Source organism: Tasmannia lanceolata, unplaced genomic scaffold (assembly GCF_043159265.1).
Source record: "Tasmannia lanceolata isolate RefF3 unplaced genomic scaffold, GAP_Taslan_0.1 ptg000037l, whole genome shotgun sequence".
NCBI classification, from domain to species: Eukaryota; Viridiplantae; Streptophyta; class Magnoliopsida; order Canellales; family Winteraceae; genus Tasmannia; species Tasmannia lanceolata.
Genome location: NW_027518714.1, coordinates 24,299,232 through 24,443,410, shown reverse-complemented (window position 1 = coordinate 24,443,410; position 144,179 = coordinate 24,299,232). Strand labels below are relative to the sequence as shown.

At 39.2% G+C, this 144,179-nt stretch overlaps 4 protein-coding genes across 10 annotated transcripts in view; 2 read left to right on the top strand and 2 right to left on the bottom strand.

Annotated features, from left to right (window-relative positions):
• Window positions 1–36,432: 36,432 nt before the first annotated feature.
• Window positions 36,433–106,746, top strand: LOC143860146 (5'-3' exonuclease family protein). 5 transcript variants are annotated; one of them, XM_077370685.1, is made up of 16 exons: window positions 36,433–36,589; window positions 37,852–38,075; window positions 44,800–45,034; window positions 46,809–46,888; window positions 58,960–58,998; window positions 64,436–64,454; window positions 80,888–80,944; window positions 83,384–83,511; window positions 83,588–83,656; window positions 87,514–87,599; window positions 88,214–88,323; window positions 96,648–96,698; window positions 98,615–98,673; window positions 98,893–98,937; window positions 106,180–106,254; window positions 106,383–106,746. In XM_077370685.1, exons 2-16 carry the CDS (start codon window positions 37,872–37,874, stop codon window positions 106,497–106,499), a joined length of 1,374 nt encoding a protein of 457 aa, XP_077226800.1. In that variant the 5' UTR covers window positions 36,433–36,589; window positions 37,852–37,871; the 3' UTR covers window positions 106,500–106,746. The 5 variants fall into 5 exon arrangements, with proteins under 5 accessions (XP_077226800.1, XP_077226801.1, XP_077226803.1 ...); XM_077370686.1 differs by lacking the exon at window positions 83,588–83,656; XM_077370688.1 differs by lacking the exons at window positions 44,800–45,034; window positions 46,809–46,888.
• A 2,275-nt stretch (window positions 106,747–109,021) lies between these two features.
• LOC143862137 (bacterial trigger factor) lies at window positions 109,022–120,851 on the bottom strand. 2 transcript variants are annotated; one of them, XM_077373125.1, is made up of 8 exons: window positions 120,711–120,851; window positions 119,194–119,297; window positions 114,829–114,893; window positions 114,610–114,731; window positions 111,894–112,002; window positions 111,679–111,692; window positions 109,449–109,554; window positions 109,022–109,373 (listed from the first exon to the last, which is right to left on the bottom strand). In XM_077373125.1, the coding sequence occupies exons 1-8, from the start codon at window positions 120,777–120,779 to the stop codon at window positions 109,186–109,188; spliced, it is 777 nt and encodes a 258-aa protein (XP_077229240.1). In that variant the 5' UTR covers window positions 120,780–120,851; the 3' UTR covers window positions 109,022–109,185. The 2 variants fall into 2 exon arrangements, with proteins under 2 accessions (XP_077229240.1, XP_077229241.1); XM_077373126.1 differs by having other exon boundaries at window positions 114,610–114,704.
• A 6,373-nt stretch (window positions 120,852–127,224) lies between these two features.
• On the bottom strand, window positions 127,225–127,863 carry LOC143861335 (protein FAR1-RELATED SEQUENCE 5-like). Its single transcript, XM_077372270.1, has 2 exons — window positions 127,743–127,863; window positions 127,225–127,640 (listed from the first exon to the last, which is right to left on the bottom strand). Exons 1-2 carry the CDS (start codon window positions 127,861–127,863, stop codon window positions 127,225–127,227), a joined length of 537 nt encoding a protein of 178 aa, XP_077228385.1.
• A 6,296-nt stretch (window positions 127,864–134,159) lies between these two features.
• Window positions 134,160–144,179, top strand: part of LOC143861116 (Signal recognition particle, SRP9/SRP14 subunit) — a 13,514-nt gene continuing 3,494 nt past the window's right edge. Inside the window, exons 1-3 of one of the 2 annotated variants that reach the window (XM_077372024.1) lie at window positions 134,160–134,314; window positions 134,956–135,049; window positions 135,188–135,297. In XM_077372024.1, coding sequence (XP_077228139.1) covers window positions 134,312–134,314; window positions 134,956–135,049; window positions 135,188–135,297 — 207 coding nt within the window. In that variant the 5' untranslated portion in view covers window positions 134,160–134,311. Of the gene's footprint in view, window positions 134,315–134,491; window positions 134,646–134,955; window positions 135,050–135,187; window positions 135,298–144,179 lie in introns of those variants that run through there. The other variant, XM_077372023.1, reaches the window with a different exon arrangement.

The following is a 144,179-nucleotide window of genomic DNA, read 5'->3' as shown; positions in this document are numbered from 1 at the left end:
CATAACAAACCGTACGAGACTCAAGCTAAACCATTCAAACTTAAACCACCAAAAATCACTTAAAACAACCATAGCTATATAGATACTTGAATCAAATTCATAAGAACCATCAGAAACATACCATGCAAGCAAGACACAGAAATAGAACCATACTAACATTTCATCCATCCATCCATAATAACATATGAAACCTGTATATAACATAACATCCATCAATCCATAAATCAACCACAACAATCATAATAACATACGATCCATATACATGCCAAAAACAGTAAAGGAATTTTTTTTTGCACAACAACAGTCTAATGGTCTGGGGGCAACAGACGGCGGACCAAGTTGGTGAGTGAAGAAACCTGCTCCGTGAGTGAGGTGACCGCTGTGCCGTAGTCCTGGCGGAGGGAGGTCACTGCCGTGGCGTAGTCCTGGCGGAGGGTGGAGACCTCGGTGAGTAGCCCAGTCAAAGATTGCTGAGTCGCCAATTGGTCCTGATGATGGGATTCTAGAAGCTGATGAACCGCGGTAAACTGCCCGTCAAGGTACTAACGATGTGCACGAAGCTCCTGCGCAACAAACTCCTGTGATGCAAAACGCTGAGCCGGCTGACGAGGAGGGGGAGCAGGGCCCTGTATATCAGGCCGCATGGCCTTTATAGTGACTAAGGAGTTCTTCACCACCTTGTATCAACTTCTCATGGTTGAAGACATGCGTGAGAAGCATCCCGAATGGTAGACTAACCAAGGCCTTCGTCCTCGTGTGCTCCATGAACCTAAGGAGGATATAGCCAAGGTGAAGGGGCGTGCCGCGAAGAAGTCGGTGCATAATAAAAGCCTCAAAAGGCCGGACCATGTCAGCATTGCCTCCGCGATGCGTGATATTGCTCGTCAGAATCTTGTGTAGGACTTTGCACATAGGGCTGAGGGAATTGTACGATACGTTGGTTGACCCGTCAGTAGGTGGGCCTTCGCAACCAAGCTCCCCATAGGCAGTGACCGGATCATGTATACAGGCACTAATGTCATCCATATTATCGGGCCAAAAGTAGATTTCGTTCGCCTGTGGTGGGAAGAAAGACAACTTCACAAAACTTTTCAAGTGTCATATGGATGGTTTTATTGTTTACTCTGGATTGGAACACCTTCAAATCTCTATCGAATCTATAATTGGCATAGAATTGGTTGACGAGAGTCGGGTATGAGTCACAATGAATTTCGAGAAAATTGACTCATCCAAAGGCCAGAAATAAGGGTTTCACATTAAAAACTTCGACATCTTTAAAAATGGCTTTCCTACCTCGGAGTATGCCCTTCGTTTCTATACGACCGAGGGACCCAACCTCTACATCTGCATCCTCATTGCCCATATCCTCGTTAGAGGCAGGAGGACTAGGGGAGGGCTCACGGATAGCCTTCCCACGCCGTTTGCGGGTGGAAGACCCTTCATCTACATTCACATTCTTCTTTCTTTGCTTCGCGCGCTGCATGACTATAGGGGTTTTGGGTTAGGTGGTTAGTGGGGTTCACAAAGTAAAAAGGGAGCCGCTTCCGGTCCTTATCTGCAGAAAGCAGGAGAATAAACTTGGAGGGGAAGATACTTCAAGTAGAAGATAGTTGAAAAGTTGAAAATAAAGATACTTCGAAGAAAACCATGTTTTAGATAGTTCGTACAAAACCCACTATTTAGAGACTTCGAACCACTTGAAACCAATGTTAGGATAGAGGAACTACGGAACCACATATTAAAAAGTTCACAAATACGATTAGTGGAACCACATATTAGAAAGTTCAAACCACAATAACTGGATAGAGGAACTACGGAACCACAAATTACACAGTTTGAACCAGTAATACTGGATACAGGGTCCATGGAATACTGGTTCCAACTTGGGCAGAATATGTGGTTTCATGGATCCAACTTCCATGGAATAACGGGTCTAACTTTCAAACCCCTAATTGAAACCCTTCAAACAAATTCAAAACATTGCAGCCATTGAAAAGCATTGAAAACCATGGAAACACCAAATGAAACCCTTCAAACCATTGAAAACCTATATGCAACCATTGAAACCCTAAATGAAACCAGCCAAACCATTGAAACCATAAATGCGAGCCTAAACCATTGAAACCCTTTCAAACCAAAAATTAAACTATTGAAACCCTTTGGAACCAAAATTGGTTCCAACTATATACAAAAAAGAAACCAAAGATGAACCTATTGAAAAATGCTGAAATAGAGGATCCTTGTTACGTGCAGAATCTGTAGCAGTTATTTAGTTATTTTCTTTTATGTTAAGTGTATGTAGGGTCACTCCCATGTATGTAATGGAGTTGGTTTTGAGTGATTGTGGTGTCAGTTATGGAGTCCTGTTACTAGTACGTGGAGTCAGTTGTGGAGTTCTGGTAGTTGTCATTTGGAGAATTGTATTGTACTTAAACTCTTTTCTCATGAATGAAAGGCAGACAACTTTCTTCTCCTAAAAAGTATACTCTTTCCTGCAGGTTGGCTCCCTCAAAGCAGCCATATTTGAGGATAGGAAAATCCAACAGAAAGAACGTAACAGATTTGGTATCAGAGCTAAACGGTTCTGGTCTGGCGGACGGAACCCGCTTAACGAAATTGGATGAGCCAGTCACAGAATTGAAGGAGACCACCATGAGAATACAGTGGGGACTCTACAACTTCAACTGATGAATGATTTCCTTCAAAGATTTTCCACACTAGACTCCAACTACGAACAACTTACATGACAGCCTTTTCAAGATAGAGCGGAGGATTCAAACCGCCAATCCGTGAATAGGCAACCCGCGAGTTCACCAACTGATGGGAGTGGGGGGATCGAAACGCGGTCTACTAGGCTGGACTTTCGTCGGTTTGAAGGCGCGGATCCATGAGGGTGGGTTTATCATGCGGAACAGTTCTTCCGTTATAATCAAACACCCCCCAATCAAAAGTTGCAACTACCTTCTTCCCATTTAGAAGGAAAGGGGCTACAATGGTTCCGATGGATGGAAAAAAGCGGAGCTCTTACAGATTGTGACTCTTTCTCCAAAGCTCTTTAGGTTCGAATTGGGCCGACAGAGTTTGAAGATCAGACAACAGCGCTTGCTAAATTGCTTCAGACCACAAGCGTATCTGCGTATCTGCGTATCTGAGTACAAAACAGAATTTGAAGCGCTCGCGAACCCCACCGAAGGTTTGAACGAGTCATTTATCATAACTTGCTTCATTGGTGGCCTTAAGGGTGATGGTGGGGAATGGAGAAAAGCTTGCAAGTGAAGGCTGTTGTTTGGGAGTTACTATAATCATACAAGGATTTCCCATAAACCACTGATTTTTATTTATTACAATTACGAGGTTGTGATGTGCTTCTTGGAGCCCATTGGTTGAGGGCCCTTGGCCCAATCTTGTGGGATTTTGCTAATCTCTCTATGCAATTTACAATTGATGGCAAGACTCACCAATTTAAGGGTGAGGTGACAAAAGAGGTAACTGTCACTAGTGGGGATGGCATCAAGAAGGCTTCTAAAACTGAAACAAGAGGAGTACTTCTCCAATTATTTAGTGTGGAGGGGAGTCTGCCGCAAGTAAATCCCAACTCATATCTCAAGACATTGCTGGCTGAATTCCAAGATGTCTTTCGAGAACCAAAAGGACTACCACCTCAACGCCAAATGACCACAGATTTCCTTTGCTTAATGGAATTCAGCCAATCAGTGTTAGGCCATATAGATACCCTCATTGTCAGAAATCAAAAATTGAGAAGTTAGTAAGAGAGATGATACAGCATTGTATAGTTCGACCAAGCGAAAGCCCCTTTTCCTCACCTGTCTTAGTAGTGAGAAAAAGTGACGGAAACTAGCGTATGTGCGTGGATTGTCGTTCTCTCAATCAGGCTACTGTGAAAGACAAGTTCCCAATCCCTGTAATCGAAGAATTGTTGGATGAGTTGCATGGTGCCACAATCTTCTCCAACCTTGACCTTCGTTCAGGCTACCATCAGATTCGAGTGCATCCGAACGACATTTCTAAGACAGCCTTCAGGACTCATGAAGGCCACTACGAGTTCCTTGTAATGCCCTTTCGGCTCACCAATGCACCATCAACTTTTCAAGGTTTGACGAACGAGGTATTCAAACCCTACCTACGCAAGTTTATTCTTGTTTTCTTTGACGACATACTTCTGTAAAGCCAATCATGGGATGCACACCTTTTACATCTTCGTACCACCTTGGAGTTATTAAGATCTCACAAGCTCTATGCAAAGGAGTCTAAATGTAGGTTCGATTGTCACAAAGTGGAGTACCTTCGTCATGTAATATCAAGAGAAGGAGTACCTGCTGATCCAAACAAGATTTCTTGCATACTTAGTTGGCCTTTACCTACTTCAACTAAAGCATTACGCGGGTTTTTGGGGTTAAGTGGGTATTATCAGAAATTTATAAGGGATTATGGTAAAATCGCTGCACCTTTGACGGCTATGCTAAAGAAGGATTCTTTCAAATGGTCCGATGTAGCAAGGGAGGCTTTTGAAGACCTCAAAAAGGCAATGGCTGAACCCCCACTGTTGCCTCTATCCAACTTCTCCAAACCTTTCACCATTGAGTGTGATGCTTCAGGAAAAGGGGTCGGTGGTGTCCTCATGCAAGAAGGGAGGCCATTGGCATTCTTCAGTCAACCCAGTATTTTCTTTTCATGTCTCTTTGCTCAAGAAGAAGTTGGGAGAGAGCATTCCAACCCAGACGTCGCTGCCACCAGTTACTGATGAGGGATTAATCCAACCTCAACCTGGAATCATCTTAGATCGTCGAGTTCTGAAGTGTGGGAATCGAACCATGACTGAAGTGCTACTGAAATGGCAAGGAGCTGAAGTTGAAGATGCAACCTGGGAGCGCTACCATGATCTATTGAAGAGGTTTCCAGATTCAAACCTTGAGTGTCTATATCAATAATATGACACCTTTTTATATGCTTATAATAACTTAAGGCAATCGCAAACACCTTTCTATTTTGCCTTTCTACTATCTTGCCACAAATTTTAACTCCTACCTAGACGTCAATGGCTTTCTAATATCAGTCCCATTCACTCTTGGGAAGCATGTTATTTTCTAACTTAGATAGTTAAATTCAACCTAATAAACCCTTTTTCAACTCCAAAAACACAACTTCCTCTGTCTGGACTTCAATCGTTTCCTAAGACAACTTCTGTATAACACTTTAACAACTAATTCAAAAGTAAAAGCAAACAACCCTATCACTGTTATTCTTGTTTTTCTGGGTAAGGCTCACCAAATGCAAACGTAGACTCATCCAATTTCAAGCAAAATCAATAAATCCAAATATATCGAACAACACCACCCTCTACTTTTTTGTCCTAACCAAGACGTGTGTGCCCAAAAGTTCTGCGACATTTTTTATTTTATCAGTGACCCCTTCCTTCTGTTGGTATTTAAATTCTTCTTGTTCGCCTTTTTTCACTATTGAGGAATTGGGGCCGTGGTTTATCATGACTTTCACCATGGAGAGCTTTTCTTTCCTTCTCCAATTTCTTGTTTCAAGGACTTATCACTTTCTGTTGCATCATCTATTTCTGTTCCAAGTCTTCTACGTTGATGTCTCTAATCCCTTTCCTCACAATTTCCTATGAATTACTAACATCTTCATCTCCAGTAAGGATGTGCCTTTATCGCTAAACGATCTTCCATTCTCTTTTCAAGTTTTTGAACAAAATGGCATAATAGCATATGATATAGTTTCCTAAAGATGCGCCTTGTTATACGGTTAGTGGCCCTCTCAACCATCCTACTGATGAAATATCATCTCATGCGGAAAGATTGATAAAAAAAACTAATCTCTTAAATTGAACAACTCTTACGATTGAATAATGAATGAAGAACTGGTTCATCACCTATGCTGCCTTCGTACAAGAGTTCACCAATTTCCCAGATAGATCTTCCTATTTTGGTTATGATTGCAAGTTAGAATGTTATTTGTTGCTCCCACCAACTGAAAGCTTCTCCTCTTTGAGGGATACGGACATGCCACACTTTGGCACCAGGTGATAGATTGCCCAAGAGGAGAGGGGACTTTATAAAAAGACATGATTGGAAACTGGTCAGAACTATTCCATGCCCATACTCTTCTCTCCTACCCTTGGGATTTAGATCTCCTCTGATTTTCCTACTCATTATTCCCATTTAAAGCCCTCAACGAAACCCTTTCAAACACAAAATCAAAGCCCAACCATTGAAAACCTATAAACCCTATATCAAAATATTTTGTTTCTAATAATTAATGGTTCTAGCCCATTAAAACCCAAAAATTTCTAAATCCATACAAATGAAACCCCTTGCAAAGCATTTCAAAGGCTTCAAAACTACATACTCATGCAAATCCCTCTCACAAACTACCAAAGAGGTACTTAAAACAGCTTCATATACCAATAAACATAGTTCGTGGTGTGTGAGATCTAACCCATGACGAAAAAATCCAAAATTAACAAAACCCTAGATGAAATGTTTAAAAATTACCTTGGAATAGTGGACGAAACTGATTTCCGCCAGCAAGAGGGGATGCTTTCCGGCGAGTAGGTCGTGCGTCACCGAGATTCACGCCGACATACGACGGTGACAAAGGTCGTTTCTCCACCGACGGTGAGAACTCTCGTTGGAGAAGAGAAAGGTAAAAAAAAACAGTGTAAAAGGTAAAAAACGAAAGTAAGAAAAAAAAAGTTTAAAAAGGGTATATTTGTCTTCATACACATTTTCTCTCACCTCACACCCCTTTTTTAATAATTTTCAAATTACTACTCTTTATTCATAATTTCGAATAAACTTTGCATTTTTTTCATCATTTGCCCTTGTTTTTATTTATATTGGTTTCCTGTGCGGATGTGTGTTCTATGTTTTGCCGGCTTTAGGACAAATGGGTCTATATGGCAGATTTGATAATGATGTATGTGAGGTTTTGCTGTTCTGTATCACTCTGTTTTTTCACAAAATGAATCTTAATGAATACTTTTTTCTCACAAAATGGACTTTAATGAATGCATTTTTTCGTTCGCCTCATTTGATTCTTTGTTTTTCTTTGTTTTCCCTCCTGCAAAAACGGAATGTCGCACAACATGGTGCTGCTAGTGGCACCCCTCTATACACGTAACTTCTTTGTATAGCCCCTTTTAAGACAAAAGATAATATATGCCTAATTTCTGTGTATAGAAGGATAAGTAATTAAAAATGTTTAACTATGTTAAGGAGATTTTAAGGGATGGTGTGCGCCACTTGGCATCAATTTTAGGATTCAAAGACTGAAGCAGCAATATTCATAAACTTGCATTGTGCTTGAATTGCTTTTATAAAGTTGAATAATCACATAATGTGGGCCATTTCATGACAAAAGCAAACCTTTCGCCATCCAAACGGGCCCTTAACTGTGTTAAAGGAGATTTTAAGGGGTGGTGTGCGCCACGTGGCATCAATTTTAGGATTCAAAGACTGAAGCAACAATATTCATAAACTTGCATTGTGCTTGAATTGCTTTTATGAAGTTGAATAATCACATTATGTGGGCCATATCATGACAAAAACAAACATTTTGCCATCCAAACGGGCCCTAATAGAACTTAATTTGTGGTTATTCTTACGGAAAATTGATTGAACATGCAACGTACGTGCATTTTTACTAGTGCGATTATAAAAGGGCGACATATTTTCACCCGCCCCTGCATTATGCATTCGCCCCCCTTATAACCTGATTTGACGTCAAAAAGCATTAAAGTTGCCACTATTCACGTAAAATCAGGTTACAAGGGGGCGCATGCAGGGGGTGAAAATATCATCTCCACTCTTTTTGACGTCAAATCGGTTATAAGTGGGGCGCATGCGTAATGCAGGGGGAGTGAAAATATCATCTTCCTTATAAAAATATGGTAGTATGGATTGTTGACACAAGACACAAACCTACTTAAGCTGGGGCCCAGCAAAGGAATGGTTAGGACCATTGAATGGCAATATATATTGACCGGTTGCATTAGCCTCGAAGAATACTAAGGCCCTCCTTTTTTTCTAGAAATGATTGTGCGTCAAAATCTGATTATATATTGTACTCAAATTCTAGATTGCAGACAAAGTCACCAAATACTAAAATTTCACTATATTTGGTTTTTTACTTCTTTTGCCATATTTTCGCATGGAAAATTCAAAGAAGCTACCGAAAAAGAGTAGTTTGCCTATAGAACCACCCATTATAAAACAATATTGCTGGTGGGCACTGGACAAACACAGAAAATCGACGATAATGGGTGTGATTAGTGATAGGAAGATGAAGGAGCTCTTGTTCGTCTTCACCCTATCCTTAATATAGGCTTTTTTTCATTTCCTCCCCAAGAACATGTGCCTCTACCCATGAAACTTGCACTAGCTTCCAACCACCTCTTTCTTTTGTTACTGAATTTCACCGTATTTTCTCTGCACTCCAATTTCCTTTACCGAGATTAGAGGGAAGGACATCGGTTTTTTCATCCCTTTTGTTATTCATGCCTATGCATTTTTCTACTACTTGTATAAAAAACTACTTGTCTGGAAGAGAAATTCTCAATCTAGACACCTCCTTCCAATATATGATAATCGACCGAGGCCTCAAATATTCTATGTTTTTATTTATGGGAATCCGCCATGACCCAGCCATCGTTCAGATTGCCTGGGGAAAAAGTTAAAGTCCCCACATCCAGCCTTAATTAAAATATCATTGTTGTAATCATCTTTCTTGTATTTCATATATATATACAGAGAAAAGCGTGTTTGAATAGCGAGCTTACCAGAAAAGCTTCTCGCTACCGGAAAAGCTTCTTTCTCCCTCTCTGGCTGTCGGAACGACTTTAGGTCAATCCTTTTTTAGAGAATCTTTCCAGCAGTCGGGAAACTTTTCCAGTCGCCGGAACTTTAATGTCTGAAATTCCAATGATAGGCCCAAGTATTCTTATTGGCAACTTAGGAGGAGGGAGATTAGGTTTTTATAAAAATAAAATTTAACCTTTTGAAAACTTTTTAACCCAATTATTTAAACTCTCCAATTAAGAAATCAAAAATAATTTAAGCAAGTAAGTTAAATCTAAAGTGCAAGTTCAAATGAAAAGAGCAAGAGTCAAGAAAGAATGCACCCGAGATTTAAAGTGATTCGGTCCTCAAACACGAGGCCTACTCCACTCCACCAACCAAACACGTTGATGGCTTCACTATGTTGATCTTCTTAACCTTGGCGAAGACCGGTGCCAATTACAATGTTCAAATACTTTAACCTTGGTGGCAATCCTCACCACGGAGAGAGGGCTTTGCTTTTCCGAACACTCGCCCAAATACACGGTTTATCAAGAAAGAAAGAACAAAGAAAAATCACTTCACAAGGGTTATACCGTTATAATCTTGAAGATGATGTACAAATGAGAGCCTATGATCCAAATCCTAAATCTAGAGGATGAGAGGCATAAACAAACTTGATTCACTCTTAGGATGTTCCATTATAGTTTTTGAGTGTTAGGATTTATTATGGTGAAGTTTAGAAGACACAAATATATAGAAAAACCCAAATATGGCCGTTTGAGGGCATAGTCGTAATTCTGTCAAAAATCCCAACGGATATAAATTTTCTCCCGACATAGTGTTCTCGGAGTTCCGAGAATTTCTCTCGGAGTTTCGGGAATTGAAACAGAAGATGAAAAATAGTTACTGGACCATTTCTCGGAGCTCCGAGAAGCCTATTACCAGCAAGATTTCAAGTTTGAATTGCTGATTTGTTTTGGGCTTCAAGGGTTTCCAATTTTATACATAGATGAAATTGTTATGAGGGTTCCAAAGTGTTGGAACACCACAAGGACAATCACTAAAATATTTTAGTCCATTTAGGGGTGTGTGATTTCTTTATTTATGCTTCTCGAAACCTAAACTATGATTGGATCATTACAAACTAATAAGACTTCAAAGATAATGATCTTCACTTGTATTGCTTCAAGTCTTCTTGCTTCTTGGATCGCCAATGACTTTGGCATTCCGAATGTGGTCCAATGAGAGCTTCTTGGCCTCAATCCAAGCAACCTTGATATAAAATAATCATGATGTACAACTTAAGACAATCAAACACCTTAGTGATATAAAATCACTTGAGTTTGGAATTATCAAAAGAAGATGGGAATGCCAAGGTGGGAACCATTGGGCTTACAATGTCAGAGAGAGAGAGAGAGAGAGAGAGAGAGTAGGGGCGGAGCTACATGTAGCGTAAGGGGGGGCTGCCCATTTTCCAAAAAAATTCCTTCCTTGTTCCTTAACGCCGAAGGATTTTGGATAGGATTGGCCCCCTATGTTTTTCACAAAAAAAGCAAAGTCAAATTTCAGATTTTAGGATGGGTTTGTAGACAAATCTCCTTCGACTTTCTTATAATTTACAAATTGGCATTATTTTGTAACAATAACTACAAAATTGCCCTCCAAAGTCACTTTTTAATTTTTATAATCAACATAGAAAAAAAGCGTTTAAAGAGGGATAGACATGCACATGAATCAAGACCATTGATCTTGTAAAAACATCATCGGGTGGCCCACATGGTCTTGGTACCATTCTAAATGGATGCCCAACCAATTTCGAAATTGATTCGAGTCTAAAACTTATTATTGGCCTCATTTTTGGAATTTTTTCTATTGTGGAATGTTTTCCACCTTATGCATAGCTTGGATGGGGCCCATCATTTCATATCATGTTTTCATCGTGTGTGGCCCACCTTCTCCACCCAAACCCATGTAAGTAGTGGGGCCCACTATTTAGTTACAATTTATTAAGAAAAACTAGTAGATTGTACTAAGAATATATACGTGTTAAAATGGAGAAATACGTGCAATTTTCTTAAGGGCGGTGATAAATTCACCCCATTCTAGGATGAATTCACCCCGTATTTTTCAAAGTGGACTGCACGGCCCACACCAAAGGATGATCCAAACCGTCCATTTGACGGGTCACAAGTAAATAGGTTTTGCCTCAAAAATAATTTCCATAGGATGATCCCAACCATCCGATCTATTTAAGTTTCCATAATGTCAGTCCCTTTTAGATCGGAGGGTTAGAATCATCCCATGGAAATGACTCGAGGCACTAGGCGAGCACCAGATCCCATTGTAATTCCACCAAAACTCGTAGTGAATGAAAAAAGGATACATCTTTTGCAAGCTCTCCGTGTGTTTCAGTGCGGATTAACTGATTGGCTCACTCCGGTTCACCCCAGTAAGGCCGGGAGTCAACTCCTGGCCGGACTCCTGGCCGGGAACAAACTGGAGCAGAAAACCAACATTCCAAACAAAAATCCAAGTTCTCAAAGCTCGGGTTAACTGATTGGTTCACTCCGGTTCACCCCGGTAAGACCGGGAGTCAACTCCAGGTCGGGAACAAACCGGAGCAGAAAACCAACGTTCCAAACAAAAATCCAAGTTCTCAAAGCTCGGGTTAACTGATTGGTTCACTCCGGTTCACCCCAGAAAGACCGGGAGTCAACTCCAGGTCGGGAACAAACCGGAGCAGAAAACCAACATTCCAAACAAAAATCCAAGTTCTCAAAGCTCGGGTTAACTGATTGGTTCACTCTGGTTCACCCAAGTAAGACCGGGAGTCAACTCCTGATCAGGAACAAACTGGAGCAGAAGAACAACATTCCAAACAAAAATCCAAGTTCTCAAAGCTCGGGTTAACTGATTGGTTCACTCCGGTTCACCCCAGTAAGACCGGGAGTCAACTCCTGGTCGGGAACAAATCGGAGCAGAAAACCAACATTCCAAACAAAAATCCAAGTTCTCAAAGCTCGGGTTAACTGATTGGTTCACTCCGGTTCACCCCAGTAAGGCCGGGAGTCAACTCCTGGTCAGGAACAAACCGGAGCAGAAAACCAACATTCCAAACATAAATCCAAGTTCTCAAAGCTCGGGTTAACTGATTGGTTCACTCCGGTTCACCCCAGTAAGACCGGGAGTCAACTCCAGGTCGGGAACAAACTGGAGCAGAAAACCAACATTCCAAACAAAAATCCAAGTTCTCAAAGCTTGGGTTAACTGATTAGTTCACTCCGATTCACCCCAGTAAGGCCGGGAGTCAACTCCTGGTCGGGAACAAACCGGGGCAGAACCAACATTCCAGAAAGATTTTAAGTTCTTAAGCTCGGGTTAACTGCTTGGTTCACTGCGGGAGTGAACCAAATATTGTCAATTTTGTGCATGTACGAGCAGAAGCAAAAGCAAAGAAGTTCAGCACTTGTAAGACATTAGGAATACTCTCTATTCCTAAAAGCCGAGACGGGCATGTGTACAAGAAATTCATGAAAGCCTAGATGGGCAGGTGTACAAAAAATGAGCCTCCAAGGGCCGTAACAAAAAGAATTCGTGACATGAGTCCAGGGAAAAAGAGGAAAGAAGAAGATCAAGAATCCTCGCGAATGCCGTCCCGGTGGGGGTCATTCGCCCCTGAGGCATCCACGATTGGAAGGGCGCTCTGTTCATCACCTCCAACAGCCTCCGGTTCAGGCAGGATAATGCAGTCCAGGACGACATTTGAATTAGCCGCCTTGGCTTGCTCAAGGCAGTCTGTGAACCCCAACTTGTAGGACTCGGTGCATAAATTGATGAGCTCGTCTTCCTTCTTCTGAACGGCCGCCTCTAGCGTCTTTTGGCCTCTCTCCCTCTACTTATTGAGGGCGTAGAGGGCCTTCTCCCCTTGGGCAGCCAAATCGCCGAGTGGATTAGGAAGAAGCTTTGGATCTAAAAGTGTCAAACGACCTTCACTGACCCATTTCTTCATGATAACTTCCTGAGGACAAGGTAGGTAAGTGAATTCCCTCCTCAGTCTCTGACCCATCCTTTCTTCCACTACTATTGGCTTCTTAAGGGGTTGATGATAGGGTCCAACATTCTTAACTTCACACAGGCTTTGTCCCACTATGCAAATCAACATATCTGTCAAGAATTAAACTCTGAACTGATGTTTGTTTTGTCATGGTACCCATATCGGCAAACTGCTTAGGAGCTGAATCATATCCGGTGGACAGGTATCGTATCTGAGTTTTCATCTCCCTCATTTCTTCAGTTAGCATGGCCATCTGACCGAAGAGTTTAACCATCCAGTTTTCCATTCTGATGAGGGCTGACCTTTCAAAAGATTCCTCCATTGGTCGAGAGTTTGATGGAACAGGTGGCGTATCTGAAATAGGACGAATAAGGGATGCAGGATCCAATAATGGTTCATCCATAGAGATAGCTCCTACCATCGGTAAAGCGCCAACTGATCTTCGCACTGGTTTTCTAGTAGCACTGGGTTCTCCAACAACTACTGTACCATCCTTGATAAGTTTTAGGATCTTATGTTTCAAGGCTTGGCAACTGTTGGTTGAATGTCCATGAACTCGATGATATTCACAAAAGTCTTGTTCATAAAAGTTGCTAGGAAAAGGATTTGGATGAGGGGAAGGTTCAGGAAGTTCAAGTTTACCCACTTCGACCAATTCTCTCAAAGCTTTTTCAAGATTCTTTGGCAATGGAGGAATCTCTTTATCTGACTTCTAAATGGGTTTGTTTCCTTTCTGAGCCACTTCTTGAAAGGTTGACAAGAGGTCTTGTAAGCCCAATGGTTTCCACCTTGGCATTCCCATCTTATTTTGATGATTCCAATACACAAGTGATTTATGATCACTAATGTGTTTGATTGTCTAAGTTGTAGATCACATTGGTGCTAAGACAACATTGCTTGGATTGAGGCCAAGAAGATCTCATTGGACCACATCATGAAGGCCAAAGACATCGAAGTCCAAGACAAATGAAGACTTGAAGAATCCATTGAAGATCAAAGTTATATTAGATTGTATTTAGATCCAATCCTAGTTTAGGATTTTGAAAGGCATAATTAAGTAAATAAACACACACCCTAAATATATAAGTGATTGTCTTTGTGGAGTTCCAACACCTTGGAACCCTCATAGCAATCCCAACTTGGTGTTAAGTTAGAAGCCTAAAAACAAGAAATGAAAATCTGCATGAAATAGGCTTCTCGGAACTCCGAGAGAAATTCTCGGAACTCTCCGAGAAATATTCTCGGAACTCCGAGAACACTACAACGGTCGGATTTTTAGCCGTTGCGATTTTTCCTGGAATTACAACAATGCCATTGAACGGTCATATTTGGTTTTTCCTATATATATATATGGGCATTCCAAACATTCAAATTATAAATCCTAACACTCTAAAACTTCATTTGAACATCCAAAGAGTGAATCAAACTTGATTATGCCTCTCATCCTCTAAAGCTTAGGATTTGGATCATAGGCAAAATTTGTACATCTTCTACAATTCTTGTAAACCCTTGTGAGGGATTTTTTGTTCTTTCTTTCATATCAAGAACTTTGTATCGGGCGAGTGTTCGGAGAAGCATAGCCCACTCTCCGTGGTGAAGATTGCCACCAAGGTTAAAGGTAATCGGAATTTGTAATCGGCACCGATCTTCGCCGAAGTTAAGAAGATCACATAGTGAAGCCATCAACGGGTTTGGTTGGTGGAGTGGAGTAGGCCTCGCGTTTGGAGGACCGAACCACTTTAAATCTCGGGTGCAATCTCTCTTACTCTTGCTGTTTATTTGCATTTGCACTTTAGATTTAACTTGTGTGCTTGAATTATAGTGTTGATCTCTTAATTTCCAAAATTGGGTTTGAGTTTTCAAAAGAGTTAAAACTTGTTAGAAACCTAATTTCTCACTCCTCATAAGTTGCCATACTAGGGACCACCCTTGCATTTTCAGGTCTCCACATTGCTAACCTCTTTAGCTGCTACCATAGTCCTCTTTCCATCTCTAACATCAGTTGAGGTCCTTGTCTTTAGCCCTTTGGTCAGTGCATCCTCTACTTGGGTTCCAGTTTTGATAAGGTGATTGAAGTCAATGAAATACTGAATAGCCATGCGATGATAATACTGCGGAGATAAGTTTTTTACAACAATCTTGATTTGATCCTCATCTGACAATCTATGGGTCATCTGAGCTACTTTCCTTCTCCATCTTCGGATGAAGGAAGTGAAGGTTTCATTATGGCCCTGCTTCAACGCTTTTAGATCTCTTTTGGTTACGTCGATTCCCTCCTCCATGGAGAACTGTTTGACGAACCTGTCAGGAATATTCTCTAGAGTTCTGATTTCCTCTGATTTCAAACTCATGAACCACTTCTTAACCGTTCCGACTAAGGATCGAGGGAATAGAAGAGCAACCTGCTCTGGGGATAAACCATGTTGCTGCAGAAGCGGAAGAACTGACATTAAATGGCTTCTAGGACACCCCGTCCCATCATACTTATCCATGTTTGGTACTTTGAATCTCGGAGGCAATGTGACTCCTAGATAAATCATGTAATCAACCATGTTTAGCTTCTTCGGTCCCTGAAATTTTATGTTTTCCATCTCTTGAGTCAGCTTGTGCAGTCTATCTGTTATCACTTTGCCCTTATCGACTCTATCCAGATGAGGGTGACAATTCTCTTCTGCATACTGCTCATCCTCAAAGTCATCCTCAATAGTGAACACTGCTGGTGTAGTCATCATAGGAGGTGGAGGAGGTGTGACCGGGGGTTGCCGAGGTGCATGCTCTTTGGAAGTAGACTCTCTGTCATTTTTCAGCCTGACTATCTCCTAATTCATATTATTCATCTGCTAGAGCATAGTCTTCATCATTTCATTCATTTCAGCCAGAGCGGTTCCAGTCTCAGCCATTTGTTCATGTGTGGGTTGAATAGAAATAGGTACTGCAAATGAGTGAAGCCAACAAGGTTAGACTCCCGCCATGGAATTGACAAACACTAGAGTTCAATATAGGGTAATCAAATGAAAATCCCATATGCAAGTTGAGACAAGAGATGATGTGAATATATCTTTCCCATGGGTAAAATCCAGCGGCATAACATCTATGCAAAGAGATATGGTAAGATAAGCACATAGAGTTTGTCAACAAGTCTAAAGGATAACGACTTAACCCAAGGTATTTAGAGAAAATTTGGCAGCATAACGGCTATGCAGAGAGAAATGGTAAGATACACACATAAAATTTGTCATTGAGTCTAAAAGATAGTGACCAAACTCAAGGCATTTGGAGCACCATAGATATATAGAGAGGGTCTGAAGCAGCTAATCACAAAGGGTATGCCAACAGGGTTAAGATAAAGTAAGAATCTCAGCAAGAACACACACTCGAATGAATGTCAGCAAGATAAACTCGCAATTAAACAAGTGGAACATAATCAGATCAGAATCAATCATAAGAGAAGGATACAATAGGCAACACTGAATTTTTCATCCATGATCAAAGATGATCAGTAGATCAGAAAGAAGACCACGGCCACAAAATGATAGAAGTAGGTCATAGACTGGGTCTAAATCTTGAAGATGGATTGATAGAATTGATCGGATTAGATAAGGAAATCTCACTGAATAAGTAGGCCCTAATATGATAATCAATATATATATATATATATATACATATATATATCCTAACCAGGGGTACCAGCCCTAAATATAATCCCGCAAAGTCAAGACACTTGACTCAAGACAGACATGTAAATATACTAGGACTGCGTTGTAGCTACATAAGGTGAACTACAATAATCTATAGAAAGAACATGGCTCCTAAATCTAGGCTCCACATGTCTAAGCAACACATGTTCATCCCTATATGAATGTAATACATATATAAGCACATGCGACTCCTAATTGGTTTTACTAAATCAGCAAATATATTCATGTACATAATATATGTAAAATAAAAGTAGGGGTCCGGACTCAATATATCGGGCACTATGCGTATGATCCATACTTTAGATGCATAACACAAGTACACCGAGTGTTATACATAGTATGCTTCATTGCTCATCTGCTGCTGTAAACACAAGTACACCGAGTGTTTACGACTGCAGCACTGGCGCATAGCTTGGAAATAGATACAACAGCACCATCATGGTATTGACATCTCATCTGGCACGCACTGTATCTATCCCATGGAACCAATAATAATAAAATCAATAAAAGAAAATAAAAAATACAATGATGTATGTTGTGTAGTGTGTGAATCCCTTGTTTTAAGCATATAGTTGGTGCCCCTAGAATTTTAAACGATTAAGTTCTTATTTCACATGATTTTGGCCCAAATTTCTTCAAAAATTAGTAAAAAATGGCATTTTAACAGAGTTAGACAATATCTTGAAAGATTCCCCAGCAGAGTCGCCAGCCTGTGGACCCCGATCCGAGAGAGGTGGGAGACGAGCCCCCGGAAGTCTCTAGATTATCCACGTGAAGGAGAGCTCTACCGAGGAACTCTAAAAAAGGTTGTGCCTCACAGCATGAGTGGCGATGTAAAGTGAGATACCTCTCTATTCGGGGACTAGCCCGGATTCGAGACGTACCTTAAACAAAGAAGAGTCGTCATCCAAGGAAGTAGGCCCTGGATCCCATACTATACTCTGTTGCAATGGATAACCAGAAAAATAAAAGAAGGTTTGTGCCTGGTTACGAATTTGGAAGGTCCGAGGAGCACCTCATCCACCCAAGTGCAAACACCTGGTCTCTTATGCCATTTATTTATTGATTTTGAAGAGTTTTGGGCGAAAGTCATGTGAAATGGGAACATATATCTCCGAGAAGACGTCTATCTAATCATGCATGTCTCGGAGATGAATAATAAGCACACGCAAAAGAAATGAAAGAAATTTCACCTAAGAATAACTAGGTTATGAGTGTCATGCCTAATTGGTGTCTAAGTTCTGATGGACAAACACATGCATATTACAGCTAATGGTATAAGGTCTGTGAGGATAAAAATTCAGATCTAAAACTTTCTTTCTAATCTCTGAGGAGTTGAATAATAGATCTAGGTTTGACAAATTCTGATTTAACAAATCTATAATAAAAACGAATTAATCTGAACTGAAGAAGATCAGCTCTAGAAGAGATCAAGGCTATGGTTTGAGCTCTAAAAATAGTAGGTCGATGAGTAAAAGAAAGAGATGAGAGGCAAGTAGCGGTGAAGACAATAGCAGATGTCAGCCTGAGATAGAAAATGGCCGGTCGGAGATCTGAATTCCGGCAAAGAAGATGAAACCCTAAAATCTTATTCTCTCTCTCTCTCTCTCTCGGATTTTTCTAAAAATGAAGATCTGCTACAGAAGGATGAGATATAAGACTCTTCCAGAAAAAAAAAGAGAAAATAGTTCAGATTTAGGGTTAGAGAGTTAGGATTTTTAGGTTAGAATATGGAGGCTAGCAGGGGAGGTGACCCGATTTCATGAAATTCGTCGGAAGTTGCACCGATCGGAATTGCAGAGTGAGGATTTTCTAAACCTAGATGAAGATGAGCCATAGCCAAGGGTTTTTTAAGATGAAGGATCTATAGCTAGGGTAAGAAATGCTCGAATCTAGTGGTAGCTTTTAATGGAAGCTCGGTAAAAGATGGCTGACTGGAGGGAAAACACTGGCCGGAATCCGGCAGAGGTGCGATCGGAGAAGATGAAAGTATGTTAGGGTTTAGTAATTTTAAGATGAAGGGAAATGATATATTAATGCCCCCCCCCCTTTGCTTCTCTAGACAGCCCCCTCTAATGTATTTCATGACTACTTTTTTTATTCTACAAAAAGATGGGGTGGCCTGGGTAAAGTAGACCCCCTAACAAACATATCAGCCCTTGGTTTCTCCCCTGGACAGCTCGTTATAGGTGTATTTTGTGACTTCTCTTTTACACTACATGGAGTGTAGCTTGGGTGAGAAAAATGGAGATGATACATTCAACCTCTCTTTTTTCTAGGACAACCCCCATTTAGGATAAATCACTCCCTCATTTCACATTTCTTTATGTTATGCTCAACTTGAACCCAAGACATGGGTTGGGGTGCGACTTGGGTCGATTCATAGGGTTCAGGCTTCAGAAATTTATTCCATTTTGGGAAATTAGGGTCCGGTCAAAATGGAGTGTCTACACTGCTCAGGAATGCAATACCTATTCCTAATCTCCCCTAGTTGGACTCGTTAAGGATGTTCTCCTCGTAAAGGGCCTAAACATTGTACTGGGGATTGGCGTCCATCCGAGCCTCAGCTATGACCTCCGCAGCCCGCCCAAGAATAAAAGAGGTGGACGCCTCGGCCATATAACTCCCCTCACTCGCCTCTACCCAGTAGGGGCTATCCGCTAGGACTGGGGTGGCGTTCAAGTCTAAAATCACCTCGTCCCCACTATCTAGGAGTTCGTCAGGGACAATTACATCCACCCTATGGCTTGCCATGTATGGGCCAGGAACCCTGGTCGGATTAGATCTGGTCTTCTCCGACGAGCTTGACCCTGAACTGCTATCAGAGGCAGAATCCCCTGAGGACGACCTAAAGCCCGGCTCAGAGCTAGAGCTACTACTGGACATCAAGAGTACAAAAAAAAGAGAGACGGAGAAAGCTAAAGACAAACGGAAAAGACGCACTAAAAAGAAGATTACCAGTCTGAAGAGTACCAATCCAAAGGCACCTAACGCAGCAACGACCACAAAGCTAAATCGCCGACCCAAGTAGGCAGAGCAGAAACAAAACAAGGTAAAAGTGAAAGTGAATTGAAAAGTGAAAGTGAATGTGAGAGTGACCGCTTCTTATATAGTCTTGGAGGTTTGAGGCAGTTCGCATTCCCGAACCAAAGGCCACCACGTGTCCATCATTAATGGGGCACGGTGCAGAACGTGAGGCTGTGGGACATGATCCCGCGAGAGGGGCGTGGGGCGCGAGCCGCCGCGCGCTCTCCTTTGGTCTCTCGTTCCCACGCGATTGGCGTGTGCATTTTAATATTGATTTGAATTCGTCTTTCCTGTGGACTTGGGATCACTAAGGCAATCCGAATTCCACACGAAAGAGACTGACAGAGTCGCCACCTAGATGTGGGATCTAGGACCCATAATTAACCAGAAATCTAGACTCGCTACCTGGTTACGAGAATGGAAGGTATGGGGAGTTATCCACCACATGCACCATTCTTGTCCGATAATCGGTCTTCGATTCCAAAAGCTAACTCTTTTAAATTTATTTTAAATGGCTCATTCAACTCTATGTTAATGTGCGAACTAAGTGACATGCATCCTAGAATCTAATTTCAATGTGAATCCTAGATGTGTATCTTGATTTATTAATTTGTCTGGATTCATTCTACGTGAAAGTTCTCCTAGAATTCTAATTTCATGGAAAACCCTAACTGATTTGATTAAGTATTTACAAGAAAATTAATATACAAAACACCACAATTTGTTGTGGTGCCGACTCGCGGGTGGTATGCCGTCAGACATCCAAGCTGCCTACGTACCCAAGCCTCACTGGGATCAGAGTCGACGTAGTTCGGTGCACCTAAGCTAAGCTACTTATGCCTAACTCAACTAGGACACCGACTTAGACGGATTTGACTGTTTCAACAGTTTTAAGAGGAATTATTTAATTCAAGTTGAGGATTTTATTATCTTAGGATTTCATCTAAGATGCTATATGATTCTTATCTGAATGCAAGTTGTCCCTTAGACTAATGCAGGTTGTGCCTACATCCTAGTTTACTAGGCTTGTCCTAAGGAAAGATCGGGTGACTAGTGTAACTAGACCTATGGTACGGTTGCTATTCATAGCAAGCGTCCGTGATGAGGCTGGACTCCTAACTCTAGGACTCCCTAAAACCTAGGACACGGCACGACACCAGTGTTCCTAAATTAGGCTCTAATGGTTCTTAGATTGGAAACCATAATCCAATGGTTCCGAAAGACACAAGATAAATCGATTTAAGTTCTCGAGGTTAATGAGTTTCAGATTTCGAAGATTTTCAGTTTCTAGACATTTAAGGATTACCAATGGTTCTAGGGTTCACCAATTTCGGCCTTGAATGGCATCCAAAGGAGGGAATCGTGCGCTCTTTCCTTGTGCAATTTAATACTTAGGTTATAGCATCTTATTGCCTGGCAGAATCTCAGGATTTCCGTGGACACTAACCTCGGAGCCAACAACATGCTATAACTTAAATATTCAAATTGTCAAAGATCAAGTTGCAATTGGGATACGATTATGGATGCACGGGCCATTTTTCCAGGAAAATCTAAAGATCCTAAAATTTCTGTTTCAATGGATTAAGGAGTGAACATGTGACAGAATTTTAAAGTTCTTTAGGAATTTTTATATGATTTTCAATTAATTTCGAATTTTCCATGGATTTTATCAATTTTAAGCATATGAGCGGTTTTACAAGTGAAATTGTTGCAAATAAATTCGAAATGATTTGAAATTTCTACAGCAGCAAGATGAAAATGTATGTAGCTTACAGGATGAGTTTTGCATATTTTTACATTAAATTCACATTTAATCTTGATTAAACCATTAAATGTCCAGATTGCACAATTAACACATAAACTAGTAGAAATATAACTCTAAATTCTATGAAATTTCTACAGAAATACTATATGAATCAAAATAGCATGCAGTGAGATTTTCATGAATTTTAGAAATTATGTACTACCAATTTCGGATTTTACAATTTCCAGACCAGATTATAAATTAACACTACATCCCATATTAAAACAGATCCAAATCACACGAAAAGTTTACAGTAACAAGTAATATGGAAGATAAGACTACTGTAAAAATTTTATGAATTTTAATGATGATCTGATGTTAGTAAAAATTCTCCTAAAATCTGATAAGTTTCAAAGAAAATATTAAATAATATACCAAATAAACTCCAAAAATCTTTACAAATTCATGGTAAAATGAATCAGTAACATATTATTTTCCCACGAAATTTCATTAATTTTAGAATCTGTTTGGTATATAATTTAATTTTTCTTCGTCAAAAGATGTTTTTTGAAGAGTTTTCCATTTTTAAAACACAATTTGCGGAAAAAATCAGAAAAATTCGGAAAAATACAGAAATATTTTGAGAACAATGCACCTACCTGTGGTGAAGATCTCCGCCCAATCCAAAAAAATATAAAAAATCCTGCTGCCGCCGATCCGCTCCGCCGTCTTTCGCTTTCTCTGGAGTGTTTAGAGGGAGTGATTGAGGGAGTGAAGAGATAATGGAAGAAGAATATTAGGGAGAGGGATGGAAGAATATATTGAGGAAAGGGATTGGAGGGAGTGATTAGAAGAGATAATGGAAGAGAAAGAGATAATGGAAGATAAATTTCTTTTTTTTTTCTCCTCCTTGTTTATGGATGGGAAGGGAGATATATATAGGGAGAGAAAGAGAGAGAGAGAGATATGTTGGTGGAGAGCTCATCATGTTGTCCCTCTTAGTGGAGAATCCATCATTATTGTTCTTAGTGGAGGGCCCATCATGTTTCTTAGTGGAGAGTCCATCATTATTGCTCTTAGTGGAGGGCCCATCATGTTTCTTAGTGGAGAGTCCATCATTATTGCTCTTAGTGGAGGGCCCATCATGTTTCTTAGTGGAGAGTCCATCATTATTGCTCTTAGTGGAGGGCCCATCATGTTTCTTAGTGGAGAGTCCATCATTATTGCTCTTAGTGGAGGGCCCATCATGTTGTCTTAGTGGAGAGCTACCATCATTGCTCTTCATAAGAGGCCTCACAAGAGGCCCCACTGAGGCCCCACAACGCGGGCCCCACAATGTGGGCCCCCGGTTGATTCGATTTTAAACAAATGTTCAATGCGGGCCCACCAAACGGGTACAAATTCTCCCTAGTTTAGATTTTTCTGAATAATCCTTCTCAACATTTAGCGGGAAAATGCGAAACACGACGGAAACGACCAAAAATATTTAGAAATGTAACAAACGGATGCGGGAAAGAAAGACATTGGAAAACCGACGGAAAACAAACCCTAATTTCTTTATCGATTAAGGTAGAGCAAAATGGGGTGTCTACAGATGCCCCTCTTTGGTAGAGATGACGTAGTCATCGAATACCAAAGTCAAAATGACAGAGCCATTTTGCGTAGCTTTAATCGACAAAAGACTCTACACAAAACGGAACTTAGACGCAAACATTTACTACCTAATGCAAGGCCCTAAATGAAATCCTAGAATTAGAACATAATAAGAAATCCTGATGCGGTGCCGTTCACAAACGAGCAACGAGAGAATGAGATACCACTTTCGAATGGATTCCGAACAGAAAGAACAAAGATCGTTCTCAAGCGGTTTTTTTTTTTTTTTTTTTAAAAAAAGAAAATGAGACATCTTTCACAAGCGGGCTCAAGGAGGATAAGAGACCATTCACAAATGGACTCAGACAATGAGGTACCATTCACAAACGGCCTCAAGGAGGATATGAGACCATTCACAAATGGACTCAGAAAATGAGGTACCGTTCACAAACGGGCTTAAGAAGAAGATGAGACCATTCACAAATGGACTCAGAAAATGAGGTACCGTTCACAAACGGGCTTAAGGAGAGGACGAGACCATTCACAAATGGACTCAGAAAATGAGGTACCGTTCACAAACGGGCTCAAGGAGAAGATGAGACCATTCACAAATGGACTCGAGAAACGAGGCACCGTTCACAAACGTGCTCAAGGATAACATGAGACCATTCACAAATAGACTCAGAAAATGAGGTACTGTTCACAAACGGGCTTAAGGAGAAGACGAGACCATTCACAAATGGACTCGAGAAACGAGGCACCGTTCACAAACGGGCTCAAGGAGAATAAGAGACCATTCACAAATGGACTCAGAAAATGAGGTACCGTTCACAAACGGGCTCAAGGAGAAGACGAGACCATTCACAAATGGATTCGAGAAACGAGGCACCGTTCACAAACGGGCTTAAGGAGAAGACGAGACCATTCACAAATGGACTCGAGAAATGAGGCACCGTTCACAAACGGGCTCAAGGAGAATAAAAGACCATTCACAAATGGACTCAGAAAATGATGTACCGTTCACAAACGGGCTCAAGGAGAAGATGAGACCATTCACACATGGACTCGAGAAACGAGGCACCGTTCACAAACGGGCTCAAGGAGAACATGAGACCATTCACAAATAGACTCAGAAAATGAGGTACCGTTCACAAACGGGCTTAAGGAGAAGATAAGACCATTCACAAATGGACTCGAGAAACGAGGCACCGTTCACAAACGGGCTCAAGGAGAACATGAGATCATTAACAAATGGACTCAGAAAATGAGGCACCGTTCACAAACGGGCTTGAAGAGGATATGAGACAATTTACAAATGAACTTCAGAAAATGAGACACCGTTCACAAACGGGATGAAGGGGAACATGAGACCATTTACAAATGGACTCGAGAAACGAGGCACCGTTCACAAACGGGCTCAAGGAGAATAAGAGACCATTCACAAATGGACTCAGAAAATGAGGTACCGTTCACAAACGGGCTCAAGGAGAAGATGAGACCATTCACACATGGACTCGAGAAACGAGGCACCGTTCACAAACGGGCTCAAGGAGAACATGAGACCATTCACAAATAGACTCAGAAAATGAGGTACCGTTCACAAACGGGCTTAAGGAGAAGACAAGACCATTCACAAATGGACTCGAGAAACGAGGCACCGTTCACAAACGGGCTCAAGGAGAACATGAGATCATTAACAAATGGACTCAGAAAATGAGGCACCGTTCACAAACGGGCTTGAAGAGGATATGAGACAATTTACAAATGAACTTCAGAAAATGAGACACCGTTCACAAACGGGATGAAGGGGAACATGAGACCATTTACAAATGAACTTCAGAAATGAGGCGCCGTTCACAAACGGGCTCAAGGAGAACACGAGACCATTCACAAATGGACTCAGAAAATGAGGCACCGTTCACAAACGGGCTCAAGGAAACAAGATAGCTTTGATTGATGAATTCAACAATGAAGAATTTAGAGATTTTTCATGAACTTGAATTTGACATAGGATTGGATTTGATGAATTTTTGATTTTTTGAACTTAATGAAATCGGGGATGTTACAGATCATGCTTGACAAAGATATCGGAAACTAGGACTTTGACGAATGATGAAACGGCAAACCGTGACGAATGATGAAACGGCAAACCGAAGAACCATTACTAACAAGAATGGATTAGAAACACTTTTATTAAACTTCAACAAGATTTTTCTCAAAGAGACTGCTGGTCTTGTCTTTGGGGATTTGGATAACTGAAACCTTGAACAAGACACTTAAAATTGGTAATCTAGAACAACGGCTCTCTTGGATATAATCATGGAAAAGTGGGACTTGCCTCTTGATAGGTGTTTAGATAAACATTTCTTGACCAGGATAGTATTTAACTAACTGGAAGGAAATTCTGAATTTTAACGGTTCATCTTTCTGAGAAATTGGCTCGACCATCATTGCATCTGAGGCTCTTCCAAGCTTAAGATGCCTTTTTGAGGTATGATCTTTTTACGGAAGCTGGGCTTTCTGATGTTTCCACTTCTGAATTTTTCTGAGCTGATCTTTTTTGAAATGAAGTTGTTTGACTAAATTCTCGAGCTCTTTCAGGTACAATTGAAGGGAGCTGCCTAGGCCGGGCCTCCTTCACCAAGACAGTTACATCATTTGGACATAGGAACGACGATTGACTCTTTCTAAAGAGAAAACTTAGATAAAAGACACTACTCAAAGGATTGAGGAGCTCTGAAGGAATGAACATAGAATAACAACGATTGATTAACTACACTGACAGACACAGTAATGCTTCTGACTTAGTTAACGTTTTATTTGGTAAGTCTATCCTTTCAAGGAATATATATTTTTTTTAATTGGTAAACACTGGACTTTTTCCTTAAAATAGTAATGCCTCAATGATTTAATTACAACTCCTAGGATTGCTTAGCTCCAATGACCCCAGTTTTGAGGATGTCACTTGAATTTGCTTGAACTTCAGTTGATCTTCAGTCCTGATACCGGCTGTAGCCTTCTTACAATGATTCTCTTACCATGACCAAGTCACCTCTTCAGGGTTTTTAACTTGGCGGACCGTGGTGGCCTTAACTTTTGCCTGAACCGCCCTTCTAGGTTTTTCGATTCAGCAGGCTATCCCCTTAGCTTTTGCCTGAACCGCCCTTCTAGGTTTTCGATTCAGCAGGCTATCCCCTTAGCTTTTGCCTAAGCCGCCCTTTCGCGTTTTCAACTTAGCAGGGAATGATCTTAAATTTTGCCTAAACCGCCCTTTCAGGTTTTCAGTCTAGCAGATCTTCAAACTCCATTTTTTTTATTCATCATCATTTTTTTTATTTTTTTTTTCGGGACCTAGATCATTAGTTCTGAACATCGGAAGGACTTTATAGGTAGGATAGGGCTTTTCAAAGAATGGCTTAAGGTTCAACAAAGATTTCGACCGAACCTGTGAACAGGTTGCCTACATATCCCAAGGTAGGAATCAGGTCGTGTGTAGTTCAGGGCGAATGCCCCTAGTTTGAAGATAAATTGTTCGAAGGTTTATTGATTTTTCTTTTTCTTTTTTTCTTCTTTCTGGAATAATTGACTTCTCTTCTTTAGGAACTTGTCCCTCTTTTTTCTGAAAGGATTGAATTTCTTTTCTTTTCTTTTTTTTTTTTTTTTTTTTTTTTGGATTGATTAAATTGCTTTTCTTTTTTGAATCGACCGAACTCAGTTTAACCGAGCTGCCTACGTACCCCAGTGTAGGGATCAGGTCTCGCGTAGTTCGGGGCGAATGCCCCTAGTTTGATGGGTTTTCAAGAAAATTTCATTTAGGCTCGAAGGGTTTGCAAACCAGTATTCTTTTGACGTTGGGTTCTGATTTTGGGATTTATTCGGCCAAAGGAGGCCTTCCGATGTTCAGATTGGGAGTCGATCTAGTTTACTAGAGTCCCTCTGGTACTGATTATTTTTTTTTATTTTTTTTTTCACGGAGCTTGACGGCATTTCCAGGTAAGATAATGGATCTTCTTCTTTCAAGATTCTAATGCGTGCTTTAGACTTTCATAGAGCGAAACTTGTTCTTTGACATCCTCCATCTATGGATTCGTACTCTTGATATCTGATGATCACTTTTCAATGCTTGCTCTTGAACTTCTTATCTCGAATTTGATGGCTTCATGTTATGAATTTGAGAACCAAGGTCATTGATTGGTAATATGAAAGTTGTTTCCACTCCATGCCCCTTGCATAGCATATGATATTCACTTCATTCTTTCTTGAACCTTCTATCTGGGTCTTTCTCTTGGCATTAATGGTAACACTTACCGGACCATCTTTTTATCCTCAAAATGGGTTTACCAATTCTTCACACTCTTCAGAGGGTAATGTATTTTCAATCGGCATTTACTGGATCAAGGTTTCAGTGCCAGTGTTTACCACTTTAATTTCATCTTTGAAAGGCTGAGATTGGCGCTCCTCCTCTTGTTCAAGTAATCGTTGTGACTCAAGTGGAGTTTCGTCAATTTTGTCCTCATTTGATGAGGGAGTCTTATTTTAAGATCAGAAGCACACTTAAGAAACAGACACCAATGAACTTTTGGAACTGAAATTTTTATTTAAAGAAATGGCTATTACATCTGATGACCTATCCTGAACATTCTTAGGATTCACAACTCTAAATAAAAAAGAGAAGCAGAAGATATCTTGCCTGGACTAGGCATTGACCTTGAAATGTAAGACCGGACTCAACAATTGTACTGACCATGATTACTGATTCGCATAGGGGAACGCCCCTAGTTCAAGGATTATGATAGTGAACTCTGAAGGACTTAGCAAAATATTCTTGAAAAAGGTTGCCCTTAGAGTAAGAAAAGACCAAGGGTACAAGCAAGATTGGATCATCTGGACCAGGCATGATCAGATCATGAGATTGCATAATCGAAAGATTGTGAGATTCTGCTCCTGCCAGTTAGGGGATGGCATGAAGATACGATCGAATCGTATGACAGAAGAATGAAAGACGCACGATCAAGAGATTAGATGAGATAGTATAAGATTGCTTTCAACGGATAGATCATGAATGACTAATCCTATGAGATCTTTGGAAATGATGGGATTTATATCCTAACCCCAAAGGAAAAGTTTTTAGTCTTCGCACATTTTAACAGTGTTACCTGAAGGCATCAACCCTAATCCTAATCTAGCGGAGTGGAGAGAGGATCTCGACTCATGACTTTGTTTGTGTACCTAGGACCGATCGTAGCCATTGGAAGATGGACTACGGCCTAATCTAGACACAAATGGGTAAGATATCCTAAACTAGGCTCACACATGTGGTGCACATGTGTGAGTATACTGCATGCATGTGTGGGTTAATCTAGGGGTAAGGCCAAGAGTCCCCTTAGCGCGAATCCATGTTCGATATACTGTACCAGTGTCCGGCGTATCAGTACGTGAACAAGAGATCCGTTTACGCACCATAAAGGTACTAGGCTAAGGGTGGAATGCTTCTCTAGCACAGAGGCACCAGGTGATGAAATCCCAGTCAACCATGCTAGATAACACTCCGGGTTCCTAAAATAGGACGTGTGTGCATGTGAAATGCAAGGGTTTAGATGCAAGTGATGTAAGTGTGTGCAATAAGTTCGCGCAATCTATGATGCCTTCAGGTTTTGTTAAATTAAGTTCGAGTAAAATGTGATGAGAAAATAAAACGAGACAAACTAATCTAACAAGTATAGAGTTTTTATGAGCCAGTTAAATTAAATTCAAATGAATTATCTTTTGAAATTTTAATGAAGTTAGGTGGTCCCCAGCAGAGTCGCCAGACTGTGGGACATGATCCCGCGAGAGGGGCGTGGGGCGCGAGCCGCCGCGCGCTCTCCTTTGGTCTCTCGTTCCCACGCGATTGGCGTGTGCATTTTAATATTGATTTGAATTCGTCTTTCCTGTGGACTTGGGATCACTAAGGCAATCCGAATTCCACACGAAAGAGACTGACAGAGTCGCCACCTAGATGTGGGATCTAGGACCCATAATTAACCAGAAATCTAGACTCGCTACCTGGTTACGAGAATGGAAGGTATGGGGAGTTATCCACCACATGCACCATTCTTGTCCGATAATCGGTCTTCGATTCCAAAAGCTAACTCTTTTAAATTTATTTTAAATGGCTCATTCAACTCTATGTTAATGTGCGAACTAAGTGACATGCATCCTAGAATCTAATTTCAATGTGAATCCTAGATGTGTATCTTGATTTATTAATTTGTCTGGATTCATTCTACGTGAAAGTTCTCCTAGAATTCTAATTTCATGGAAAACCCTAACTGATTTGATTAAGTATTTACAAGAAAATTAATATACAAAACACCACAATTTGTTGTGGTGCCGACTCGCGGGTGGTATGCCGTCAGACATCCAAGCTGCCTACGTACCCAAGCCTCACTGGGATCAGAGTCGACGTAGTTCGGTGCACCTAAGCTAAGCTACTTATGCCTAACTCAACTAGGACACCGACTTAGACGGATTTGACTGTTTCAACAGTTTTAAGAGGAATTATTTAATTCAAGTTGAGGATTTTATTATCTTAGGATTTCATCTAAGATGCTATATGATTCTTATCTGAATGCAAGTTGTCCCTTAGACTAATGCAGGTTGTGCCTACATCCTAGTTTACTAGGCTTGTCCTAAGGAAAGATCGGGTGACTAGTGTAACTAGACCTATGGTACGGTTGCTATTCATAGCAAGCGTCCGTGATGAGGCTGGACTCCTAACTCTAGGACTCCCTAAAACCTAGGACACGGCACGACACCAGTGTTCCTAAATTAGGCTCTAATGGTTCTTAGATTGGAAACCATAATCCAATGGTTCCGAAAGACACAAGATAAATCGATTTAAGTTCTCGAGGTTAATGAGTTTCAGATTTCGAAGATTTTCAGTTTCTAGACATTTAAGGATTACCAATGGTTCTAGGGTTCACCAATTTCGGCCTTGAATGGCATCCAAAGGAGGGAATCGTGCGCTCTTTCCTTGTGCAATTTAATACTTAGGTTATAGCATCTTATTGCCTGGCAGAATCTCAGGATTTCCGTGGACACTAACCTCGGAGCCAACAACATGCTATAACTTAAATATTCAAATTGTCAAAGATCAAGTTGCAATTGGGATACGATTATGGATGCACGGGCCATTTTTCCAGGAAAATCTAAAGATCCTAAAATTTCTGTTTCAATGGATTAAGGAGTGAACATGTGACAGAATTTTAAAGTTCTTTAGGAATTTTTATATGATTTTCAATTAATTTCGAATTTTCCATGGATTTTATCAATTTTAAGCATATGAGCGGTTTTACAAGTGAAATTGTTGCAAATAAATTCGAAATGATTTGAAATTTCTACAGCAGCAAGATGAAAATGTATGTAGCTTACAGGATGAGTTTTGCATATTTTTACATTAAATTCACATTTAATCTTGATTAAACCATTAAATGTCCAGATTGCACAATTAACACATAAACTAGTAGAAATATAACTCTAAATTCTATGAAATTTCTACAGAAATACTATATGAATCAAAATAGCATGCAGTGAGATTTTCATGAATTTTAGAAATTATGTACTACCAATTTCGGATTTTACAATTTCCAGACCAGATTATAAATTAACACTACATCCCATATTAAAACAGATCCAAATCACACGAAAAGTTTACAGTAACAAGTAATATGGAAGATAAGACTACTGTAAAAATTTTATGAATTTTAATGATGATCTGATGTTAGTAAAAATTCTCCTAAAATCTGATAAGTTTCAAAGAAAATATTAAATAATATACCAAATAAACTCCAAAAATCTTTACAAATTCATGGTAAAATGAATCAGTAACATATTATTTTCCCACGAAATTTCATTAATTTTAGAATCTGTTTGGTATATAATTTAATTTTTCTTCGTCAAAAGATGTTTTTTGAAGAGTTTTCCATTTTTAAAACACAATTTGCGGAAAAAATCAGAAAAATTCGGAAAAATACAGAAATATTTTGAGAACAATGCACCTACCTGTGGTGAAGATCTCCGCCCAATCCAAAAAAATATAAAAAATCCTGCTGCCGCCGATCCGCTCCGCCGTCTTTCGCTTTCTCTGGAGTGTTTAGAGGGAGTGATTGAGGGAGTGAAGAGATAATGGAAGAAGAATATTAGGGAGAGGGATGGAAGAATATATTGAGGAAAGGGATTGGAGGGAGTGATTAGAAGAGATAATGGAAGAGAAAGAGATAATGGAAGATAAATTTCTTTTTTTTTTCTCCTCCTTGTTTATGGATGGGAAGGGAGATATATATAGGGAGAGAAAGAGAGAGAGAGAGATATGTTGGTGGAGAGCTCATCATGTTGTCCCTCTTAGTGGAGAATCCATCATTATTGTTCTTAGTGGAGGGCCCATCATGTTTCTTAGTGGAGAGTCCATCATTATTGCTCTTAGTGGAGGGCCCATCATGTTTCTTAGTGGAGAGTCCATCATTATTGCTCTTAGTGGAGGGCCCATCATGTTTCTTAGTGGAGAGTCCATCATTATTGCTCTTAGTGGAGGGCCCATCATGTTTCTTAGTGGAGAGTCCATCATTATTGCTCTTAGTGGAGGGCCCATCATGTTGTCTTAGTGGAGAGCTACCATCATTGCTCTTCATAAGAGGCCTCACAAGAGGCCCCACTGAGGCCCCACAACGCGGGCCCCACAATGTGGGCCCCCGGTTGATTCGATTTTAAACAAATGTTCAATGCGGGCCCACCAAACGGGTACAAATTCTCCCTAGTTTAGATTTTTCTGAATAATCCTTCTCAACATTTAGCGGGAAAATGCGAAACACGACGGAAACGACCAAAAATATTTAGAAATGTAACAAACGGATGCGGGAAAGAAAGACATTGGAAAACCGACGGAAAACAAACCCTAATTTCTTTATCGATTAAGGTAGAGCAAAATGGGGTGTCTACAGAGGCATGCGTCTAAGGATACGTATGAAACATACGTATATGGCATATGTATGTACTTTATACGGATATGAGACATACGTATACTTCGACAAAAATCTGGTCGTCCCAAGCCGGCCAGGATATGGCACGTGGCAGAAAACGACAAAAATATGGTCGTCCCAAGTCGGCCAGGATATGGCGCGTTGCACAAAACGACAAAAATCTGGTCGTCCCAAGCTGTGTAGAGGGCTTGGTCGGCCAGAATTCAACTCATATTTCTGGTCGTCTCAGGCCGTGCAGAGGGCTTGGCCGGCCAGATTTCACTTCATATTTCTGGTCGTCCCAGGCCATACAGAGGGCTTGGCCGGCCAGATTTCACTTCATATTTCTGGTCGTCCCAGGCCGTACAGAGGGCTTGGCCTGCCAGATTTCATTTTATATTTCTGGTTGTCCCAGGCTATGCAGAGGGCTTGGCCGGCGGCAGATTTCACTTCATATTTCTGGTCGTCCCAGGCCATACAGATGGCTTGGCCGGCCGGATTTCACCTTATAATCCTGGTCGCCCCAGGCCGTGCAGATGGCTTGGCCTGCCATATTACACTTCATATTTCTAGTCGTCTCAGGCCGTGCAGAGGGCTTCCCCAGCCAGACTATTCCTCTTCGTATTTTTAGTTGCCCCGAACTAGGCAAGGCGCCAGAAGCGGGCCGACACGCTTCATCCCAAACCTTGGCTCACTTAACCACACAGGAGCATGACCTCTCATGCTTCCCCAAGTCACTACAATGACTTAGAGAACCGGGGGGCAAATGATGGGGTATGGAAAGCCACAGCCATTCAACTATCGACACATGGACCCCGAAGGGCCCACCAAGGAGTTGACGTTAGCCCCCGAGGGCAGGTTGGTAATTTGCCAAGAGCAGGTAAAATCAGGCCCACATATGGGCCGACACCTGTCCCGGGGTAGGTAATCCAACCACCCATAACTCTCACCATAAATAGCCTTCATTCATGCTAAAGGGGGGGATTTTTTCCTAAAATAGAATTTCAAGTTCTGGCTTTACTCTTCTGCTCATACTGACTTGAGTGTCGAAGGGCCCGTCCGGAGCAACAACTCCGGGTTGGTCTTCTAACCTTGTGCGTTACTGTGCAGGACATTTTTAAGTCAGCTTGAACCGGCCAGATCGGCTCTTTCGTCACTGCCATATCTGTTACCAATTTTGGGCGCAACAGTAGGGTTTACCAGATTTTCAATCCAAAATCAAAGACGAGGCCTTGGAAGAAGAAGATGTATACCACTCGATTTTGGGTTAAGTTTTTCTTTGGAATGGGGTCAATAGGATAAAAGTTTGGCCATGTGAGCCCGGACCCGCCCTAAGCCCGAAGAGGGTCTGGGCTAGATTTTCAACCTTGAGGGCGGACTTGGGTTCACTTTTGCAGGCCCGAGCCAGAGTCAGGTCGGGCTCATGGTTGATACCTCAGGGCCAGCCCGACCTTGTTTACACTATATGCCATATTTTGATATCTACACCAACCCATCTTGTGTTTTAGTACTTGAAAAACTTATTACATTTTCCAAAAGGGAAATGTTATCAACACTACTGTATTTTGATGAGGGTACTCCTCACTTTATTAAAAGTACGGTATGGCCAGCACCATAGGATGATCCAAACCGTCCATTATATGGGCCATAGCCTAAATAGGTTGTGCCACAAAAATTAATTCCATAGGTTGATCCTAACCCTCTGATCTATAGAGGGTTAGGGTCAACCCTCTAACATTCAGATCGAAGGGTTAGGATCAACTTATGGGAATGATTTTTGGGGTGCAACCTATTTAGGCTGTGGCCCATCTAATGGACGGCTTGGATCATCCTATGATGCAGGCCATACCATACTGTTATTAAAGTGAGTAGTGACCTCATCAAAATACAGTAGTGCTGATAACATTTCCCTTCCAAAATGCACATACAAGCCAATTAAAGAAGAAAATACGGCTTGGTTTGTGTTGTTATAAAAACTTGGTTGTGCCGATAATAGTTCCTTTGAGTGAATCAATCTTGGCCATTGAAAAGATATATATTCACTAGGGTCAATCAGGGCCAGCCCAGCCCGGCCCAATCAGGGCGAGCCAGGGCTGGGCTGAGCTTGCTAGGAAGGGCTTGGGTTGAGGTTTCTTAGGCTCTGACTTAGGGTCAACGGATGCCAGGGCTAAGATAATGAGATCCAGGGTTTGACTAGGGTTTTGAAAAGCCCCGCCCAACCCGACCCTGTTGCAACCCTAATCATGTTGGGATACTTTTTCAGTTTTTCTAGAGAGTAGGGGTGCAACTTGGGTCGGGTCGGGTTGAGCTTTTGCTAAAAGATGAATTGGAATCAACTCGAACCTGACCCAATTTTAAGGTAAAAGCTCAACCCGAATTCTGAAAAATCGACCCGAGTTGCAACACTAATTATAACCCTCCAATCTATAAAGGGACTGCACTTCAAGGAAACTTAAATGGATCGGAGCGTTATGATCGATCATCCTATTAAAATGATTTTTGGGACACAACCTATTTATGTTTTGGCCCAACAAATGAACGGTTTGGATCATCCTATGGAGTGGGTCATACGGTACTTTTTAAGAAAAACGGGGTTCTACGACCACCTGTCATATAATTTCTTTAATTGTATAAATATACATTTTAGTGAAGGTATTTCATGGGCTCAAAATTAAATCTTTCTGATTCGTTTCATGAAAATTCATTCATTTCCACTTATCAAAAAGAAAATTGAAGACAAACAGAGTGGGAAGAAACTTCTTTGTAAGATTCCAATCTCTTTTTTTCTTCCACCGTCCTTCTTGGATGAAGCCTGCTAGATAAAAGTTTTGCGATGTTGATAGATGGAAGTAAAAAGTTCAAATTTTTAAGACATCGTAGTCAAAACTTGTTATTCTTGAGCAAACCGTTTAAGAATAAGTGAATAACAGACAAACAAAAGGAGGTGGAAATGCTGAAAAAAGAGTAGAAATATCTCGTGATAAATCAGAGTATTTCAACATTATGCTAGATTAAGTTTGGATTATGGAGTCCTTGGTTTCATTCAAGGAAAATCTTATATAGTATTGAACAAAAGTGGATGACATGTTGTCATTGTGCAGTGCCTGATCGGCCCTAACACAAATAAAGACCAAGGACTCCATAATCCAAGGTTAATCTAGCATGATGTTGAAATCCTCTTATTTATCACGAGATATTTCGGCAAGAATATGATATTTCTACTCTTTTTTTCAGCATCTCCACCTCCTTTTGTTTGTCTTTTACTAGAGTTCAAGAAAAGACATACACTGAAGTTCTGTGTAATAAGATTAAATTGGAGCAAATTATTCTTGAATGGTTTGCTCATGAATAACAAGTTCTGACTATGATGTCTTAAAACTTTGAATTTTTTACGTCCATCTATAAACATCGCAAAACTTTTATCTAGCAGTCTTCATCCAAGACGGACGGTGGAAGAAAAAAAGAGATTGGAGTCTTACAAAGAAGTTTCTTCCCACTCTGTTTGTCTTCAATTTTCCTTTTGATAAGTGGAAATGAAGGAATTTTCATGCAACGAATCAGAAAGATTTAATTTTGAGCCCATGAAATACCTTCACTAAAACGTATATTTATACAATTAAAGAAATTATATGACGGGTGGTCGTAGAACCCCGTTTTTCTTAAAAAGTACCGTATGACCCACTCCATAGGATGATCCAAACCGTTCATTTGTTGGGCCAAAACGTAAATAGGCTGTGTCCCAAAAATCATTTTAATATGATGATCAATAATAATGCCCCGATCTATTTAAGTTTCCTTGAAGTGCAATCTCTCTATAGATTGGAGGGTTATAATTAGTGTTGCAACTCGGGTTGATTTTTCGGAATTTAGGTTGAGCTTTTACCTTAAAATCGGGTCGGGTTCGAGTTGATTCCATTTCATTTTTTAGCAAAAGTTCAAACCGACCCGACCCAAGTTGCACCCCTAGTCTCTAGAAAAACTGAAAAAGTATCCCAACATGATTAGGGCTTCAACAGGATCGGGTTGGGCCGGGCATTTCAAAACCCTAGCCCAACCCTAGATCCCATTATCTTAGCCATGGCATCCCCTGACCCTAAGTCAGAGCCTAAGAAACCTCAACCCAAGCCCATCATGCCAGGCTCAGCCCAGCTCTGAGCCGCCCTGATTGGGCCGGGCTAGGCTGGCCCTGATTGACCCTAGTTAATATATATCCTTTCAATGGCCAAAATTGATTCACCCAAAGGAACTATTATCGGCACAACCATGTTTTTATAACAACACAAACCAAGCCGTATTTTCTTATTAAATTGGCTTGTAAGTGCATTTTGGAAAATGTAATAAGTTTTTCAAGTACTAAAAGACAAGATGGGTTGGTGTAAATATCAAAATATGGCATATAGTGTAAACAGGGTCCATCTGGCCGAGGTATCAACCCTTAGCCCGACCCAACCCGACCGGACGCTGGCTGGGCCTGCAAAAGTGAACCTAAGCCCACCCAAAGGGTTGGAAAATCCAGCCCAGACCCTGTTCGGGCTTAGGGCCAGGCTCATAAGGCCATACTTTTACCCCATTGAGCCCATTCCAAAGAGAAACTAAACGCAAAATGGAGTGGTATCCATCTTCTTCTTCGAAGGCCCCGTCTTTGATTTTGGATTGAAAATCTGGTAAACCCCACCTTTTCTCCATTTTCCTTTTAAGTTTCTCCCTCTCTCTGTTTATTTGACATGTTTTATATACTTTTTTAAACTGAGGCACTGTAAAAGGCTAAAAACCTTGACAAATCAAATTAGAAGTTACATGAGAAACGTTCTCTTATCAGTTTAAGAACTATTAAAAACGTGAAACTTTTGTCACTAGAACGAATAAAGAATCACATATTAAATTTCAATTATGGTCTTACTCAGGTAAAATCCCTTTCTAGAGAGGATACAATGACTTTTAGATGAATTCAATTACTGGGTACTTTGTTTTTTGTATTCATGAACCTTAGAAACACCTTATAGGCAAGGTTCTGAAAATCAGAATCGAATCTTAATTGAAATAAAGTTCAAATCATTTCAAATTGTAAATTGTAATTTCTTTTTTCAGATTTTTGTACAAAATTTGAAAAATATAAACATATACAAAACAACAATAAAATGAGTAATTATCTATTTTTCATTCAAATCCATTAATTTAATTTGAAACTTCATGATTAGGAATTTAATATAATATTATGAATCGTACCATTAAAAAAGAAATATATAATAATATGAATCGTTTACTAACAATTCGCCATTAGCCAACTTACACACTTTCATCAAAACCTATGCATATTGGGTAATTATCTCGAAATTAATAAAAGATACAAGTTCGTAGTCTCAAGCGTTAAATAAAACATATCAATCTTACATAAAATTGTAAAACGTCATTGTCTTCGTCCTCATTATCATCAGCATCGCTATTTCCTTGGTTCAAAAGTGGAGAATGTGAGATGAGTTTTACCATCTGAGGTTAGTTCACACTCTAGAGCATCTATGTATCGCTCATGTCCTCTAATATTATCGGAGGACACAATGCCCCTAAGCTTGCTTAATTTGATATTTCCTTGGTCTCTTTAAATGGAAAATTTGTTAATTAGGCGATGAATGTGGACCTTAAAATTGTATGTTTGATTCCTCTTAATTGATTAGATAGATGTTTGGAGATAGGACCCACATGGAATGCCAGATAAACTTGGTGTGGAATGTATTACTCTCAGAACTTGGAATTATATGCACGGTCGTATTTTGAGAGTTTCTGTATATATTCCTTTTATTCTGAAAATATACTTTCATTGCATAAAAAATATTTGAAAATGGGCCACATGCTAGGGTCTTATTGAGAACTGAAGCGTTCATTGTTAGATTCTGTCTATTTTCTTTATACTTTTGCTTCTTATGATCAGATTATCATGCCACTCTATGTATGCAAGGGGATTTTGTGGGATTTATCTGCTTAGATGGTATGACTATGGCATGCTATTGGTCCTCAAAACATCATATCCATTCTTTTTGGCGAAATCTTCACCGGTCAGGAGGGCAATTTTCAGTTATTCAGAGGATTGGAAACTTGTGCTACAGCCAGCTGGAATTCCCTTTGCATCCTAATTCAGCTACCGTGTCCAAAAAGGTATTGTTAGATCTCTTTATACAATCATCTGTGATGCAGTACAGGCTATGGGAAGGGTAATAAATTCAAGAAATTGTAGGGATGTGCTAAAGTTATAGATCTTGCAGAAAGTAAACAAACTGATGTAGGATATTGTATGAAGGGAATCTTAGAATGTAAAGAAATAGTATATGAATCAATATAGGCATGGAACTTAGGATCAGGAATGAAGAAAGAAAGCAAAGATAGAATCCAAACTGTTACAACACAATCGTGTACTGCGAAATCCAGCATAGATTTCCGTCAACCGTGCTTAATACAGATTTCGGTCCTTTTTATAGACAAGTTCCAACGAATATTAGCATTAGATTCCTAACTAGCTTTGAAGTTAAAACGCCTCAATTACCAACGATCCTAAATAAAACAAATCTCCTAACATACAAAAACACAAATACATTCATACTTGCACTATTTGAGTTAAAGCAAAAGCTAATTGAAACAAATAACTCCCTCATGTGATACGACAACCCTCTTAATCCCTAATTTTACACATGAATGATTTGATCATAGTCAAACATGTCACAAAGTGGTTCCTCCCTGCTTGTGGCTCCCTTTTTTTTTGGACTTGTGGGCCTTGTTTCAACACTTCTTGAATCACCAAAGCCCCTGCCTCTCGTTATTGGATTTCATGAATGATGGTCCTCATCAATCTCTCCCGCTTGAAATGGCTCGACCTCGTCGAGTGCATAGGTTGATCTACCTCAAAAGAAGATTGTTACTGAACATGATCAATTGAAGTGCGTAATTCAAACTTCCTATGAGTACCTCTTTATTCAATTATGAACTCATCTAGGCAGTAGAGATGCATAGCACAAACTCGACACTCCATGCAATTCACTAGAGGTCAGGAAATTCAACATCGCCACTCACTGTCAAACTTCTTGGTTTCCTTGGCTGAAATTTACATCACTTAGGAACTGTTCGTTGAGCTTTCAATTGCACCTCTAGCTGCTCTATCTGTTCGATCATCCTCAACAACGTAGATCATCCCTCCCGTTTAGGTCTTACTACCTCTTAACATATTAGGAACTAAAACTCTGATACTAGCCGATGTAGGACGTGCTATGAGATGGGTAATAAATTCAAAAAATTGTAGGGATGTGCATAAAATTACATATCTTGTAGAAATTACTGATGTAGGAAAGCACAAAGGGGGCTCTGATACCAACCGATGTTGGACGGGCTATGGGAAGGGTAATAGATTCAAGAAATTGTAGGGATGTGCTTGAAATTACAGATCTTGCAAAAATTATTGATGGAGGAAAACTCAAAAGGTGATGCTCTGATACCAACTGATGTAGGATATCTTATAAAGGGAATCTTAAAAATTAAAGAAAGAGAATATGGATGAATATAGGCGTTGAACTCAGGATCAGGAATCAAGAAAGCAAAGATAGAATCAAAACTGTTGCCACACAGTCGTGTACTCTGTAATACATCAAAATATACATAGATTAGAAATCTATGGCAGAAAAAATAAAAGAGAAGTAACAACAGATACATCTATCCAATATTAAGAAGATTAAAGGATTTAGAGATGAAGAAAAGATTAGTGGCTTGACATATGTATTAAGTACAATTGAAGAAAATATAAAAAGATGAACCATAGATCACGACTGTCGAATGCTCAAAAGATTAGAAACAAAGAGGTTATGGAAGGATGAAAAGAATTAGGATTTAATAAAGAAGAGAGTTTCTAACGAAATGAAAAGAGTTTAGGGTTTAAGAAAGCTTTTTAATGGGAAGAAGAAAAAAATGTGGAGATTGGGTTAAGAAGAATACATTTTCTGAAGATCCAATGTAAGAAGAAGATAGAAGAAGAAGAAAACGATAGTACTAAGATAAATCTTCTGATCCGTGGCTTCAATTTACATTGCTTAGGTACTTTTCGTTGAGTTTTCAATTGCACCTCCAACTGCTTTATCCCTTTCATCATCCTCAAAAACACACATCATCACTCTTGTATAGATGTGTGTTATTGGTGTATTTAAATTCATAACTCTTGTTCTATTTTTATTGCACCATTTTGTATTTAGTAACACAACTGTGAGAATCATATTCGTTGAAGTTTTAGTGATCAAGGGATTATCAATCAGTGCTTTTTGATTGTTAATGTCATAATAAGAGAATTAGATACTTTGGCGAGACAAATGTTTCGTGTTATGGGCGAGATCCAATTCTTGCAATAAGGATTGGTCGAGGCCATGCCGATGGAGGTCGATGATCCTTAAAGAGAATTCTAACAATCAACCAAAACGTGTCCAAGGTGGAAGTCAAGCTCAAACCCAACCGGGAGTTGGAAATGGGGTTCAATTTGGTGGAAATTGGTATGGATAAATTCAGGAAACCAAACTTAACATCTGGAAATGGATGATTAAGCCTTTGTCAAACTTTTGAATAAGAGGAGTTGTACTTTATCGAACGTGCTATTGAAGATGAAAGTTTTGAAGAACTGCCTGAAAAAAATTCGTGATCTACACTGTGTATCTATTTGGAGGTGGCGAATGATTTCAAGTTTTATGAAGAGTCTGTTTTGATGAATATTATAACGGACAACAGGGTCTCCAATTGATGAGTGAATTTATGATGCATCCATTGATGAATTCATGAAAAAGGATGAAGACTACACCGTTGATGGAATCTCACTATTAATTTTGTGGGTTAAATTCAATTTCACTAATTTAGTCTTCAAAGCTTCTGAACAAATTTCTCAAATAAGATAAAGACTAAATTCATGGTGAACCTGTGAACTTCCATCAAGAAGTTGATATAGTATTTTCGAAAATAACTGAACAAGAATTTTTGAAATATATGAAAAAGATGTGGTTCTCTATTCCAACTACCTCATACAGTGGTAGGGATCTCGACACTATCTTCATTCAAAATTTGAAGATAATTTGGTTGGGTGATCAATTTGTTGGGGCTGAATTTTCTCCAACCGGGAGGGAGTGTTGTAGTGTGAATCCATAGGTCCGTTAAACTAGAAATTGGAGAAGGATGGATTCCAAGAAATAAATTTTTATGAATGTTGGTGATACTATTTAACTCTTGAAATATGTCTATTTTGTTTTTGAAAGCCCATGCTTTGGGTGAAGATGAGATTATTTGAAGCTTCTAGAGTTTCCATTTTGCATCAAGGAGATTGAAGTTGAATAAGGTTGAATTAGTCATGGTTTATAATAATAAACAATTTAGGATAGAAGGGTATATATGTTTAGAAGACATTTGGGTTAGCTTGGAAAGTCTATACTTTTGTCATGAAAGAATTCTATCTTGTTTAAGGGTATATATATATTTAGAAGAAATTTGGGTTAGCTTGGAAAGTCTATACTTTTTTCATGAAAGAATTCTATCTTGTTTAGAATATTTTAAAGCTAAAAATCATATAGGAAAGGTCTAGGATGGTTTTGATTAATTACAAAAATTGAAATTTATGCAAATATTTTTTGCCTTCTCTGTCATTTTTTGTTTGTGGCACCACCTTATTTTACTCTCTTTGTCATTGATTGAGCTATATGTTTGGTTTTGTTTTGGGTTGGATTTAAGTATATAACTAATTACCATTCTATTTCTGCTGCACCAAATTTCTCTTGCTCATTATTTTTCTTGATTTTTCATTTAACCCCCAATTTCATTGCTCAAACTAGTTTCTGATAGATTATTGGTGGTGTAAAACCCTTGGTGACCGAGTGTTAAAGGGAAGCCCTCATAGGGAGGGAGGTCATGTGCTCTATTGCTTCTGGGTAATGTGAGTTGTGCTTATTCTCGCAAGAGTTTTCTTGGTCTTGATGTGGTTCTGGCATTGTTCACGATTAAGGGTGTCAATTTTGGCTCGGGCTTGGAAGCTCGCTCGAGCTCGGCTCGAATCCTTAACGAGCCGAGCCGAGCCGGCTCGCCAGGCTCGTTAAGCTTAACGAGCCGAGCTCGATTTAGGCCAGGCTCGGCTTGTTAAGGCTCGTTAAGAATTTAATATATTTAAATATATATATATATATATATATATATATATATTATATTAATATATACACTAAAAGGGTTGTCCAGGGAGTGAAAGGGAGAGGCAAAATATGTCACTTCATTTTTGGAACCCCATTTGTTACTTGGACCACCCCCCATAGTGTAAAAAAAGTAGTCAAATTACACTAGATAGGGCTGTCCAGGGAAGATGAGGGGTGTGAACTTAATATAACCCGAGCTCGGTAAGGCTTGCGAGCCTGGCCGAGCCGAGCCGAGCCCGAGCCGAGCTTTTGAGCTTAACGAGCCGAGCCGAGCCGAGCCTGGCCAAGCTCGGCTCGGCTCGGCTCGTTTACACCCCTATTCACGATCCATGATCACCACGAGTATTTGATGAAGATGCTTGCGGAGTTTGCAACTTGTTGACTTGGTTGGATGTTTACAAGGGTAGGAAACAATGTAGGATAATGAAAATTGAACTTTGCATGCAATATGTATGTAGTCAATTCTTCTTGTTTTTTTAACAAGTTAGCCAAATTTTATTAAAGAACAAAGAAGACGACCGAGACGGTCTGTTCAACAGACAAGAAGAAACAAGAGAAAAATGCAAGCACTAAGAAACTCAAGGAGGGAGCTCATCATAAAGAGCCAATGCTGCAAGCGATACACCCACTCTAGCCAAGCCATCTGCCACCTCATTTGTCGAACGTCAAACATGGTGAAATTCAATCCACCTAGACTTAGCTGTGTAGAACATTTCATCAAAAAAATTGTCAAATCTCCATGGAGGCTTTTGTGGTCCGTTTAGCCACCGAATAACATTGGAAGAATCTCCCTCCACTATAACCTTATCTCGATCATCTCGAGTTACAAGATTCAAGCCTTGGTATACAGCCCGTACCTCGGCTTCCGTGGCATCGGCTATGCCAAGCGGGCTGCCAAAAGCCCACAATACCTTTCCCTCATCATCTCTAAGAACACCCCCAATACTGGCAGGGCCCGGATTCCCAAAACTGGATCCATCAAAGTTTAGTTTTACAAAATCCGGTAATGGAGGAATCCACTTTTGAACCACTTTTTGCTTGATCTCCTCACAACCACAAACCTCTCCCCATCTTTCCCAGAGGTCGGAAGAGGAGAGAAAAGCAAAAGAGGGAAGCGACTTAGCCCAAGAAATCACCAAAGCAATGACTTTCAAGAAAAGGAATTGTGCATTCTTGGCCCTTCCTTTAAAGATCCTCGCATTTCTTTCCTTCCATATTACCCAAATGATTGCCAAGAAACACATCTTCCACAGAATTCCACCCTTGCTTTTCCAAGGCGCCTTGGACCACACTAAAAACAAGTCCGGTAAATTTTGCGGAAAAACCCAACAAATACCAAACCTTCGGATCACCTTGCACCAAATCTCCCTTGCTACCTTTGCAATGGATTAGAAGATGGTCCACTGGATCCTCATACTCCATACACACAGAACAATGATTGACAATTAAAATCTTCCTTTTCCATAGGAATTCCACCGTTTGAATGCGATTTTTCAGAGCCGCCCATCCAAAGGTTGTAACCGAAGGTGGAGATTGAAATTTTCACACACTTGCAATTTTGGAGGACACCAGGCTAGTCACAAGATGACTATAATAAGATCTGACAGAAAAATCACCATGTGTGTTCCATATCCAGACCCTTTTATCAACCCCATCACGTTTTATATACATTTTATCATGCATTTCCAACAGCCTTCCAATAAAATCACCATGTATGTAGTCAATTCTTAGTATTTCAAAACCCTGATTCGGACCCGAACTCGATGATGTGGCCCAGGGGAGGAGAGTAGAAGAAAGAGGGGGAAAGAGAAGAAGAAGAGGAAGAGAAGCAGAATAGAAGAAGGGAAAGAGAAGAGTAGAGGAGAAAGAGGTGAAGAAAGGAGAAAGAGGGAATGAAGAAGAAGACGAGAAAGGGAAGAAGAGGAGAAATAGGGGAGAATCTGTATTCTCAATTCATTAATTCATCAAAGTTCTAAAGCCCCTAATACATGAGGGCTTATATAGGCAATTGAAATAACCTAGAAATAAAATAATATGGAAAATAAAAGCCCTGAAAACTAAAACATGGAAATAAAAATCCTAGAAACTAAATAACATGGAAATAAATTCCTAAGCTGTCCTAATGATCAAATCTGCCCGTTATGGGGCCTACGACCTTCATCACTTGGCCATGGTAAAAGTGAGCCGACTCAGCAAGTCAATGATCGACGCAGTTAATTTTTTCCAGTGGTGAATGAGATGAGAAACATCACAGTTCAATTAAGTACTCCAAAATCTATTTTGCCTGTTGCTCTTATATCATTGTGAAAGAGAGATAACACACTACTGTAATGTTGAAAGTAATATCCGTTCAATACATACACAAAAGACATAAAAAGGAATAAAGTGTAATGCAACTTAAATAAAAGATACAAAATGCCCTTATAGAGACAATCAACAACAAGTATTAGTACAATTTTACTTGGAAAATGGGCCTTTGTTTTCCTTTTTTATTGTGGTATGTATGCTAGGACAAGATGAATAAGTGCTTGTTGTTTTGCAATAGACGTTTTGTAAAATGCATGCTTGGACATGCTGAATAAATTTTGGTTGTGCATTTAACATCATTTGAAATAAGCAACATGCTTTTGAGTGATTATTGGACTCACTATTTTCTAGTAAATATTTAAACTAGTGATTTCTATCAGGGATACTCCAAATTATCCAGTGGTTTAGAGTCAGATTTATCAGAAGTTGATGATACGACAACCTCACAAAATACTTCGAGGATATCTTCTAAATTTGATAGTGAAATACTCCATGACACACTTCTAGATTCTTCCAAGTTAAAAGCGAGGGATGCCAATTTAAGTGCCGTGAATGGTCGAGTAATGCTCATTGATGGAACATCTATCATCTATAGAGCTTATTACAAGCTTCTGGGTATGTGGCAAAATGTTTCTATTTGTTTGTGTTTGATGCCGAAGAATCGTAGTAAATTCATGCTATATATATTGTCAACTCATCTTGTCTGCTTTCTTAGCATTGATTTACTGTTTTGAGTAATGCAATTGTTTGACAAGGGGTTTTATAGCCCATGGCATTCTTATAAGTACATGGATTTGCTTTTCTTCGTAGATGATTGACTACATATCTCTGTTTTTATATGACAAGCATATGTCCTAGGAAATTGCCTTGTAATGCCCGTTGTAAGGTTTTTATGGGCGATGGATTTTAGCTACGTTATAGTGGAGTAACGAGGATTGTAGAAGCTACATATGTATATGTTTCTAACTCATTTGTCTTCCCTCAAAGCTTAACAATTTTTTGGGGAGGACACTTAACCTTAAGACTCTGTTAGAGTGGGGTGGAGGTTGGGGGGTGGGGGTCGGGTCGGGTTGAGCTTTTTCTAGAAAATGAATACGAATCAACCCGAACACAACATGATTTTAAGGTAAATAAATCTAGACCATTCTGCATTATCCAGATAATACACAATTAGATCTTTAGAACTTCTGTGAATCTCTATGACGGCTTTGTACTCAAAGAATATATGACATTCTTCTAGAATATCGAATTCACTTCCAAATTAGTCTACAATTTTCAAACTTATTTCTATACGTATAAGCTTGGCTACAAAGGGGATCAAGTCAGGAACACTAATTCTGTGACAGCAGGGTCAGCCTCATCAGGGGCTCTATAGGTTTATAGACATTTTCTGTTCTTAAGAACCTTCCATTCTGATTACAAATTTTAATTGGGAATAAGTCAATAAGGGTGGTGTAGGCCACATGTGGCAACTCCATATGTTGACGTGAAAATATCTAACTGGAAAAGGACCATGTGGACCGATAAAATGAGCCATTCATGTTGAATGGAACCATACATTTGTTAAGCTAATTACTTTTGCATTAAGTTTAGTTAAGTCAGTCGTTACTGTCAGTTGTTTGATGTGTTGCTCAATTTTTTCTTCTTCCTTCTTTTCTTTTTATCCTTTTTATTCTTTTTTGAGCTTTTGACAAGTGGAAGTCTGATCAAAAGGAGAAATATAAATTTATTCATCTTTGCAACATGAGATTTTGAGCTACCACAAATTTCTTCTCTCTCTCTCTCTCTCTCTCTCTCTCTCTCTCTCTCTCTCTCAGCAGTCATCGATTCTTCGCTGCAAAATCTTCAGCTCTGTAATTAACAAGTGATTGGGCCTGCTTAAACGCCACAGTTCTAGCATTTTCTGCTTCTTTTATTTGCTTCTCTCAATTACTGTCTAGGTACCGAGTCAAGGATTCTACATTGGCTAATCTATCGTCATTCATCTTCTCACTAGCTAATACAATCACTACTGTCACGATACCTTAGGCCCTGTTTGTTTAAGATTATGACAATCGATTTTGAGTCCAAAACCAATTATTGGTCTCAAATTTACGTTTAATTTCCAGTCCAATAATTGGTTTTGGACTCACAATCGGTAGGCATAATCTCAAACGAATAGGGCCTTAACTTCTAATAATAGGTTGCATTCGTGGTAGATAAAGATTATTAGTTGGGTCATGGCATTGTTGTTTTTTATTTTGACTATTGGTTTTGATCCGAAATACAATTGGTGGTTATCTCTTCACTTTGTTCCATATCTTTACTTTCCATGTCTTGTCCACTAGTGGTTTCCCGTGCCTGTAACTTCATCAGGCTACATTTCTTCTTTTTTTTTTATCATGTGTAGCAAAGTTGCAGCATGGTTATCTGGAACATGCTGATGGAAATGGAGATTGGGTTTTAACCATATTTACTGCACTCACCAATGTAAGCTATCATTATTCTCCAATTTACTTGATCAATTCTTTTTGCAATGCCATGCTTATTCCTAGAGATTATTTCCGTGTCATGCTTCAAAGTTTGGAGCAGGTCTCTACTTTATAATTCACAACATTCTATGTACTTCTTAAAATAAATGGTGCAAACTATGGCAGATCCACGTAAAAAAGGATATATTATTGTTTTTGGGTGCACAATTGAGATATCCAGCAATTTCTTATACTTTATTATCTGAAAATCACAATAAAAATGTGCGGCACATTTCATATAGTCTGGCTTCTTTGGATGGCCTAATTTACGTACAATTTTACTTTAAAGAAACAGAACAAAAAAATGTCAACCGTGCTTTGCTTTTTTGAAAATAAAATTGATGATGGGTCACTTTAGTCCTTTTTTCACCTTCCTTTTTTACTGAAAATATCATCTGGTTTTGCCAAGATCTTTGACACAAGGTGGGAGAGGATGCTCGGGGTCGCCCTCTCACCTTTGTCAAAGAAGGATTGACAGAATGAGTTCTCGCTGCTGTTTGGAGCTTTTGCCGATGGTGAGAGATGCTTCTCTTTGAGGTTGAAGAGAAAGGGAAGTGGGTTTATCAAAATTAGGGATGTTTATCTTTTAAATTGTCAAATAACCAACTACTCCAAAAGCTTAAGCTATTGGAGATGGCGTTATTTAATCTTATATACTTTAAAACTCAGCCTCATGTGTGGCCGCTCTTTTTAGGGTTGGCCTTTCCATAGAACAATATCGTGGCAACGTAGACCTAAGTGGTAATATTGGATCCTGGGGAACCATCACAAGTACGGCCGTAACGACCCAGATTTTTGGACAATTTTTTTAATACAAACCCGGATTGCTACCAAGAAGAAACAAGCTAAAACTCACAAGATGTAACAACTACTAAATATCTACTTCTCTTTGAATTTATTAACATAGCAAGAGAATAAGATAACTATGGAAAGAGATTATCCTAATCTAATTCACTTGCCTAATCTAACCCAACTACTCAATCTAGCCCAATCAAATCCAATCTCAGAAGATTTGATCTCAATCTAATTTTATTCTCTAATATCCCCCTCAAACGTATATGGATTGAAAATCTATATACATTTGATTACAATAGAAAATTTGCAAATTTTGATGCACACTGCTACAATTGATGTCCGCCTGTTGTTTATATTGCTGAAGATGATTGCCGCCTGTTGTTAAAGAATATGTCACATGAAAGATGAGCCGCGAAGAGCCTCAATGAGCTGGATTGGACTCAAGCAGGAATGCGTGAGTCTTTAGACGGTTTTGAATACCGAATCATCTGGAAATGGGTCACAATGGACCAGCTTGATGAGCAAAATGAAGCCTCAATGGGCGAGAATGGGCATCGATGGGCAAGACATCATGGGTCGGCAACTACCGATCCTCATGTAATTTGACTCTCTCTGGCACAGACCTCAAAGAATCGAGATCCCTTAACTGGGTAGAGTGATTAATTTCAGGCACGAACCTCGAAGAGGTACCTCAACTGAAATAAGAAATGGAGATTTGAAAATTAAAGATTTGGAAGAAAAGAGAAATGAGATGCAGCGAATGACTAATGTAATGATGGAAACAATAAGACGATACTTTGAACAAGACGAGAAAAAGTGTGCACATATCAAATATGGGGGTATGCATTTTTCACTAAAGACAGAGGAGAGAGGTGTGATGATAAAACATAGGAGGTTACAAAGGAGAGAGGTGTGATCAAATGGGGGGCATTTAAAGGAAGAGGGTGTGAGGAAGAGAAAGAGGGGATAACAAGGATATCTGTTTAGCATGCCATGAAAATTTATTTCTGCCACTTGGTTTTAAAGAAAACAAGTGATGCATTTAATAGAGAAAAAAAAAAGTAAACTTTCTCAACCAGAAACTTGCTTTATCCACCATTCTCCGCCCCCCCCCCCCTCCCCTCCCCGCAAGGCACCATCGTTAGGCTTCTGCCCCTATTCCCACTGGATTGACTTACCTCCAAAAGATCTTTGGCTTCAGTTCATGTGTAAACGCTCTGTTTCACCTTACAGAGTGCTTGCGTTTCGGTGGCTATCTCAACAGTCGAGATGCTAGCATCGGGCGGAGTAGCCATTGCGTGTGAGGCCCAGAAAGGGAAGTTCGGATTGACGACAAAGAAAATATTGTGAGGGATCAAACAGTTAGAAAAATAGAAAGGGAAGTCCAAGAAACAGAGAGGCAGTTATTTTGGAGTTGCAGCGATGATATGAGAAGATGAGTACGGTGCCCAGTGGACTGCTAATCTGCAGTTCGACAGAAAACGAAATCAATGGACTTGTGCTCAATGCGTGGTCGGATATACCATGTCAAACAACCAACTACTCCAAAAGCTTAAGCTACTGGAGATGGCGTTTTTTAATCTTTTATAATTCGAAGGAAGATGGGCCTTTATCGAAAGAGTGGGTTTGAATTCAAAACATCATGCTCAGCCTAGTGAGGTGATTATATGAATTGCAACAAGAAAAGCCCAATTTGCAATTCATATGTACATCTAAACCCACCCTGTGCAGGACATGGTTCTTATGAATGGTTCAACAAAATACGTGTACAAAAACTTTTTTTTTTTACTTGGCACACTTTCTTTTCCTGGTTTCTGACCCCTTGCTTTTTTTGGTCCAAAGATGACAATGTGGTGATGTGCAACGAGGAGTTAAACCATGGGGTGGGGTAAGAAAATCAATGAGCAATCTTGGTTGTCCTATTGGAACAACCAGTGGAAGTGGGAAGACCACATTATAAATGATGCAAGTATAAACATCCGTAGTTGAGTGATAGTGGCAACAACGGGATCCACAAATCCAACCATCTACGAACATGGCCCAGGACCATACAAAATTAATTTGAATTTTGAACAGTTGTTGTCTCCTTTATTATTCAAGTAGGCGAGGAGAGGACTGATGTTTCAACCTTCAAATGCATGCCAGAAAGGTGAAAGGTTTTCACATCCATTTAGGGTATGTTTGCCAGACTTGAGCAATAATAAATATATAAACTGGGATGAGCACCTTCTGTTGTGTTCGTGAAGGCTCTCCCTAAACATCTGTCTTACCATTGTTTGCTCCTTGTTGGCACATAAAAGTTTCTGAGTTGAGATCTTTCAGACATGACCTTGCCTCGCTTAATGTGATGAGGGAATTGCATGTGATAGAAGGTTCACGAAAGGGGCAAATGCTCTCACCCCTAAGAAGGAAGGGGCTGGGTAAGTGTTTTGGGGAGGAGGGACTATTGACCAATTAGCCTTGTGTGAGGTGTGCATAAGATTATTTCCAAGACTTTGCCTCTTAGTATGAATGTGGTTCTCTAGACATATTTCTCCTTCCCGAGGTGCATTCGTTGAGGGAAGTCACATTCTTGACGGGGTGCTTATTGCTAATTAGTGCTCTGAGTCTAGAACTTGGGGTGGGAGGTAGGACATGTTACATGGTTGACTTGGAAAAAGCCTATGACCACGTGGACTAAGAGTTTGTGGAGTAAATTTTGATGAGGATGGGCTTTGGCTTTACATGGAGGAATCAGATCCAAAGGCATATTTTTTGTTGGTTACCTTTTGGTTACTAACAATGGCAGCTTGGTGGGGTATCCCGTACAGAGATCTTCTATCAGCATTTCTCTTCTCAGTTGTTAGTAAGGTTCTTAGTAGTTATTTGGCACATACTTGCCCGGACTTAAGAAAATGTTTATATTGAAGAACTCAAAGCAAGTCAATCAACTCTGCCCATTTCCTGTTTTCTGGTGACTCATTGATTTTTGTCAATGGCAATCTTGAGGATTTTATAAATTGTTGCTGATTCTTAGATGTTTGAAGTTGTCTTCGGACTACTTATCACTTTTTATTAAAACTTGATGTCAGGATGCCATTACAGAGTAGACCGTTAGGTAGGTTGGCGCCCCCTTCGGACTTCACAGGCAACTTTATTTTCTTTCCGACTAATGGAGGTTATGGAGTGATCAAAGATAGGGTCGGTGAAAGGGTTATTGAACACAAGCATGGGGACTGATGTGATTAAAAATGGTGAATTAGATGGAATCCAAAGAGGGAAATACGAGAAAACTGATATGAAAATAGTTTCAGGCTTTAAGGGGTGTCAATATCAAAAGACGAATTTTGGACCCAATCCAATGGTTGGATCTGATTGAAATTTAGTGTTGAGATGATGAAGAGTAAACCCAACGAATTTCAGATCAATCTGATCGTTGGATTAGAATCTAAAATGGATTGATCCAAAATGAAAAGAAAGCTCATACAATCTGCTTATTGAAAATTTCAACAAAATCAGTAGAAGCTTGAGAGAAGAGAAATTAAGCATGAAAATAAGAGTTAATCGGTGGAAGAAATACTTACTAGGGCGTCAGACCAATAGTCTTCCTAAGGCATCACATCAAGGGGTTGATCAAGGCATCAAAAGTTCAAAACAAAGGGACGATCAAGGCAGCAAACTGAGATCTAGATTTAGAAGTCACCTCTAGCACAAGCTTTAATCATCATATGTTTTCATTAGTCCTCATATGTTTTTCATTAGTCCTAATAAAACAGGCCAAAAGCCTACATATTATAGTCATATTGCTCTAAGAGCTTCTTCCTAATAAAAAAGGCCAAAGACCTACATATTTATCGTCACACTTTCAGCTCGTACTGCTCACAGTTCTCCATGTATATGTTCTTTGGAGCTAGAACCCATCAATTGAATGAAATGAAATAATGGTGAGCTTATGAAATTCTGATGATTTATATTCAAATGAAATTCTGATGATTTGCCCTACCAAAGTCTGCCTATGCCCGGGGAGACTGCTGACCAGTAAAGCTTTTTTGAATAGTAGCATATAAATTTACTTAAAGAAAAAAGAGGAGCAATGCCTTGGGGATCGATATGGTCAAAAAGTTTGCTCCCATTCATGCAACTAAAATCCCACACCTCCTTTAGTTATCTTCATGGTTATTACTAATTTGGATTGACGAACTGAAATAGAAACATGACTACGACTCTTTGACTTGCTTTAAAACAGAAATAACCGCAATAAGGCAATAAACAAAAATAAAAACTATCCTAAGACAATAAATTGATTCAAAAACTGGCCTGGCACTCTCTCCTTTGACTGAAAATGGAAGCAAGCTGAAATATAAAGTCCCTTTCACTTGGTCTTTCCTGGACCTAAACCTCCCTATTAGGAGACAAGTTCCCAACTTTATGCTCAACACAAATTATACCGAATTTCAAATTGTGATTAATCAAGTTGTTCCCTTAGCCCATGAAACTTCAAGGGTAATATGCATTTGCGATAGTTTGACCAAGGTCATAATCATGATTCTTCTAGTATGGGTCTGAGGGGTTTTGTGGGCCCCACTTGACCTTGAACATTCCCGGTGCAATGTCCTCATCCTTCTTTGGTGGTGAGGACTTGGAAGAACTTGACCACGTCGCGTAGGGTTTAGTAAGAAGATTCAACTTCAATTCACGGAGGAGTCTCCGTAGGTAGTACTTGTCCTTGACATTCCACTGCAGCACAGGAAAGGTTTACGATGAGTTCATGAGCAATTCTACTGGCCTGGTACCAAGGTTTTAAATTTCGGTTTGGGTCGCCACGAAAGTGGAAATGATTCTGTTTCGGTTAGAAATTTCGGTGGAAAACCTGCAATATCACGGAAACATATGGAAACATAAGCAAATGCTATAATTTTAAGATGAAACTTTATCAAATTGGTCATCTTCTTCCCATTTCATAAAAAAAAGCTTTATCAAATTCTAGAATAAGCATGAGTAGAACTTTAAACCCATCACATAAGCTAGATAGCCATCCATAATGGTTAAATTACATCGAACGCTCAGTGCCATGCACGACATTCAATACGTACCACATTTCACGTGTAATTCATATAAATATTTGCACATAGTACATACACCACTTTTCACTTGGAATTCATATAAATATAATTATGTAACACACACACACACACACACATATATATATATAGTATACCACTAATGCACTTACGATTTTGGTTTTGGTATGCATTTCGGTTTCAGTATCATTTCAGTGGGGATGAAAACAGAAAACCTATGTTGCATGGATTCTTTGCCCCCCTATGCCGAATCCGTGTCGACACGTCTCCACATGCGAATCAGCCATGGATTCACGTGGGACACACCCGGATCTTGTCGTAGCCGTGTCCCGCACAAATCCTGTTTTTTTCGGGCGAATCCGATTCATCGTTGTTACTTTTGAAATGCGAATCATGTGTATTTTCCCTTTAAATATGTTTTCTTATCTTTTTTTATATGAAAGCAAAACCCATGCTCTTTTAATAAAAACCCATACTCTTTTAATAAAAACCCTAGCACCTCGGCCCTCGAGCATCGACTCCCTTTCCTCCCTCGACTCTCTTAATACAGAACTCGCAACAACCTTCTACCCTCAAATTTTTCATGAATATATACACATGCATATACATACAAATATATAAAGGGAAAATAGAGGGCAAGCCTTGGCGCAACGGTAAGGTTGCTCCATTGTGACATGGTGGTCACGGGTTCGAGTCACATAAACAGCCTCTCTGCAAAGTAGGGGTAAGGCTGCGACGCTGCGTACATCTTGCCCTCCCCAGACCCCACAATGGCAGGAGCCTCGTGCACTGGACCACCCTTTTATATACACTTGCATATATATATATGAGGTATATGATTGTACGCTCGACCGTACCTAAAGTTAGGTACGGTAGAGTGCCAAATCACATGGGTCCCACATTTTTGATGGGCATCTAAACCATTCATTTGCAAGGCCCCATCATAGATAGGGTGCATACCAAAAATCAGCTCCATAGGATCATCCTAACCCATCCATTTGTGGAGGCCAAAATGGACAGACAGTGTTTGTCCACAAATCTGCCCATTTTGGTCTCCAGTTTTGGAGGGGTTAGGATGATTCAATGGTGCTGATTTTTTGTATGCACCCTATCTATGATGGGGCCTTGCAAATGAATGGTTTAGATGCCCACCAAAAATGGGGGACCCATGTGATTTGGCACTCTACCGTACCTAACTTTAGGTACGGTCGAGCGTACAATCCTTTTCCTCATATATATATATATATATATATATATATATATATATATATATGTATGTATGTATGTATGTATGTATGTATTTATACATATTCAAATTTTTAATTTTGAAAATGTTATTTCATTTAAAAATTACCGAATCCGAATCGTACTTTTGGGGGCTTGCCGAATCCAAGACCTCGAATCCGTGTCGGATCCCGACACTCGAATCCGAATCCATGCAACATAGCAGAAAACAAAAACATTTCAGTCATTCGTCTCGATATCGGTAGAAATTTAAAATCATGCCTGGTACTACCCTCAATGCGAGATCTCCAGCATGAAGCTCACGTAAGAGTATGAGATATGTTCCAGAATCTTTGGGATTTTCAGGGAGGAAATGCGATCCAATGCTACCATTCCAAGTAATTTGATCCATCTAATCTAACAATTGTGATCTAGACTCATGGGTGGTCCATTTGGATACTTTCCTGTGTCGTAGGAGGGGTTGAAGTGGTCACAAAACTTCCCTAAGATATACTTTCGGACATTTTCAGCCTCAAACCTTCAACTAATCATGCACAGACTTCATTTTATTTTTCATCCATTTTCCCAAAAATATTTGAAAAAATACCCCTATATTCACTTAAAAATACCTTCAAATAAATTGTTGTTGCTCATTTATTACTGATCAGAATGGAGTCACATTGCCTCCGTTATCTAACCTCATAAAAACATTGGGGTGGGTACTGATTTCCCTCCTAAAAATATTTTCAATGCCTCTGGAGAAATCACTACAGAACTAGTCTCTAGATATTTAGAAAACTTGTACTAGAAAAACTTCACATATACCCCTCAAAAGCCATAAAAAATACCCAAAAAAATTCTCAAAATACCATAAGAAGGATCTTTACCAAACAGTTGTTCATTTTTTCCAAATCTAAGAGGTATGGCAATATACAGTTGCTAACGTCAGCCATATAACTTAGGGAAACATGATTCTCCCCTTTTCGCCAAGGCTTTGGTTCTCGTTCGCTTCCTAGCGTCTCGTTCAGGATTGGATCAAACCTCCTTTTTAATCTTGATCTAAACCTGCTTTGATACCATGAAATTTATAGTTGAAAGTTGTTAAGAGTGTGATTAATTACTATTGTAAGCCCATTTACCCAATATGGGTATTTTGGGTATTTCCATTCATTATGACTTAATAATATACATGAGGGGGAGAGAGGTCGATATTCATGACCATTTTTTCCTTCTTTTCTCCCTTTGTCTTCTCTCTTCTCTTTCATTCTCTCTTCTCGTCATCTCTGATAACAAAAGCAATGGAAGAAGGAGAATAAGAGGAGAAGAAAGAAATAGTGGAATACGATTATATCCCCATTGTGGGACATTCCCTCAAGTCCAAATAAGACAAAAAATGACCCTAACTTAAGTTACATCAAAATAACTTAAATAAAAATATATGTTTCAACAAAAAAATATCTAATGCCCCTAACGTAAGTTGCATCAAAATAATTGAAATAAAAGTTTGTTTCAACAAATTCAAAAGGCCAAGATGAACAAAAATAGTTTATAAGCCAAAAATTACAAGACATGCATCTCATGATTTGCATGGGCGTCCAATTGATAGTTTTCTTCACGATGGATATGAAATTACAAACACTATAAAGGTGGCATCTAAGCCCAGTTCTCTTAAAGAGATGTCCTCACATCTTGATGTGAGGCGTAAGCCTCAAAAATATTTTTATCTTTTAATTTAAAAAGTTTTGAAAGATAAAGAAAACATGGAGAAAATTAATAAAAGATAGCAAAGAATAGTGTAAATTCTAGAAAAGATCCGGTTTATTTTCCTAGCATAAATCATTATTCGATGAAGAAGAAACACATAAATCGGCAACATATATTGTTATAATATAATCCAGAATCTAGATGGTTTCATTTCATGATGTGTTTTGAGCTGATGCTTGAGAAGATTCATACCTCTGGCGCTTCACTTTTTATAAAATTTGAAATACACTTATTCCCTTGATCAATATCCAGCTGTTTACCATTCAAAAAAAAATAAAAATCCAGCTGTTTCCCATGCATATATCTATGCAAAATCCTTTATTTTGGGAGTTTCGCCTTATCACAACCACATATATTCTATTACAGTCCAAAAAAACTTAGTAAGATCCCAAACAACTCAAGATCACAAACAAAATGTAAAATTGAACTTTGCTGAAAGATTAAGGTAGAAAGGAGGAAAGGTTGCCATTAAAAAAAAAAAAGAATGAGGAAAGGGGAGTTTTCTACATACCCTTCTAATATGTTCTAGTTCTCAACAAACTTCTAGAATATAGATATTGATGAGAGATATCACCTTAAAGTGATGAGCCGTTTAATGATTGTGGAGTAATCAAGAAAATAATGTTTCTCCAAATATAGCCCTAAATCTTCTATATTTCCTTATATAAGGCTGTTTTAATTCATGGAATTATAGTTGTCAAACTCTTACGAGTCGTACGAGTCAACTCTCGAGTCAAGTCGTTGGGCTTTTGAGTCGAGTCGCATGGACTCGCCTCTGTCGAAGACTCTTACGTTTTGTTTGGTGACTCTGACGAGTCACTGCGAGTCGAGTTGAAAAACTAAGACTCTTACGAGTCAAGTGGAGTCGAAAAACTTGGAAGTCGGAACTTAGAACTTAATTATTATTATTTTTTGAATGGTGGGCAATTGCATTAAATGAGAAAAAAGGGAGATGATTTTGTCACCCCCTGCAGGAGGGATGCGCCCCCCTTTAATGTGAATTGTGGGCAACTTTAACGCTTTTTGACGTCAAATCATGTTAAAAGGGGGCGCATCCCTCGTACAGGAGGTGAAAAAATCACCGCCCGAAAAAAAAAGATTGAGGAGGTATATACAAATAAAGAGATAGAAAAAGAAAGATAAGAACAAGCCCCATTGCAAGGGTCAAGGTGGAATGGAGTCAAATAGCTCCACTCTCTCCCTAGAGACACCATATCTAGCTAAACTGTCCGCCACACCATTAGCTAACTTCTTAATATGATGGAAAGAAATCGATGCATCCATGGACGGATTTAGGGGGGGCAAGGAGGGGCAGTTGCCCCCCTAAAAAATCTCAAAAAAATTTCATATACATTTAATTATTTAAATTCCTAAAATAGTCTCTTGCCTCCTTTTATTTCTTGGTTTTTATGAATGGTGCAATTGCCCTTTCCAACTTTTGCATAGCGTATCTTTCTGTTTACTAAAATATATCCCCCTTTTTTGGCCATGATATACTTGCCCACTTTTTACACAGGACAGCCCACTATAGTGTAAAAGAGTAGTCAAAAATTCACTTGAGGGGGGCTGTCCTAAGTGAAAAATGTGGGCAATCCCTTTTTGCGCAAAACTATTACTCTACAAAAGTTAAATCGTATCTTACTTTATTGTAGAAGTGACTTTCTTGTAAGCAATTTTCCCTTTGAAATAATGGTTGTCTCTTAGGGATTGTTTGGAAGAAGAGAAATTTTTTGCCATGGAAAATTTATTTTCAAGTATTTGGTTAACTCATTTTTCTTGGTTTTTTTCCAATATCATGGTGCCTTTGAGGCTTTTATGAAGATTTATTAATTATTGAGAAAAGTGCTCCTGCGCACGTGCGCAGGGAGCTCCCTGCTCACAAGTGGCTTAAAAAGCCACCGATTGGTCGCTTTTTGGGGATCCCACAGAGGTAGACCCGCCATACGAACCAATCAGTGGCTTTTCAAGTCACTTGTGCTTAGGGAGCTCCCTGCGCACGTGCGCAGGCGCAGAAACACTTTCCTCTTAATTATTATATGACAATATTTGTTCGCCCCCTCTTTTGCAAATTCCTGGCTCCGTCCCTGGATGCATCCCCACCCTATCTTAGATCTCATCGAAGAAAGTGGCAAATCTCCAAAGGAAGGAATGAGAGCCACTAAGCCACCTTATCACATTGAGCGAGTCTCCTTCTACCACTACATTATTCAAATCTTCATTCTCAAGATACCTTATTCCTTGGTAGATAGCACACACTTCAGCTTCATTAGCGTTTGTGACTCCAATGGGACCCGCAAAAGCGCATTTCATAGCTCCAAATTCATCCCCAAGACTCCCACAATTCTGGTAGGACCAGGGTTCCCCATGCTAGACCCGTTAAAGTTTAGCTTCAAAATACCATGTGCGGGAGGGTCTCAGTCTTGGACAATCTTGGGTTCTTGGCTGAACCACCACAAATCTCCTTCTAAACATACCATAAATCATGAGCGGATACAAATCTAAAGCACGTAAGGATTTTCACCCATGATTAAGTTCCAACCAGCACTTAATTATTTTTGTGCATGCAAGTTACAAGCATATAATTATTTATATTTTTGGCTTAGTGCATTATCTATGTGCTATTTGTTTATAATTTTTACATGGTTCATCTTTTGATATATATAATTTTATATTTTTAATTAAGTTTCTGTTTTTTGTCAAAAACTCTTACGAGTCACGAGTCATAAAATTAAGAAATTGAGTCACGGGTTGACAACTATGCACGGAATTACCTTTATACACTCACAAAACTTAAATATTAGATTAAATTTACGTTAGAAAAGAAAATAAACTTGAGAAAACAATTTTTTCTGAGGTGTTTTTGCCCCTTAACGTTTTATTGTAGACATGTGTGTCATGTGTTTTGTTATTGACTGCAATTAGAGAGTTGTTTTTGTTGTTTGGTTGACTGATAACTCTATTGTTGTGTATTAGTTTTTGATTCTTAGCTTGATTTGGATGCAGGCTGCAAATTCATTGTGTTGTTGTACTTCATATCATGTTGTTACCTCTTCTTTCTTTTTTTATTTATGAATTTGGAGCGTACTTTTCCTACTTATCGTAGATGCCATTGCATGATATTTTGTTATTATTTAGTTTATTTAAGATTTGTTTAAATTTTCTAATACCGACTTCCATTTTTCTACAGATGATTGACTTGTTCAAATTCCTTCCTTCCCATCTGGCGGTATGTTTCTTTCACTTTTGTTTCCTCTTTTCTTTTTGTCCATATCATGATGCACATATATGCTCTATCAACTTACTATTAATTCTGCACATTAATCATGGCTCGTTAGCTTGCTAAACAAATTTGCTTCCGTTGGTTGGCCATTATTAGATCAATCGATTAAATGGTTAAGTAGGCTAAATAACTTGGAGTGAGAATCAAAAGCCACAGTATTTTTTTGGTTTTGTGGATGAAGCCCAACTACAATATTGCCTTGTAATAGAGTTTTGGGATTCCTGCTTTATAGTTGAAATAAGATATTTTATTCAACCAAAATAAAATTTTATTAATTTAAAATGATTTTATTTCACAAATTGATAAAAAAAAATTAGCCAATAAGTAATTTGTATGTCATAGATGGACCAAATTATCTTAATGCGCTTTTGGGGTTGACAAGGTTCCTTGCATTGGGAATTCCTTATCTTCAGTGGAAGCATGATTCAATTGCGGATGCTTTAGCCATAACTAAGGTTGAGCAAGACATACCTGTTGTAGAAGAATTGTTAACCAAGAAAAAACTGTCAATTTTTTCCATCTAGGAAACTTAATTGAAAGGACTGTTGATGTCAAAAATTCGGTAGATCAGTGTGGTTCTAGGTTCAGATTCACTGTTCTTGATGTAGTTGGTGCGTTAGGAGGGATTTTGGTCGCTTGGGATGGAGCAATGTTTGCACTTGAAGAGGTGGCCATTGGAGTTTTTTGGTGTCAGTTTGTAACGACCCGATTTCCATAACCGGATCGCTACAAGCAAACACCTGCCAAAATACTCATTTTTTTTTTTTTTTTTGTTTAACCAACCATATATGAAAATTAAATAGCCATCGACCTTCCATTTCAAAATATCTCCTTACAATAACTTTAACTTAAAACCAATTTATTCAATTAAGTAAAGTCTTGAACTAGCCAATTTAAAATAAATTCAAAGGGGTTGACGAAGGGTATCGTCTTCCTTAATTATTTGCTCCCATCACCCTATGCTCCTAGACGTCCTCGTGCGCAAACGCACCCTCATTAGAATTCTCTAATCCTGGGGAGAAAAATAAGGTCAGCAGAATGATAGAAACTGAACCAGTATAAGAATTCAATTTAAAACAACATATCAAGATCCATATTATAGATAAGACAATTGAAATTTTTCAAAAGAATGGTTTGCCAAAATCTTCTGCAACTGAATAGTAAAATCATTTTGGATTATCAAATGTACTAATAACTGAAAGAGAATAATGCAATAACATTTGGAACAATTATAAATTTACCACATTCTTATCATAACAATTTCATTTAAACCCAGGGCACTCCAGCTCCCACTAACTTGTTGCCCTTGCCAACCCGGTCGATTCCGCGGGGACTTATTACGATAGATCATACCGCCTAGGGACTCTTGGTCTCCGTAGGATTCCAACATCAACTAGGAGTTGCGCAGTTCTCCCAAGTTGTATACCTTTTATCACGGGGATAACTCAAGGTTTCCCATCACCCTTTCCCATTTCCTCTTTGGATATTTCTTATATTTCCAAACTGCTTCATGTGTTTGACAAATACAATTAAACGGATAAATCTTTATTAGAAATCAGATTCCATTTCCAATATATAATACAAGAGACAAAATTTCATTTATCATAGAATAGTTTAGAAAACATAAAGATTTAGATACTTCACCATTCTTGTTGTATAATTTGAAAGCCATACGAGCAAAGTTTAGCTATCACCTGCCTTAATCTTACAAACGCAGTAGGACGAGATGGCTTCTGTAGGCAAATCAATAAGTGAAATAGGTCAACTTATTTCGGTCTAGGTTCTTTTAATCATTTTCATTTTTTTCTTTATCGGGAGGAGCCCCTGACTTTGGGGTCAACAGGGTATCTGCAACGATACAACTGCTGCCCTGTCTAAGGTATAAATACCACACGGGCAGCACTATAGCTGTCCAGGTTTAGGTATTAAAAACAGCAAGTAAATAAATATCACACAGGCAGCACTATAAATGTCCTGGTTTTGGTATTAAAACAGTAAGTAAATAAATTTCACACAGGCAGCACTATAGCTGTCCTGGTTTTGGTATTAAAAACAGCAAGTAATTAAATACCACACAGGCAGCACTATAGCTGTCCTGGTTTAGGTATTAAAACAGCAAGTAGTTAAATACCACACAGGCAGCACTTGTCCTGGTTTTAGGTATTAAAATCAGCAAGTAAATATCACACAGGCAGCACTATAGCTGTCCTGGTTTTAGGTATTAAAAACAGCAAGTAAATATCACACAGGCAGCACTATAGCTGTCCTGGTTTAGAACATTCAAGGAATAAAATCTGTTTGTGATGAAAATATGAACAGACTCATTATTACCAAGCACATGATCTGTTGGGTTGTAAATATGACAACACTACAGTGTACTTAGCTGTTTACACCAAGTCTGTTGATTAGAAAACTTTCTATATAGTTTATTTGACCATCATGATCACTCAACTTATGGATTCGACCTTACAAAATTTCACACTCTAACTGTTAAATATCAAATCTCTATTTTCTTTGAAAATTTAGTGGGCTTCCAACTGTTGAGGAATCGATCTATATAAAAAGTATCATTCATTTTTATTTTTTTTTGTGCGCATAGTTCTGTAGAGATTTAAAACTGCAGAAAAATTTATTATTTGAAACCCTATGCTTCGATAAAATTTCAACTGTAGACATAGAGTATTTATAACTCAGTAGAAACCCACGATTTTATCAACTAATTAAGTCTTGTAAATATAAGGGAACCCTTAAGTAATTTGGACCGTTCTAACAAATGAGATGACAAGAAATTTCTTATGGTTTTATAGACTCAGACCAACTGTAACAGTTTGGATGATCAAACCCATTAATATCATATGATTATATTAGGTAAGCCAATATCAAGTGGATTTAGCCTAACTTGAGTAAAACATAAATATGTATGCTATACTTGTGATGAGTTTGAGACGGGAGGTCAAAGCTTAGCTTTTATCTTCACTTTTCCTTTCTTCCTTCCTCCTACGGTTGAGGTGTGCAAGGAGAACAATGGAAGGGAAGAATATGGGCAAGATATAGAGGGGAAAAAGGAAGCAAGAGTTGGACGTGTGAGGAGGCCCAAGTCTCTTTTTATTCTACTTTACTTTCCAAATTTTTAAAATTGGAATTTATGGTGAGTTGTAAGAGGCTATGGTAAGTTGCCATCAATCAAATCCCTTGATTTCCCAATGACTACTATATAGTCAATATATAAAAGAGAGGGAAAAGAGATATGGTAGTTGCTCACAATCAAATCCCTTGATTTGGGATTTGATTGCTCATATTCCCAAAAATTACTAGATCTTATCTTTTAAGAAATCTCCTAAAATTTTGAGATTTGAATTTTATATAAGTAAGTCAATCATACCAAAAGAGGAGTACAAGATTCCTTTCAAAGTGGAAATCAAATCTCCAAAAAGAAAAAGAAACTTTCCCTTCCCAACTATCATACAATCATTGTTACTTACCCTAATTATATATATATATATATATATATATATTTAGTAGTTTTGAAATGCTATTTCTAATTAGAGTATAGTATACTATATTCAATGGATTTTTGAAAGGATTTTTAGGTGGACCCACACTTATATGCACGTTTTTCCATACAAGGAAAAACGTGGGTTTCTTCCCTCCACTGTTAAATTCAAAAAATTTCCACCTTTTAAGTGCTATTTTCCACGGAAATTATTTTCTTCTCTTAATTAGAGAATTTAGATCTAACTTTCAATAGCCATCGATTCTAAGATCTATGGATCTAAGCAAATCGAAGGGAAAAGAGTGATTAAATTTTAAGATCAAGGGTTGATCAACGATGGATCGTTGATCCCCACCCTTGAAAATAGATCCACTGATCCAAAGACTCAAATCTTAGGGTTATTAAAGAAAAGTTAATCACAGTCATTACACAGTTCGATTAAGGTGGGTGGTTGACACTGTGAGTTGGGTTTTTTTGGCACTTCATGGGCCTAATGATGCTTCTCCTTGTGACTCCTTGTGGGCTGAGTTGGACTCGATTGGGTTGATGCGTGCCATGTGGCAGATTCCTTGGTGTATTGGTGGGATTTTGGTTTCAGATTTTGGCCGAAATTGTAAAAATTTTGGCTGAAATGACCAAAATTTGAAAAAAAAAATTGGTTTCAGTTGGGACCGAAATTGGTGAGGACTTCAATGTATGTGGTTTACTTTTATGAGAACTGGAAGGCCTCAAAGATCAGCTAGGTTTTAGGGAAGTTGATAATGTGTGTGATAAGTTATTCAAGGTATTTTAGTCAGTGTTTAAAAACTCCTTGACTCGGCAAGGAACTCGCCCGAGTCGACTCCTTTTTACCTCGGCCGCATTCCGCGTTTCACCACATCCGCGTTTCGCATTTTGCCTTACAGAGTCAATAAACTCCTTTGACTCTCCCGAGTTATGACCTTGTCAACCGTGTTAACCGCGTTCTTGGCCGCGTCCGCGCCGAGTCAACAAGGATTTTTCTTGGCCGCGTTCCGCGTCAAATCCGCGTTTTTAAACACTGATTTTAGTCACTTGACTGGAAGTATATATGATGATTGTAAAGATCATTTCTCGCACTCGCTGTGTACTCCGTCATCTATCTGAGGGATGCCACCAACTTTGTGAAACTAAGCAATACCTATATAACTGGAATTAGACAGATAATTCTGCCATTGCATCTAGTGCAAGGTTGCCAGAGCAGGAATCGAAAGCGGGAATCGAAACAGGAATCGAAGGCTCCCGGGGAAGAATCCTACTAAAGGTTGCCAGAGCGGGAATCGAAAGTGGGAATCGAAGGCTCCCGGGGAAGAATCCTGCTTCCTTGATCTAGTGTGCCCTTTGTAATCAATCCATTCATCTAAGTTTCTTACGGTCCACGACCACAGTAGAAGTCTGTGCCTTTTTCTTCACATTTTAGAGCAGTCCTTGCTCTAGAGTGGAAAGCATATTTGTGTTCAATCACTGAATGTAGATCTTTGTTTCTATTGTAGTTCGCCAGAAATGAGGTAAACATTCATTCTGTATGCATTCAATGGCACTGATAATCTTTTCGCATAAAATATGGGATATAATGACGAAAAATAATCGAAAGATATCACAAAGCCTTAAGTTAATACTAACATATGATATCTCAACAATATGTTTCTTTTATTATTTTTTAACTATAATATGAAGAGTTTCTTGGATTATTTTTTTAACAATAATAAAAAGAAGGCTTCTGGAACTGTTCTTTGTAATCATAAAAATGAAAGTTGTGGGATGTAAGTTTGGATTTGCATGAAAGAAGCTATTTCTTAAGTATTTACTGTGATTTCCTTTTCTTTTCTGGATTTAATAAAATTATTGATTAGTAGACACTTTTCCATGCAGGTGGTGTTCGACCATGATGGTACGCATATGTTAGTTATGTGTATCCTTGACTTAATATATTTTTATTCGCTTTTTGTTTTTGCAAATGCATGCACTATTTTCCTTCATTATGACCTTCTCTCATGCTTTGTATGATTTAGGTATGAAGCTTCTTTTTTTTCTATTTTTTGTGAAAGATTAGGTATGAAGCTTTCAATCAATAAAATACTCATTGAGTTTATCACTTGGATCTCTTTCAACTTATGATCATGACCATGCATTTTTTTTACCTTGTAGTATACCCCAATAGATGTCCTTTATGAGAATTGTAGCACTTTTTAGCATATTTTAAAAACTTATAAGAGTGATGACCTTTATGAGGATTGTTGCACTTTTTAGCATATTTTATAAACTTAAAAGAGTCCACTATGAACTCTCTAGACTATAGTTACCGGAAACTTCCTAGTTGGATGGGAAGCTTGCTTCTCCGGAAACTCGCTTCGGAAGCTAAGTTCTTCTTCTTCCCAAATTTAGGAGAAGCGCATCCTATGCGTTTCCTCTTAATTAAGACTACGCTTCCTATTTAGGTAATTATTTCTTCCCAAAATAATATTTTCTCATTTTGATAATGTTGAAGGAGCATATTAAAACAAATAGTGCATTTAAGACTTGAAAACTCATCTTAAGTTTCAAATTAAATTATGTGGATCTTTTCCCAAAAAATAACTATAAGTATGCATGTGAAACTGTAAATTCCTAACATTTGTAATTCTAATTAGTCACGAAGCCTTATTTTCTACTTGTAATACTAACCTATATTAACCGTTACGTCCTAACCTACTACAATCCTACTCTTTCTATGTATTTCTTGTTCGCTTCCAATGACGCTTCTTACACGTCTCATGTTGAACTTCATTGACGCTTTCCACATTTTTTTTTACTTTCTATAAAGCTTTTTGCTTTCCGCATTCTCTCTTTTCTGAATCCCTCGCTTCTCGCATCACTTCTCACACTCGCTTCCCACTCTGGCAACTATGCTCTAGTCTTGACTTTGCTCAATCGCGTTAATGTGGCCCCTTTTGTTGGTTGTTGGGACCAAATCATGGAAATGGAATTTTGATTGCCCATTTGTAGGCATGTGACACATGGATACTTGTTTAGGCCCACTGTATTGCGTTCGACATGATACAATACCAACACAAATATTGGATACTTCTATTGTTCAAAATAACTATCATGTTTCAAATATGTCACTCTCTTCAAATTAACTATCATACTTCTTGCAAGTTAATCTAATCAAGTTTTGTGTTTAGATACATGTCTTGTATCTTTATCTCATGGGATGGGATACTAATATGTGAAAACTTAGTGATATTTTTTGGACCATGGCCATGGCTATTGATGTTGGACCCAGGTTTTCCAACATGCCACATGTGTGTTTGGAAAGCAATATGCCTCATATACAGTGGTGGAGCCCTCTCATATATAGTGGTAAAGAGATCAAGAAGAGAGGTTGGGCCAATCTTCCTTCTTCGAAGAGGGATTTTTATGACAGCAGTAAATTGGAGAGATGTAAATCTGGAATATATATCATATCTGTAACATCCTCAATCCAAATGCTCGGCAATAGTTAAAATTAGATTAACACAATCAGAAAATGAAGAAGAACAAGGAGATAATTTCCCCTAGGGTTCCGTAAACCCTAGAACACAAAATGACAAGGTGGCATGTTGTGCCTCTCAAAGCAAATCATGATATCAATAATAAAAAAATATTATAGATCCTTTTCTGTAAAATGACATAAATACTACTCCCCTCAAAACATGAATAGTGACTTGAATAGTAACTTGAACAATAACATGAATAGTGAACTCACCTAACATGACATTAAAAACTCAAACATACGTGAATGAAATAAATAAGCTAATTACACTTCAAACAAGGGGCCACTTATGAAAGTCAGGCCAAGTTCTCAGTCAGCTTATGAATACCTTCCCGAAACCCCATAATCATTTGTGAAATGATGTATGGCGCTCCCATCGATTTATTAACATATCCGGTGTTAAGGCTACTCTTTTAGTGCCCCCAAATTGGGGAGAACTCAATCTCTAGCAGCTAGCAGCTAGCATCTTCATCTGATAAGTCACCATGATGCAAAATGAGGTACTTGACATTGAAGGCGTCAGATGTGCGAATATGTCTTGACAACTTCAGCTTATAGGCGTCATCATTAATCTTCTTTAAGTATTTCACACAATTCAATCTTTTTGTCTCTCATGTTGTTAACACCACTTGCTACTTGTTCCTTTGTCAAAACAAGCCAGGCATACTCTCCAACCTCAAAAAGAACCCTGCAATGAGCTCCTTATACTTGGAATTGCTGCTCACATATCTTGGTATTAATTTCTCGGAGACAAGGAACCGTGTCTTTTGCTTTCACATTGAATTAATCCAAAGTGGGAAGTGGGGTTAAATCTAGAGCACATGTCTCAAGCCGGTTGTTAACTTGTTTGCATAGTTCTTCATGTTTTGTTGGATCCATTCTATAATGTGCTTGGTCGGTTTGAACTGCTCCTGGCATCAAATCTATGTGATGTTGTACATGTCGAATTGGATGTAGGTGGGAGGTAGTTTTTCAGGAAGAACATTTGGAAACTCCTCTGCTAGTGGGCAAACCACATCTAGAATAGAACTGAATTCGCCCTCCCCCTCTGACACTAGAATTACAATACCATGGCATCCGTAATTTAGTCAAAGTAAGAAGATTGGTACCCTACCTGGGTGTCAGTTTAGGCCCAAACTCCTTAGATGGGGTGAGAGCAATTTTCAAATTCTCCATCATAAAAGAGTTAAGTGTTCTTATGCCCATCATGCACGACCTAAAAATCATAGTGCCAATGTCCATTGAGTGAACGGTGACATACATCCATAGAAACAACATCACAGCACACCTTTCTCCCCATTGTTTGAATGCTTTGGTGAAAATAATCTTTTCCAAATGACCAGAGCTTCGTCACGGTTGCCACATAATACCTCACCTTCCCCCTCATCGAGAACCTCATCATAGACCGGTTCATCATCATGATCAACTCGATTGTCTAACTCTTCTTTGATCAAAGGTGTTCTATATGCCATGAGGGTTGAGAGATGGGATGAGATTGTTGGGATTTAGTGTCTTGTTTCGTAGGTTTTTAGTGGGGTCCATCCTTCAGTCTCCTAGTATGACTAGGAGAGATAGGATGGTTTCTAAAAATTGAAAGGGACTGTCTTTTAGTCTAGGAGAGAGAATGTTAAGAGTAGGTTTAGATTTTAGGAAACCTACATTTTATAAGATATTGTCATACCTTATGTAAATGATGAGAAAAACAGTGAGAGCTTGACTGTGGGATGTGATAGTCATTTCACTTGGACGTTGGGTGTTCTTGGTTTGATCTTCTGGGGTTGTGTGGGTTGAGCATGTAAAGATCCGGTTAAGGGATTGGTGATTATTTCGTTGTAATCTCTTATGCTTGGTGCTCATAGTGGAAGATGGTTTCTCTCCCGTGGATGTAGGCAATCTCTCCGAACCATGTATACTCATGTCTTAATTGTATGTTGTGGTGTTTATTATTTCTGTTGTTGTTGCACCGTTCAGATTTTGGTTTGACCAAAATATTATTTTTCAAAAAAGTGGCATCAAAGTTGAGTTTAGACTTTAGAGTGATCATCCACGAAGAACGATCAAGAATGACAACATTTTGATAGTTTGATAGAGATTCTAACGGGAGGTGGAGTTTTGTCATGAGGTAGCCATCGTATAGATCTGTGTGGTTTAGTTTTGATTTAGAAGGTGGGTGCATCGATGGAGGGAGGCTTGGATTGATTGGGAAAGAAAACGAGCAAAACCCGCCCAAATTTTTTCAAACACCGAATTCTCTAATTTGTCCGTCCAATCGGACACCTGATCGATAAGTCATCCTCTATCTTGTCGGCTGATCAATAATCCGACCAGATGACTAGAGACTGATCGATTGTGTCCCAGTCAATTAGTTGGGTGATAGTCTGATTGAACGACCTTAGAATTTGGACAACCAGAGCCAAAATTAAAATGTTTCTTTCAAAGTTTGTTAAGTGATTTGAGGATGTGTGTAGCTAGTTGTTGCAGAAGGCAAATGGTTGTTTGCGTGATGGCAAATGGGTAGAACCGGTGGTTGAGAAACATGATTAGTTTGACATTGTTGGGATTTAGTGTCTGGTTTCCTAGTTTTTTACTGGGAGAGAGGATGGTTTCTAAAAATGTCTCGTATAGTCTCTTAATAGGATTAGGAGAGAGAGAGATGGAGAGTAGAGTTTTAGGAAACCTAAGTTATATGTGGTATTGTTATAACTTATGCAAAGTGACATGAGAAAAACAGGGAGAGAGCTTGAACGTGTGGGAAGTGATGGGGGTTTCACATTGAAGTTAGGTGCTCTTGGTTTTATCTTCTGGGGTTTTGGGCGTTGAACTTGTAAGGATTGGGTTAGAGGATTGGTGATTATTTCCATGTAATCTCTTCTGCTTGTTGCTCATAGTGGAAGATGGTTTCTCTCTCGTATATATAGGCAGTCTTGCTGAACCACATAAATTTGTGTCTTCATTGTGTGTGGCTTGTGGTGTTTACTATTTTTCATTGCGGTTGCACCATGTAGATCATGGTAGGACTGATGGATTGTTTCTTAACAAAGGCATATGCTGATGCAGATTGGGTAGGCTCACACTTTGTTAGGAGATCTAGCAGTGTGCAATGACTATTGCACTTTTGTTGGGGGTAATCTAGTCATGTGGAAGAGTAAAAAACGATCGGTGGTGGAGAGATCTAGTGCTGAGGCAAAATGCATATCTATTGAACATGGGACCTGTGAACTTTTGTGGCTTAAGATTATACTAACAGAAATGGGAGGAGTGGACAGTTCCATGAAACACCATTGTGATCATAAATGATAAATCCATGCACATAACCTCTAATGCAATATTCCATCAAAGAACACCACATAGAGGTTGCAGCCACTTTGTGAGAGAGAAAGTGGAGGACAATATCAATCCCATTTTTCAGATCAGATGAGCAACTCACGAACATTCTCACCATAGAAAGGATTCTTGGCAAGCTAGACATTTTTGACATTCATGTTTGAGCTTGAGAGGGAATTATGAAATACGTTGGTTTATTTCAAGTTATTTGATGTATAGTCGGGGGAATTTTTGTCCTTTTGCATTTTATAACTTAAGTGAATAAAAAATAGGGCATGCCCCACGATGGAGACATAGCCCTATTTCCATGAGTTATTTGTCCTCCTCTTCTTTTGGGGCTTCTTTGTCCAACAGATGGTATTGATCCTCTTTGTTCTGAGTTCGTGTCATGTCTTAGATGTAAGGACATCTGGGTCAGATGTCACAGGTGGGAAAGAAACATATGTTATGTTATATAGAAATTCTAGGCCTAATGAGTGCAAGTGTTTCAGTACCACATAATCAGAAAAAGCTAGTCTGAAAGTTGTAACTCGAAATTTAAATAAAAAAATCCTAATTTAGAGAAGGTATAATCCATTGTAGAACCACGTTTTCTGACACTTCACAACATATTAGTATTATATTAGCTAGGCTTGTATTTACTATTTAGCAAAAAATTTGAAATTTTCATTTCGGTAAATATTTCTTCTAATAGTTACTGGCCTTGTTTTTTTTTTTTTTTTGGATAAATAGCTTTGATTGAACCAAATGCTCATCATTATTGAAAAAGATTGTATTCCTTTTAGGCCTCTTAGTAAACAATGATTCTACCTTGAAGCCATGTTTCTACAGCAAGGGTGCACATTTTGGTTTGTACATTATAATATTTTTTCTAGCCTTTCTTCATGGGCACACCAAATAGGGATTCACTTAGCTTTAAGTTGTTTCTCATTGTTTCTGTCAACATTCTACATGGTGTGGTAGAGAGATGATGAGATAATGAGAGTGAAGAGAGAATGAGAGAAGACGTGGCGTGAATGAGTGAGAGAGAGAGAGAGTTGTTCTCCCTTTCTACATGAGAATGTAATATATATATATTAGAATAGAGTTACATAAATTGACTAAAATGACCCCCACATAAGTGGTGTCCAATACGCACGCCTACTGTCAACACTCCCCCTCAAGCTGGAGTGTATATATCATACATCCCAGCTTGTTACATAAGTCACTCAATCCCACTCTGCTTAAGGGTTTGGTAAACAATCTGCTACTTGATCATTTGATCTAGTGAACACTGTGCAAATCTCCCCTTTTTGAATCTTGTGACAGATAAAGTAGCAGTCCACCTCTATGTGTTTAGTCCTTTCATGGAAGACTGAATTATGTGCTATGTGAATGGATGACTTGTTATCACAGTGAAGTGAAGCATGAGATGAGTAGGGAAGTCCAAACTCTAACATAAACGACCTCAACTAGATCAACTCACACCCTGTAGAGGCCATGGCCTTATACTTTGCCTCTGCACTTGATCTGGGCATGACATCCTTTTCTTGCTCTTCCAGGACACCAAATTGACTCCAACAAAGGTGCAGTAGTCCATAGTCGATGTCCTATCTGCAAGGGATCCTGCCCAGTCTGCATATGAATATCCTTCGATTCTCATATGCTTGTGTTTCCTGAAGATCAATCCTTTACCAGGAGCTTTCTTTAGGTATCTCACGATCTTAGTGACTACTGACCAATGTGATGTCCGTGGGGTACTCATGAACTGACTGGCTATACCAACATAGGATATGTCTGGGCGTGTGACAATGAGATAAATCAACTTCCTAACTAAACGTCTTTATCTCCCTGGGTCCTCCAGAAGTTCCCCCTGATCAGGAGAGATCTTGATGTTGGGATCCATGGGCGTCTCAGCCGGCTTTGCACCCAGTAGACCTGTCTCCTCCAGTATATCTAGCGCATATTTTCTTTGTGACAGATATAGCCCTTCACGTGAGTAGGCTACCTCTATGCCTAAAAAATATCTGAGGCGACCAAGGTCCTTAGTGTTGAACTCTTTCTGAAGGAAGTCCTTCAACCTCCATATACCTGGACTATCACTCCTAGTAATAATAAAGTCATCAACATAGACAACCTGAAAGATCCGACCATCCTTAGACCGAGAGCTGAATACAAAATGGTCCACAACACACCGAGTCATGCCAAACCTTACAACTGCTTCACTGAATCTCCCAAACTAGGCACGGGGAGATTGCTTAAGGCCATACAAAGCCTTATTCAACTTGAAGACATCATTCTTCATCTCCCCCTGAGCAACATACCTATGAGGTTGCTCAATATAAACCTCCCCATGCAGATCACCATGTAGGAATGCATTTTTGATATCTAACTGATAGAGTGGCCACGACATATTAATAGCAAGTGAGATAAGAACTCTGACTGACGGTATTTTTGCCACAAGAGAGAACGTATCTGTGTAATCAATTCCATAAGTTTGTCTGTATCCTTTTGCTACCAGTCTTGCCTTAAGTCTCTCCACTGTACATTTGGTAAATATTTCACCGTGAACACCCACTTACAGCCCACTACCTGAGCCCCATGAGGAAGGGAAACCAACTGCCTTGTATGATTAGTCTACAAAGCACCCATCTCAGCATCCATCGCTGCTTTCCAACCAGGATGTGCTAAAGCCTCTGCAACTGAACGAGGTATAGAGACAGAGGAAACAGATGACAAAAAAGAACTAAAAGTAGATGACATGCGGGCATAAGAAACCACGTCAGAAATAGAAAGCTGTGTAGAACGAGAACATATGCGAGATGACACAGGAGCATCATCGGGCACAATCAATGGACCAATTACCTCAGGAGCAATGGGTAAACTAGCAAGCTGTGGAGGAGTTGGTTCACATGATGGGCCATCATCACATGTGGGAAATACAACCTACCGAGGTCGATGGGAATAAGTTTTCACCTCAGGTGATGAAGAGGGTACAGAAGGGACACGAGCAAGTAGCAGTAATGGAAGTACTGGCAAGGATGGTGTAGAAGGCTCCGTAAAGTAGGGTGTGTCCTAAAAAAACGTGACATTGGCAGCGACATAAACACGACGAAGCTGTGAACTATAGCACCTGTAGCCTTTCTGAATGCGAGAATAGCGAATGAATACACACTTGATGGCACGTGGGGCAAGCTTATCGAGGCTAGGTGCTAGATTATAAACGAAACATGTACAACCAAACACTCAAGGAACTAAAGATAAGGGATTCCCTGACGGTTGTAAAATGGAAAATGGCGACCTATTTTGGTGGACAAAGGAAGGTAGACAGTTCTCCAGTTCTCCAGAAAACATAAAGTAAAAATAGCGTCAGCCCAATATGTCTTTGGAACATGCATCTGGAATAAGAGAGTGCGTGCATATCAACCAAATATCTAAGCTTCCTCTCAGCAACACCATTTTGCTGAGAGGTATGGGCACAGGATGACTGGTGTAAGATGCCATGACTAGAGAGAAACTGCTGAAAACCACTAGAAGCGGAAAAATATTCATGTGCATTATCTGTGCGCAAGCATTTTAGGGAACAAGAGTACTGTCTCAACACAAAAGGAACAAAACACATTAAAAACTTCAGAATGATCTTTTATTAAATATAACCAAGTCATTAATGAATAATCGTCCAAAAATACAGTAAAAGACACAATAGGATGGAAAAAATGTTATAGAACATTGTAGATGACGAGTAATTTGACTAATAGAAAGTAAACTATAAGGAAAACTAGGAAAAATAAAATAATCACGGCCAAGCGAAGTGTTCCCAGTACCAGAAACAGGACACATCATTTCATTTGCCAGGTTGCTAGAAATACTGACAGAATTAGGTGCAAAGGAACTAAGGAGGCTGTTGTTACCTGTCATATGATGAGAGGCTCCAGAATCAATAAGCCAAGAGCCAGAACGACTGAGAGAGCAGGATGGGAGTGCTACCTTCCTTCGTAATAGTAGCAGTGATTGGTTTTCCCTGATCTTGTGAGCACAAATTGGCCTCACATGCAGTGCGTGAAATAACTAACGTATCTGAAGAAGTAGGCTGCGAAGGGGCCTGAACAGAGATAGAAGTAGTCGCTCCGGAAACATGATGAGCAACACGTGAGGGTCGTAGCTCTGGATGTAAATCGCTGCAAAAGTCTACAGTATGACCCTCATAGCCACAATGTGTAGAGTAACGTGATCCATGGTCACCAAATCCACGGCCACCCCCTAAATCTCTACCGCCACGTCCATGGCTAAGGCCGCCACATATACTACGACCTGAACCAATATGTACTACAAGAGCAGAACGCTCGATGGAGGAATTATCAGGGACCTCTATCCGCAGAGCACATTGAGCTCGAGAAAATGTCTCTGTGAGGGACAATAAAGAGTCCTGCCCTGTAATCTGCTGGCGAATAGGTAAAAAATCACGTCCCAAACCATCAAGGAACTGAACGACCCTCAAATCACTTTTCTGCTTGGCTAGGATGGCATGGTCTATAGAAAAGGGATGGAATGTGTCAAGTTGCTCACAAAGGTGAGCAAACTCGGAATAGTAATTCAAAAATAGTACGATCACCACGCTCCAAACGCCGTAGTTCCGAGTAAGTGCCACAAATACGCGTCATATTATTTTAACACGGATAGAGAGTTTTAGCATGATCCCAGATCTCTTTGGACGTGTCAAGGAACATCATGTGTTCGGCAATTTATGGCTCCATGCTATGATGGAGGAGGGTTTGAATGTGTGCATCCTCCTAGTTCCACTGAACATATTCCTTGCTCTATGATGAGGGAGGAGCCAATGTAAGATAACTAGTTTTCCCTTGGGCTTTAAGGTAAATCTGAACAGACCGAGACCACGGAGGGTAGTTCTTTCCATTCTGTTGGATATATGTAATAAGCCTGAGGGCATAATTGTCATTGTTCTTAGCTTTCCTTTATATAAATACATTAGTGAGGGGGAGTTTCCCCTAACTCACTTTTCTCTTCTCCAAATCTCTCTCTCAACATGGTATTAGAGCCCTAGGGTTTCTGATCCCTAGGGATTACCTTTGGCCTCCATCTTCTCCGTCCCACACCCGTAAACCTAACCCTCGTCTCTCCCTCACCTCCATCTCTCATCTCCAACCCTAACCCTCCCCTCCCCTCCCCTCCATCTCTCTCTCACACCCTAACCCACCCTCCACGCCCCACCTCTCCTCCCCCCCCCCCCCCCCTCGCCTCTTCAGTCCCCTCCCGCCCCCATCCAAGCCCCCCTCAAACCCTGCCCCCCTCCTTCAACCTCATGCCCCCCTCAACCACTCCCCCCCCCCCCCCGGCCTCCTTCAGGCCCCGCCCCCTTTTCAACCCCCTACAGCCCCCCCTTTCTCACCATCCTTCAGTCCCTCCCCGTCTCTTGTCCCCTGCATCACCTACACACCCAGATTTCTTCACCCAACCCCTATTCTTCTTCCTCTTTTTATTCATTTTTCCCCCTTCTCCATCATTATGTGCTGATTTAGTTCGGTTCCTCTTCATCTTGTCTCTTCGCAGTCTCCTCCTGTCTTTTATATGGCTACCACTATCCTGTGTTGTTCTCTCGTGAGGCCGCCCTATTTGCTTTTCCATTGAGTAGCTGGTTCTTCCTTTTTCATCTCTTATCTTGCCGTTGCTTGTGGGTTCTATTCTGCTTCTCTTTCTTATGGATCCTTCTGTCATTGTGAATCCCTCTCTTGGCATGACTACTGAAGTCCGTGCCACCCCACCTCCTTCGGCTTCATCTTCCTCACATTCACCTAGCTATGCACCTGTGGATGGATCTTATCCACAGTTGAATATTGCAAAGTTTGATGGAACCAACTACTTACTATGGAAAGTTACCGTCGAGACATACCTCCTGGGTCGAGGCAAAGTCAGCTTTCTTCGGGAGGACCCTCCATCTCTCAAGGACCCTTCCTATACTCGGTGGGAGCAGGAAGATGCCTTGATTCGTAATCTCCTCTGGCAGAGCATGACTCCTGCCATTTCATCCACCATGATCCTCCTCCCGACTGCTAAGGAGATTTGGGATCACATAGTTGTCACCTACTCTAGGGTTGAGAACCTCACACGTATCTATGCCACTTACTCTGAGTGGATGCGTCTGCGACGTTGTGACATATCCCTTGAGACTCATTATGGGCAGTTTATCTCGTTATGTCAGCAGCTTGACATTTTCTTGCGTCTCACTTCTGATGTCAATGTACTTCGTCGACAGAGAGAACAAATTAGGGTTGTGCACTATCTTAAGAGCCTGGGTCCGGAGTTTACGCACCTTTGTCATCAGATTCTTGGCTCCGGCACTATTCCCTCCTTACGTGAGGCCTATTCTCGTGCGCAGCAGTGCCTTGGTGAGTCACCATCCAGCCTCCCATCTGATAGTTCAGCTTCGTGGCTTCTGATGGTATTGGTGGTTCTAGGCCTCCCAAAAGAGGTGGCTCCTTTCCCCAAGCTCGTAGTCGTGGCCATGGAGGTGGTCGTGTTGGTGGTGGACGCGGCCATCCTTACTGTACCCACTGCCATCGTGATGGCCACCAGATCGAGACATGCTATACGCTTCATCCAGAGCTTCGCCCACCTCGATCAGCTCATCTCACTGCTCCTGGCCCATCTGACAGCGTGACTTCTACGCCTGATTCTACTTCTGTTGATGAGTCCTTTACCTTTATGGGGGCAGATTATGAGGAGCTACATCATTTTCGACAGAGTACTTCCCAGCCCACTGCCGGGTTTGCTCAGCCAGGTAGTTCACCCACGACCTTACTCTCTAGCTCCGGGTCCTGGATTATTGACTCGGGAGCCTCCAATCACATGATTGGTAGCTCATCTCAACTATCCTCTTTCCGCTCTTTTTCCTCTGGCTCACAGACCATTACCCTTGCTGATGGGTCCACTTCCCCCATCACTGGTATTGGTACAATATGTCCCTCGCTTACTATTTCATTATCATTTGTACTATGTGTCCCTAAATCTCCATTTAGTTTACTTTCTGTTAGTCAATTAACGAAAAATCTTCAGTGTTCCATCTCATTTTATCCCTCTTATTATTTGTTTCAGGATCTTTCGACTGGGAAGACGATTGGATCGGGTCGTGAGGTGGATGGATTTTATCGCCTTGACTGCAGTCGTTCTCCTACCGCTTTGCATAGCTCTGTTGACGCCTATCAGTGGCATTGCCGTCTTGGTCACCCTTCTCTTCAGCGCCTTCAGCAAACGTCCTTTGTTCCTTCTTCTGTCTCTTCGTTCCAGTGCGAGTCTTGTGAACTCGGGAAGCATCACCGGGCTTCCTTTCCTTCCCGAGTCATTAGTCGAGTTGATAGTCCCTTTCTTTTAGTTCATTCTGATGTATGGGGGCCCTCTAGTGTCACGTCAAATAATGGTTTTAGGTATTTTGCAGTTTTTATAGATGACTATTCGCGTATGACATGGGTATATTTGTTGAAAGACCGCGCTCAGGTCTTCACTTCTTTTCAGAATTTCTATGTTGAAATAAAGAATTAGTTTAATTGCAATATTAAATGTCTTCACATTGATAATGCTCGTGATTTTTTCTATTCAACACATGGGTTTCAGGATTATCTTTCATCTCATGGAATTCTTCATCAATCCTCTTGTGCCTACACGTCACAGCAAGATGGTGTCGTAGAAAGGAAATTAAGGTATCTACTTGAAGTTACTCGAACCATCATGTTTCAAATACGAGTCCCTAAGTCTTTTTGGGGGGAGGTTGTGTTAACATCCTGTTTTCTTGCGAATCGCCTTCCCTCTTCTGTTCTTCGTGGGTCTTCTCCCTTTTAGGTTTTATACCCTCAGCAGGATCCAGTCCCTCTCACCCTCGGGTCTTTCGGTGTGTCTGCTTCGTCCACCTTCTTGGTCCTGGTAGGGACAAACTTGATCATCGGTCGGAACGGTGTGTCTTTTTGGGTTACTCTAGAACTCGAAAAGGCTACCGTTGTTATAGTCATCGACTTCATCGCTGGTTTGTGTCGGCTGATGTTACCTTTTTTTAATCTGAGGCATTCTTTAGCCCTTCATCTACTCCCATTACAAGTCCCTTGAAGAATGAGGTCCCACTATCTCTTCCTTCGATTCCTGACTCGGTTCAGATACCCTCATAGCCTGCTACGATACCAGATCCGTCGCCATCATCATCAATACCAGTGGCTCCACCACCAGTTACCAAACAATATCGGCGATGTCTGCAGAAAGATGAACCTCCACCTCCTTCACTTGAACCATCGCCTTCATCTGTCGAGGTCCCTAACTTACCTACTCGGGTATCTTCTTTACCCTCCTCTGTCATTGCTTCTGACTCTCCTATTGCATCTCGCACTCGATCTCATTCTACTGCACATCCAATATCTCATTTTATTTCTTATGATCGTCTGACATCTTCTTTCCAAGCTTTTTTTTCGTCCTTGTCTTTTGTTGTGTTACCACAGTCATTACAGGAGGCTCTCCAACATCCAGACTGGCGCGCTGCAATGGATCTAGAAATGGGTGCACTCCGATCGAACCAGATATGTGATCTTGTTCCTCTTCCTAATGGTGCTCGACCAGTTGGTTGTCGTTGGGTATTCTCAATCAAGTATTTACCTGATGGGACAGTTGAAAGGTTAAAGGCCCATCTGGTTGCTAAGGGTTATACTCAAACCTTTGGCGTTGACTACCATGAGACATTCTCACCAGTTGCGAAGATTCCTTCAGTTCGAGTGATACTCTCCATGGCAGTTAATAATGGTTGGGCCCTACATCAGTTAGACATCAAGAATGCTTTTTTGCATGGCGACCTCCAGGAGGAAGTTTATATGGAGCAGCCTCCAGGGTATGCTGCTCAGGGGGAGATGTCCTCCTCTGTTTGTCGCCTTACGACATCGTTGTATGGCTTGAAACAATCTCCATGAGCATGGTTTGGCAGATTCAGTGAGGCCGTCATACGCTTTGGACTTAGACAGTGTGCAGTAGACCATTCAGTGTTCAGTCATTAATCTTTTGCAGGGTGTATTCTGTTGATTGTGTATGTTGATGACATCATCATTACAGGTAGTAACTCAGGGGGAATTCAAAGATTGGAGACTTTCTTACAAAAAGAGTTTGCTATAAAGGACTTGGGCCGCCTCAGATACTTGCTTGGGATAGAGGTGGCATATTCCTCTCATGGGATATCTCTATCACAGAGAAAGTATGTGTTGGACTTATTGGAAGAGACAGGGAATCTTGGAGTAAAACCTGTATCTGCGCCTATGGATCCCAATGTAAAACTTATTCCAGAGGAAGGGGAAGGGGATCTGTTGGAAGACCCTGGCAAGTATAGAAGACTAGTTGGTAAGCTCATATATCTCCTTGTTACTCCCCCAGATATCTCTTATGCAGTTGGAGTAGTTAGCCAGTTTATGAGTGCTCCTCGTACCTTTCACTGGGCAGCAGTAGCTCAGATTCTCCGCTATTTGAAAGGGGCACCAGGGAAAGGATTGCTATTCAAGAAAAATGGACATGTCAGGGTGGAAGGATATTGTGATGCAGATTGGGCAGGATCTCCACCAGATAGGAGATCAACCACGGGTTACTGCACCTTTGTTGGTGGTAATCTAGTTTCGTGGAAAAGTAAGAAATAAGAGGTAGTTCGAAGTCCAGCGCCGAGGCAGAATACCGACCTATGTCCCATACGAGTGGGGAGCTTCTTTGGTTGCGTTCCCTCATGACAGAGATTGGTTTTTCTTCTTCTTCTCCATCTCAGCTTTATTGTGATAATAAGGTTGCGATTCACATAGCGACCAATCCTGTCTTCCATGAGAGAACCAAGCATATAGAGGTTTATTGCCATTTTATTCGTCAGAGAATCCATAGGGGCGAGATACATGTTTTCTTTACTCGATCTGTGGACCGGTTAGCAGATATTTTCACCAAACCCTTGCCTAAGTCGAAGTTAAATGATATTTGTAGCAAGCTGGGAATGTATAATATCTACATTCCAGCTTGAGGGGGAGTGTTGGATATATGTAATAAGCCTGAGGGCATAGTTGTCATTGTACTTAGCTTTCTCTTTATATAAATACATTAGTGAGGGGGAGTTTTCCCTAACTCACTTTTCTCTTCTCCAAATCTCTCTCAACACTCAATTTGACAGAAGTCATCGAAACCACAGGGAGGGTCATAGAAGACTTAGAAGCTACAGTCGAAGATGTAGGAGTCACCATACCAAATCTCCACAACTACTACAAACAACGTGAGGGATATAGAAACACCAATCACCACAAACTAAACAATAAGTAACGATGAAGGCAATAACAAGCCGCAGTCAACACAACCAACCAACAACTATGGACTAGTATCCCCTTTCAACACCACTAACAGACAACCAACCAACAACGTACGACGGAATCTGAGCCATCACAAAGAACCAATCAACGAGCAAATCACATAAAAACCACCAACAACACCACTAGATCCAACAAGGAGCAGCCAACCATCAATGAGTACTACATCCACTATTAACGGGAGTTAACAGCCACCAAATCAGGACAGCTTACACAACAACCCTTGCTGTCCCGCACATTAGAGGATTCCGAGACCAAAAACTTCGCACAGAAGGCCTACGAAAAAGTGAGAAGTGGTGTCTCGGAACCCTCAACAGATTTTATTATAAGAAAAGATGGATATTAGCACATAAAGATGGTAGATTACGGAGGATTGGCGACTGATGTGATACGAAACACGTATAAAACAAGGGAAAAAGGGGTGGGAGGAGTGGCGGCTAGTGTTGAAGAACACAAAAAAGGATTGGGAGTGGAAAAGAACCAAAAAAAAAGGTAGGTTTGGGACTGTTGTGTATGATAGGTGTGGTTAGGGTTAGGGTTTCACGATGAAAAACACAAAGGAATGGTGTAGAGGAGTGGGCGACAATGGTAGAATGGGTTAGGGTTGGTGGGCAACAATGGTAGGAGGGGTTAGGGTTGGGCGGCAACAATGGAAAGGGCTAGGGTTTGGATTTGAAAGTTAGGGTTTGATCAAAAGAAAACCAAAAGAAAATAAAGAGAAGAAGGATGATAGGGTAGATAGGATCTCTAACCTTTAGCTATGATACCATGTTAACATTCTACATGGTGTGGTAGAGAGATGATGAGAGAATGAGAGAGAAAAGAGAATGAGAGAGAATCGTTCTCCCTTCCCACGCGAGAGTGTAATATATATACATATTAGAATAGGGTTACATAAATTGACTAAAATGACCCCCACATAAGTGGTGTCCAATATGCACACCTACTGTCAACAGTTTCCATAGTTCTCATGGAAAAATTAAATGTCCTTTTGGAGTTACATTATGTTTTTCAGATGGGAAGCAATAGGTCAACATCATGTCTTGTTTTCACACCAATGTGTGTAAATATCTGAATTCGATTTGGTGACCTTAACTCAATTCAAGTAACAATTAAATAGTCAAATTTTCTTTTCAGGAGTTCCGTTTGGTCGCACTACTGCTACTCAACCCAAAGAATGTTATATGGCAAAAGGTATGGTTTACTCTTTCTGCTAAGATATGGAGTGGTGAAGATAAAATGGTAAACCTCATTGTATATTGTTATTCGTTGATTTCAACTAAAGGACAAGTTGAATGTCAATGCGTTGTGCTTTTTTCAAGATAAAATGGTAAACCTCATTGTATATTGTTATTCATTGATTTCAACTGAAGGACAAGTTTAATGTCAAAGCATTGTGTTTTTTTTCTCCTGCTTGGGTTTGCCAGGCCAAGATTAGTCTCTATGTGTATTGCATACATTCTAGATGTTTTATTTAAACAGCAGGTGGGGACAGCAAAGGTATTCATAGTCCTAATGTCTAGAGTGCATAAGGCATTCCGATAAGTAATGTTACATTTGTACAAGTCATAAAATGTGTTTTAATTTGTATTTCATCTAGTTTACCAAACTCGGTAGTCTGCCCCAATCTTCAATATACAGGTGTTATATGCATGTAATTTGAACTGCACATCTGGTGGGCCTTGTGGATCAGTCACCACCCAAATTTCGGATCAGTCAGACTATCCTAACATTTGCATCTATGTGGACTTTGAATATGAAACATTGTGCATTTTTCGTTTTTACAATTTGTTTCCATGTCACTGATTGGATATGGGTAGGATTGTCTTATCTGAGAATTTTGGAGCATTGACCCATGTGTGGGTAAGATTGTCTGATGACTCTGATCTGAGACTTTTGGAGCGTGGCCCCATGCCTGCGGGTGGACTACCAACTTTGATGGTCTGAGGATTACCACTGACCTCCATTATGATGTCTGAAATATATGTGAAATTTGATATGCAATATTTGGAATATGTAATAGCATATATAACATGTATTATATTTGTATTGCAATGATCAAATACTACATTATGCTCCATTTCCATCTGTTATATATGCTTTAACTCGTTCCCCATGTTCATAGGAGTTCTATAGGCTTTTGGTTCTATCTGATAATTAATTTATGCTGGAAAGATATTTTATAATTTATTGGAATGTTAATTGTCATTTTTTTCTATTCTCATTTAATCAATAAATGTTTCTCTTTATAGTGTCTTGCTATAAAATGCCACTTCTCCATTATAATGTCTGATATATATGTGAAATTTGATATACAATTTTTGGAATATGTAATAGCATATATAACATGTATTATATATGTATTGCAATGATCAAATACTATATTTTATGCTCCGTTTCCTGCTATTATATAGGCTTCAACTCATTCCCCAAGTTCATAGGAGTTCTATATGCTTTTGGTTCTCTCTGATAATTAATTTATTGGAATGTTAATTATCATTTTTTTCTATTCTCATTTAATCAATAAACGTCTCTCTTTATAGTGTCTTGCAATAAAACGCCACATTTCTTCTATAATCTTTGTTTTTAAGCATGCCTTAGGCTAAGTCATAAAAGAACCCTTAATGTCCTTTTGTGCTAGTGATGCTGGATTTTGTTAGGGCAAAAAGAGAGTGCAGCTGATGTTAAGAGATCTTGAGGGTGTTTGAGAGAGTTTAATTTAGGGTTAGCCTGACAGAATTTTCAGTATCATTTTTTGATAGATGACATTAGTTTCATTTTAAATTTGCATTGATTACAGGTTGCTTTGTGTGATTGTTTTAAAGCGCTACATGAATAGAAGTTTTTCAAGACTTGACTGAACATCCATTATTGAAATTGTCAAGATAAGATTTGTGGAACTTGTCAACATCACTTGCCATAATTTTTCAAGAAGCGAGCTTGAATCATTCTTGAGTTTGTCGGAATGGGAGTGCTAAACAACCAAGTGACTCTTGGAGCAAAGACTCAATAATCGGTAGTAAGGGCAAATTGTAGGTAATAGAGTTGTGTCCAATATATGTTTCCTAGCAATGTTTTAAATTTCGGCCAAAATATCAAAATTTTGGATTTCGGTTGGGACCGAAACCATAATCCACAAAACCCGAAATTTCAGATTTTGTCCAAATTTTGGCCGAAATTTCGGATTAAAAATGTAATTCAATTTTTTTCCTGAATTTCGGCCAAAATTTCTGTTTCGGCCAAGGCCGTAACCGAAACCGAAATTTAAAACCTTGTTTGTAAGTATCCTTGTAATAGAGAGACAAAGCTAGATGCGGCTTGGGAAACATATATTTTGTCCATTCCAATCTTGATAGAATGCAACATAGTCTTTCTATGTGTCCATGATTGTTACTTTGTTGATTTCTCTTTCCACTCTGAAGTTTTATTTTGTATTATACTCATATTTTGGGCAACAATTCTAAACAGATTTCTTGTAACGCATTTTCAACTAGAAAGCCCTACTGGTATCATGCATTCCATTGCTGTTGGACTTTCACGAGCAAGTTATTTGATTTATTTATTTATTTTTGAGTGGGAGTTATTTCATTATGATTATTTCCTCATTACTATAAATGCATAAAATTTGTGAAGGTTTGACTTTCCGTCATACTTTGTATCCCGAGTACAAGTGCAACCGCATCTCTACCCCTGATACTGTTGTTCAGGGGCTTCAATATTTGAAAGCATCTATCAAGGCTATGTCCATCAAAGTCATTGAGGTAAGCAGGAGCTGTATAAGAACGGTATAGAATGGAAATACTGAAATAGCATGGTTACTAAAGTAATGAGTATCAGGTTCCGGGTGTTGAAGCTGACGATGTAATTGGGACTTTGGCTGTAAATAGTGTTGCTTCTGGGTTCAAGGTAGTTTATTTCATGTTGGCATGTTTGTTATAGCCTCTAGGAAATTCGCTAATAATCTTGAATCTTATTATGATAGTTGGAGCTCTTTATTTTAGGGGTGCAGTAGGGTAGGGTCGGGTTGGGTCTGGTTGAGGCCAACCCGAACACGACCCGAGGAACCATTTACTCAACCCGAACCCTACCCGACCCGAGTTCCAACCCGATGAGGTTCAACCCTCAAGCCGACCCGACCTAAGGAACCCTTTTCCAACCCGAACCTGACCCAACCCGAGTTTTTAAGCTTACTAAAAAAACGATAAAAAAATGCCGGGTTTCACTCGGGCCGGGTTGCTCAAGCCCTCAACCCGAACCCGTCCCGAACTCAACTCGGGTCGAGAAAACTTAACCCGACCCCGACCAAAGGATACCCAGCCTGACCCGACATTTTTTCGGGTTGAACCCAACCCAAGTTGCACCCCTACTTTATTTGTAGTAACTTGCTTCTTTGGAAATTTGGAGTTCTTATCCCATATTTTTATTTAGAATTGTATCTTAGTATGAGTAAAAAGTTTTGGGGAACCACTTTGCTTTATCTTTTATGATTCAACCTGTAATTTCTATACCAATTACAAACAATCTGTGCCTCCTAGTATGCAGGGGTTACTATTTACTAAATTTCCGTCCTTATAAGAATGAACAATGATTTTGTTAGTAACTAAAGATTAGATATACAAGATGAACCAAAGACTGTATATACTCTTCCTCACATTCTTAGGATGCCATTATAATTTTTATTTGCTAGTTAGATATGCACTATCATATTTGGATGTTTTTCTTAATCTAACTGATTGATTTATTTATTTATTCATTTTATATAGCTGTCATAGTTGCATGATGAAACCATGTCTCTCCCTGTCTCTCATTAATATAGCATTTAGGAGGATCAATTTGATAATAAGTTCAATATTCATCATACTAACCGATGCATAATGCAATTAATCATGGCACATTTAGCAGCCCATCTTACATGCTTAGCTTTGATGGACTATTCCATGTAGAGTGTTGAATAATGTGTAGGGTAGTTTAGGCATTAGTTGAGTATTATGGGTATTGTAGTCATTGTACATTGTTGCCCTATTTGGGCCCTATATATACATCATTTACGTGAGGAGCTCCCTAGTGGAGATTCTCCATCCTTCACTCCGCTTCTTCTTCCTCTCCTCTAACTCTAATATCATTTCTAACATGGTATCGGAGCAAAGATCCTAGTAAGAAAGAAAAGAAGAGATCTCCCTGTCTCATCTCATCGTCATTCTCATTCCACACCTCTCTCACGCTTCTTTTCTTTCTTTTTTTCTTTACCAACACTCTAATATCTCTTTTCCTATTTTCTCTGCAAATCCCTAATTTCTTTCCTCACATATGATATCTGCTTTCATATTTTCCTCCTATTTTCTGTCTCCCAATCTTCGTTTTTTTCTTTCTTCATAACTTCTTTTCCCCAAACCAAATCCCTAATATCTCTCTTCTTATTTTCTCTCTGCAAATCCGTAATTTCTTTCCTCACATCTGATGTCTGAGTTTCCCTTTAGCTCACGGATGGGAGGTGCGATTAATAATTGCAAGTTGAAGGGAGGAGTAATAATCACAAGGTCATAGCAACATATACAGAAAAAATGTCAAATTGTTTGGGCTGTCGTTCTCTCCAAACCCTAGATCTACTATCTACTCTTTACTTCTCTACAGCATGTACGTCTCCTTTTTCTTTTGTGTGTGAGCCTCTCAAACCCCTTTTTGGTTCTTTAACCTCTATTCCTTTTAAACCCATTTTCCGTTCTCCTCCCTTCACAAATCTCCATTCTAAACCCTATTTGGTTTGTTTTCTTCTTTCTCATTAACCTAACCTCCATTCCAACTTTTATTTTCTCTTTTCTATATTTTTTTGCCTTTTTGCTCTCCACTCAAATGTCCCAATCTCAACTCACGATTCCAAACCCCTTTTTTGAACCATACTTTCTCACCGCCATCCCATTTGGGAAGCCATATAAATGGCTCCCAATACACCCAAAGTCTCTCCAAATCTCTTTATTTTCTCTTCCTTCGGGTTGTTATCCAAGGCACACACCAAGTGTTTATTGAAATGTCCAAGAGAAGTATGGTGCTTGGAAGTCTTCTTTCTTTTGTGGTTGTTGCCGTTGTTTATTTTCTTTTGTTGCCTTATGGTTGTCTTCTTGTCATCTCTTATCTCTTTCTTTCCATTGTTTTCTATGTCATTTGTGTTGTTTGTGTTTTTCTATGTCCTTTATGTTATTATTCAAGGCACACACCAAGTGTTTGGTGAAATGTTCGAGAGGTGTTGCACCTTGCTTGTCATCTTTTGGTTTCAAGTTGAGAGCCCGTCGGCTTCAACTTGAGGGGGAGTGTTGTCATTTAGTTCTTTGTGTCTTTTCTTTAGGGGGAGTGTTGTCCTCTTTGTTGTCCTCTTTTACATCTTTTCTTGAGGGGGAGTGTTGTTAGTATTGTCTTTGTCTTCTTGAGGGAGTTTTGTCATGTTTTCATGTATTGTTTTTCATGTCTCTTCGTGTTGTCCGGCTTTATGCCTTATCTCTTCGTGTTGTCTTGATATTGCCCTCCTTGTCTTGTCATCTCCAAGCTCATGTAGTTTCACCAAAGGGGGAGTGTTGTTGTGCTCCCTAGTCAGTCTTTGTCTTCTCGGCTTATGCCTTATCCCCTCTTTTCCAGGCGATGGCTTCCATATCCATCGTTGGCTGGTTATCTTCTCCCTCCTTTTTCGGGCGATGGCTTCCACATCCATCGTTGGTCGTCTCTCTTACAGGCGACGGTCTTTTCCCGTCGACCTCTCTTTTTCGGGCGATGGTTTCCCATCGTTGGTCAGCTCTTTTCAGGCGATGATGTTCATACCGTCGAACTAGTCTCTAGACGATGGTATCCCCATCGTTGGTTGGTTTATCTTTTCCCTCATTTTTCTTCTTGTTTTCAGGTGATGATGTTCATGCCGTCGACCTAGTCTCCAGACGATGGTTTCCCCATCATTGGTTGGTTATACTTTCTCTCTCTCTATCCCTTCTCTCCAGGCGATGAGTTTACCGTCGACCTTGTCTCCGATGGTTTTTCCATCGGTTGTTATCCTCTTCACTTGTTCCTGCCATGACGCCTCCATTGCTCGTGATATGCGGATTTGTTTGCCTTGCTTTCATTCAGAAGAGGCCCTGTATGATCGCTCTCGCTGTTGTGCTACTTCAGGTGAGCTGCTCTTTTTTATGGCCATTGATCTCGATGCTGTTTATTGTGGCCGTCGTCCTTCTTTTTAGTATTATGCTTTCATTATGTATTCATCACACCAGCTTGAGGAGTGTTAGACCAAGCTGTATGTGTGTATGGGCCTATTGTACTTTTTTATGTATGGTCTTTTGTTGTACTTTTAGTTGTTGTTGTAGTCTCCCTTAGCAAGCTGGAGTTCCATAGTGTACACACTCCATCTTGAGGGGGAGTGTTGAATAATGTGTAGGGTACTTTAGCCATTACTTAGAGTATTAGGGGTATTGTAGTCATTGTACACTGTTGCCCTACCTGGGCCCTATATATACATCATTTACATGAAGAGCTCCCTAGTGGAGACTCTCCATCCTCCACTCCTCTAACTCTAATCTCATTTCTAGCCTAGAGATACTGCTCAGAGTTTTGAACATAGTTTACTTGAGCCATAAAAATATCACAATAATCATATAAACTATTTGCCTATGATGGCAGGCCAGTTTCTGAGTTTGCAAGTTTTGTCAAAATATGATCAGTGAGTTTATATTTTTTGTCTCCTTGCATTTACTTCAATTTGACTGACCTTCTTTCCTTTGATACAGGTACGAGTTGTCTCCCCCGACAAAGATTTCTTTCAGATTTTGTCTCCTCCATTACGTCTTCTACGAATTGCACCACGTGGATCCGAGTTAGTATCACAATCATTTAGCTATTATGTGAATCACTTCTCATTTAGAATTATGTTTAATACCTATAACAGGCAACTATCATAGGCTGTGTACATCTAGCCCTCCCCAGACCCCGCAATGGCGGGAGCCTCGTGCACTGGGCCGCCCTTTTTTTACCTATAACAGGCAACTATTGTTTTGTGAGAGGATTACCAATAATTGAGAAGGCATTTTGCTCCCATTTTTAAAAGGGTGTAGTGGTGTACAAGATTGATAGCCAAAATTTGCATAATGATCTTCTCTCTGCTAGGGAACTCATTACGAAGCATCTTTTCTCTTTGAAACACCTCATAATTTAGAATTGTGCTAAAATCTTGAATCCGAATGTATCTTTCTTATAAGGAAGCTCAATTCCTGATTTCCATGCATAATTGGGGAAGAAAATGCTTTTTTTTCTTCTGATGTCTGTAACTTTGGAACATACACTAAATAAAGTTGTTATTATTTAGAAAAAAGGAAAAGCTATACTTCTGTTTTTCCAAGCTAACTTGTTTTACGTTGATATTTTTATTTTAATAACTTCATCTATTCTAAATCACTTGGGTCTAATGACATTAGTGTGTTACTTTTATAGGGTAGTTTCATTTGGACTGGAGGAGTTTGCTAAGAGATATGGAGCTCTGAAACCCTCACAATTTGTTGATGTGGTGTCACTCATGGGTGATAAATCTGATAATATTCCAGGTTCTATTTTGGAACTGATTGCAGATTTTCATTCATGACAGGTTTAATATTTAGACTATAGCTACTTTGTTACTCTTGGAATGTATTTCCTCGTTAACACTATTGTAGATATCCTTTATTTTTATTTTGAATGTTGAAGTTTTATTAATGAAAAGAAGAAAACCATCAACCAAGATGGTGAAGCAAAATAGCAAAATACAAATCACCATGGATTCCCCTGAGACGACCCCCTTTTACCTTGACCGTGTTACCGCGTTCCGAATTTTACCCTACATAGTCAATAAAAACTCCTTTGACTCTCCCGAATTATGATCGTGTCCACCGAGTACTCGATCGCGTCGTACTGAGTCGACTAGGATTTTCTTCAGGCGCGTTCCGCATTATTAAACACTAATCAAAACCATAGAGGCACGAAGCGGGTGTTGGTGTGGGGGCGGGGGCAAGGGCGGGAGCAAGGTTGGGGAAGCATGGGTTGTAGAAGAGTCTAAGGGTGCGAGCGCTTATGCAATATTTTCTTTATACGCCTTTCAAAATTCAAGTACATCAAAAATAGTAATTTCTAGGAGCAAATACATAAAAAACATTGGGCAATGTCGCCATTGAGGATCATGTCTAGAAGACCGGAGGATTGGGAATGTCACCGTTGCCACTATCATAATTTCAGTTGGCGGAAAAATTGCAGAATCTGCAATCGAAGTATAGTGACACCGGCTGCGGGGGGGAGGCGGGGTGTTTTCACAAGAAATCGAAAGACAGGAAATGGGAATTGGCACTGCCCTTCCTGTCGGTACCTAAACTTTGAGTGGCGAGAAAGTTGTCGTTGGTGCCGCCAGAATAAAATTCATTCCAAATGGATTCCCCGCTCTTCTTCCCGCCCTCTAGCCTACCCGGACTTGGCCCATGTCCAGGGCGACCTATGGCCTGACACTGGCACTATCTCTCACAATATTGGAGGATCTCCGATCTTGTGCATTTCGGGTAAGGAAGTGGATGTGCGGATGGAATCCCTAAAATCCTGTCTGATTGGAAAAAAGAGTAGCCCTAACGGATCTTTAGAGGACTTTTGGCTTTGGGCGCAAAAGACTTAGACCATCCCATCGCTGCCATGCCCATGTATATTGTCAGAAGATGAACTTCTTTTTATGTTTGATTCTGAATTGCAGGCCTCCAAGATTCTCTAATAGCCCTAAGTCTTTGGAACCTTATTTGTCCTCGCTCATTCCGTGGAATAAGGAGTTTGTTCAAGGTGAGGAAGTACTGTGGGTTAACCTTTATGGCATTCCCTTACATGCTTGGACCTCATCAACGGTGGAGGCTATAGGAAGTTTGTTTGGAAGAGTCCTAGAAACAAGCAACCCGTGAGCCAAAGGGGCAGAAGGCACAGAGATCTCGGGGATTTCAATCCCAATTCTGTAAACATGGTTCAGGATTCTAAGTTTGGCAAAAGAGCCTAAGACAATCCTTCAGGAAGCTAGAATTTTTACCGAGACGAAGCTCACGGGTTGCTCGTTTGGCTTCGATTCCGTCTACAGGGCCGAGTCGGGGCCCCGTTGTCCCTTCTTTCACCTGCCTGGTTTCAAATTTCAAATCTGCCTTTTCTGGTTCTCTGCCCAATGTGGTTTGTTTTTGCGCCTGCGTCTGGCAGGTCCTCCTGTCAGGTGAGCTTGTCGGTAGTGCCCGAGGTTTTGGCTTCCCTGGCCACTAAGCGCAAAGTTAAATGGCTTGATGATGAGGGCCATCTTGATTCAAATCCTCTTGTAAGAGTGGGCTAGCCTGGGCCTTGACTCACCTTTTGTGACTAGGGTTGGCTTCTGGAATCTTATAGGTGTTATGTCTTTTTCTTTCTCTTTTAAGGGTAGTTTTGTCTTTTTTCCTATTTGGCCTGTTTTTCATTTTTTCTCTTTTGGGCCTTTGAGGCGGGGTTTATTGGTCCTCTCGCTTAGATTCAACTATTTTAGACCCCGAGTAGTGGTCAGCTGCAGGGTTGCTTTTAGGTCTTTTTGTCTCTTTTCTGCTCATTTACGTCTGTTTGAAGGAACTTCTCGTCCGCACTTGCTTGGTTATCTGGGCTTTTGACTTCCTGGTTGATTTTTGTTTCCGGTCTTCAAGATACTAGTTTTGAGAATGGAGATTCAAGGCGTTGTTAGTAGTCTCTCTGCATCCTCCGATGGAAGGAAGCGCTTATCATCAGAAGTAATGATTCTGGAAAACATTCTTTGGAGGATTAAAGCGATGGTTTACGATGAAGAAAAAGCCACCCTCATGGACCCTTTGCCCAGAGAGGTAGCTGATGATTTGCTTCGAAAGCAGTGGGATATCTTTAGACAAGAAGCTCAGGACTGCCCGTTTACCCTAACTCGTCTCACTGGGACAAGTGAGATTAGGATAACCCAATCGCCTCTTTTCGCGCATCCCTTCTTTAAATTCCATTTGGCTGAAGAAAGGGATTTGAGGAAGCTCAATTGGGAGGCTAACAAAATTGCCGGTATTCGGCAAGTGGAAGAGAGGATTGCTAATAGAAAAATCCCTAGCCGTTTGGAGCAGGTTCCGGAGGAGCTTCTCTTAGAAATGCAGGATTTTCTAATCCAACATATCTTAGATGATCTAGAGAAGTTTGCGGTGTAGATTTCCTGGTGAGCACAACTTTTTGCTCATGTCTGGATCCTCTAGCCTTGCTATATCTTTTTGGTGTTGCTCCTAGATTAGAATCTAAGAGTTTGAGATTGATATTTTCAGAATTATCAGTCAATCAGTCGTTTAGAGGTGCTAGTTTTAGGCTAATCAGAGCTTTGTGCAGTTTCGAAAGGGTACAGATGAAAATTTCAGGAAATGCAATAGATAATCTAAAGAAGGCATATTTAGAAAAGAAAGGAAAGGGACAGTTTATGTTTTTAGGTCATATTTGTGTTGTTTGTTTTCCTTTGGTCTCGGGTATGCCCGGGCCAGTATGTGTTAATCTCTTCTACCGCAGGCTGGGACTCCTGGTCCCGAATGCTCTTTTAAGTATTAATGAAATATGTCATCTTTCAAAAAAAAAAGTAGTAATTTCTAACCATCTTCATATTTATCTTTCAAAATTTAAGTACATCAACAAATAGTAATTTCTAACCATCTCCATTTTGATGCCCTCTTTCCTCGTGCCTTCTGAAGACGCCTATGTGCTTGCTCCAATGAAATACTTTGAAGAGTTGGAAGAGTTTGATGTACCGGATTCAAAGATACCAACATAGATGGAGGCGCCAATACGTTGGGAGTATCACGAGGTCGCGCTCCTTGGAAGCTCCTTCCTAAGGTGCACTGAATTGTAGTTCCGGGGTGGGAGCGGCACCCATGAGGGAAGTTTCTTGCTTCAAAGATCAAAACTCTCGATTTCACTTCTCCCAACCCCACTATTGACAATCTTCTCAAACTCGGACTAACATGAAGAGAGAGAAAAGAGCAACATCACACCCACGAAATGGAGAAAATGGGAGAAATCATACCCCACGACTTGTCTACCATTACTCTTATAATAATATTTGTCAATTATAATAATAACACTATTGCATAATACATTCACTAAGTGTCCGAAAGGTAATATTCTATCTACTTATATGTATACATAACTATGCGTTTATATATGTTTATATTTATATTTACGAAGGGAAATCCATTTGGCTTATATACACCCAATAGTGGTGTATATAAGTTGGCTATGTTTCACATTCCCCCTCAAATTGATGCACTGGGTTATGAAGTGTCAATTTGTAAATTAGAAAATCATGTCTAGCGCACATCATTGCCTTTGTGAATATATTCGCAAGATGAAGTGATAAAGAAATATATGATAATGTGATCCGTCCTTTAGAATAGCATTGTCGAATATAATGACAATCTACCTCAATATGCTTTGATTGCTAATAAAAAATTAGATTGGTTGCTATCTGAATTTCACTCTTATTATTTTCATAAAGAGGAGTTGATGAAGGTAGAGTAATGCCAAAGTCCGAGATAAGAGAACGAAGTCAGACCACCTCGCTAGCTGCTGATGACATACATCAATATTCCGCTTCACCCGAAGATGTTGAAATGCCATTTTGCTTCTTGCATTTCCATGAAATCAAAGAATCTCTGAGGAACATACACCAACTAAGGATTATTTCTTGTATGGTAATTAGTTTGTATTTGGGGGATGTATATGTCTTTTCCATGTGATGTGGTTTTATCATTAATATACAAGAATAGCCTAGAGTGCAACTATTCCATTCACACCATCTCTTCTCTCCTTTGATCTCCTCTCGTGCTCTACTACTCTTAACCTTTAACAACTCCAACTTGGTATCAGACTAAGGAATTTTTTATATTTTTTCTAAGGGAATCAACGCCCTTGACTGTCGTACGCATTGATGCTGTCATCATGTCGTACAACTGATGTCAGCAGTCGTACGCCCATGGAGTAGGTCTGAAACCTACATGGCTCGGATACACATCAATGTCCTTATTATGCTGTTTTTCAAAAAAAAAAAAAAAATGGGGGTTATTTGATATTTTTCTTATTGTTCTTGAAGAAACTCCTCGGAGTTGGTCTGAAACCTACATGGCTTGGATACACATCAATCTCCTTATTATGCTGTAAAAAAAATGGGGGTTATTTGTTATTTTTCTGATTGTTCTTGAAGAAAATCCTGAAATCTCTTTGTTTTGAGGTTGAGAGTTTTCTCTCATCTCGGGATCTGTTTGGAAGGGGATTCCTTTTTTTTGGGCATTTTTGGCATAGGAACACAGTGGTTATGTCATTTTTCCGATTTGACCTCCTTTGAGGGAACTCTATCAATTTTGTAGTTGCATCCATAAATCTCGTTTTTTGGGTTGATAGTTCTCTCACCTCAGGACATGTTTTGAAGGGAGATTACTTCATTTGGGGTCGGTTTTTTTTTTCATAGGAACACAGTGGCGGTATTCTTTTTCTGATTGAAGTTCATGTGAGGGAGTTCCAACGACATTTGTGGCTGCATTACTGGGGCATTCTCTATTTTATGTGTTGTTTCTATGGAGTTGATAATATATCTCCCTTAGGTTGGTTTGAGGTATCTCACAACAAAAAATTACCTCTTCTGGTAGATCTGAAGTGAACTCTTCTATTGGGTACTGATTCTGGCCTTCTAGCGGGACCCTACGGGGATAACCCTAATGTGCAAATCACCATGGTAAAACTAGATGGCACTATCTATATGGATGGGCCCAGTCTACCTGAATGTACATCGGTGGATTGGACAAGCTTGATTATGTTACTGCTGGGTGCAGGAACTCAAGTCGGACGATTCAAAATATCCTGAGTGGGAGCTGGATAATTTCATGATAATTCCGTGGTTGTTTTCTTCGATGCAACCACATATCAGTCACACCCCTATTCCTGAGAACATCTAAAGATATCTGGGATCAAGTTGAGATGACATGTGCACAAGAAAGAAATATTGTTCGAGTTTATCATCTTCTTCAGGAGATTGATAATCTTAGACAGGGGAGAAGACACTTTCTTCTTACTTCTCCACTTTTCGAGGCATTGGGAAGAGGTAGACCTCTACCAGCGTGAAGTGGGATACTGAGCCTGATATAGAGCGATTTCAGAAACAAGTAGAAGAAAATCGCATATTTGAGTTCCTATCTGGTCTGAACCTTCATTTAATGTCACTCGGGTGGGTCAAATCCTAGGTCGCGACATTCTTCTTACTTCAGAGTAAGCATACTCTCTTGTCCGGTGTGAGGACAGTAGGGAGAAGGCTATGGCTCCATTATCATCCCAGACTGACTATCCTGCAGTAGCTTTCACATAAAAAAGGTTCCAGAGATTATAGGGGAGAAAATCCGAAGAAGTCATTTGATAACAAGGGAAAACTAAAGTGTGATATCTGTGGCAAGACCCGTTACACCAGAGAGGCATGTTGGGAGTGACATGGCCGTCCACCTCACTTCAAGCCCAACCAGATGCCTTTTCAGGCCATGTTGCTGAGACTTATCAATATGGCTCCTCTTCCTAAGGTGCACCAACAACTGTCCCAGGTTCTATTCCTTCAAACAGTTTTGACATTTGGAGAGCTTTCGCAAACTGTTAATTAACACGGATAGTCATACATCTTCATCATTTGTCCAGTTAGGTACAATTTCTACCTACTATGTGAGTCTCTCCCAAGTTCATCTTGGATTATTGACTCGGGAGACGGACCACATGACCGGTATATCCTCTTTATTTGATTCATATAGCTTATTATCTTGAATGTGTCTGTTCCATACCCTATGGGGCTATATTGTGATAATCAGGCTGCAATCAACATATCAAATAATCATGTCCAGCATGATCGATCACATGGAACACATTAAGGTGGATACACTTCATTCGTGAAAATGCTCTAAGGGATTTGTCTTCTCTTTATTCCTACTGGTAATCAACTCGATGATGCCTTAAATTGTGAAGTCCCATTTTGACTATATTTTATCCAGACTGGGCATGATTGGTGTTTATGCTCAGCTTGAGGAGTGTATGAAATAATAATTATTTCTTGTATGGGAATTAAATTGTATGTGGGGGATATTTGTGCCTTTTCATGACATATAGGGTTTTGTCATTGATATACAGCAATAGCCAAGAATGGGAACTATGTCATTCACTCCATCTCTCTCTCTCTCTCTCTCTCTCTCTCTCTCTCTCTCTCTCTCTCTCTCTCTCTCTCTCTCTCTACTACCCTAACCTCCAAAATCAGCATCAACGTAGGCAGTTATCTCCATGGAGGATGGAGACGAAAAAAGTGACTCCAGTTGTCAGTGCCACGCAAGTAATCTTATGATTCGAGGAACTACTGTGAGTTGAGGTGTATGAGGAAAAACAAATTGACTTACTATCTGAATGACATACACAATATCTGGCCCAGTCAGGTTAAGTAAACTCCCCACAGGTTGTTGATATGTTGTCGACCCTTGATATTCAATTCAATTGGAATGCCAACTATCTTGTTTTCAGTCAAATTGGCAAGACGAATTAAGTCCTTTTCATATTTTTTTTGAATAACAGGAATACTATGTTCGGAGGACACGGAACGAAATCCCATGTAACTTTCATGGAGAGCATGAAGCTTCTCTTCCATTACTTGTTTCCAATAGTCCTGTTGCATTGCTTGTTTATGGTTTGAAGGGACGACTTGTTGGTCAAGATTGATAAATGAATGATTTAGAAGGCAAGTTATAATAGTAAGGAGGATCAGTGTAACGTTTAGAACAACCCAATGGTTACTCATCTAAGGGAGTAGTGTAGCAATCACCACAATGGAATAGAATGGATTACCTTTGTCATCAAAGGTAACTGAGAGACAGAGTGGATGAGTGAACTTTATGAAAAAGTCGGTAGAAATAAATATTTTTAAGAAAAAAGATATGGTCGGAGACGAGCATACGAAGCTGACCAGGGTCAAGACAACGAAAGCCTTTCTAATTTTCTGATGACGGAGTGGATGAGTGGACTTTATGTAAAAGTCGGAAGAAGTAAGATATTTTTAAGAAAAATGATATGGTTGGAGACGAGCATACGAAGCTGACCAGGGTCAAAACAGCGAAAGCCTTTCTGATCATCATCGTATTCAATAAAAACACATTTAGCTGCATGAGGTGAGAGTTTATCTCTCATGAGAAGCAAAATGAAAAAAACAAACTCAACCAAAATCATGGAGTAAGGAATATTCTGAGGAAATAATCTCTCATGAGAAGCAAAATGAACAAAACAAACTCAACCAAACACATGGAGCAATGAATAGTCTGAGGAATGACCAAACAGAATTTGATAAGGAGATTTGTTATGCAAGGTTGCAGAAAACTGAGATGGACACCAATAAGAGAGCGAGTGAGAGGAAGGGGATTTCTGTGCTACTGGTTTCTACTTTTTTACTGAGGCTTGTTAGGGTTTACCCTATTTCTCTTCTCTGTGATTCCTTTCTTAAATCCTTTATCTTGTTTCTGATTTTTCTTCTATTCTTCATACTACACTGCACTATGGTGGGATTGGCAGTGATGGACTGAACTTATAATGGCCTGCTGGATGAATGGCTCCAATCACCATTTTTGTGTGCCACTGGTACTGTAGGCCAGGGAAATGCTAAAGTGCTTGCTGGCCCACAGCAGTTCCCAATACGTTCGCTTTGTTTACTATTTTTTTTTCTTTTTGAATGATGTACTCATTTTAACTTCCTTGACGTTCATAGTTTCATGCCATTCAAATATTATTGTAACTTGGCTGTATAATTCTTCAGAATTTGATAATTTGATGCTTCAAATCCACTAATTCATATTCTTAAATGCAGGAATCGAGGGTATTGGACTTGTAAATGCTCTCAAGTTGATCACTAGGTTTGGTATGGCTATTTTTTTTTTTAGCTTTAAAATTGCTAGTATTTATTCAGGAAATTGGTATGAGATTTTTCATCTTTAAATGAACAGCCAATGTAATAGAAATTTCTTTAGTTTTATATGTCAAAAGAAAAAATGTAAACATTTTTTTGACCAACTGAGAACAACTAAAATAAGGACATCTTTTTTGCTCTCAAGTTGATCACTAGGTTTGGTGTGGCTATTTTTGTTTTTTTGCTTTAAAATTGCTATTATTTATTCAGGAAATTGGTATCAGCTTTTTCCTCTTTAGTTTTATATGTCAAAAGAAAAATGTAAACATTTTTTGACAAACTGTGAACAACCAAAAAAGACAAAAACTGAGAACAACTAAAATGACGATATTTTTTCAAGAAAACAAAGGCATGGAAGTATAACTATTAGGACTGCAGAGTTACGTTCAAGTTGCTGAAACTTTGAAATATCACAAGGTCTTCATGCTGATTGTAGTTTACATTGAGGATCACAAGGTCCTCAAGCCGATTTTAGTTTACGTTGAGGAAGTATTGTGTGGAGTTGAATAGAAATCCTGGCACAGTATAATAATTTATGCTGACATTTTTTGACTGCCATAGCTGAAGATGCTTTATTCCATTTTTTTTAATGATGAAGATCCCTTATTTCACCTATGTTTTTCACAGCCTGTCCCAAGCCAGGATAAAGGAGGAGGGTTGGCGTCAGGTTGGCAGCCGGCCGTAAAATTTGCCACTCTTCTATGAAAAAGATCCCTTATTTCACGGCGATAATTTAAAATTTTAGCTTGAAAAAATAGATCCTAGCCATATATGATAAAATTACATTTAGTTAGGTCTAGCACTATGATATGCCACACTCATTATCGTTATGCTCCTTGAGTTCAGTTTTTATTTTCAATTCTGCATCAAAAGATTACAATAATAGATGTGAAAATATAACTGTCATTTGATTGGAATTATATCCTCTTCATTTATAAGTTTGAATAATCAGCAAATTTCCCTTTACGTCTGTGCTTGAAGATCACGATAACAGGCACAACTGAATTGAACAGGGCTTTTGCAAGCAAGGACAGAAATCCCAAGTCCCAACCAATCACAACGACCTATTCTGAATATATGAATCTTGAACTGATTGAAGTACCGAAAATTGGGGTTGAGCTTGGTAAAGACTATGTTCTTCAACCCTAAGGTCAAAGGGTTCAGTCCGAGCTTACCTACCAAAAAAAGTTACGAAAATTACGCTACAACCTTATTGGCCACCACATCCAAGAAATAACTCCGTACATGCATAATCTCTCTTTGGCTGTATATAGTAAGAGCAAAAACGAATCAAGCAGTTGATGATAAACCTGACCTAAATAAGATCATTCATTGTAGCAAGCATAGAATAGGTTATACTCTGCAAAATGGCAATCTGTTATGTTAAACTTGCGTAATTCTTTTCACTAACATATTTCGTGGTTGCGTGAACATAAGGGGAAATCTAAAAAAGTATAGTGGATCAGATATCTAAACGTATTAACTAACAAGCAAGGAATAGAATATGATAGATCTTTAGAGAATAGGTAGCACATCAACAAGAAGCAGATAACCAAAAATAAATTAACTCTTTGTGAGGCCACATTTACGTAACATTCTTAAAGGGTTAAAATAACAGGTAGGCGTTACTGCAACTAATCATGGATTCCCTGAGCCTACAAAACCACTCAGGTACCCTAGGGTTTGAAAGCGTAGGTGGGTCCCATCCGGCAGGGACCCCTGTCTTGGTGTGTAGGGGCCTAGGCAGTTCCTTTTGAGAACTACACTTCTCATTCTTTCTTTTGTAGGAGAAAAGGCTGACTGTACTTATAGGATGAGTCACAAAAGAATGTATGGTACATATGCTAATCAGTTGTTTATACTGGTAGGTACTTTGGAGAACTTGTTGAACTCTGTACATGAAGTCAAAGAGGAACGCATAAGGGAGGTAATTCTGTTTAATTTTGTTGGCGTTCAATATGCTAATCATCATCTTTAGAACTTTCGTAAGTCGTAACCATTCTTTTTTACTCCTATTGGCTTAGTTTGCCATTGTTGGTAAAGAAAAGACTACAGTTGTGTTCATCATATACCTTCTCGACGCCTTATGGTGAGAAGTTTCAATAAGGAGAATGTACTTAATGTTCCCGGATGTTTTTGTTAACAGGTCCTCATATCTAATGCTGATCGGGCCGTTTTAAGCAAGAACTTGGTAATTTCATTAGTCTTTCCCTATCGCTTGTCCTTGTTACTGAATCAACTTGGTCATGAATTCCATGTATTTCAGTGTTTCACTCTACACACTGAGTGCAGAAATAATTTTAGTTGTCCTGTTGTGCTTTCATTGCTTGTTTGGTTTGCCGACTTAGAAATGAGTTCCAACCAAGAAAAAACATATGGCTATTGCTTGCTATGGTTTTTAATTGCATTATATACAGAAAAAAAAACAATAGTATAATCACCAGTTTATTGTTAGGAATTTTGATATCGATAAACAAATGAATAGCGTAATCACCAGTTTATTGTTAAGAATTTTGATATCAATTAACAAATGAATTAGTAACAGAAAGTGAGACGCAACATGGGGAAGCTTATCCAGTACAGGAAAGTTTGGGTTAAGGAATCCTAGTGATGGAGAAAAAAATTGTGCAGGCAGATGACACCTTTAATTTGAATTAAAACTATATGATGGATCACCCGCACAAGACAACCATTTCATATGGAGAAGAGGAGAAATTATAAGAGAGAATATGAATCGACCTACAGTAATTAACTCTCTAACTCCCCCGGGCTGAAGGACAACTATCATCTATGCCCAGCTTTCATACACATAGTGAAGTAAAAATATCTGATTTGTCTTTTGTCATTGGTACCATTTCTACATTTTTTCAGGCAGCATCATTGTGACACTATCAAAATCCTGTGAAGTGGAGGGGGAAAATTTACTTCCCAAGGCTTTCATGGTTATTAAGTAGCAGTTCTCATGTCCACATCACCTACACAACATGGTATTGTCGAACTCAAACATCACCACGTTACAGAATTTAGACTTCCTATATTGTTTCAAAGTTAAGCCTTGATGTAGAGCGGGTCGCGGCCAAAGGAAATGGGCCTCCCTTAACCTAGGGTGATTGTAGTTTTATTCCATTCTTGAGCGAAGGGGTTTGTAGTGTGGTGCAAATACTAACCCATAAGAAGGGCATTCTTGTCTTTGAAGGTAGTTAGGATTAGATAAATACGGTTTTCTTTCTTATTTGAGGTGGACTTTTGATTTTGAAGATAGGGAATGTGGAGAACTAATTTCAGGCTCTTCCTCGGAGAGGAATTTTCTATCCAGGAAATCAGCTGAGTTGAGGAGGTAAATCTGAATGAAATTTTTTCTCTAACCTGAGGATTCTTATAGTTTTTACTTGCTGCGTGGAAGGAATTTCTACCGGCTCTTGGAATTTCTACCGGCTCATTAATTGTATTTCATTTTCTTCAATAAAATTCCCTCTATTAGGAGTTTATGGAAGATTTAATTTGTATTCTGTCGTGCAATAATAAGTGATGCCTTCTTGAGAACCATTTATGCAAGTCTATCCCATCATACAGACCCGATTTGAGAAAACACAGGTGAGATCATGAATTTTTATACTGAATTGTTTTCTAGAAGTGAGCCCAAGCTACTACCTTCACAAACCCTAATCCTTAAGGCTGTTGAAACAGTGGAACTTGTATTGGGCTGAATAGGTTGGAACTAAATCTGCAGCCTCTTAGGTTGAGAATCCTCAACATGGGTTTTCCCCTTGGGTGAGCCGATTGGATCCAACAGGGATCAGCTAGAGTTAGGTGCAGTTCTATTAATTATTAGTGGGATCCGATTTGAATGTTGTGTTTGAGTACCCAGTAGGAAGCTTCCTCAATAAAGCCTCATAGATAAATTTCTTAAAGGTCAGGACCCATTTGAATGTAGGTTTGAGTTTCAATTAATGGCACATCAGATGCTTGTTGAAATGCTAATGTTGACCCTAGCAGCCGGCCACTATTTCTTCTCCCAACTATCTGGCTGAGATTCAAAAGCTTGGGGTCAATGAACTCCCCATTAATTGGCCTGAGACTAATCATTAGAAATTGTTAAAATTTTGGGGCGTTGTCCCATAGTGACAGTGGTCATAGTCGACCATGGGTAGAGTTTGGCCAACACATGTTAATTAAATTGAGTAATTGTTATCCCAAGAGTATGTAGCTGGCTATCATAGCATGAGCACATTGATCCAATTTTGGTTCAATTTCTTATCTGAATCTAAAGAGGCCCTCACTTGGTGACCAGGGTCAATATCTCCAGAGAGCCCACCATATTCATAATGGGAATTGGTCGATCAGAAGTCACCCATGTTTCCAAGGCCTTAACTCCTTTGTGTGCCAGGTTGGCTTGGTTCACTTCAGCCACCCATTGAATTACAGAATTATGAGTCTGCACCTCATTCTTGGGTTTGTGATCCTGAGAGTCCCCAAATGTATTATTCAGTGTGCCTGCATGTTATTTTCAACAACTGTGGAATGAGGCAGTGTTGGCCCGACCATCAACATTTACAGAAAGAACCTGTCGCGATCAACTCTGAAATCACATTCTGCTGCGTCATATATGGTATTAGAGCATGGTTCGTAAGGTTTCTTAGCCTTACAGGTCTCAGTAGAGTATATTGAAGGCGTTATTGGCTGAAACTTCAGATTGGGTGTGGGTTGTTTGTGATAATGCTTGTGAGGTCTTAACCCTGTGGTGATCTCAACTTGAAAGGACAGTTCGGACCTGAGATATATGTATCATATTTTTAAAATTCTTAAGTTTGATGCATGACCTCTATAGTCTTGGAACAACTCTATAGTTATCTCAACTTGAAAAATGATTCTTGTTTAGTTGCTCACTTTGATGTGCTCATATTAGATCAAAGGGACAGCTGGACTTGGTGCTTTACAACTGGAATCCGATATATTTGTGTCTCAAACCTAGGTTGTTTGGTTAGCATTGGCAGATACCGGGTGAAATTCAAGATGTTATATAAAGTATCTGCATTTGAAATATTAGGTTTTAGACGTGCTGATTTGGAGACATGATGGAGGAAGCTGATTTTGGTGTATTACATGAAGAAAGAAGACTGTGAATGATTCTAAATTGTTGAAGTCAGAGCTATCTTAGTTTGCTATACTAAAAGCCCATGGAGGTTTCTGTTTTGGAGATGCTACTGGTGGTCATGACTAATTGTGGATACCAACAAGAAGAATAAAGTATGCTACAGCTGGACTTTGCGGTTGAATTCCTTAGTCCTTTGGAATTCACTTTTCTTGTGCGGAGTGCGGACACCATCCTCTTGACTTGTGAATGGAATAGTTATGATGCTTCTCATGCGTGGTCAATCGAGCCTACATAGGGGTGAATTTTCTGTTGAATAACGATCAGCTTGGGTTGTGAACTCGCTAACCAACAAACATCTGATGACAAAGGTGTACTCCTATGCACTGGAATCCGGAAATTGGAACTACTTGTATACAAATTTATTCTAGTCCCTATCAACCCTCATCTATATTATCAACACTCGAGTTTACAATTCTTTGGAGCTTCATAATTTGTTTGATTCAGAGTTTCAAACTGACTGCCACTATATCCTTCCATGAATTTTATACTTCTGTTATAGGCTCCTATTGCTAAGTGGAATTCAGAACTTCCATGTGCTCGACTACTATACATCATGGCTGGCATTAATGCCAACTGTTTGCAAAGTGGTTAAAGCTCAATTTCTATTATAAGGGACTGAATTGTTGCTATTGACTCATTAAGGGATTAGGCAGATTTCGGCTGCAATTCAAGACCTAGTTCTAATTATCAATTGAATGGGCATATGTCAAGCCTAACTATGCTTGGCTTGGTTGATTAATTCCTTGGAAGCCTACTGGAATACAAGGATTATGTATTGGAATGGTTAGAAGCTTGGGGACTATTTTGAAGAGTAAAAGGCACCCTACTTTGCCTACTGCTCTATTGAGTACATCTACATTTCGGAATTGGGTACTGATACCCACATTGATTCACACCACCATGGCTCCACCATATGTTCCCAGCCTACTGGAATACAAGGATTATGTATTGGAATGGTTAGAAGCTTTCGGACTATTTTGAAGAGTAAAAGGCACCCTACTTTGCCTACTGCTCTATTGAGTACCTCTACATTCCGGAATTGGGTACTGATACCCACATTGATCCACACCACCATGGCTCCACCATATGTTCCCAACTTTGACAGCTCCGCCATGTATACTTCAGCCATCCATTGAATTATAGAATTCTGAGGCTGCGCCTCACTTTCGAGTTTGTGATCCTGAGACTCCACAAAAATATATTCCGAGTGTTTCTGCATGTTATTTTCAACAACATTGGAATGAGGCAGCGTTGACTAGGCCATCAAAATTTATTGACAGAACCTGTTACTTCTCCAGTCGTGACCAATTCCGAAATAACATTATGCTCAACTCAACTCAACTCAACAAAGCCTTTATCCCAAACTAGTTGGGGTCGGCTAAATGAATCCTTAGAAAAATTTCATGAAGAAGGTGAAAGGAATCTACCCGGCTCTAATCCTGGCTCTAGTTGGGTTCTTCTACGTGGATAATTATGCTACGTCATATGAAATCCTCCAAGAGCCGGTAGAAATTCCTTACACGCAGCAAGTGAAAACTACAGGAATCTTCATGTTGGGGAGGAAATTTCATTAAGATGGTGGAGCCATGGTGGCATGGATCAATGTGGGTATCAGTACCCAATTCCGGAATGTAGAGGTATTCAATAGAGTAGTAGGCAAAGTAGGCTGCCTTATACTCTTCAAAACAGTCACAGAGCTTCTAACCAGTACAATACAGGTGTTGGCTCTTCGGCATAAAGTCACGAGTTTGCTCCCCGGAGACGAGTGTTCGAATCCCACCCGGACTTACCCTGATGCACGTGGTAATAATCCTACTCCGGAAGGGGGTCGGGACACCCTGTGTCATAAAAAAAAAACCAGTCCCAGAGCTTCTAACCACTCCAATACACAATCCTTGTATACCAGTGGCTTCCAAGCAATCAATCAACCAAGCCAAGCAAAGTTAAGCTTGACGTAGGCTCATTCAATTGACAATTAGAACTAGGTCTGGAATTGCAGCCAAAATATGCCCAATCCCTTAATGAATCAATACCAACAATTCAGTCCCTTATAATATAAATTAAGCTTTAACCACTTTCCAAACAGTTGACATTAATGCCAGCCAAGATGTATAGTAGTGGGGCACATGGAAGTACTGAATTCCAGTCAGTAATAAGAGCCCGCGGCATAAGTTTAAAATTCCTAGAAGGATATAGTTGCAGGCGGTTTGAAACTCTAAATTCAAACAAGTTCTGAAGCTCCGATGAATTGTAAACTAGAGTGTTGATAAATATAGACTAGGGTTGGTAGGGACTGGAATAAATATGTATACAAGTAGTTCTAATTTTCGAATTCTAGTGCATAGGTGTACAACTCTATCAACGGAAGTTATTCAACTGAAAATTCACCTCTAGAGGCTCGATTAACCACGCATAGGAAGCATCATAACTATTCTATTCACAATTCAAGAGGATGGCTTTCACACTAGAAAAGTGAATTTCAAAGGACAAAAGAATTAAACTGTAAAAGACTTCATTCTATATGTATGACATAGTCCTTTAATCCTCTTGTAGGTTTCCACAATTAGTCATGAATACGAGTAGCATCTCCAAAACAGAAACTTCTTCTGGCTTTTAGTATAGCAACTAAGATAGCTCTAACTTCAACAATTTAGAACCATTCACAGTCTTTTCTCTTCATGTAATGCACTCAAATCAACAACCTACTTGCTTAGGTACCTTCTCTCATTCATGACACTGGTTTAAAGTAGAATGGTTGTTGGTTAGAGAAGCAACGGTCATCCAAATAAACTCCATCTTTTCTTCAAATCTGCTAGTCTGAAACCAAATATTTTAATTGCAAATCCTTGATACGAGGGGCATCAGAAAGTGACTAGCAGATGTCCTAGATGAAAATATGATTGCCCAATATTGAGTGGGATTGCCAAATATTGAGTGTTTCGTCTAACATGTTCACCGGATACATGCAAGTTAGCTTAACACCTGGCAAAAGGGTTTTCAGGGGTGGCTTTCTGTATTTTAGAATCCCAATGTTGCAAGCTCAATTTTCTGTTTCATGTTTTTTTATGCTTTGTTGTACCGTCCTTTTAACAACAAAGTGATTATGTGCCCAATAAATAATACTATATCTACAATCTTTTTGTTGTGGGCTCCATCCCATGATGTGGGCCCACACCTATACACTTAGAAATTGTATTTGGAATAGGAAAGGAAGGAAGTTTCCTTCTTTGATAAGGAAAGAGAGCCGTGAGGTGGTGTGATATTTTGGTGAAATACTGAAAGAAGAATAAAACGTGAAACAGAGAAGAAAAGAGAGAGAGAGAGAGAGAGAGAGAGAGAGAGAGAGAAGAAAATAGAAACAAGTGTTTTCTTTGTGTGCTCCTTTTCGGGGTTTTGTACGGGATCAAAACCTAAGGTTTGGAGCGTTCTTCTTGGAGATTTTCGTTGCACTGTTGAATTATTTTGATGCACTAAGACTTTGTGAGGATTTGGGTTTCTTTGATTTGAAGATCGGATTGGGTATTTGCAGTGAGAATGTATGATTTGTTGTTCTCATAGAGGTAACCCTTGTATCTCTCTAATTTCTTGTATTTCCTCAAATTTTGAGTGAAAACTTGAGAGACACATTGTTTTACCCACTTTGATTGGTGGATATGCCGTTGGATTTGCCCTATGGTTTTTCCCTCTTCATTGGAGGGTCCTCCACATAAATCTTTTGTGTTTACTTGTGTGATTGCTCTCTTAATGATTCTTTACCCCCCACCCAACCAACCACACACGCGCGCGCGCGCGCACACACACAAAAAACCCTACACTTGTGTCTATAGAAGTGCATATCCAGTTGTTTTTCTAAGCAAGCAAATAGATCTCAATGATTTATCAGCAGAGGCCAGAGTTATGTACAGCATTATGTTGGAATGTTTGTAAGCAGTTACATCATCTGCTTGAACTTTCCTTTGTTTCCAGTGTCACGGAATCTCATGGTTGCTTAACTTCTTTCCAATCATATTGTTTGTTCCATTGATTTTTTTTTATTCCAGTGTCTAGAATCTCTTGGTAACATTGTTCCCTTAATTTATTGTTATGTTTTTCTTCCCTGAATTCACTGGTCATAGACAGTGCCACTTCTCATGAGAGTAGACAGCTGGATCCCGAAAATGGTAGAAGTGATATTTCGGCAAGCATAGAAAGAGCTGAAAATACTTGTGTATCATTCTGTTACCATATTTAAAATTCTCTATTGCAGTTTCAATGTGCTGAGCCTTTTTATTATGGCAGGCGACTCTACGCACCGATCTTCCATTCTACATGGTTCCGTTCCAGACATCCGATCTTGTTTTTGAGAAACCAAAGGTTACTGCACACTTCTGTATGCGTTCATTTAAAATGTGCTTGCAAATGTGCAAAAAATGCACATTCTAAGTATCATTTATGAGAGGTTTTCATTTTTCGATCTTTTTTTCTTCTGGAATTCTTCACAGGACAATGGTGAGAAATTCGTAAGCCTTTTGAGAGCAATCGGTGCATTTGCCGAAGGATCTTCTGCAGACAACATCATTAGAAGAGCATGCTATTTATGGAACAAGCTTGAAGCATGACTTAGCTGCAAAATTTCGCCGCTTAACTATAATCTTGAAACTCTGGTGAGTCCGAGAAAAATAGAAGTGATATTTCGGCCAAAGATAAAAAATCATGCAGAAATACTATAACTTGCAGATTCATGTTGAGCCACTGGTTAGTATGATCAAAGCAAGGAGGCACATTATAAATGTATATCTTTGGTTATTAAATATCATGTAAATGTATCTTTGTTTATTCAATACCTTATAAATGTAAATTTCTTTATAGTTGTTACATAATTTTCATTTTTAAGTAGGGGTGCGAGTTGGGTCGGGCTCAACCTGAACCCGACAGGCTCAACCCGATTTCGGCTTGGGTTGGGTTGGGAAAAGCCAACCCAATTTTATTTTGAGTTGGGTTAGGGCTGAGGCCATGGGCAACGTGACCCGAACCCGACCTATGTCCTCTAATTTTATCAATTTCTTTTTGCATTTTTCTGTTTTTGCCCGTCTAACCAGGACTCAACCCAACCTGATTTGGTTAGATGGGTCAGGTTAGGGTTGAGAGATTTAGTGCTGGGTTGGGTTAGGATTGAACATCCTCGGGCTTGGGCTGGGTCGGGTTAGGGTTGAGCAAATGCTATCTCAGGTTGGACAAGGGTTGGCAAGAGTTGTACTATTTTAAGCTGACTTTCTACATCATAAAAATTTAATCTTAAAAGTGTTACTAACCTAAATCGGCTCGCAGCAGATTTGATCTTCTTAGAGGGAAGAGCAGCCTCTTGATCCACTTCAAGGGAAGGATCAATCCTCCCTTGTGCACAAAGAACACTTTATGTAACAAATTTCTTCATTCCTTCAAGAAAAGGCTACATACAAGTGAAGTGAAAAAACCCAACCACTAACTATTTCCTCTAAAACTCCTACCCAAGCTAATCTAGAAACCCTAACCATTATCTCTAAGAATCCTAGCAATACCAACCAACTAAGAAAGCAAACTACACAAGTTACAAAAATTTAAACTAATTTACTTCATCCAAGTGGGACCCATATATGCACATAACATTCCCTCCCGCCCTAAGAAAGCAAACTACAAAAGCAACAAAAATTTAAACTAATTTATTTCATCCAAGTGAGACCCATATATGCACATAACATTCCCTCCCGCCCTCGACTCAACCTTGTCCCCAAGGTTGACCCCCGAATCAACCTTGTCCCTAAGGTTGAAGAATAAACGCAGATCGATTGGTGAAAAAATAGATCTTGCGCATTTTCTGAAGTCTTTTTTTCTCTCTCCCCTTTTCTTCTTTGTCTTACGATTAGTCATCATTTCGCATGTCATCGCCTAGGGTCGCAGCAACTTCATCTTCAAATGGTTCTCATCGTGTTGTTCATCAAAGCTCTTTCGCTATGTTTTTTTGAAATGATTGGAAGGTTGGCACATGGATGGTTGTGGGTGGGGATCTTTCGATGATGACCTTTTTAGAATCGACAATGCCGAAAATCATTGGTGCCTTTCTCTTCTTCTAATGTTTTTTCTCTTTTTCTTCTTTTTGATTTCTCTCGCTTATTTTCTTCATGGAAGCCTTTTCAACATTGTTTATGCTACAAAAATTAAATCCTTCACTCAACTTCTTCTGACATGAAGGTTCCACGGGTTTTAGGATTAATGCCGATGCCATTCGACCGTAACTGGCACTTAATAAAGCTAAAAGCCTTTTGATCTCTCTCACATTCTCCTCCCACTGATCCATTGTTCTTCCAATTTGTTCCTATACAGGGCTAGAACGTGCGTGCTGCTCTAATAACACTTGTTATGAACCTAAATCGGTTCGCAACGGATTTGATCTTCTTAGAGGGAAGATCAGTCTCTTGATCCACTTCGAGGGAAGGATCAATCCTCCTTTGTGCACACACTTTCTGTAACAAATTTCTTCATTCCTTCAAGAAAAGGCTGCGTACAAGTTTAACAGAAAAAACCCAACCATTAACCATTTCCTCTAAAACTCCTACTCAAGCTAATCTAGAAATCCTAATCCTTATCTATACGGATCCTAGCAATACCAAACAAATCAGAAAGCAAACTACAACAGCAACCAAATCTAAACTAATTTATTTCATGCAAGTGGGACCCATCTATACACGTAACACAAAGCGGGTTGTCACATGAATAGGTCTTTTCCCTGTGAGGTTTTATATGAGACGATGGGCATGTATTTAAAAAAAAATACAATGAGATGCACCTACTTCCATCATCTAAGGCATTCATCTACTGGTTATGCCCTTAAATCATCTACATATAATGATCCAAACCTTTGGTTTGTGGAGCTTTCTATAATGAATCATTGATCAACTTGTTAGGCAATAATAGAAGATTTGGGTTCGAATACCTGGAAAAAAAAACCTGACAGTCGTTATCTGGTTCGTCTGACAGCCATCACCTGTTGGCGTTGTCTGTTTCCAGCAGTTTGCAGAGAGAGATTTTCCTTTTTGGTGTTTTGAAGTATTCCACTTGGTATATGGCCAGCACATGTAGCTTCCTTTTCCTCAGCTATACTGGATCAAATAATATATCTCAAATTTTTGGTGTTATTTGGCTTTTACATTCATCCAAACTGTTCTTTCTGATAAATTCGAAACTAAAATGACAAATGCTTCATTAAATTTGCTCAGAAGCAATAAAATCAGGGGATAATTATTTTGAATCAAACAGATTATGGTTTCTCTACACATCACTGGAGCTCGAAATAGTTTCAGTTTCTGATTTTTCACTCTCAGATGAGCTCGTAGTTTCAGTTTGTGATTTTTCAATATCCATCGTTGCATTGAACCCAAATTCACTTCCTGGAGTAAATGCTAATTCAAGCTCTTCCATTGCCTGGGTTGTCTTGAACTTGTTCTTCACTTTCAAACCTTCCTGGGTTCCAGAACAAGTTAAGTTTCAGTACTCAAGCTGAAGACTAACATGAAAGGGCCAAAGCAGGTGACTTGCCTTCTTGACATAGTCGGCCATGGTAGAGCTAACTATTTCTTGGATGACAAATTTTGTAACTCGGGCTCGGCCCAGGATCTGTAAAAGAAAGCTCTTTGGGACCTGCAAATATTAAATCAGCAGAGCTTGCCACCAAGACACAAAGGAACAAAAATTGCAGAACAATAGACAAAACGGATGATAACAGGAAGCAGAAGAATAATAAATCTAAAAACAAAGTTTGATGTGTAAAATGCATTGTATGTATTTTTGTGCATGAGCAATACATGTCCTGAATATATTTCACTATTGAATCAGCAGTATCATACATTTCTAATTACAAAATGCAACAAAATGCAGAAAGTTCAAATATGAGAACAAATGTAGAGAATGTGAACCGTACAAGTGGCATGTGTACAATGATCAGGATTTGATTGAGCGGTCATGACATCGACTGACTATTGCCCAAAATTTGTGGTGCTTTGACAATATTATGGCCTCTTTGGATACCTTTAAAAGTTATTTTGATGTAAATTATATGCAAATGGTTTTGAAATTATAAAATTAAACATGGTTATTAGCAAATAATGTTATAATAGTTTTAGAAATGATATAGTTAATGGCTTGTAAGAGACAGCAATGCCCCATTTGCAAATAAGAATAGTTTAAAATTAATGTTATTTGCAAATAAGAACTAATTTTGGTGGATCCAAAGAGGCCAGTGCAATTGTTGCATGCTGATGGACCGTTGTTCATTATTTGCTCAACCTTTTTCACTTTCAATCTGCAAGCCATGGATCAGATCGCTAAGATGACCTCATCACCATCATTTTTGGGCTATAGGCCATCTATATGGTAGCCCAAAAGATCAATGGTCCTGAACCACTGAAGGTGTTCATGTAGTCCATGTGTATGGTGGAGATGAAAAGGTCAGAGGACTACGAGTTTCTATGACTCAAAGCAAGCTGAACTGGCAAATCTAGAACTAAATAGATTACCAGTGATAAACAGAATACGAAAATGGTACGAAGACACGTTTGTGTCAAGGTTGTCCCACACATCCCTCATAATTGCTGCCACATGAACCAAAGATTGGGAAATGTTTGTCATATCATAATAAAGACGAGAGTTTTCTTGTCATGAAAGATTGGTTACTGATGTATCATTGAACACGTAGCACAATATGGAGGGCTGTCGGGAACATCCCTGATGTATCATTGAACACGTGGCACAATATCGCATGGTTGTTACCACTATATATATATATCAGAAAAGTGAGCGTACTCAGTCGAGTAGATAAGCTTACCTACTCGGTCGAGCTAAAAACAGTGGGGGGGCATATTGTTTGGGTGATCCAAACCATCATTTGAAAGGCCCTTACCTACATAGGGTGTCCAAAAAAAATCAGACCCATAGGATCATCCTAACCCATCCAAATGTGGAGGGAAAAATGGGGGAAATGGCAGACACAGTTTGTCCACAAATCTGCCCATTTTTCCCTCCACTGTTGGATGTGTTAGGATGATCCTATGGGGCTGATTTTTTGTGGACACCCTATCTAGGTAAGGACCTTTCAAATGAATGGTTTGAATCACCCAAACAATGTGGGCCCCCAGTGTTTTTAGCCGACCGAGTAGATAAGCTTATCTACTCGACCAAGTAGGATCGTGCGCGCGCGCGCGCGCGCACACACACACATATATATATATATACACAGACACACACACACTAGTAGAACTGTACGGACCACATCATCGGTTGATCCAAACCGTCCATATGATGGAACACAACATCAATAGGTTGTGCCCGTAAGATCATTTCCACAGGCTGATCCTAGCCCTCCAATCTATAGAGGTTTCCATAATTAAAAAAGCACAAAGGATGGGGGTTGGATTGAAATTATGTGGCTTTCATGGGTGCCTTTGTTAAAGAGTATAAAGGAGGGGGTAGGATTGAAAATATGTCGGTTGAATGGGTGCCTTTGTTAAAAAAAGTCAAAAAAAGTGATGTGTAATTCTCATAGAATTTTGGGAGAAATTCAAGTAATTCTCTCCTTTTCTCTTCTGCTATATATATATATATATATATATATAGAGAGAGAGAGAGAGAGAGAGAGAGAGAAAGAAAGAGATATATATATATATATATATATATATATATATATATATATATATAGAGAGAGAGAGAGAGAGAGACAGGTTTGTCATCAATCATGTTCATTAACTGATGCACAAGCCTACCACTTACATTGGAAGTTTTTCCTAGAGAGTCCCAGCGCACATGCAAAATAAAATGTAGCGAGTCAGATTTTTCAGACTGAAATGTGGAACTTGAGGGTAATTAAGCTTTCTCAAGCTGCTATATAAGCTATAAGTAAACAGAAGAACAAGACAAAAAGATTTGGGTAGCACCAAGAGAAGCAAATACTAGCAAGAAATGGTATACTCGTGTTGACATGGTACCTCCTTTCTTTCTACGAAAACCAGGAACTGGTGGTGCTGTACGAGCCAAATTTGTCACGACAACATCAAATGCCTTTTCTGTCTCCTCCCCACTCACATCCACTCTTACCTGATATGATACAGTGAGAAAAAATATTAAAAAAACACCATAATGAAATCAAGCTGTAGGATTGGTAATAACTTATTCGATCGGAATTTTTAGGCAGATATCCAGTTAAGATTTAGCACTTTAGATCTGATAGATTTCCAGCACAATAAAACTACTAAAATGATTTTCTGCTAAATGATTACAAACGCCCTTGTATTCCAAGATTATTAGAAATGGGTGAAAACTCAATTTCTAAGGTAAATACAAAAACATTTAACTTTTATTTACATTATGCAAGGGAGAGCGTGGTTACCCCTTACCAAAATGATCATTCAAAAAAAAAAAAAAAAACCTTACCAGAATCAACAGGACGCTGGAGAGGGTTTGAGTGCTATTAATACTAAAAAAGCAACTTCAGGAATCAAAGCATCTAGGAATCAAGAGGTTTTGAAGCATGAATGACATCCCAAATGGAAGGGGTGTGCAATTATAACATGGGAACGGCATGGGTATGGCTTTTGTACTTGGTATTGATATATAGCAGACGGGTAAACTGACAATTTTGAAGTGTTCAGGTGAAGTATGTGTAGAAACTAAAGCATCTCCCTTCAGAAGATTAAAACAGTTGATTTATGACAAGGCATTAAGAGATTTAGCAATCGGTGAGACGAGTAAAAGGAAAGTGGCGGCAAGATGCAAAGTTCGGGTTAGGTGAGAAGGGCATTGGAGATATGGAGGTACTCGTGACACTACATGAAAGCCGGATACAAAGTATGGTGGAGGGCATGTTGGCTAGGGGTGAAGGAATACCCTTTCACCAGATGAGATGGAAGGGAAAAGTAGGAAGGGACGTGGAAGGAGGAAAGCATATCAGAGAAATGTTGAGGCACTCTTCTTGAAGGAAGAGGGCAAAGAAGCACCCGTTCAGGAAGTGCGGGTGAAGCAAGAGCAAGCACCCGTTCCAGAAATGGACTAGTAGGTGGTTCAAGGTTCATAACTTCGTATCAGTGTCCAACTGAGAACAAGCCACCCCTTTTGAGTTAAGAGGGCAAGTTCCCCCAAACCTCCCCCATGCGGTCAATTATAGGAGTGCTAAGGCGAGCATCAGAGTTGGAGCTAAGACGCTACACAGAATGGTGGATTGGGGGCCCATTAGATGATTTTTGAAATGGTTGTGTGAAGCTGCCTCCATCTACCACTGAGGCATGTGTCTGTATAGGATATAGATAGGTGCACTAAGCAGCAGGGATTTTATTTGCTCCTCGCTAGAGTGCAGGGATTTTATTTGCCAATAGCATTGCAAAACATCAACACCATGATTGTTTTGAAAAATGAAGTTTTGGTTGGTGATTAGATGTATAGTGTGCAAACTAGTCGATGTACCAGCCAACCACAAACTTGGTCATTCTAATTTGTAAGATGGAAAGAATGATTAGGAAATACGGGCCTCAAGTGGTTTGAAGTTTTTAGAGTCTCCTTGAATTCTTATCTCTGTCTTGTAGAGTGGTGAAATAGACATCCTGGAGAGACAAGTCCAACTTTACGGTTTATGATTCCCACTTGCAGTGGCACGGGTCATTAGTAAAAAAAAAGTCTTTGAAGATAAAGATTAGCAATATCAGAAGTTAAGTTTCTGGTTAGAGTTATTAGGAAAAAAGAGTTTTGATGAACTCTGACCCATGTTTTTTTTTTTTTTTTAAATATGAAGATCAATCATAGTAATATGACCAAATGAGGAAAATCTCAAGTTCGAAACTCCCTCCCACTCACGTCATTAAGCAAAAATGTTGATCGGTATTCTTCAGAAAATCCAGGGTTGACAAAGATTGGTGGTGTGTTTAGAAACAATAAAGGTGCGATACTTAAGGTGTCTTCCTGAACGATACACATTCGTTATTCAAATGAAGCAGAGCGATCCATTCGCTGCCGAAGGGGAGTCATCTGATGTCATCTATTGGGCACTTTGTCATAGCCTGGGCCTTAGCTATTGGCTCACACAGTAGACAGGATTTTAGATGTAAGTCGAGGAAAAAATATCTCCTTGTCTAATGTTCCTAGAGAGGCAAATGATGCTGCAGACTTCTTAATTAAAGGTGTACGTCGAGAAGTTTTGTACTGGGGCAATCCCTGCCTCTTTGATAATCATTTTATTTGTTCTCTTTTTGTTAATAAAAATTGTTATATTTTAAAAACTAACAGTTATTCATTTGCAAGCTAAAACACTCGACTTTTAAGAAACAAATGCCCCTCAACTTAAATGATGACATCAGTCTCAAATGGAGGAAACTATTGGCAAAACAAAACAAAGAATAACCTTCTTTTTGAAGGAACAGTTACCCATACAATTTGTAAGAAACAAATGTCCTCAGTTCCTATGATAATATCCCAATTGAAATTGACTATTTCATAAGTGAAAGAAGTGAAATAAAAATTTACAGAAACATGAAAGTCATTTGTTCCCTCCTGGTGGGGAAAAACAGGTGAATCTAAAACTGAGTACCATTTGATTTTCCTAGTTATGATATAATGCCATCTGATGCCATGAAAGTGCACAAATGGGTTTACTATGAAGACCACCGTATTGACGACTATCAACTGCTCATGACCAAAGCCAAGTAAAAGACTCACATGGATTTTATCATCATCACGTGACTCAACTACGATCTTAACATTCTTCAAATTGATGTCATTCTCCTCTGAATCTGTAATGGATGCTTCTAAACCTACAACAATAACAGTTGAATTGATGGCTGAAACAACAAAACCGGTATAAACAGTCATATTTTAGACCAAATGTAGGTGAATGAGTTGTACGTACTCATATTTGCTATTGATAGCTAAGTTCACCTGAACCAACGGCACATATGGGCCACGATAAATTTCTGAAATCTCCCCCATAAGGGTATAATAACCTGAAAACGATAAATAGTACATAACAAATTAACAAAAGTGACAGTAATTGTACAATAGAACTCCACAAATAACTTAGCAAACTAGATAAGAACTGTCCATTAAGCAGCTATTAAATTAGTCAGTTGCATGGTGACTAAACCTATGATCTCTTTTAACAAATTACCATAAAGAAAGAACCGCTAAAAATCAATTGAAAAATATTTAATCAAAAGTACCATGTTCATCATTTACTTGAAAAATGCAGTGGGAAGTTGCCAAATTAAATCAAGATTTTTTAGTTTTTTATTTTTTAAAGAACTTTTTAAGAAGGGAAAAAAATAAACAAGGCAGAAGGACCAAGGTGGCCTGTGACAAGTAAAACAGCAAAAAACAATGGAATCACGGCACATTTTAAAGCAATCGGAATAACATCAGAAAAAACAATACTCCTTGTCAGTTCCACTCCTAGCGACTTCATCAGTCACCTCATTGGCAGGGCAGTGGATATGAGAGAAAGAAATGGACAAGTGGATGCCAATGTCTCTAATATGAAAAATGACATATGTCAATCCCCAAGGACCAGGACGACTACTAGTAGGCCAAGCAAAACCACTAGAAGATTCCCTTTTGATAGGGACCATCCATGTGGTGTAATGCCCAAGGAAGACCAACAGTGTGATGCCTTTGGTGCTCAATCATTCTTCTTCAATCAAAGGTGTTTGAATCCAATGCTTGTCCTAATATTTTTATCTCTAGTTCTTATTATTGTGATGCCAATTTTAGTTCTTCTCTTTCATGTTTCTACTCTTTAGCCCGTGCTCTCTACGATGGATCTCTTTCCTTTTTATTCATCACTTGCACTCATCTTCCATTGCTTCCATTTCTTCACTATTCTTAATCTCTCGATCATCTAAGGGTTTAGGTTTATAACTCTAACCCCACCATCTTTTAGATCTAGGTTTTTCACTCTTTTCTTTTGCACTTGAAACCCTATTTTTATCTGGAGCACAGCAGATCTATATACTCAAATCTCATTTCTTCCTGTCACTTTGCATCCATCAAATTTTCATCAAGCTCTAGATCTTCATCGAGTTCTTTCTTCCCTTTTGGTCAAGTATCAATTTTCATATTAGAGCTTAGGTTTAGATGGCTACTCTTAAGTAGTAGGATTTCAAGGGAAAACTTATTATTGATAGAGACCTTGATGAAGGAGTTGACACCCCATACATCAAAGTAGTAAGACATATCTCTACACCCAGGAAACAAGAAGAGAAGGATTGGCTATGTATTTCAATTTTCAACATTAACACTTGGTGTGGAGAGAGTAGTGTGTCATAGAGCACCATTGATCTTTTAGACTCAAAACCAGAAAGTCATTCAAATCCATGTAAAGTTGCATGGGTTGATAAGACCACCATCCCGATAACTCAACAGTGCTTCGTTTCTTTTCAAAGTGGTGCTTATCAGGAATTTTTATGGTGCAATGTTATTCCTATGAATGCGGAAAAAATATCGCTTGGTAGACCTTAGTGGTAGGGCAAACACTTAATGTTTTCAGTACAATGATAAGTCTGTGATACTGAAACTCATGAATGTTAGGGAAATCAAGAAAATTGCTAACTCCAAACCCCCTGTTTGGATACATGGATTTCAGAATCAAGGTTTTAGTTTGAAAGCAGTGTAAAATTCTGGATTTTACACTGGAAGTAGTTTGAACTTTGCAGATGTGGGGAAAGTAGGTTGCAGATGAAGGGTATAAGTAAGAAATCCAGGTTTTAGAAATCTCTCCCCCATCCGAAGATTTCTAAAACCTGGAAATAGGGGCGATCTCCTACTCTCTCTCACTCAACGGAAGAGGGACGAGGAATCAGAAAACTACGGACGGTCTCCTTCTTCTCTCACCTTCCATCCATGATTGTGAGGAAATCTAAGATTCTAAAATCCACATATCCAAATGGCCCCTAAGTCTTTGAACATCAAAGCGGAGGTACATACTAAAAACTTTATGACATCAAGCGAAGAGAAGCTATAGGTCTAATGATTTGGAATAACTTGCAGATGTATCTTGCAAAGAAAGCTTACAAAACTTGTGTTCTCCGGTTGTTACTGTTTAATCTTGGTTGTGTGGCAACAAACAAAGGTTGCAATTGTTATTCAGAGTTTCAGACTCAATGTCACAAATAATTGGCTCTCTTACATTATTTGAGGATAAAGAAGGCAGCAATCACTACTAAATGTCCTTAGAGAAGAAAAGTTGCTAGAAGAGAGCTACGAAAACTTAAGATGGTGGCAAAGGAAACTAGGCCTCTCCAAATTGTCAAAAATAATTTGGAAAGCAAGTTGAAGAAATTGCCTAGAAACTAAAATTGGAGAAACGAATGAGGGTGGAAAAGGAGGACGCATAAACACACGAAATATTCAAATTGAAATTGGCCTAAGAGATGTAACTTCAGTTCAAGGTAACCAAAACATTGCTAATAAAGGAGCGAGAGGTTGCAACAAAGGCAGTTAAACAAGTTTCTGATACAATTCAATTCTCGAAAAGTGGGATGCCCAAGTGGCAGGATGTTTGCTGGCCCAAGTGTGCTGGCGGTTTGGGATTTTGAAACCTCAAAGTAATAAATAAAGTGCTCCTTGGAGAGTAGTTGTGGAGGTTTCAAGAAATGAGAGCTCATCTCTAGACAAAAATCATTGTGATGAAATATGAGATCACCTGAAGGTTGTGGATGTCTTATGACAATTATAGTAGTGGTCTAATTATGTGGAGGGATATTATGAAATATAACGCCAGCTTTTAAAGGAATTAGATACCGAAATTACAAGGGAGGACAGAGTTCGATTGTAGAAAGATAGGTGGTGTTAGGAGAGGCCTTTAATGGAAATTGTTCCGGATCTCTATGTTGACAAAGTTGCTACTGTGCAACATTCTTTAATCCGAGTTGATGGCAAGACTACCTAGAAAGTCAAATTTCAACGGCACTTCTTTGACTAGAAATTGATAGGGTAGCTTCGCTTTTGAAGCTGTTGGATGCTATTTATATCAAGAAGGAAAGGGCAAAAGAATCTAGATCCAGAACTCTAGAAGGGTGTTTACAGTCCAATCTTTCTACCACCATCTCACACTGATCTCCTCGTCTTCACCTTGTAAAGGTCTTTGGAGAATTCCAGCTCCTCCAAGAATGTGTGTTCGGTTGGACAGTGCTCCTTGATAAGATTCTAACTGTGAACCATCTTTGGAATTGAAAATTTGTAATCATCGACTATTGTGCCTTATGTTTGGAGGCAGGAGAGTGTGGATCATTTGTTTATCCACTGCAGGTTTTCTAGAGATATTTGGACTTTGGAGGCACGTTCTCCTCAAGTTTGGCATATCGTGGGCCTTCTCACTGCATCTTGTGTAGAGGTTTTTGAAAGTTAGAGTTTCAGCCCCTGACCAAAGAAATGTAGAATTCGTTGGAACATAGTTTTCTTGGCAACCATTTGGACTATTTGGAAAGAGAGAAAAGGCCATATTTTAAAAACGTATCCAGAGGAGCCCATCTCATTTTTCAGAAGGTTATCTCATTGAATATGCTATGAGCTAGAATTGTGTCGTGCTTCGGGAATGACTCAATTTATGTTTTCATATGCTTTTGGCGGGACATCTGTGTTTGTATCAAGGAGACTCCGAGTTTATCTCATAGATGGTCCCTTGCTGAAGCGGAAAACATAAAATTGAATTTTGAGAGGTAAAGATTAGGAAATCCAAATCCAACTGGAGTGGGTTGGAAGGGGGGATCCTTAGAGATGATTGTGGCGCTACTAAGTGGGCTTTTTTAGGGAACTAATGGAATAAAGAACTCCAATGAGGTAGAATTTTTGGCAGTGTTGGATAGTCTACAGGTTATGGAATGTAGTGATCTTTAATCACTTAAATAGGTGAAGGAGACATTGAACGCAATATGGTGGCTGGAGCAGGGGAGCTCTCACCCTTGGAGACTCGAAGATGCGATCGAAAAAATAAATAAATGAAATGAGTACCACTCGGTTCGGTTTCTGCATGTTAAGAGATATGCTAATAGCGATGCCGATCATTTGGGTCAATCAGGTATTGAAATGACCGGCTTGGAGCTCTTTGATTTCCTCCCCCTTTAATTCACTCTGCTTTGCTGTATCTTAGTTCTTTTTGCTTTTCTGTTTGTATGTTTTTCGACCAGCTTGGTCACCTTTTAATGGAATCTTCTTGACCATTAAAAAAAAAAGGGAGATGCATGTACAGTTTTTCATTTAATAAGTAGACTATAACTGAGAAGGAAAACCAGTAAAATACATGTAATTTACCTTGTACATAACGCTTGTTGTGTATCACAAATGATGGAAGATTTGAGACTTCCAGCATTTCCATTTATACGAACAGAGTTGGAGACACTCCTTAAAAGTGGAACCTGTAAAATGAAGCCTCGTTACGATGATGCATCTTATTTAAGAGAAAAGGAACTGCTAAGAAAGGTGATCCTCTAAAGATACCCATAGGACTAGAATTAAAGGCAGCTGTCAATATATATATATATATATATATATATATATATATATATATATATATATATATATATATATATATATATATATATATATATAAATTTGTGAATGGTGGTTACAATATGGTTTGATAAACAGAACTTGATGCTAGTAAATTAAATTGTTTATCAGCCCAAAAGACATTGTATCAGAGTTCACAACATGGTACGATAAGCCGAACTGGAAGCTAGTAAATTAAAATGTTTATCAGCCAAAAAGGTAATGTATCAGCGACTCAAAAAAAAATGTAAGCGACACAAATATTTTTTTAAACATTGATTACTATAATTCATGACTTATCAGAAATTTGGCATCACATTAGACAAGATAATTTACACGACAGGCTTGTAACCTCTAGTAAAATTACAAATTATCCACAACCATTTCATTGAAAAAATAAAGAAAAAGACATGTACAAACCCACATTTTTAGAAACATAACCAGTGATATTTTTGTCAAGATAATTTACAGAAAAGGATTAGAGCCGGGATTAGAAGAACCCAGCTAGAGCCAGGATTACAGCCAGATAGATTCCTTTCACATTCTTCATGAAATTTTTCTAAAGGGTTCATTTAGCCGACCCCAACTAGTTTGGGACAAAGGCTTTGTTGAGTTGAGTTGAGTTGAGTTGAGTAAAACTTACAGAAAAGGCTTGTAACCTCTAGTAATATTACATATTCCCCCCTAAACATTTCATTGAAAAAATAAAGAAAAAGACAGGCACAAACCCACATTTTTAGAAAAATAACCAGTGATATGAACACCAAGATCATTCCTGAGTCCTGACTCTTGACAAACTGAAAAACCATACCAGGTTACTATTAAGATGTAAATTTGGTCAATTAAATACAGAGTTTAGTAATTAATGAAAAGAGGAGACAAACTTCTTCAAAATGAAATTGCAAAGTTCATGATTCCATCAATCTCGTTGTATTGTTTCAGCAGTGTTAGTATGATTTATTTCGTTTTAGTCATTCAAAATTTCAAATAATGACAGGTAAACCATAATTCTTCAGAAGCATTATGGTTAAATAAATCAAATTTAGAAATTGAAATACAAACAATGAATATTGGCGGGAATTTTGAATTCATTACCGGAAAAGTTCCTAAAACCTGAATTTTATCAATGCAGACTCATGCAAATGCAGACTCCATTCAATCTTATCCACATATCAGAGAAAACACGAAACTTTGGGCTTATATAAGGTCAAATAACTTTGAGGAAAGGTCATAATATAAAGAAAGATTTCGAGAGAAAAAAAAGAAGAAGGGTTTCTTACTTCGGGTAGAAGAGAGGCATTGCAATGGAAAGGGAATTTTGTAGAAAAGGCAATCGCCATTAACGCCATGAGAAGTGTCTGATTTGGAAACCCTAAAAAACAAAAGAAGAAGCTTTGGCGACAATGGATAAGCTTCTACGGTTCTACCCTTATGGCCTTATATAGTGCGTGGCCGTAGAATCTGTAATGTAAGTCCATAGGATGATCCAACCCGTTCATTTGTGGGACTACGACCTAAGTAGATTGTCACCCAAAAAAATTTAGGGGTGCAACTCGGGTCGGGTTCAACCCAAAAAAAAAAGTCGGGTCGGGTTTGGTTCGGATTGAGTTTTCCCACCCTGGGTTGAGTGTGGGTCGGGTTCAGGTTGAGGGTTTGGGCAACCCAACCCTAGTTAAAACTTGCCATTTTTTATCAATTTTTTTTGGGCAGTGATAATTCGACCCCCAAATATCTTAAATCGACCCTTATGTCTCTTTTTTCTCTCTCCTTTGGATTAGAGAGAGAAAGAGGCGAGAGATAGACACATGATGGCTCGATTTAACATATATAGGGGTCGATTTATCACTTCCCTTTTTTGTGAGCTTAAAAACTCAGGTTGGGTCGGGTCGGATCGGGTCGCTTCAAACTGAGCTAACCCGGCTTAAGTTGCACCCCTACCAAAAAACATTTCCATAGGATGATCCTAACCCTCTGATCTATAGAGGGTTTACATTCATATGATGATCCAAACCATTCATTTGTATGGCCACAGCGTAAATTGGTTGTGCCCCAAAAATCATTTCCATATGATAATCCCCCCAATATGTAGAGGGTGTACGTTCATAGGATGATCCAGACCGTTCATTTGTACGGCCACAACGTGAATTGGTTGTGCCCCAAAAATCATTTCCATATGATGATCCTAACCCTCAGATCTATAGAGGTTTCCATAACTTGCAGTCCCCTCAGAGCATTTGCTAATCCCATACCACGATCCGGAGATCAAAGCAAGATTGTGTGATTAATGAGGCCTTATAGTATTAGTAGATTCTAAAGAAGCACCCTGCTCAGAAAGGCAATATGGATGGACTAGACTCAATAGAGCGAAAGCAATCCCTTCACTCTCAATACATACCCATTTCCGGTAAGGGCACTGTCGGCAAATACTCGAATCCATTGACAGGCGTACAAGAGGAACACTATGACAAACTAAAGCCTTGCAGAGGAATTCTTTTGCCTTATATATGAGGTAAGTGAAGCTACACACTAGTGTAGCTAACTTAGCTACACCGACGGCTTAAAATACAGTGGGCCCACATTGTTTGGGTGATCCAAACCATTCATTTGATAGGCCTTCACATTGATAGGGTATGCCCAAAAAATCAGGTCCATAGGATCATCCCAACCCTTCAAACTGTGGAGGCAAAAATGGACAGATTTGTGAAGGTTTTTACACGTCCATTTTTGCCTCCACAAATCGTAGGGTTGGGATGATCCTATGGAGCTGATTTTTTGGGCACACCTTATCAATGTGAGGGCCTATCAAATGAATGGTTTGGATTACCCAAACAATGTGGGGCCCACTGCATTTTAAGCCGTCGGTGTAGCTAAGTTAACTACACGCATGTGTAGCTACACTTTTCTCATATATATATATATATAGAGAGAGAGAGAGAGAGAGAGAGAAAACGGTTTCTACACGTGTGTAGGAAGTTCTCTACACATTAGTAACGTCATTCCAGCCTTTTAACAGCAGCCCTTAGATTAACGTGATCTCAGCCATACGTTCATATACAGGAGGGCATCGAGCAAAGCCCAAAAACGAAAGGAAAAAACCCAAAAATGGCGTCTCCTCCTCTCTTTCTCTGAAACCCTAGCCTCAACCCAAAAATCTCGTCTCCTCGCCCTCATCTCCTCGCCTCTCCATCTCGGGTTTCCACCTCTTTCCCCAGGTAAGGGTGAAACCCAATAAATAACTAGGGTTTCTGGTGCTAATAACAAAACAAAGAGAAGAAGAGGCGAGGATCTCCTTCGTTATCTTCGTCTCCTCGCTGAAACCGTCTCTCTCTCTCTCTCTCTCTCTCTCTCTCTCTCTCTCTCTATTGCTTTTCTTATTTGTATATATTAGCAACAGATTTCATGCTTTTTTGGGTTTTTTTTCTCTTCCCTTTCTGTGAATATTTGTGGCTTTTTTTCAGGGCTCGTTCTCTTCGTCTCCTCGCTGAAACCGTCGCCCTCATCTCCTCAGGTGAGGATCTCCTCACCAGGTAAGTCCTTCTCCACCCCTTTCTTTCTTTTTCCATTTTTTTTTGCTAAAAGAGGAAGAATCGGGCTTTGCTAAAAAAAACTTGGTTTTTAAGGAGGTGGAAACCCGAGATGGTTTGAGAAGGAGATGAGGGCGAAACGAGGAAAAATCGGGCATCCCAAATCTCACCCTCTACCCTCTACCCAAATCTCACCCTCCCACTTCTCACCCTCTACCCATTCGTGCCCTCCCAAATCTCTCCTCCCATCTACCCTAACCCTTTCTCTCCACCCCTCACTTTCTTTTTCCATTTTTTTATGCTAAAAGAGGAAGAATCGGGCCTAAAAAAAACCCGATTTTGAGGACATATTTTAAGCCTAAAAAAACCTAGTTTTTAAGCATGCAAAAAACTAGGTTTCCTTGTTTTCCCTTATCTCATATTTGGATTTTCATGCTTTTCATTTGCACACTTAAAACTTGGTTTTTTGGGACCTCAGCAAAGCCCCAAATTGAGAAGTATACAGAGTGTCTCATACATGTCTTCTGATTTGCTATTGTTTCTTACATACATATGTTCTACATTTTTTGTGAACATCATTTAATGGATGTTTACCTTATGTTGTTTATTTTTTGTGGGTTTCAAAGAGGATTTTTTGTGAACATCATTTAATGGATGTTGTTTATTTTTTGTGGGTTTCAAAGAGGATTTTTTGTGAACATCATTTAATTGATTTTCTGTGACATTTGAAGTGGAAATGTGGGATATGTTCTGATTGTGTTTCCATGACCGCAATGAAACCTTATTTACATTCAAATCATTGTGGTTTTATTGATATTGTTATTCATTTGTTAATAGCATTAAGGATACCTAACCAATTCTTCTTCATTCATGAGGATATTTGGCATGATCTAATTCTTTATATATACGTAACCAATTCTTTTACTTATGATGAAATCCCTATTTTTTTTGTGCAGATAGTTAAGATTAATCGATGGCGTCGTCTACTGAGAGTGATGGTAGTTCAACTGTGGTGAATTGTGAGTGTCAAAAGAAAGCATGTATCAGAATAACTAAGTCAGATAAGAATGGAAACCGATGACGGCCCTACTACACATGTGGATTCATTATAAGTAAAAATTCAATACGTTTCAATACGTGTGATTTTATTTCTTGACCAAATTTCAAATTCCTAAAGCTCATACAACACACAGGAACTTGGCATCAAAAAGTGACAGTATTTCCGTTGGTGTCAAAATGATGTTGATGACAACGAATTTCGTTTGAGGAGGGACAACATGATTGCAAATCAACGTCTGCAAAGGTTGGAGAGCGAGGTTGCCGAATTGAAGGTGTTGGTGCAACAGGGACGTGAAGCCATTAAAGTGTTGGAAAGGTTGAATAATGAGGTTGCTGAATTGAAGGTGCTGGTGCAACAGGGACGTGAAACTGTTAAAGTGGTCGAGAATGAAACTGGGTGGATTAAAGTTATGGGTGTTGTGGTTTTTGCCTTGTTTTTTTTTTTTATGAATGTAGCACTAAGTGAAGTGGGAAGAATGAAAGAGTCTCAATCATATTGTAACAGACATCATCTCTTGTAATGCTTTGCTTGTATAGTTGTAAGCTTCATATGCTTTTGCCATGGTTGCAGTTGTAAATGCTTTAACCACAATCCAATTCTTTGAGACCTCCAGCTTTCCCACTTTGTGAAGCTTTTTCCATATGTAAATCTACCTGGTCAGCGAGGAGAGTCACATTTGAACCACCTGTCAGTGCAATGATTCTGAATTTATCTGGGTTCTCAGACACAATGTCCAATGTCTGAAATCACAAAAACCAGATGATTTTTAAGCAGTTAAAGAATAAAAGAACTCTTGCAACAGGTAATAGGATCCGTTAAAAATAAACAAAGACAAGCATACTTTCGAGGGATGAGAAGCTAATAAAGGGTGAAATTGTTTCAAGGACCTCCCTGTATAACATTAGTCAGGTAAGTCCCGGGACGAAGCTCAAAATATGACTATTTTCGTCATGTGAAAATTGCATATTTTCCATGTTTGGGTGAAATTGTTTTAGTAAGATCAGGATTGGGATTCTATACATAAGGTATGTTGGTAAACCTTTTGGGATATATAGTTCTTTTTAATCTTCAAATATAGTGGAAGCTCTTGGATAGCCTTTGCCTGTGGATGTAGTCACAAAGCTTTTTGAACCTTGTAAATCTCTTGTGTTTCCAATTTGTATTTTTCATTTAATTTCTGTGTTTATTTACGCTTCCATTGAATCCTAGATTGACGTTTTCAACAGCTATAAACCTTTGGGGTTTCTTGTATTTTGTACTATTCTCCTATACTGGAAGGTAATTTTCATTTAATTTCAGCATAGAATAGATGTTCCCATACCTCTTAACATGTTTTTAATCTAATGGGCTTTATAGAACTTAGGTATTGTTTGGTTAAAGATTATGGAAATCTCATTTTAATTCCCTCTTATCATGTTTTTAATCTGATGGGCTTCTAGTACTTGGGTAGTGTTCGGTTAAGATTATGGAAACTCATTCAAATTCTGAGAATTGATTCTCTAAGAATCAGTTCTATGACAAATTAATAACCACATTGATTTGCTTGACCACCTTGGTTAGTGTTTTCCATGTAATAACCACCTTGATTTGCTTGACCACATCTAGTCTCTTCACCACATGAAGCTCTGCAACCTTGTGAATGCATCTGTTTTTTCTATGCAGGTTGAGCAACTCTATAAAGACCAAAGCACTCTAGCCGCATATGATCTGTTGGACCATTTCTGTGAATTCATCATCTTATAGCTTCCCTATATTCGCAGACATGGGTATTATTAATATAATTATCTGACAAATTAGTTGAATTCATCAACAGTAATAGACTAAACTTGTGATAACCAACAACATTCATGAGCCCCATGTCAAAACGACAGTGCCATAAATCGAAAGGTTGAGATTACAATTTCTTCATCAGAAAATGAGTAAGCCAGATTCAATTTGCTCCTATATCTATCACAGTGGATGGATGCAATATATGGTCATTTACCTTGAATGAGAAGACACCTAGAGGAAAGCAATTTTTTTTAGGTGTAATAAGGATTAACCCATTCCTCACATCCAAAAAGAAAGAAGCTCCAATGAGCTGTGTGGAGCAAAAAAGTGAAGCATCATATCCTGTCATCAAAACCTATACAAGCCACTTCAACTTGATGATTCAGTAGTTTAAAGTCTCTAGCAAATCCTTCTTTACAGGTCTTACAACATAGAAACTAAGTAGAACTACATAGGCCAGAATTTCTCCATGGTTACCACCTGTCTGATGCAGCATTGCATCGATTTCATCGCCATCTTCCATTTCCAGCTGCAATTCAGGAGAAGAGCAACAGAAAATTGGTAGATAGGTAAAGCCCAATACAAATCAGATGATTGAATTTAAAGAGAAGAAAGAGAGAAAAATAAGCCTACCTCGTTTGGGGTCTACTCTCCACGCAACCACGTCCATCAAATAAGAACGTAATGGAATTGAAATCTACTGACTGTCGATCACAGTATGCATTCATGAGCTTCCGCAGCTGGGTGCTGCGCTTGATCCTGAAAAAGACCTCATTCCCATCCTACGGTCAAAATTATGAAATCTATTAGAAGTGAAACAAGATATGGCACACAGATAAAAAAAGGATGGCCAATCATTTTGCACGATTTTTAATTAAAAAGAATAGAGGCATTATGATTGTTTCAATAAATCTATTAAAAGTATATTTGATTGTAAATACTTAGTGCACTCCAACGGTGGTCCTCCTCCTCGCCAACTCTAACATCTTCCTATACAACCTTCGTCGTAGTAATCTATATGAGAAACATATTATAAACCTTCCAATTTGGAAAAAATTATTACAAACACATTGAGATTTAAAGACATACCTCTTCCTCGGGTATGTTTTTGCACGTGGTCGCATAATGGCCTTTTTCTCCACATTTTTTACACGTCCTTTGCTGCTTCGGTTGAGATTGAGAGGCCTCCACTGGAGATTTAAATCTTGTAGCATTTTTTGGCAGACCCTTGGTTCTCACAACTTGAGGGTCGTGAATACGTATCTCGAGAGGATAATTGGATTGTACTTGACTGCCACTGCTTTCCAAGACACTCTCCTTGTCTTTCTTTGCTTGTTCGCATTCTGCCACCCACACATTTAAGTCTTCTTCCATCTTCTTCAAAATGCTCTTCTTTCTCGGGTGTTCATCTAGTACTTTATGAACCTTTGATATAATGCATCATCTCTCAAATGAAGTTACTTCGTCACTATCTCCTATGCTTGTAGATGCGAAACTATTCACTTGATATCTCGCCCCAATTCTCCACCTATTTAAGAGATATCGCTCGGGAATAGAACCTAAACGCCTCATATCCATTATGCGAAGTATGTGTCTACATAGAATCCCTGCGGTCTCAAACATCGCACACTCACATGTAGCATTAACACCTTCCGATACATCATATATTACCTTGTAACTCTTCCATTCCTCCTCATTACGCATTCTTACCTTGTATTTAGTGACGTTCCCATTCTCACTCTCCTTGTCCTCCCAACAATCAATACTCGCTAGAAATTGAAGTTGGAACAAGTCAAAATTTTTCCTAGTATAACACTTTGCAGCATCTGCTTCCAATGTGCTCTTTGTCTTCAATACTGCATGTGATGATTTAGTCCTCTAATCCTCTTCAGCTTCCTTTTTCCGCCGATCCACAAGTGCCTTTTCATATTGTACCACGAATTCTTCTAAAGTCGTACTTTGCTTAACAAATCCATCGAAGAAAGCATTAATGCTTTCGCTTCGTGCACTTGAAGTCATTCCAGCTGTGAATGTGTCTCTAAAATAAGCAGGAACCCAGTGCATTCGTAAATCCCACATCTTACATAACCAATGTCTTTTATCTAAATTATATTTCTCCACCAACGCTCCCATTCCTTCTCACTGTCGGCTTTGTGTTTCCTATAAAACCAATGGTTGTATTCCTTATAAAATTGACTAGTTGCATCTCGCATGTCTGGAACATGCTCAACTAGATGTCTACTAATGTGCCAAGAGCAAAAGCGATGGCGTGTATTTGGAAAAACATGCCTAATCGCGTTTCTCATCACCTCATCCATATCAGTTATTATACACCCTGGAGCTTTGTCAAACATGCATTTTAACCACTGTCGAAACAACCAAGTGAATGTCTCCTCCGTCTCATCTACTTGGAGGGCACAACCAAAAGTGTAGATTGTCTGTGGTGGTTTACACCGGTAAATGGTGCAAACGGCATCCTATACCTGTTCGTCTTATAAGTGACGTCAAAAACAATTCGTCGTTAAAGGTTAGGTATGCCTCTCTGGCCCTCGAATCCGCCCAAAACATCGATCTCAGGTTTCCATCAACATCTATCTCCATGGCAAACTCAAAATTCGGATCTTCCACTCATTTCTATTAGAACTGATTAGCTACTGTGGCAGCTTCTCGTCCCATGTTGTTAGCCCTATGTGCTCTCAAATGAGACGACACCTGATCTGGTGTGAGAGCACTAAATGAACCATCATTTGAAGCGTTAATTGCCCTTGCAATGCCAGAAGGACCAAACCCATCACTGTGCATTTTATCCATCAAGTTTTTACATGAGGCTTTCTTATGTAATGTATTATGTGAATGATGCAATCGTGTCTTCAATGGAGATGTAAGATCATGGCAATGTTCTTCCACAAAAATTCTAACTTCCCACTTATCCTCTTTTGTCAAATTGATCTCCATATTTGCCTCGCAACCCTCTCTTGTTTCACGACGCCGCTTCACATCCATCCCAATCTGTCACTTATCATTAGGATTTCTCAATCCCTCTTTATCACATACATAACTCTTCCTTATAGGTTCACCTGTTTTGATCGACCTATTGGTCCTGCCTTTTCGAATTCCAAAACCTGTACTCAACGCATATGAGTTATAGAATGCATAGGCATCTTCACAATTATAAAAAAGCTGGCCTTCAAAAGGTTTGCTAGCTAAAACACTCGCCGCATCATCCTTATTAGGCGTTTCTGAGGTACCAGTACCGCCCTCGTCATTATCAACCCAACCTAGCGGTTCCTCTTCATCACCCATCTCTAATCTATTTCCCTCATCAACACATAACCTGTCGGCTTGCGACAATGTATCATCAGCCATATTTAATCTATTTTCATCAACCTCCACAATAGACAGCCCAAACGGATCCATATACTCTAAAGGAGGATAAAAAAACCTGAAGATGCAAGTGATCGACCATACAAACCCAAAAAATATCAGATCGAGATAAACATGTAACTTCAAAATTTAGAAAATTGCAAATTGATAAGATAAGTAAGTAAATAGAAACTGTAAAGATGAATCTCACACCAAAAACCACCATCATAAGAAACCAAAAACCAAGAAGTCTATATAGTAGCTACTTATAGAAAGCATTGGTTCATCTAGAACTCCTATTACCACAGAGTATCTTAGATTGGGTTAAAAGTTTTAGACAGAGATATAGGGTCCATAATACACCTCAAAATAAACCAATCATCAGTATAATACAGTTGTGAAACCCTAACCAAATCCCCCTATAATAGAGAAAAACACATTAAAAAACCAACATTACAACCCAAAAATCATTTATAAACAATATCAGCGGAGAACAATATTGATTGAAAAAAATCAGTTGAGAACAATATCAGTTTGAGAACAATATCAGTTGATGACAATATCAATATCAGTTTAGAACAAAATCCATAAACTCATATTGTTCTCAACTGAAAATAAAATCCATCAACTCATATCATTTGTGAACAATATCGGTTCAGAGAAAGTAAAGCGATTCTTCGCTTAAAAAACCCCATAGACCCACAACTCGAAATAGTAGATGGAAAAATCTTTGCTGGTTTCATTGCCTGTAAGGAAGTAATTTACTTTGCTTAAAACCCCATACCCCATACCCTTATAACAGAGCTTCTATTATGTCTATTCGATGAAGCCATGACAGATTTTTTTTACAAGTAGATGAAGCCATGACAAATTTTTTTTATCCCACACAACCACAAAATCTACACACGATCTTTTATTTTTTATGATAAATTAGTTTGAGGGGTGGAGAGAAAGGGTTAGGGCAGATGGGAGGACAGATTTGGGAGGGCACGAATGGGTAGAGGGTGAGAAGTGGGAGGGTGAGATTTGGGTAGAGGGTAGAGGGTGAGATTTGGGATGCCCGATTTTTCCTCGTTTCGCCCTCATCTCCTTCTCAAACCATCTCGGGTTTCCACCTCCTTAAAAACCAGGTTTTTTTTAGCAAAGCCCGATTCTTCCTCTTTTAGCAAAAAAAAAATGGAAAAAGAAAGAAAGGGGTGGAGAAGGACTTACCTGGTGAGGAGATCCTCACCCGAGGAGATGAGGGCGATGGTTTCAGCGAGGAGACGAAGAGAACGAACCCTGAAAAAAACCCACAAATATTCACAGAAAGGGAAGAGAAAAAAACCCAAAAAAGCATGAAATATGTTGCTAATATATACAAATAAGAAAAGCAATATATATATATATATATATATATATATAGAGAGAGAGAGAGAGAGAGAGAGAGAGAGAGAGAGAGACGGTTTCAACGAGGAGACGAAGATAACGAAGGAGATCCTCGCCTCTTCTTCTCTCTGTTTCGTTATTAGCAACAAAAACCCTAGTTATTTTTTGGGTTTCACCCTTACCTGGGGAAGGAGGTGGAAACCCGAGATGGAGAGGCGAGGAGATGAGGGCGTGGAGACGAGATTTTTGGGTTGGGGCTAGGGTTTCAGAGAAAGAGAGGAGGAGACGCCATTTTTGGGTTTTTTCCTTTCGTTTTTGGGCTTTGCTCGATGCCCTCCTATATATGAACGTATGGCTGAGATCACGTTAATCTAAGGGCTGCTATTAAAAGGCTGGAATGACGTTACTAATGTGTAGAGAACTTCCACACACATGTGTAGAAACCGTTTTCTCATATATATATATATATATATATATATATATATATATATATATATATAATATAGCTAGAGAAAAAAGGAATTTCTTTTCTTTTTATGTGAGATTTACACATCAGCATTACTCTTTTACCATTAACCACTTTGCTGATATCTAATATCTATCTCTATGAGAAATTATTTGAGGGTAAAATCGTAATCTACATAAGAAAAGTACTGACCTGGGTACCTATCTATGACAATTACGAAAAAAAACTACCAAGAAGAGGTAAAGACATATGACAATGACGAAAGAACTACTTTATATTACTCATGCAAGACACTTGCAAAATATTGACGGATTCGGAGCACCTAAAGAGGAATAACAATTATGGAAACCTCTATAGATTGGAGGGGCTAGGATCAGCCTATATCGATTGGAGGACTAGGATCAACCTATGGAAATGATTTTACGAGCATAACCGATTGATGTTGTGTTCCATCACATGGACGGTTTGGATCAACATATAACCCGCTATAGATCGGAGGGTTCGGATCAACCTATGAAAATTAATTTTGGGGCACAATCTATGTAGGCAGTGGCCCATCTAATGGACGGTTTGGATCATCTTATGGTATGGGCCATACCGTACATTTTAATAAAGTGAGGAGTGCGATCATCAAAATACGGTGAGTAGTGCCATTATAAAATATGGTAGTGAGGACATTAGCACTATATATAATTTGAAACCATCGTTGTTACTTGGATGTTCCCACGCGGGTAGGGTTCAACCCGAACCCGACGGGCTCAACCCGAATTTGGGTTGGATCGGGTAAAGCTTTTTCGCAAATTAGGTTGGGTTGGGTTGGGAAAAATCAACCCAAATTGGAAATCGGGTCGGGTCGGGTTGGGCTATTGGGCAACCCGACCCAACCCAAAACCCGAATTTAGGTTCCATCTGAAGAAGTTCTGTATATGTTTTTTTTTTCAACACTGAAATAGTCTCCACAGTCCACAATGGACGGTTTGGATAATCCTATGGTGCAGGCCATACCGTACTTTAATAAAGTGAAGAGTGTGATCATCAAAATATAGTAGTGCGGATAACATTTCCCTTTGTTAATTGTTACTCCCTGTTTGGTTTGGATATTGAGAACCGATTGTGAGTTAAAAACTTATTATTGGTGACTCACTATTGGTTCTCAAAATCCAAAACAACCCGGCTTGAGTTGAGGTGGTCAACAATTAGTACCATATCAAATCGGGTCAACCCAACCAGCCCTACCCAACCCAACCCGAATTGAAAATCAAGTTGGGTCGGGTTGGAAATCGGGAACTACTTTTCCTTATTCACTATGTGCGGGTCAAATTACGGAAAATTTGATATTACGAATGCAGGACACAAGTAAAAATATTGACGAATTCTGGGCACCTTAAGAGGAACAACAATTATCGAAACCTCTATAGATGGGAGGGCTAGGGGCCTATGGAAATTATTTTACGGGCACAACCTATTTATGTTGTGTTCCATCACATGGACGGTTTAGATCAACCTATGATGTGGTTTGCACAATTGGGTTTTTTTGCTAGTATATATAGATAGTAGAAGAGAAAAGAAGAGAATTTTTTGAATTATTTCAAAATTCTAATAGAATTACACATCACTTTTTTTGACTTTTTTAACAAAGGCACCCATTCAACCACATATTTTCAATCCTACCCCCTCCTTTATGCTTTTTAACAGAGGCACACATTAAACCCACTTAATTTCAATCCTACCCCGTCCTTTATGCATTTTAACAAAGGCACCCATGAAAGCCACATAATTTCAATCTTACCCCCTCCTTTATGCTTTTTTAATAAAAAATCCATGGGGTGATCTTAACCATTCGATTTAAGAGGAACAACATATTATGGAAACCTCTATAGATTGGAGGGCTAGGATCAGCATATGGAAATGATTTTTGGGGCACAACCTATTTATGTTGTGTTCCATCACATGAACGGTTTGGATCAACCTATGATGTGGTGGGTACAGTTCTTTGTCGGCCCGTGCATTGCACGGGGTTTTTTTTACTAGTATATATATATATATATATATATATATATATATAGAGAGAGAGAGAGAGAGAGAGAGAACGGTTCCTACACATATGTGTAGGGAGTTCTCTACACACTAGCTTAAAATACAGTGGGGGCCCACATTGTTTGGGTGACCCAAGCTATCCATTTTAAAGGCCCTCACATAGATATGGTGTCTACAAAAAATCAGATCCATAGGATCATCCCAACCCTACGATTTGTGGAGGTAAAATGGATGTCTTTAAACCTTCACAAATTAGTCCAATTTTTGCCTCCACAGTTCGAATGGTTAGGATGATCCTATGGATCTGATTTTTTGTGGACACCCTATCTATGTGAGGGCCTTAAAAATGAATGGTTTGGATCACCCAAATAATGTGGCCCCTACTGTATTTTAAGCTAGTGTGTAGGAACCGTTTTCTCATATGTATATATATATATATATATATATATATATATATATATATATATACAGAGGAAACTGTTGGTGAGCTTAAGCTCACCAAACTTATGGTGAGCTAGCTTGCCCAATCACATGGGTCTCACGTTTTGGGGAGTGATCCAAACCATTTATTTGCAAGACCTTATCATAGATAGGGGTGTACCAAAAATCAGCTCCATAGGATCATCCTAACCCCTCCATTTGTGGAGGACAAAAATGGGACAAAAATGTGTCTGTCCATTTTTGTCCTCCACAAATGGAGGGGTTAGGATGATCCTATGGAGCTGATTTTTGGTACACCCCCCATCTATGTAAAGGACTTTCAAATGAATGGTTTGGATCATCCTAACAAAGTGGGCCCCCATGTGATTGGGCAAGCTAGCTCACCATAAGTTTGGTTAAGCTCACCAACAGTTTCCTCATATATATATATATATATATAAGCTCCTCTAAAAATTCTTTTAAATAGGGGAAGATTGACAAACTATGGATTGGACTTCGGAGGGTTAGGATCAACCTATGGAAATTATTTTGGGGCACAACCTACTTACATTGTGCTCCAACAAATGAAAGGTTTGATCATCCTATGAAGTGGCCCCATTCCACTTTTTTTTTTGAAAGAATTCTTGTTCTACAAATATGAGTTAGACGGTGGGACCCAGACCAACACCATGCCACAAATCCACAATACCTAGACCCTTGGCAAAGAACCCTATGTTTTATGTTTTCCCCGTCTAAATAAATCAACTTTCTTCCAAAAGCTTAATTTTAGAACTTCTCCTTAAAAAGAAAAGAGGTACTTCGTCACTAGAACGTCTCACACAAAAAGCATAGAGAGAGGGGGGATTTCTCACCATGGTAAATCTCTTTCTTTACTTGTGGAAAAGCTCCCATCTTATTGAATTTCAATGTTTTAGGTTTTCAGATTTTCTTGCTTCTAACAATGATCCCCACTTTTTAATTTGTTTTCTTTGTGGGCTTTTGGTTCTATTCCTTCTAATCGCGTTTTCATCAAAAGATGGTGTTTGTGGGATTTTTTTACTGCTTATAACGATGCTTGGCAACAAAATTCTTTGTGGGCCATTGTTGGTTTTTCCTTTTAACCATGACGATCTATGATAGAAATCATTGTATATATTTCCTTTTTTCCTTTTTAGAGAGTGAGGAGAGAAACAGTACTGGTATTGTGGTACGTTGTGGTTCTGATCATGTTGGACGGAATAAATCTTTGTGAATATTTGGTTTATTTGCATATAAAATGCTCAATGTGTGAATTTGTACTGTTATTGTTTTCACTTTTCTGATCAGGCAGAATTCTATGTTTAGGGTGTCCAACTGTTTTACCACTAAAATCTTCTGAATTTTCTTCTTCTTTTGATCACTGAAATTTGTGGGATTTGTTTTCTTATTTCTACTTGGAGATTTTTGTAGTTTTTTTTTAGTCATTTTGCCCCTAATAGTTTTTGATGAGCGATTCTCTCTGTGTTTTCATTTGATAGGTTCTTTTGCAGCCCGACCCATTTCTCAACGAACTCACTAATATGTATGAGCGTACCCAGGACAAGGGCTCTGTCTGGGTCACCCTCAAACGCTGTAAATTTCTATCTTTTTCTTTAAAAATTTATGACTTTTTTACTTCAATAAATGAATATTTGGGTTTTTTTTTTGAATGGCAATATTTGGGGTTCTATTAGGGTTCTGATTGTTATTTTATTTCACTCTGTATTGTAGCATCTCTAAAAGCTAAGGCTACAAGGAAGAAATTGGAGAGTCAAGGTGCTGATGTTGAATACAGATGTCTTGTTCGTGCCACCGATGGTAAAAAGACCATCTCCACTTCGGTATGCTGGTCGTCGATCTTTCTGTATCTTTTCACTATTGGTTTTCTCTTGCAAACTTGGATCTTTATGACATACATACCTGCACTTGCATACGTTCACAAACTGGTGCACCGATATATGTATGATTATCTGTGCATTTGGGCATTCATAGCAATGCATGTACATACATTTATACATCATCCGGAGTCATAGTTTGTATCTCACCACACCAACAAAGTTACGATTAATCTTGAAATGACCGGTAGATCTATTTTGGACTCTTAAGCACTGAATTATGAAATTCTAAGAGAACCCACATCTTTCACCTATTTTTCCTATTTCATATGTATGCAGATACTCTGTAGGTGGCATATGTAAGGCCTTGGGAATTAATATTGTTCTTTAACTAAGTGAAAGAACAAGTTTAAGGCCTTGGGAATTAATATTGTTCTTTAACTAAGTGAAAGAACAAGTTTTTAAAATACAAAGTACACAATTTTCAATCGGAGAATGCGCTCCATATTGTTAGGAGTTTAATTGATCCCATAATTGCTAATTTGTCTACCTTATGAATCACTCCGTGATGGTACAAAAGTTACTGCCCACTTAGTTTCTGAGATCAGGGAGAGATTGACAAATGTCTAGGAGCTTTGAGAAGAGTGGCTAACATGGCAATTATCTCCCTTAAACAATTTGATGGAGCTTAGCCTTTAGAGAACCCCCTTTTGATCCATATCGTCGAATGCGGATTAGGTCAAGGAGCTTGATAGTTGTTCATTAGGTGGGTGACTTCTTGTTAGCTTTCATCTTTCTGTGCTTTTCGTTGGACCTGCAAGAGGTCATGTGATTATCTTGTTGCCTATCTTGTCTGTTATTGTGAACCTTTGGCAGTTGGATATAAGCATTTTATAAAGCTTCAATTGATTGATAAGCATGAGGTAGTTTGCCTTCAACTATATGCGTTGCCCACTAGGTGGTAGTCTATATCAATTAAAAGGTGGGTCATGCCTATTACAATAGATGCCTCATTATATTACTATAAGGTCACTTTAAGTCATGACCTTCGGAAGGACACACCTCATTAAATTGCTATAAGGCCACTTTAAGTTGCAAACTTCGGAAGGTCTAATTTTCTTTTGTGGAGTTTTTGAAAAGTACATGAGTCTAGCATTACCGATTTGAAGAAAATAATTGTGCTTCCATTGTAGAGAAACAGAGGGCTAGATTGAGCTCAGCCCTCTGGAACAAGTGTATGGGGTCCACCATTGAAGAAAGGAATGCATGCCAACAAGCACACAATCATGATATTTGATCAGGATGATTTTGGGACATTTAGAGTCTTAGAGAGATGGTAGCGCCCACTAAGTGGCAGCCTCGTTAATCAAATGGTAGGATCAACACGGAGAAAAGAAGTTTGAATGCTTTATAAACAATTGATCTTGAAATGATTGGTAGAGAATGCGATCCTTGAAATGATTGGTAGAGAACCCACATCCTTGAAATGATTCGTAGAGAACCCACATCCTTCAAACCTTTTTCCTAGTCATATATGCGCAGTCGGTGGCACATGTAAGGCCTTGAGAATTTTTTTTTCCGTTTAACTAAGGTCAAGAATATGTTTCTAAAATATAAAGTACACAAAAATTTCAATTAGAGAATGCGATCCAAAAATTTGAGTGTGATCATGTGATCCTCTTTCTTTGTGATCAAGTTCTTCAGTTTGAGATGGTACACTCCCGTACTAGTTGGCCAGTAATATTGGATTCATTCAAGGCTTTTTTGGTTTTCGCCGTACTGTTATTTCTAATTGATTGGCTGGGATTTTAAGGCTATGAATGTCTTCATTAGCTCGTGTGCAACAGTTGAATAAGCCTGCTGACAAGTTTTTGAGAACTGATTATTGTGATGAGTATCCTTGATCCTTGTAGAAGTTGGCTTGAGTTTATATTATTAAATCTATACCTTAATCCTTAAATTCCCATTAGAATAGCACAACTCACAAGTGCAAATCCCTCTTGGATTTATTTCATGGACACCAACTGAGTTCATTGTTCTTGTGATGTATTGAGAATGCTGAAGGTGCATAAGGTTCCATGTTTAATTGTCTTTTCTTTAACAAGTATGTTTACTTATCCTTTCTTTACCAAGTATGATCTTAATTATTCTTTGCTAGAGATGCTTTTGAGTTTAGACCTAGTAAAAAAAACTAAGATTGTGTCTCAGTGCAAGCTTTCACGTGTTTTCAAACAAGATCTCGAAGTTAATAGTTGAGTCCAATTGAATATGCCTATGGTTAGCGGGAGTGATCTATTAGTTGGTGGCAAAAATAAAAGAATATATGCATGATTGCTGGCGATAGTGAGTGTCTTTCTCATTGTTGGCATTAATGGGAGTGTTATATGTTTTAACTCTACGACATTGGATGGTATTGTTTCCAACCCATACCTAACGGTATATTATGCCTATTTGCTGGGCATCCTCGTCTTGTATTGCATGAACTTCTAGAGGTGTGTTATGTGCAAGTTATTGTTAGTGGTTATGTGTGGTTTATTAGTGAGTCGTTGCTGGGATGATCTAATGTTTTAAGAGGATGTGTTTTGCGTCATGTTGCCAGCATGGTATGATGCTTGGTTTCATGAGTGCATATTAGAAGCGTTGTAGATAGTCATAGATTCACTTTAGATGAAATGTGCTTGCTTGATGGAGAAGGGGTCTTCATGTTAAGCTTGATGTTTTGTCCAACATTTTCTTGGTCGTGGAGGGATAACTAGTGCCGACCCCTACTAGTTTGGGACAAAGGCTTTGTTGAGTTGAGTTGTTGGAGGGATAACTAGTATTGCTTGTAAAGTAGTAAATTATTGTGATGATTAATTTGAAAATTGTTGAGTATTTTCTCTAGAATTGAGAATTTTAGTAAGTAGAATCATGGGGCAGTAATATTAATGCTGCATCCTTTATTAAGTCAATGTAATTTAAAGCACATCGATACTAGATAATAACTGTGTTTGAGGGTGAGTGGTAAAGATGATGTCTATAAATGTTCCCATATCATGTGTTAGTGGATCCATGCGTAGCCTTTATTACGAAAGGCTTTTGAATCTATTATGTGGGATCTTGTGTCGTGGACACTTAGCTAAAATTGCTTTAGGCCAAGAGGAAGTTGTTAGACATTGGTGTGGCCTTTTAGTAAATTTTACATGGATATGCTGAATACATTTTGATTTATACGTACTGATACTTATGATTATGTCTGCTTAATTTTTGAGATGTTAATTATGCTTATTATTCCATATTTATGATGATGCATGTTTATGAACTAGGATAATTAGTTAATTTAATGTATAATTGACTAATAATCATGACGGGATGATCTGCTATTCACACAATAAGATCAACCTCGTTGAATGGGATGAGGCTAATCACGCAGAGATGCTAAGTTTTCTTGATTCATCAGGAGATCATGATGAATGAATTCCTGTTCATATGCCACGATGGGATGTCTAAGATGACTCAGATAACTCGAGTCAATGTGGACTTATCCTGCGTGCTGTAATTAGTCGTCACCTAGTTTGAGATTGTTTTAAGAGGAATGATAGATGCAAGGGCGCCTTTGCATAAAGAGCCGGAAAAGGTCCATTGATTGGATCCACGTCATTTTCCGTTACCTTTTAAAATCGCTCGAGAAAGTAAAATTGTTTGCACATAATGACGTGAATCCAATCAAGGGCCCTTTTCCAGCTCTTTATGCAAGGGCACCCTTGCATCTATCATCCCTTGTGTTTTAATCTTTCTAAAATTACATCACGATGCATATATCCAATGACAGAGCCAAAGGTGAAATTTTGGATTTTCTCGAGTCGATAGGTGGTTAGGAATTTTTTCTTAATCGTTGCCCCCCCCCCCCCTCTCTCTCTCTCTCTCAAATCGACGATTTTTTTCCAAATTGATAGGTTTATTTAGCAATTTATTCGGGATTTTTCCTCCATATGCTGAATTAACATTCTTTTCTGAAATAGCCTTTAACCACATTAGCAAAATTTTCCTTGATCTTTGGCTTTTGGTTTTCTTAAAATGGCAAAACTGCCCATTCTATGCGATGTGGCGTGGAGAGATTTTTTCGGTTCCACTTTCTCTCACTCTCTCTGACTAAAAATCTAGATAAGGGAAATTAATCTCTCTTTCTTAAAAAAAAATCTGTTGCCCGTGGAGAGATTTTTTCGGTTCCAAACTGTTTTGTTGGGCCAACAACACATAAAAGGTTGCACCTCGTAAATCATCTCCATAGGATGATCCTAACCCTCCGATCTATAATGGGATTGCCCATTAGATTAGAGTGTCAGGATGTCCTATGGTGATGATTTACGAGGTGTAGACTGTAGACCATGCAGCGCAATTAGTGGGCCCCACCCATCAGAACATGATGTGTCAATAGTGGGCCCTACTACATCAAAACATGAGGTGTAAATTGTGGGCTCCACCTTATGGATTGATTAGGGGGAAGATGGTGGGCCCCATCTATCAATACATGAAGTTCAAAATGGTGGGCCCCAACATGCTATAACAACCAATTTTGCCCCCCTTAAAGCTACTTCCTAGCTCCGCCCCTGCATATATCATACTACACGTAGTATAGACCATTACCTACATGGACAAAGATTGATCCATAATCATATTACCTTGCAAGAAGTCGGTCTCATAGTTGACCCTTGTGCCCTACCAACTCTTCACAATGTTAGAAGGTTAAAGTTGGCAATCGCTACTTTGGCATGCTTATCTATGATTGTGATTGTTTTGACCTGGTAATACATTGAGAAAGCACTTAGATTGATACAAAATGGCATGCGTGCCATTTTGTAGATCTGGTTCTAAGTTAGAATTCGTGATTGCGATTGGATGGTCATGGCGTGCACTTATGTTTCTTTTCCAATCGCTACTTTGGCATGCTTATCTATGATTGTGATTGTTATGACCCGGTAATACATTGGGAAAGCACTTAGATTGATACAAAATGGCATGCGTGCCATTTTGTAGATCTGGTTCTAAGTTAGAATTCGTGATTGCGATTGGATGGTCATGGCGTGCGCTTATGTTTCTTATCTGACAGTTGTGTCAAGTATTTAGTCGGAGGTTTATAAATTGTTTCTAAATGTATTTATCTAGTTATATTTATTTGGATAAGAGAAGTTTGCAAAATATTTATTTACTTGATATATTGACAAGTGTGATGGAGTGAATCTCTTAGCTATTAGCTAATATTGGATTAAAGCCATTTCGCTTTGATGTTTGTCAGGCGAGTCTAGGGCATGCTAGATGGATTTGGGATGTTTATGTGCTGGTTAGATGGAGATTTAGTACAGTGCTCTTGGTGTTGTGAAGATGTCCAATCCCAAAGGTCTTACTTGTTTAGGTCTCAGTATGAGAGATTATAGTTATATGTTTAATTAGGAGCTAATTTGGATTGTTTTGGTGCCATCGGTATAATTACTTTCAATGGAAAGTAAATTGTTATACATCTGCACAACTGTAATTATTGATAAGATGAAGGGTTAATTAATAACTTGTAATATTTAGAGATTTTGAGGGTATATTTGAAATTATGACTAATCTCAATTTTAATATGATTAGTCAAACTGCAGTTGAGATTAGGAAACTCTGATTGGATTCTTTATATATGCCTTAGAATTTCATTTTAAATACACAAGCAATAAACTGTACTCCCTTCTTCTCTTCCCTATGTTCTCATCTGCATCTAACTTTGATATTTGCCTTCCATCTTCATTTGGTCTGAGATATAACAGGTATATGTCTACGAACACCTTAGCTGTGTAAATTTGATGAATCGACCATCTTCTACTGTATCTCTTCATGGTCTATTTGTGACAATTCGTGCATGATTACATGCCTGGTTCAAGATCCATGGAGAAAAATTTTGAAATACGCTTCCACCAAGCAATCAACTATCAATCCATGTAGAGCTATCTCTAGTAGTTGTTACTCGGGTTCGCTAGAAAATCCAGTCATATTGCCCTATCGGTATATATATGCATCGCCGACCATTGGATAAGTTGGGAGAGAGCTAAAGAGTGTCCTGAAATATTTTCTCCATCTTCCAATCCGAGTGGTTCCTGGTGTTGAGGTCCCCGATTGGTGTCATTGAGTCCCTTTCAATCTGCTTATGTGAGAGATTTAGTTGAAGAAGTAGGTCCATCCATTCAATAGGGCTGTTTTGATGGTGAATATAGATATGCTATAGGCAGCAATAAGTTGAGCCTTGTAATCGTGAATAATGCCACAAATACCATTGTGTCCTAGGTTGCCCTGTGATGCTCCATCGAAATTAAGTTTAACAGATCCATAGGAAGTCGGTGACCATCGAATGAAATGGAATTGGTGTGTGTGGGTTGGAGGTTAGCTTGCTCCGATAGAAGTAATGTTTTCAGATCTTGCTTTGTGAAAGTGTTATCCTTGTATAGATTCGCTTCAAAGATGATTTGGTTGCTGATCTGTTGCCAAAGGATCTTACTGCGGGTTATTTGGTGTTGGAAAATGGTTGCATTATGATCTTTCTAGATTATCCAGAGGGGTATGAAATAGCAAGCATCCATATGCCTTGGAACCGGTCTTTTCTTGGTTTAGACCAAGTATGCTCGAGGTGGAAGGTCCATTGCATGGTGGATCATATCATTTGAATTTGAAGGACAGTTGCAGAGGTAATGATCAATGATTTCTATGAAAAATGGTGGCATCTAGGGCACTGTTGGTCAGCTTCATATGGAAGCCGCCAAAGATTGTCCCGAGTGGGTAGCTTGAGGTGCATGAGTTCTAGAGAAAGTTATGAACCTTTGGGGCATGTTTGGATCTATGGAATTGAAAATGATGGAAACTAATATTTTCTTGGAAAGGCTTTTGCTGGAATTTTTTTCCCCAAGGTTTGGCTTGCATCAGTCATTTTTGGAATTTTAAGTCTATTATTTGTGGTTCCCTTTATTTCACCGTGATGCCCATTATGAGAAAGGAACAGCCTGCAGAGTCTTTATCTCGTGAAAGGAGAATTCCAAGCACTAAAAACACTGAAACATCTTAAAAATCTCTGAAACAGAGCAGGATCAAGCTAGAAAATGTGTTGTTGAAGAGAATCAGTGAGTCTTGAAGGAGAGCTAGGGTTTAAAAATCTGCAGATTTCTTGACGAAAATCTGCTGGTTTCTTGAGTTTCCTGAGCTTCTTGATGAAAATCTTCTGGTTTGTACGCTGTTTTTCCCGAGCTATTAGATTTAGGGTTTCCCCAACGAGATGAACACTGATCTGGTGGTTTGAATGCCCTTTTTTTACTTGAGTTGTTTGATTAAAATCTGTTTTTTCAGAGAAAATGCAGCATTCTTGAAGGAGATCTAGGGTTCCCCCAACGAGAAGCCGTTTTTTTCTCATCCCTCTCTAAGGTGCTAGAGAGAGAGAGAGAGAGAGAGAGAGAGAGAGAGAGAGGACTTAACGATTTCCTCCTAAACCTAAGATCCTAAACCCTCGAAGAACGAGAACTTTAGTTTCATGGAAACTAAAATTAGTGGTCTCCGTGGGTATTACTCATTCTTAGTTTTTGCATAAAACTTATTCTGAGAATCATAAAATCCGTCTTTATTGAGTTATCCAAACTGTAAAAAACCCACTTTTTAAGGAAATTTTTTTCTGAGAATAAAAAATACCTACATTCAAACATGCCCTTGGGGTGCAGGGAGTTGTCCAAATGAATTTTTAAATGGTTGAAGTTGTTAGTCAAATGTTGTATGATATAGGTGGGTGGTGATTAGCCGATATGTAGAAGCTATCGAGAAAGATCCATTGGAAGCATATTTCCATACCAAAGTGTTGTTGTGGAGTAATAAGTAGTGGTAAACTATGGAGTTCATCAAGAACGTCATGTCCCCGGTGCCTGAGAATGATATCATCTTTCCATCTAAGAGGTTGTTAAGACAATAATGAGGATACAAATGCATCAAGGCTAAGCTCGAGCATGGTTTTGTGGGTGGAGATTAAAGGTTAAGCCGAATTTACCAGTTGTCCCAGAGGTTAATGGAGTCTCCATTACCAATTGTGCAAAACAAGCCCAAGCGCAAGATATCTCGGGCTTTAAGAATGGTTCTCCAAGCGAAGGAGTCTGTGGGCTTCGGGCATACAGAGAAGAACTTTTGGGTGTGCAGGCATTTTGCAAAAATGGTTTGTCCATAGGGAGGAGGGATTTGTTAGAAGTTTTCAGCCTAACTTCATGACAATGGAATGTCATGTATTTTAGTTTTCGTATTCCTAAGCCACCCAATACATGTCTTTTATACTTTATAGTTGAATATATGTCTTATTTACCCTTCCAAAAGAACTGCCTTTGTAATTGCACGCATTTGTTAACGATGGATTGAGGACGGTGAAGCAAGACATCATGTGGTTTGGGAGACCAACGAGGACAAAGTTAATGAGGCATGGCTCTGCCGACACGATAGAGGAGTTTGCACTTCCAATTGTCATGGTGTGACTTAAATTTATCAATCAGATACTGGAAAATGTCTTTTGATTGACAATTCTGGAGAAGGGACAAACCAAGGTACTGAGCATTTTGAAGAAATCAAGGGATGTTTAGGCTTCTTTTGAAGCAGATGTTGGATTCAAGTGCTAGTTTCGATTCAGTTTCTTGTTTTGTGGCTATTATTCTCTCGTGAAAAAGATAGATTAAACTTTCACGTGAAATTAATCCAACAGTTAGGAGGCGAGACCTTCTGTTTCTCTGACACAACCCAGACTGTAAAGCTTCCCTTGGAAAATGAAGGGTTTGGTTCACAAGATCTTGTTTATTAGACATATATCTCTCTAAGAAAACGGGTGTTATTTAATACCTCTAGTGCGCCAGTTTGAAGAGGGA

Excerpts from the sequence above, each read along its gene's own strand:
- LOC143861335 (XM_077372270.1), bottom strand. The coding sequence starts at position 127,863 with ATGTGGGATTTACGAATGCACTGGGTTCCTGCTTATTTTAGAGACACA. Across the intron at positions 127,641-127,742 it reads CGATGGATTTGTTAAGCAAA|TATTGAAGACAAAGAGCACA; the intron begins GTACGACTTTAG and ends CATCACATGCAG.
- LOC143862137 (XM_077373125.1), bottom strand. The coding sequence starts at position 120,779 with ATGGCGTTAATGGCGATTGCCTTTTCTACAAAATTCCCTTTCCATTGC. Across the intron at positions 114,732-114,828 it reads CATATGTGCCGTTGGTTCAG|CCATCAATTCAACTGTTATT; the intron begins GTGAACTTAGCT and ends TTGTTGTTTCAG. Across the intron at positions 109,374-109,448 it reads CGACTATGTCAAGAAGGCAA|GTTTGAAAGTGAAGAACAAG; the intron begins GTCACCTGCTTT and ends GAACCCAGGAAG.
- LOC143860146 (XM_077370685.1), top strand. The coding sequence starts at position 37,872 with ATGCAAGGGGATTTTGTGGGATTTATCTGCTTAGATGGTATGACTATG. Across the intron at positions 80,945-83,383 it reads AGAATGTTATATGGCAAAAG|GTTTGACTTTCCGTCATACT; the intron begins GTATGGTTTACT and ends AAATTTGTGAAG. Across the intron at positions 88,324-96,647 it reads TAAATCTGATAATATTCCAG|GAATCGAGGGTATTGGACTT; the intron begins GTTCTATTTTGG and ends TCTTAAATGCAG.